Below are 144179 nucleotides of genomic sequence, written 5' to 3'. Positions count from 1 at the left end.
TTGCTATTGTAAACAGTGCTGCAGTGAACATTTGTGTGCATGTGTCCTTATAGTAGAACAATTTATAGACCTTTGGATATATACCCAGTAATGGGATTGCTGGGTCAAATGGAATTTCTATTTCTAAGGCCTTGAGGAATCGCCACACTGTCTTCCACAATGGTTGAACTAATTTACACAGGGAGTGCAGGTATCTTTTAAAAACAGCAATACAGCAACAACAAACCCAGAAATCCTGTTTTCAACTATTTTAGATATATACCCAAAAGTGGAAGTGCTGAATCACAAAGCAGTTCTATTTTAAATTTTTTGAGGAACTTTCATACTGTTTTCCAGAATGGCTGTACCATTTTACATTCCCACCTACAGTGTACATGGTTTCCAATTTCTCCACTTCCTGCAGTATTTGTTATCTTTTGTGTGTATGTGTGTGTATTTTTAAAATAATAGTCATTCTAAGAGGTGTGAGGTTTTGATTTGCATTTCCTTGATAATTAATGATGTTGAACATCCTTTCATATACCTGTTCACCATTTGTATGTCTTCTTTGCAGAAATGTCTGTTCAAGTCCTTTGCTCATTTTTAAATTGAGTTATTGGTATTTTTGTTACTGAGTTGTATGAGTTCCTTATACGTTTTGGATATTAACCTCTAATCAGATTTATGATTTTCAAATATTTTCTCTCATTTCATAGGTTTTCTTTTTACTCTGTTGGTTGTTTCTTGCACTGTGTAGAAGATTTTTAGTTTTATAAAATCCCACTTGTCTATTTTTAATTTTGTTGTCTGTGCTTTTGGGGTCAGATCTAAGAAATCACTACCAAGACTAATGTACAGAAAGCTTTTTCTTACTTTTTTTTTTTGTTTGCTTTGTATTAGAGGGAATTTTACTGTCACCCAGGCTAGAGTACAATGGTGTGATCTCAGCTCACTGCAACCTCCACCTCCTGGGTTCAAATTATTCTCCTGCTGTAGCCTCCTGAGTAGCTGAGATTACAGGTGCATGCCACCAGGCCTGGGTAATTTTTGTGTTTTTAGTAGAGACAGGGTTTCACCATGTTGGTCAGGCTGGTCTTAAACTCCTAACCTCATGATCCACCCTCCATGACCTCCTAAAGTGCTGGGATTACAGGAGGAAGCCACTGCGCTTGGTCTTTTTCTTATGCTTTCTTCTAGGAGTTTTACAGTTTCTTGTCTTATGTTTAAGTCTATTTTTTATGTTTTACAGTTTTAGGTTTCATATTTAAGTTTTGCATTTAATCCATTTTGAGTTGATGTTTGTGTCTAACATAAAGTAAGAGTCCAATTTCATTTTTTTGCATGTGGATATACAGTTTTGCCAACATCATTTGTTAAGGAAATTATCCTTTCTCCTTAGTGTATATTCTTGACATTTTGTTGAAGATCATTGGCAGTATAGGCATGGGTTTATTTCTGGGCTCTGTATTAAGTTCCATTGGTCAATATGTCTGTCTTTATACCAGTACCATACTATTTTAATTACTGTAGCTTTATCATAAACTTTGAAATAAGAAAGTGTGATACCTCCAGCTTTGTTCTTCTCTCTCAAGATTTCTTTAACTATTCTGGGTTCCTTGTGGTTGCATATGAATTTTAGAATTTTAAAAAATTTTTGTAAAAAATGCCAGCAAGATTTGGATAGAAATAGCATTGCATCTATAGATCACTTGGGGTAGTATGTACATTTTTAACAAGATTATGTCTTTTAATCCATGAACATGGGATGTCTTTTCAATTATTTGTGTCTGCTTTAATTTCTTTCATCAATGTTTTATAGTTTTCAGTGCACAAGTCTTTCGTCTCCTTTTTAAAGTTTATTCCTAAGTATTTTATTCCTTTTGACACTATTGTAAATGGGATTGTCTTCTTGATTTCCTTTTTGGGTGGTTTGTTATTAATGTATAGAAATGGACCTGACTTTTGTTTGCGGAATTTGGACCCTGCAACTTTACTGCATTCATTTATTAGTTTCAAGGGATTTTTTTTTCATGTGTGGTATCTTTAGGATTTTTATGTATAGGATTATGTCATCTGTAAACAGGGATAATTTTACTCCTTTTTTCCCCCAATTTGGATTCCTTGTATTTATTTATTTTTGCCTAATTACTCTGGCCGGACTTCTATGTTAAATAAAAGCGGCAAAAGTGAGCATCCTTGCCATGTTCCTGATCGTAGAGGAAAAGGTTTCAATTTCTCATCCCTGTGTATGATGTTAGCTGTGGGCTTGTCATATCTGGCCTTTACTATGTTGAAGTATATGCCTTCTATTTGTAGTTTGTCATACATCTTTACAAAAGCATGTTGATTTTTATCAAATGCTTTCTCTACATCAACTGAGTTAATCATGCAATTGTTATTCATTCTGTGTATGTGGTGTGTTACATGTATTGATTTAAATATGTTAAACCATCCTTGCATCCAGAGAAACAACTCATTTGATTATGGTATGTGCTCCTTTCAGTGTGCTATTAAATTTTGTTGAGGAGTTTTGCATCTATATTCTTCAGAAACATGTTTTTTGGTATGTTTTATGGCATGTAATTTTTTTCTTGTTATGTCTTTGACTTTGGAATCAAGAGAACACTGACTCCATAAAATAATTTTGGAAGTGTTCTCTTCAATTGTTTGGAGGGGTTTGAGAAGGATTGGCATAACTTTTTCTTTAAATGTTTGGGTGAATTCACTAGTGATGCCATCTGGTCCCGGGGTTTCTTCACTGGAAGGTTTTTAATTATCTATTTAATCCTCTTACTCATTATTGGTCTCTTTAGATTTTCCAATCTTCATGATTCAATTTTGGTAGGTTGTACATATCTAGGAATTTATTTGTTTCTTCTAGGTTATCTAATTTGTTGACACAGTGATTAACTTTGAATAGTTAACTTACTTGAGATTTTCACTTGCTTCTTTATGTCGTTTAATTGTATTATCTAAATCTTTTACATTCAACATGTAAAAAGAAAAAGTAGTAAAACTATTTCACTTTTTTTGAAAATATTTAATTTTTTTCAGAGAGATGGAATAAAAATTTATTGTCTTCCCACAAATGATGATTGTTTTGAAGTCTGCTGTAGCATTGTTAAAGGTCAGCTAACAATATATTTGATAAAGGCAAGTCTTACAAAGACCTCTCTCATTTTTCCAAGAATACCAAGGAACTGAATCCTCTCCCGAGCCTTGTTTACAACTTACAGTCTACAGAATTTCACCTTCTCTTTAGGCTCCTAGCACCATTTGGGAGCCAATGTAGAGTCATGGAAAGAATACAAACTGTGGAATCAAGACTTCTTCAACTTCCCCTCTCACCTCCTAACCTCCAATTGATTATGTATTTGAGGACTCCTTATTTGATTAGCTACTTCAGCTCAGATTCAGTTTAAGGAATACTTCTGGCTTCAAAATATCCTGAAATATAATATACGCTTCCTGAGTGTCTGTTAAATATGTATTGAGAGAGTTAACACAGTGTTCGGCTGGTTCCCTGTTGAAAGTTACTAGTTTCTTTCAAATTACTATAGGCAGTCTATGAAAACTTACACTTAACTCAGGCCTTTCTAATAATATAAACACCTGCAATATTTGTCACTTATATGTATGGACCCATATAACTTATTCCCAAGAGGCATTTGTTCTGCCTTTTGGAGACTGCAGTAGAAAGTTTTGTATATTGCAAACAGAAAGGCATTTGCTCTGCCTTTAGGATAGATAATGGGGCACAGGTCTAGGTTCATCAACCTTAGCAGCACCAGCTAGAATCTCAAAGGAAGGGATGTAACTCTAAAAACCCTTTCCATATGCTAAAAGAAAAATATTCATAATTAAAAGCTTATACCAAAGACCTTATATATTGTGGAAGTTGTCTTATTGATTACTGACAATCCCACTTGATCATGTTGTATGCATCTTTCAATGTGCTATCAAAATCAGTTTGCTAGTATTTTGTTTAGGATTTTTGCATTTATATTCTTCAGGGATATTGGCCTGTAATTTTTTAAAAAATAAGAGTTGAGTTCTGCCGGATGGGGTGGCTCATGCCTGTAATCCCAGCACTTTGGAAGGCTGAGGCAGGTGTATCACCTGAGGTTGGGAGTTCAAGACCAGCCTGACCAACATGGAAAAACCCCATCTCTACTAAAAATACAAAATTATCTGGGCATGGTGGCACATGCCTGTAATCGAAGCTACTTGGGAACCTGAGAATTGCTTAATCCCAGGTTCTTGGGAGGCTGAGGCAGCAGAATTGCTTGAACCCAGAAGACGGAGGTTGTGGTGAGCTGAGATCATGCCATTGCACTCCAGCCTGGGCAACAAGAGCAAAACTCCATCTCAAAAAAAAAAAGTTGAATTCTTGGGTCTTGCACTCATTCTTGAGAATACTTAAGACCTGAACATGTTACATTTCCTTTCCATGTATGGGAAATCAAACAATACCAGATTGTGTGACTGGCTTTATTCCGATGAATGCTGAAGAGCATTTGTGCCAGTAGTAACCTTCTTCTTAGAAAATATGTAATTATAAAATTTTAAAAGGAGACCTTCAACATTTCAAGGGAGATCAGCTAATTATAAAAGGAAGACCTAATGAAGGGATAATACCTTGGCAGAGTTAACACTAAAAAGTTAGTTTTGTGTAGACCAATCTAGTCTTATCAACTTCCAAGTTGATCAGGACCTCAGATTGTTTCAGGCTAAAAAATACTCAGAACTGGCATAAACAAAAATGATTATTCATTAATCTCTATTTTGTGTCTTTATGTGTGGTCAGTCAGGCGCAGTCACAAGATGAGATACAAGAGAAGCTCAGGAAGACAAAATTTATTGTACTCACCAGTCCCAGAAACAGGAGGAGGCTCAGCAAACCACACAAGGCCACATGTGAGGCAGAGCCTTGGCTATGGCCTTTATTGGAGTTTCCATGGAAGAGGCAGGGGAGTGCAAACAGCCTAGGATTGGTTGTTTGAACCAATCAGGAGGCTCCAAACTTTAAGGATAGTCCCTAGCTGCGTGGTACCTGGCCCTGGAATGATTAAAGCAAAAGTATATTGCTTCCTAGGACGTAAGGGTAATAAACAGGAGGTATGGCTCTGCACTGGTTAGTTTGCATATCAGGGGTATGTTCTTTTTGCTATTTCTAAGAATTGGTTTGGCCCCAGGAGGAGCAGTCTCTCTCCAGAAAGAATTTTTTTTTTTTTTTTTTTTTTTTTTTTTTTTTTTGAGATGGAGTTTTGCCCTTGTTACCCAGGCTGGAGTGCAATCGTGTGATTTCAGCTCACTGCAACCTCCGGCTCCTGGGTTCAGGCAATTCTCCTGCCTCAGCCTCCTGAGTAGCTGGGATTACAGGCACACGCCACCGTGCCCAGCTAATTTTTTGCATTTTTAGTAGAGACGGGGTTTCACCATATTGACCAGGATAGTCTTGACCTCTTGACCTCGTGATCCACCCGCCTCGGCCTCCCAAAGGGCTTGGATTACAGGCTTGAGCCACGGCGCCCGGCCCAGAAAGAAAGATTTTTAAGCTGTCAAAGCATTGCAATTTACAGAAAATAAACACATATAAGCAATGCAACATCCAATATGGAAGTCTGTCTCTAGAGACTAGACCACAAAAGTAGCACTTCAATATATTCCTTTCCTAGTGTGAACTTATCTGAGAAATTCAACTGATAATCAGAATATTGGTGAACATTGGTCCAGGATGATCATTCAGCATGAGTTTACTAGATGGCAAAAGAGATACTTCATCTTGGCCAGTGTGTCTCAACTGTAGCCCACCAGGCAGCATTTTAGAAATGTTTTGGTTGTTGAGCCTGGAGAGTACTTTGGGCTCTTACAGGTATAAGCCAGGGATGGTAGATATCCTGCTATGCTTGAGATAGGACCATACTGGAATTGTCCCAAGTCTACACATCTTCTCATTGCCCCAGAGGAGATTTACATAGATGAAAACACCTATTCATACTTATCCAAACCCTAGAAACCTAGCTGCATTTTATATTAAAAAACATACAATTTTTTTTTTTTGGACAGTCTTGCTGCAACGCCCAGGCTAGAGGGCAATGGTGTGATCTCACTGCAACTTTCACCTCCTGCGTTCAAGAAATTCTCTGCCTTAGCCTCCCGAGAAGCTGGGATTACAGGCATATACACTAAATTTTCCAGAACTACAACTCTTGTGATAAGATTCTCTGAAAAGCACACTGCCATGTGTATACCCATACAACAATCTTGCATGTTCTTCACATGTACCCCAAAACCTAAAATGCAATAAAATTAAATAAAATTAAAAAGAGGAGGAAGAAGAAGAAGAAGAAGAGGAGGAGGAGGAGGAAAAGATACATTGCCAGTTAAAAAAAAAAAGATTCTCTGAAAAGTAAGAAAGTAAAATTCTACTTGGTTTTGTTCTGATCCTTACCAAGAATTGTTCATATTTTAGAAAAATCACATCATCATACCTCTGGCTTTTTTCTTTTTCTTTTCCTGTATTTTTTAATGCAGAACAGCTTTTGATCTTGTTACTTCCCTTAAATCGAAAACTTTTAAAAATCAAAGTAGATGTAAGCATCTAATTACTTTCACTTGTGGTCAACACTTGTCATTGGGAATACATGATTTTATTAATTACTTTTTGCTTCTTTTATTTCCGTTAGAGTAGTGTATTGATTTTTTTGAAATTATATTTGTCAAAGTAGGTAGTATTATTTATGGATTCTACTTGAAGATTATAAAGAAATAATAGCAGAATATCTGTTATAAAAAGGCAGCTTTGGCTCATCCTGTAAAGGCTATACGCTCTATGATTCCATTTATGTGACAGTCTAGAAAATCAACAGAATGGAGAACACATTAGTTGTTATCAGGGTCTAAGGGTTTGAGGGAGGATTTGATTACTTAGGAGGAGAATGAAGGAATTTTTTTGGGGGGGGATTCAATGATAACTTCTGTAAATACTGACTATTGAGGTAATTTCATGGCTACTTGCAGTTGTCAAACATTATAGACATAAACACCAAAAAAGGGAGTTTTACTGTATATAAATTTTTAAATAAATTTAAATAATTTTTTTTAATGGAGTTTCGCTGTTGTTACCCAGACTGGAGTGCAATGGCGCGATCTCAGCTCACCACAACCTCCGCCTCCTGGGTTCAAGCAATTCTCCTGCCTCAGCCTCCCGAGTAGCTGGGACTACAGGCGTGTGCCACCATGCCCAGCTAATTTTTGTATTTTTAGTAGAGACGGGGTTTCACCTTGTTGACCAGGATGGTCTTGATCTCTTGACCTCGTGATCCACCCGCCTCGGCTTCCCAAAGTGCTGGGATTATAGGCGTGAGCCACCGCGTCTGGCCGAAATTTAAATAATTTTAAAGCTGGAGGACAAACACAAATAAAATCTGGAAAATGAAACAACCAAAATGGCGGCATTCAGTCTCATGTTAAGAACCACTGAACTCGGCTTTTGAAACCCACGATGACATTCCTGCCTCCAGAAACAGTTCGCATCTCTAGTGAATGAACTATTTATTCCCGTCAGGGGCAATTTCATTCTCCTGTGACTAGTGTTGGCTATGTGGAGAAAAAAAATTCTTTTTATTCAATTCATAGTAATGAATGAACTGTATTTCAACCAAAGCCAGCAACATATTGGCAGTTAGAATGAAAACTTAGTTTACTTAATAATTCTAATGATCTTTTTACTATGCTATACTGCCTCACTAGTTTTGTGCTAACGTGAAAGAATACTGTGAATTTTTACGTTTTTCCATTCATTGCTGGCATTACACCTATAAAGTAAAATAAAATAAAATAAAATAAAATACCACTACTCACATTATAGTGCCACCTGAGTTTACTAAGAAAGCAGGAACAAAAGTGATTTTCTTAATAACATTAGCATTCACATTCCTAGAGAAAAGTGTACTGTAATGTCACTTCTCTTGCCACAAAATACAAGTCTCTTGTGTTTTTATAAGGTGTTTACAATAGGCCAGTGTTTTGGCTAGGGTGTTAAATGCTTTTTGCCATTTATGGTATATTCTGTAGCATTCTAAAACTGTTTTGGGAAATTTTAACATGTAGAAATATTTAGTTCACTTATTGCAGGCAATTAAAATAGTTAAGGGAGGAACATTAGCTAATAAAATGTCTTAATTTGGATAATATCCAAATAATAGGTGTCAAAATGATGAATTAATAGCTCTTTAAATTGACTTGCCAAACAACTATTTAACCAATTAAGCCTTATGAGTAAGAAGGAAGAATATAACATTTAGATGACTATTAGTTGGCACCTATGCTAAAAACCTGTAATTCAAATTCAGTATGTTTGGCTTTCTAAAAGAAGAACCAAATAAATGTTGGCTTAATAAATTTGCTTCATGGCAATTGACATTGGAATTGAGTGTGAATTAAAATAATTTAGAAATAATAAACAAAATGTACTTTTATGTATTGTAAACTGAATCTTGGATTTGAAGGCAGGATGAGAGTTCTTCGTGCCCACATTGCACATTGCACTATCTGTGGCACGTAGTCAGCCTTCAAGAGGTATTCCTACTTCAGCTACTCATGACTGAGTTTGCAATTATCCTGTCCACCATCAATTTAAAATTGGTAGTTTCCATGTTTTATCTAACAGGGGAGTGAATGGGGTAGAAGTATAGATGAAATAAGACTGTCCATGAATATTCAATTAAGATAAATGTAAGCTGAAATTTCTCCTGCTAGCTATGATGGAGTAACTGGAACTGGACTTGTCCTCCTATTGCAAACAACTAGAAAGTTGGAGTCTCTGAGGGGACCAAAAGTGGGGAGGCTGAGGTAACTGGAATTTGTAGAGCAAAGAACTTAGAGAATAGAGCTATGGAAGGAAGGAAGGAAGGAAGGAAGGGAGGGAGGGAGGGAGGGAGGGAGGGAGGAAGGAGAGACCAGCAGAAAAGGAAAAGAGAAAGAAAGAGAGAAGAATGAAAGAAAGAAAAAGAAAGGAAGTAAGGGAAAGCAAGGGAAGGAGGAAGGAAGGAAGGGAGGAAGGAAAGAAGAAAGAGAAAGAAAAAGAAAAGGAATGGAGAAGAAAGGAAGGGAAGAAAAGAAAGAAAAGAAAAAGGAAGGAAGAAAGAAAGACAGGAAAGAAGGAAGAAAGGAAGGGAGGAAGGAAGAGAGGAGGGGAGAAAGAAAGGAAGACAGGAAAGAAGGAGGTAGGAAGGGAGAAGGAAGGAAGGAAGGAATTCTGCATTCAGTGATAATATTCTTCAATAAATTAATACGAAATTTAAAAATTTCAAACAGACATTGAAAAAATTTGTCACCAAAAGACCTGCATTTCAAGAAATACAAAAGGAAGTCTCAGGCTGAAGGAAAACCAGAAAGAAATCAGAAATGCTAAATATGTAGATTAAATATAAAATAATATTTTCTCTTTTAAACATTTCCTTGAAAAAGAATTGACTCTTTAAAGCAAAGGTATTAACAATGTGAAGTTTATAATACATAAAAGTAAAGGTGGGCCGGGCACGGTGGCTCACACCTGTAATCCCAGCAGTTTGGGAGGCCGAGGCAGGTAGATCACGAGGTCAAGAGATCGAGACCATCCTGGTCAACATGGTGAAACCCCGTCTCTACTAAAAATACAAAAAATTAGCTGGGCATGATGGTGCGTGCCTGTAATCCCAGCTACTCAGGAGGCTGAGGCAGGAGAATTGCCTGAACCCAGGAGGCAGAGGTTGCGGTGAGCCGAGATCGTGCCATTGCACTCCAGCCTGGGTAACAAGAGTGAAACTCCGTCTCAAAAAAAGTAAAGCACAAAGAATGAGAGGGTGGAAATAGAAATATCCATTGTAAGCTTATTATATGTGAAGTGGTACAATATTATTTTAAGGTGAATGTGTTAAGTTAAAGATGAATATTATAAATCCTAGAAAAAGCTAGGTGTGGTGGCCCACACCTGTAATCCCAGGATTTTGAGAGGGCAAGGCAGGTGGATCACTTCAGGTCAGGAGTTCGAGACCAGCCTCGCCAACATGGTAAACCCCATCTCTGCTAAAAATACAAAAATTAGCTGGGTGTGGTGGCACACACCTGTAATCCCAGCTACTTGGGAGGCTGAGGCAGGAAAATTGCTTGAACCTGGGAGGCGGAGGTTGCTGTGAGCCGAGATTGTGCCATTATACTCCAGCCTGGGCAACAAAGTGAAACTCCGTAAAAAAAAAATCCTAGAAAAAGCACCAAATAAATAAATAAATAAAACAAAGAGGTGTAGCCAATAAGCTACTCTTAGAGATTAAACGGAATACTAAAACATAGTCAATTAGTCTAAAACAGGGAAAAAGGAACATAGAACAGATGTGGCAAACAGAAAAAAAATAGCCAAATGATAGATTTAAAGGTAACCATGTTATTAATTATAAAACTATAAATGTTCAAACACCCCCATTTAAAAAGCAGAGATTGTCAGGATTGTTAAAAGGAAGACTCAATGATGCTGTCTACAAAAAAAAATGTATTTTAAATATGAAGACTCACATAGGTTAAAAGTAAAAGAATAGAAAAAATACACAGGAAGAAAACACTGTAAGAAAACTGGAGTGGATTTCTTAATGTCAGACAAAATCAGCTTCGGGAGTATGAATACTGGCGGATAAATTGTTGAAGCTGGGTGACTGATAAAAAACAGTTCAGGACACTATTCTATCTACTTTTGTTTATTGTTGAGATTTTTCATAATAAAACAATAAAATTGAGAAGTGAAAAATGTGCTGACAATCAAAAAACGTGCGCATGCGTGTGTGTGTGTGTGTGTGTGTGTGTGTGTTTACACTGAATATACGCATCACTTATTTTGGTTACCTATTTTGAAACAAAAATAGCTTTACTGTTTTTCCATTAGCAGCCTTATATTACAGAGGCCGACTCCTTTCTTCTTTTATTACTCTAATTTCTCTTATAATGATTATAATACACACATTTTTAAAATAATGATACCTATGGATATTAAGAAAGGTTAATAATTCTTCTGGTGAATATGAGTATTAAGTTCTGGAAAATGGTGGTAGATTTCAGTTTTAAAGAGTTCCCAGAATTACTGTATATTAAAACACTGTTTGAAACTCTTATGTTATAGCTATTTTTTTCAAATACTCCAGAACAGAAAATAATGCTTTTTGTTATTAACAGAATGTTTTTCTTTTTTTGCAAAAAAAGAGAAGCAATGTGATAAAAAGGCATTTAATTTACATGACAAAAATCACTTCACAAGAGATGTACTATAAATAACATTTAGCCCAGTATTGAATAGATTTTATCATTTAATTTCCTTTCTCCCTATTATTTATTATTCTTACAAGACTGTCATGCAGTTTATCACAGATAGGTATTATTTCATTTTCAATCTCAGCAAGGTTTTGTAGATAAGCACCTAAGCTATTCTCATCTTCAGAAGTCAGAAACAAAATATGTTTATGCATTTTCTTTTCTAATTTACCAGGTATCACTCAAATTTCCATCAGAAACTGAAAGATAATACAATTTTACCAAATATACTGCCTTAAACACACAGCATTTTTTGTTACTCAGTAATTTTAACATTGTAAATTTTTATGAAACCATACAAAGTCCTTTTTCATATGGCAATTCATTAACATTTATTTAGCAAATATCATGTGCCAAGCACTTTTCGTGAGCAGAAACACAGCCTTATTCATTTTAGTTTATTCCCTAATTTGTTTTGACAAGGATTTTAAAAGTGTTTTAAAAGATACATTGGATATAACTAGATTGCATACATTTTCCAGCCAAGGATCATCTTACTGTCTAAGTCAGAACACAACCATTGCATGCCTCTGCTCCAACTTTTCCAAGAGCTTCCTTTCCCTCTCAGGAAAGAGCCTGTCAGTTTGCTTATATTGCTCACATTCGCGATTCTCAATCCTGGCTGCATGTTAGAATTACCTAGGGTCCTTTTAAAACCTACCCAAGATTACGTTCTATTTCAACCCAGTGAAGTCAGGATTGGTTGCATCAAGTTGGGGCTCTCCAGGAAATTCCAATGTGCACTGAGGATTCAGAACATCTCCTCTGTACCCATCAAGCTTTACCCAACGCATACAATCTTCCCCCATCCCTCCATCCCCCAAAACCTCTCCTCCTACAACTTTCCCCACAAGCCATTTATCTCAAGCCATACTAGCTCCTCAAGGATATTCCAACACACTGGGCATACTCCCAGATCATGGCCTTGGCCTCGACTAATCCCTCTACCTGCAATTCTTGCAATCACAAGTCTTGCTCCTTCACTTCTTTCAGGTCTTTGCTCAAATTCATCTTTGCATTGAGGGTTCCCTGTGTCTGCTTTTTAAACCATACCCTCCTTCCACCATGCTCTGATACTCCCTAATCTCCCTTTTCTGCTTTATTTTGATTGGCAGCACTTTTCACCCTCTAATTTATTATACCTTTTATTTATGCATGCGTTTATTATTTCTCTCTATGTATCTGTAATCGCCACATCTTTCCACTCCCCAAAACTAAGTGCTCTAAGCATGGCTTTGTCCGTTCCATTCATGACTATATTCTCAGAACCTAGGACAATACCTGACACTTATTTGGGACAAAATGTCTATTTGTCGAATTAATTAAGAGCAAACAAAACAACACCTTATATAGGAAAATGGCATGAACCATTTCACAGTAATCCTTACCACAACACTAGGAAGTAGATACTTACACTTTTTTTCTCAGTCTCTGTCCTTCTCAGGCCACCTCCCTTTAATATAGAAGAGATACTTTTCTGGACCACCACGCATTTTGGGCTCACTCCCATTGGCAATTCTAAATCTATCATTCTCATATGATGCTCTTGGCTTCACACAAGCATCAGGAGGAAGTGAATGTGGGGTAGACCACACATTCAAGCTTGCATTCCCTACTCACCCCTTACATATTAGTACAGATATATCACATGTCAGTGAAGTCTTGGGGAAGAAGACAAAGATGTTTATGTTAAGGAGATGCAAAAGTAGACTTGAATATTAGCCTTCCTTTTCCTAAAAGTTCTATATTGGTTCACCTTGATTCAAACTGGCTTTCTTTCCACACAGACTCCAGGCTTCAGCCACGGTCATTTACCTCTTGTTCCTTCTCTCTCTCTCGTGTTCTCCCTCATCCCTAATTTCTATTTATTTCCTCATTAAGTACAGTTTAGCCATCTCTTTAGTTAACATTTCTCTTTCCAATACATACCCTTAGGCCCTACTTGCACTTACAACTCTTTGTTAAGCTCATTTCCTAAATAAAAATAGCTCTCTTCTACCTTAAGAAGAACTATATTGCCAATCATAGAAATAATTTTTCTCTGTTAAGAAATAGTTACATAGGATCAGTGTGGTGACTCATGCCTGTAATCCCAGCTCTTTGGGAGGCAGAGGTGGGCAGATCACTAGGTTAGGAGTTTGAGACCAGCTTGACCAACATGGTGAAACCTGTCTCTACTAAAAATACAATAATTAGCCGGGCATGGTGGCATGTGCATGTAATCCCAGCTACTCAGGAGGCTGAGGCAGGAGAATCGCTTGAACCTGGGAGGAAGAGGTTGCAGTGAGCTGAGATCGTGCCACTGCACTCCAGCCTGGGTGACACAGTGAGACTCCATCTCAAAAAAAAAAAAAAACGTTACATAAAGGTTGGGTGCAGTGGCTCATGCCTGCAATCTTCACACTTTGGGAGGCCTAGGTAGGAGGATCACTTGAGCCTAGGAGTTCAAAACCTGCCCAAACAATATAGCAAGACCCCATTGCTAAAAACACCACCTCTTAAAAAAGTTAGCCAGGCATAGTGGTGTGTGCCTGTAGTCCTAGCTACTGAGGAGGCTGAGGCAGGAGGATCGCTTGGGCTCAAGAGTTCAAAGCTACAGTGCATGATTTTGGTCCTGCACTCCAGCCTGGGTAACAAAGCAAGAAGACCCTGTCTTTATTTTTTTAATTATATACAAAGAAGGGAAAGAAAGAGGTTAAGTAACTTCCCTAAGTTAAAATATCTAGTAATTAGAATTCAAATCTAGATGATCTGTGATACCTATATTTCTTAATTTGTTGATTATTTTTTAAAAAGTTCTGGGTTAGGTAGACATTAGCATTGCCATTTCACAGAAAAGATACCACCAGCTCATCTTGTTCAGCTTTGTTTATAAATAAAAAGACACTGGTCTTTTCATTATCACACTGTAACAGAAGCTGAAATGCCTTATGTTGAAAAATTGTAGGTTTGGATTATATAACAAATATAACTGTAATGTTCTATTTTGAGAAAATATAAATTTAGGGAGATATATAATTATAGCCAAAAATTTATAGTGTTTTCCAGGTCACAGGCACTCTTCTAAGTATTCTACATGTGTTAGAGTATACAACTGATATAACTTATATGACAACCCCATGAGGTGGGAATTATTATTATTATTATTATTATTATTATTATCCTCACTTTATAGTCACACAGCTAGTAAATGTTAGAGCTAGGATTTTAAACCAGGTAGTTTGACTCCAGAGTATGTGCTCTTAATCACTCTGTAATAGGAAGAAACCACTCCTACTTTAAATTCTGCCCTGCCAACACATTTGAGGATTTACTATATGCCAGACTATTCTAAGTGCTTTACATATTGTATTAATATATTTAGTCTGCTATTACAAAATACCTGAGACTGGGTAATTTATGTTCTGGAGGCTGGGAACCTCTTAAGGTCAAGATGCAAGAAGATTTAGTGTCTGGCAAGGGCTGCTCTCTGTTTCCAAGATGGTACCTTGAACACTATGTCTTATGGTAGAGAACAGAAAGGGTGAAAGGGAGCTAGCTAGTTCTTTTGGGCCCTTTCGTAAAGGCACTTATTCATTCATGAAGGCAGAGCAATCAGGACCTAATCACCTCCTAAAAATCCCACCACTTAATACTATCTGTGGCAATTCAGTTTCAACACATGAATTTTAAGGGGCATTAAGACATATGTCATGTGTCATTTAATTCTTACAAACACCTGATGAGGTAGGCATTATCACCCACATTTTATAAACATGAAAAGTAAAGCTCACACCGCTAAATTACTCATGCACACTAATGGAGCAAATAGATGGTAGAGCCAACACTTGAATCCAAGTCTTACTATGTTATAATATATTCTCTTTTCAGAATATATAGTGCATATAGAAACATACACATACAAATACATACAAAATACATGGAATCCAAGTTATCAGTGAACTTACATGTTAAAAAAGAAAGTGAACTTTTGATTTTATTTTCAGTTTTTAGAAATACAATAAAAATGATTAGAACCATGTTTTTCTCTCAACTTAAGGGAAAAGATTGTGTCCTATTTTTTGTATCGCAACACTTAGCACAGTGCTGGTGAATGAAAGAGCAAATATTCATTCCCATGAATAGGGATTTACTTCTTAAATCCTTAATTCTGGATATGATGGACTCCTAAAAGTGGGGCTTGTGCTTTAAGGGTGATAGATAGTGGAAGTTATTATATAAACAGGAGAGATAGTGGGTTATTTGGAAGGCATTTATCCTCACAAATAAATTAGCTGTAGACATTTGGCTAAATAAGAGCTAGTCGAATAATATGTCTGAAATAAAATAGCTATTAATATGGGGAATTTGGTTAAATAAACTGCTTTTTGGGCTGTGGAGAAAATAATTATAGTCAACATGAGAGTTTAAGATTGTGTGCGTTTTTAAAAAGAAAACGGTTAATAAAAGTGTCCGGAACACAGGGTAATGTCAACCTGGAAAGAGTGCTTGGAAAAAATCACCTGATGGAGAGTAAGAGCAGTGCTTCTACAGAGGTTTCCGCAGTGAACTATCCTGGGCAGAAGACTAGGATGGGGTGGTAGGAGCCGTGGTCCCCAAATATGTCCTAATCTGAAACCTGTGGATATGTTACTTTATATGGCAAAACAGTCTTTGCAGATGTGATTAAGTTAAGGATATTGATGATGAGATTATCCTTGTGCATCCAACATCATATCAAGGGTATCTGTAACTGGAAAATGGCAGCAGGAGAGTCAGAGTTAGAGAAGGAGATGTGACATCAGAAGCAGAGATTGAGATGATGAGCTTTAAAGATAATGGAAAAGATCACAAGCCAGGGTATGCAGAGAGCCGTTAGAAGCTGGAAAAGGCAAGGAAACAGTTTCTCTTCTAGAGCCTTCACGTGAAATGCAGTCCTGCCTATGCTTTAATTGTGAGACCTGTTCAATTGTGAGACCTGTTTTGGACTTCTGAGTTCCAGAACCATAAAACAACATATGTATTATTTTAACACCAATTGTGTGGCAGTTTGTTACAAGAACAATAGGAAACTAATATAGAAGCCAAGTTATCAATCATCATTACCGTCCAAAGAAGCAGTTTTTAAAGAGGACAAGGTTGAGCAAGCGAAATAATATATCACAAAGAATAAGATTAATAAATGTGACTAGGTAAAATTTCCATATACACAAAATAAAAGACAAATGGCATACTGAGAAAAATGCCTGCAATAAATATGGCAGAAAAGAAATACCATTATTATTGATAAAGACCTTTTCCAAATTAAAAAAATAATAGCATCCCTATGGCAAAGTAAGCAAAGGACATCAACACATAATACCCAGGAAGAGTGCAAATGGCAATAAGTATATGCTTAAAAAATAATCTCATTTAAGATGAAGAAATGCAAATTGAAACAAGACTGAGATACCATTTTTAATTTACAAAACTGGAGCAGGCTTTTAAAAAAATCATATTCAAAGTTAGCAAGAATTCCAATAGTAGTCTTAGCCACTGCTGATAAAAGTGTTTAGTCATGGGCTCTTTTTGAAAAACTATTTACTAATATGTATTCAAAGGTTTTAAAATGTTTACATTGTTTGATCCAGTAATTCCACATTTAGGGACTGGGCTGGTAATTCTTTTGCCCCATACACATCTCTATTCCACCTCCTCTTTGTCCTACTCTAGGTGTTGTATGGATTAGATTCACAGACTTCCTTGCTCTATAACTTCTAGTAGGGTTTAGCCAATAAAGGCATTAAAGGAGCTCAGAGGGAAGAAAGCAGATTTGGGGGTATTTATTCCCCCTAACTGCTCCCTCCTTGTAGCCATAGTTTTGTGAGTGGCATCATTCCTCTAAGTCAGTCTTTCTCAAACTTGGGTGCATCAGAATCATCTTGGGGCTTTTTTTTCTGACTCAGTAGGATGGAGACAGGGTTCAGGAATTTGCATTTTCAACAGGTTCCAGATGTTTCTGATGCTGCTGATCACAGCACTACATTTGGAGAAGCACAGCATTAAAGTGACAGTTCCCCTGGGGCAGTCTCTATTCAGCTGAGACTTTCTGTGTGTTCCAGTGACCCTATACCCTCCCCTTTCTCCTTCAGATCTAGGTGCAGGTAAGGGTTCTTTGACAATCCCTAAGTGTTTCATCACTCCTTCTTGATTCCCTTATAATCCTGTCCACACCTCTTATGATCAGTCTCTTCATTAAATTCTCTTGAATTGAACACTTTGAATGTGTGCCATCAGTTTCCTGCTAAAATCTTGGTTGATATAGAAATTTGTCCTGGGGAAATAATCAAAGATGAAGACACAGACCTATGGTAAGAATATCTTTTTGCAGCATAATTTGCAATAGCAAAAACATTAGAAACATGGTATACATTCAACAACAGGGGAAACTTAGAATATTATGCACCTATGAATGATAAACTACATAACTATACTGACTAGCCTGGGGAATACCCATGATAAAATGTTTAAATAAGAATAAGATATAAAACTATACTTAGAGAACATTTGCAATTTTGTAATTATGTGTGGATATGCTTGTATAAAGTTCAAACTGAGGTGAAATTGAAAAGAGTGTAGTTTATGTGACAATAACTACATGCACAGTTTATTAGAGGAGGATTTTCTTTGCTGGTATATTTGTTTCTTTCTGATTGTTTTGAACCAAAAGTGTAATTCCAACTTAGTTTTTTTTTCTCCTTTATTTCCAGTTGGTCTCAGCATGAATACCACCTTCTATATAAAAAATAAATATACTTGAATAGAAAAGAGTCAGAATTCTATTCTAGCAATGGAGTTAATTCCTTATGTTACAACCATTTTCTATACCACTCCTTTTTAATACATGGATTCAGACAAATGTAATCCACAAATATTTACTGAGAGCCTGCGTTCAAAAAATTGACACTCTAGGAGGAAACGTAAAACACAAGGATGCAATCTGGGACAGTAGAAAAAACACAACTTGGAATGAAAACTGAGTTGGAATTGGAGTCTGGGCTATGTCATAATCACAATTAAGCAGTTCATAAAATCTTTTGTAGAGGATATAGTGGAATGTAAATTATAAAGCTCAATTATGTAATCAAGGAATCATGAAAAGCTTTTTCACTAGAGTCTAAATGCTCTGTGGCATGGATAATAGCAGGTATATGTTTACTAAGTCAGAGTTAACATTAGTCCGTCCTTTTAATTCCTCTCCAGTTCAGAACAGACATACACATTGTTCTCACTGCATAGGCATATTTACAAAAGTTTTGGCATATTGATTACATTAAGAATGAATATTCAAAAACCAGAGCTGATGGTTAAAACAGAGGTGGCATTATTCTTAGAGGGGAAAATCAGGATACCCTGATTCTTAATTATGGTGGGTTTTTATGAAGAAGACTGGAAAGGCTGCTTAGGAATCTAACTTATGGAAAGAAAATGTGCAGTACAACATTGGTGTGAGCCAGAGATAAAATGATAAAGAAAAATTATATGGCAGAAAGATGACACAATAGTGGACTAATGGCATCAAGCTGATATTGACTGAAGGATTCAAATAAAATTTGAATGTATGAGAAAATGGAACACCAAATTGAGGGACATGAGCAACCAAAATGCCACGATAGTTCAAATTCTGACATTTTCTGTCTTAATCGCAGCATTCTGATATTCTAATTATCCCATTCTTTCATGCCTACGGAATCTATTTGTACAAATAATAAACCCCAAATCTTTAGTTTTCTCTGTTCTTTCAGAATATCTACATACCTACTGCAACACATTTGCCTTCCTACCCTGTATGACTCTATGGCCAGCCTTGCCAGTAGTACGCTTGTTTGAACATTAGCCTGCACTCTGTGGTATTTGCCAGTCTTCTAGCACAGGAAATCTCTACTGTCTGAATTCTTTGCTCATACTCAAAAACTGCCACACCTGGCTATAGAATCACAGAACTTTTGCCTAAAATGGTGATAAAGAACACAATAAAAATTCTCTTCCAAATTCCCACCAAATTAACCAGGAAAATACATGAAATGAGGGAAATCATCTATGAACATAAGATAAAATAAAAGATAGAGTCAGATTCTATTAAGAAACAAAATTATCCTTCTTACTTACCTGTGAAGTAGGATTGAAATATGACAAACTTTCTTCTTGAAAATTACTCATTGCCACAGTGACCATGACTCAGTAACTAAAGCCAACAACATTCTACTAATTCTTAGTTACCTAGGTCATTTACTATCACACAGGAAAGTCATAGGGTGGCATTTTCAGGTATCCAAGGACTCAGAAACCAGATTGTCTTCCCAAATAAATATCTTGATGGCCTACTTTAGGACCTCAAGATATTAATCAAAAATTAGATTCAAGAAAAAAAAGTGGTGGCTTAAATGACTTGGATTGATCAATAAGATGAATTAAATATATAGAGATAAATTGAATTTATACAAATGGTGTATAAATTTGAAATAAAGTTTATTGGAACAGATTATTTATAGTATTTAGTACAAAGACAATTATGTAGTTTATGGCTACATTTTAAATGCAAGAGAAAAACAAAAACAAAAACAGGAGAGAAAGGAGGAATATCACCAAAGGGAGACAAAGCCCTGGGTGAAATGTTCTTCAAAAAAGGAAACCAAGTTCTTACATTGTCCTTGATTTTAATAATTATATGGTAATGGCCTAAAAATAGCTTAAACAGGATGCTTTGTTTATCAATTATTACAGAGAAAAAGACCAAATTAATAGTCCATATCTTAGAAGAGGAAAGAGATTACAACTCAAAAAATGTAAAATAAGACATTTTATTTCTGTAACAATTAAAATGGTCATTTGCTAATTTTTCTGCCCCTTCACCTCTGTATTTTTCTGGGAAAAGAACTCTATTCCCCTATCCCCACTGTAATCATAGACTCCAAATGGAGATAATGTGGTTTTTAGATGATCTTATTTCCCCAGTCTAGATAATCTAGAAGTGACTCTTTAATTTAAGCTGAGTCAATCATAGAACCTTATCTTTCTTATCCACTCGCCCTCCGGCCCTGTGCAGAGACACATAGACACCTGGCATAAACTGTGACCATCATACTCCTTCTCCAACGTTTGTTCAACTGTATCTGCTGGGAGACATTTTTTTCTCTAAGGACATAGAGCTGAGAGAGGTGTGGTGTGTTGTAGGTGGAGAAAACTAATCAGAGAGAAGCAAAGAGGGGAGGCAGAGTGAGAAAATACTGGTGGTATTAAGTGTCTGGTTCAATGGGTTTCTATCTGCACTCATGTAGGAACCAATGAATTTCCATTTGCCTAAGCTAATTTGAGAACAATGTTTACATCTTGTAACTGTATACTAAGTGGAAGAATTATGATAATAAATGTAAATGAGCTTAAATCTCTTAAAAAAAGTCAAAGACTCAGATTGGAATGGAAAAGGAAATCTAGTTATTTAAAGAAAGATATCTAAAAAAATTACAAAAAGATTAAAATAAAATAATTTGCAAATACAAACCAGACAGATATAGAAGGCAAATATAATTCAAAGCTGAAAGCATTCAATAGCAAAAATATCGTCCCTTTGTATGAATTAATAGCACATTCCATAGAAAAGACATAGTAAGGCTGATGTAGCTGCTTAAGAATGTCTTCAGGGAACTTTTCTATTTCTGTTTCACCATCCTTGGAATGTGGCTCTCATTCTGGTTACAAGATGGATGCTTTAGCTTCAGACATCACTTCTGTGTTCCAGGCAGAAAAAAGAAGGGAGAAACAAAGCAGAAGGGATGGCATCTAAATTAAGAGAGTAAAACTTTCTAGGAATCACTGGCAGGCTTCTGTTTTACATCTCATTGTTAAGAAGTACATCATACAGCCATCCATAGTCGCAAGGGAGGCCAAGAATTTATAAGCAGGGCACACTGACACCCCAAATCATAATTTTGTTACCAAAAAAAGGAGAGAATGGAAATTGCATAGGCAACTTGTAGTGGCTGGCACATATGTCAAAAGCAACATAAATTAGCCACTCTCACATCTTTTATAGTCCTCTGGTTTTTTATGAGAAAGATTTTTCCTGAACATTGCTTAGCCTGTTTGCACAGCTCCTGGCCTCAAACTTCCCCAGGGAAGGTGGAGTGACTTCTCTGCTTAGTGAGTTTAGGGTGAGAAACAGGCATACATCGTTCAGTTGCCTCTTTTTTTCTCTTTACAGGAAACACATTTTGGTCCAATGCACTATGACATCGGCATTTTATAGCACTGGGGTCATTGTGAGGAGGTCTTGGTTTTCCAGATGTGCCTGGAATGCTGGGATGGGTGGGTAAGCACGCCTCGTTCTGAGTGTCAGGTGCCATACATATAAGCCACTTCCTTCCACCTGGCCTTTATCAATACTTAGAAGGATATTTAGAATTAGCTTGTCAAGTTCTTTTCTTTTTTTTTTTTTTTTCCTTTTTTTGATACAGAGTCTTGCTTAGTCACCCAGGCTGGAATACAGTTATGTGATCTCAGCTCACTGCAACCTCTACCTCCTGGGTTCAAGCAATTCTCCTGCCTCAGCCTCCCCAGTAGCTGGTATTACAGGTGCCTGCCACCACACCCAGCTAGTTTTTGTATTTTAGTAGAGATGAGATTTCACCATGTTGGCCAGCCTGGTCTGGAACTCCTGACCTCAAGTGATCCACCTGCCTCAGCCTCACAAAGTGCTGGGATTACAGGCATGAGCAACATTGCCTGGCCAGCTTGTCAAGTTCTGTAAAGAAATGTTGGGATTTTGAGTAGTTGCAGTGGTATCCTATGTTTAATTTTCTGAAGAATTGCCAAACTGTTTTCTAAAACAACTCTACCATTTTCTATTTCCACAAGCAATACGTGTATGTGTACATATATGCAATGTGTGCATATGTATGTGTATATGTATATATATAACACACACACACATATATATATATTGTCATCAGACATATAATTTGCAGATATTTTCTCCCATTCTGTTTTTTCACTTTCTTGATAGTATCCTTCAAAACACAAAGGCTTTAATTTTTATTAAGTCCAGTTTATTTTTTTATCTTGTTTGTGTTTTTGATGTAATGTATCAGGACATATTATCTAAAATCATGAATATTTATACTTTTGGTTTTGTACAGGAGTTTTATGGTTTTAGATCTTACATTTAGGTCTTTGATCCATTTGAAGTTAACTTCTTTAGTATGTATTATGAGATAGGAATTCAATTTCATTCTCTTGCATGTGGATATCCAGTCATCCAAGCTGCATTCATTGAAGAGATTATTTTTTCCTCATTGAATGATTTTGACACCCTGTTGAAAATTAACTGGCCACACGTGTTTAGGTTTATTTCTGGGCTCACAATTCCACTGCATTGGCCTGTGTCTCTCCTTATGCCAGTACCACGCAGTCTTGATTACTGTAGCATTGTAGTGAGCTTTGATATTGGGAAGTGTGAGTCCTCCACTTTTGGCTTTTTCAATATTGTTCTAGCTATTCTGGGTCCCTTGCATTTCTATAGGGTTAGCCTGACAATTTTTGCACAAAAGCCACTGGGATTTTCACAAAGATTGCAATGAATCTGTAGAGTAATTTTGGCAGTGTTGCCTGTAATTTCAGTTTAAATTCCCTCTTTAATAGGACTTATTTAAAAATTTTGCCTATCCTTTTATTGCATTCTTTTTATTACATGATTAGAAACTCTGATATTGTGAGTTCTGTTGCTTAGATTTTGTTGAAATTATCTTTGTTCTTTAATCCAAAATCTATTTATTTGATAATATCCCATAGGCATTTGTATAATCATCTATGTGTTTGTGTCTATATAAGTTCACACTTTTAAATCATGTTATCAAATCCTTATTTATTTTTATTTACTTGATATATAAGTTTATAAGAGGGTTTATTGATAGTTTCCACCATGATTGTGGATTTGTGATTATTTCCGTATTTCTAACAGTTAAAAAATATGTAATTTGAAACTCTTGTTAGACCATTAGGAATGTTAAATATCACATCTTCATGGTCATTTATTTCTTTTATTCCATTTTTTTCCTTGCAGTGATTAGAGGACAAACTATATTCCCTTCAATTTTTTTATACATATTGAATTTATTTTTTAATAATCGATAGTTGAAGTGACTGAACATGCTCTGAAGAAGACATTACACTTAAGTGCTCTTTCCAAAGCCCTTCTACAGCCCCCTCCTCTGTACCTCCCATCTTGAAATCATTTAGGCTTTTTTCTCTGCAAAATTTATCTTTATATTATATATTAATCATGAATTAGTCATAATAATAACTTTCCAAGTTTTTATTGCAATAATTAATGCATTTAAAGTGCTTTGTATGACGCCTGGCACATACTAATCACTCAGTAATATTTGCAATGATGATGAAAATTATCAATATTACTGTCATTCTGCACAGAGCCATTCTTCTCTCTCTACAAGGTCTCTTACAGTGATCTTATCTTCAGCTTTTACTATCACTACTGCCTGGATGATAAATCTACCTTGACTCTGCTTGGGAGTTCCTTGTATTATTTTCCATTTCCACTATAGATTATCACTTAAATATTCCACCAGAACATCAAGCTCAGCACATCCAAACTAGACAATCTTCTAACTTCCCAATTTCCATTCACAAAACATTCTTTCCTTTTACTCATCTGAAATGTTGGGGACATCATTGCTGCCCCTTTCAACTTGCCCTCAGCATAACAGTCAAGCCCAGTGTCTATATCAAGCAGGTGCTCATTTAATGTTTGCCTTTTTTTCTCCTTTCACTTTAATATATTGCTAAGCCCTGCAAAAACATTTTTAAATGCTGGGTCTATTTATCTTTATCTTCCCCTTCATGGCTACTTCCTCTCAATGTATTTTTAAAAATCTAATATTGAGTAAGACTCCTAGGTTTCCTCCTTATATTTTGGTTTCTTCTCCCTTCTACTAGTTTTGTAGGTTAATCCTGTTTAAATATAGTGCTAATCATACATTGGTTATATACTACCAAACTGGCTCCTTGCTTTGAACATAAGTCCAAACCACTCAGCCCACAACGCCAGGCTTTTAACTGATATGGATCTAACCTATATCATCTACTTCCTGCTTTATGGACAGGCCTTCCTGAAAACACCAAACTCTCTCTTAATGGAGTGGTTTTATCCTTGATATTCCTTCTGCCCAGAAAGCTTTCTTGAAGCATCTCTGCCTATCAAAATCCTACCCATCCTTCCAGGGACTTCTTAATAAAAACCACTCTTATCAAAAAGCCTCGATTCACACACCACATATGATTTACCTCTTCTAGAAGTCACTATAGCATTTTGTATGTCTCTTGTAGTGCTGAAAATACTTTTGCTTTGAATTACAGATTTTTAGGAGTTTTTATCTTAGTCATTTACCCAATTATAAGATTTATATTTTTGCTTTTGCCCTACTTATATTTTAAATTTTTGTAGACCCTTCTTAGTGTAGCATATTTCACAAATTAGCACTCGATAAATATTTGTTGAGTTTAACAGAGACTGTATCATTTAAGGCAGAGCAAAAATAAATGATTATGTCTTCAACACATGGTGTGGGGAAAACTAGATATCCATATGCAGAAGAAAGAAATTGGACCCTTATCTCACACTATATACAAAAATCAACTCAAAATGAATTGAAGATTTAAGCATAAGACCTGAAACTGTACAACTACTACAGAAAACATAGGGGAAAGTCTTCTTGATAATGGCCTGGGCAATTCTTTTTTGGATAAGATGCCAAAAACACAGGCAGCAAAAGCAACAATAGCCAAAATTGCATCAAACAAAAAGCTTCTGCACTGCAAAAGAAACAATCAAAGAAGTGAAAAGACAATCTATGGAATGGGAAAAAATATTTGCAAACCATATATCTGATAAAAGGCTAATATCTAAAATATAGAGGAACTCAAACAACTTAATAGCAAAAGCAATAAATAACCTGATTTTAAAATGGGCAAAGGACTTGAATAGACATTCCTCAAAAGAAGACTTAAAAATGGCAAACATGTATATGAAAAAGTACTAAACATCATTAATCATAAAAGAAATGCAAATCAAAACCACAATGAGATATCACCTTACACTTGTTAGAATGACTATTACCAGAAAGACAAAAGATATGAAAATAGATATGTGTGGGCAAGAATATGGAGAAAAGAGAACCCTTGTATGCTGTTGGTGGAAATGTAAATTGGTACAACAGTTATTGAAAACAGTACGGTGACATTTTTGCACACACACACACACACACACATATATCTCACATACACACAAAATGGGGTATTACTTAGCCTTTTAAAAGAGAAATTTCTACTATTTTAGAAAATGTGAATAAACCTGGAGGAGATTATGCTAAGTGAAGTAAGCCAGGTACAGCAAGACTAATACTGCATGATCTCTCATGTGAAATCTAGAAAATCTGAACTCATAAGAGAGTAGAGTGGTGGTTACCATGGACTGGAAAATGAGAGAAATGGGAGATACCTGTCAAATGGTACAAAGGTTCAATTATGCAGGATGAATGAGTTCTGGAGACCTAATGTACGACAATGTGACTCCAGTTAACAATACCATATTGTATAACTGAATTTTCTGAGGGTAGAGCTTATGTACTCTCAACCTATAGAAAAAAAGCAAAGAAAATGGTAACTATGTGAAGTGATGCATATGTTAATTTGCTTGATTGTGGTAATCATTTCACTGCATGTATATAGTGAAATACCTCAAGTTGTATATCCTAAATATGTACAATTTTTACTTGTCAAAGATACCTCAATAAGTCTGAAAAAGAGATGATTCTGAAAGGATAACCAAGGCCTCTGAAACAAGGCTATATAAAATAAAGACATTTAAGTACAGAAAGGCTATTTCTATGAGGGAATCTTTGCTTGGAGAATGAACTAGCTAAATATGTCTCTGAATAACACAAGAGAAGCATACGCCATTTTTATGGTGGTAGACCTGAAGGAAACATGTACTTTGCAAGAAAACCAGACCACAGAAACAGCTGTGGCATATGAATAGAAGTCTTTCTGAATATTTGATGAAGTGCCAGAGGTTGCCTGTTGCATAGTTATTTAGAAATATGTGGCTGTTGCATACAGTTACTTAGAAATGTTGCCTCTGGAAAAAAAAAAGAAAGAAATGTTGTCTTTGTTAATACTGACATAATAATAACAACTTTCAACCACCACACTGTATGGTCTGAGCAGATATAAGAAAATAATGGAATATAAATCTAGAAATGCAAATTGCAACTTAATTTTAAAGTTCTTTGAATAGTGGTACACTTTCAGTCTCTTTCCTCTCTCTGCATCAAAACTTTAGGAGCTATTTTTGGTATCTTTTTTATTTTGACCATCATAATCATTTATAGGTCAATTGCTAAGCCCTTTTAACAGCTTTTGCATCAGCATCATTTCCCTCCTTTCTATTACTGCTGCCACATTCATTCATTTGACATCTTCTTATTTATTCTAAGTCGGCTAGCTAAGCCCTTACCGCCACGGTCTCTTTCCAATCTATCCTACTCCCTGCTGTGTGGTTAATTTTCTGGAAGCACATCTCTATGATGGTGTTCACAGGATCAAAACCAAACAAACAAGAAACAACAACAACAACAACAACAACAAATTACAATGGACTGCCTACTACATAAAATCCAAACTGCAAGATTAGGGAGAGAGAAACAAAGAGCAAAAGACCAAGAGGAGTGTGGGTACCTCTCTTACTGTTCCTTGTTAGTCTAATATATCAGTTTCTCTTCCTTTGTTTCCTCCTTTAAGAGTTAATACTTCATAGGCAGGTGTTGAACAATGAGAACATGAGGACACAGAGAGGGGAGCATCACACACTGGGGTCAGTTGTGGGGGCTAGGGGAGGGACAGCGGGGGGTGGGGAGGTTGGGGAGGGATAACATGGGAAGAAATGCCAGGTATAGATGATGGGGGACTGGAGGCAGCAAACCACCTTGCCATGTATGTACCTATGCAACAACTCTGCATGATCTTCACATGTACCCCAGCACCTAAAGTACAAAAAAAAAAAAAGTTAACACTTCAGCGAATTCACTAATATTTAGGTAATGTGTCCATTAGATGATTCTTTTTGCATAGCAAATGGAAAAAATACTTAAAGGATTTATAATTTCTAGGGTTGTTACCAGTGCAGAAAAAAAGATATGGATATATGCTCCTGGGGGGAAGTATAACATGGAATTGGTTTCATGATCAGAGGCACATATACTATGTAGTTTGGGTTTTTACAGTTTAAATAAAGTTTATTAGAATGTAATTTACATGTAATAAGATACATCCCCTGAAGTGTACTGTTAGGTGATTATTTTTCAAAAGTATATAAACACTAACCCAATTAAGATAAATTTTATCAACCCAAAGAGTTCACTCACATCCCTTTACTGTCACTTTTTCTCCGCCCCTCACTAAAGACAAACATTCTGCCTTCTTTTATTATGGATTAATTTTTTCTGTTCCAAAATTTTATGTAGAATCATATAGTGTATGTTCTTTTGTGTTGAGCTTCTTTAACTAAAACAATGGTTCTGAAATGTGTGCAGATTGGTATGTATCAGTACTTCATTCATTACCATTACTGAGTAGTTCAAATGTAGCTCCACTAAAATTTGTTTATATACTCACTTGTTGATAATTTAGAAAATTATTGCCTATTATGAAAAAGCTGTTATTAAAATTCATATGTAAGTCTTTGTGCAAACATGTGGTTTTATTTGTCTTGGGCAAACACCCAGGAGTGAAATTGCTAGCTTATAAAGTAAGTATATATTTAGCTTTATAAGAAGCTTCCAAAATGTTATCCAAAGTGGATGTACCGTTTTACATTTCCACCAGTGTTGGATGAAAGTACTGACTGCTCTACATCTTGGCCAACACTTGATATGATCAATTCTTAAAATTTTAGACATTTTTGTAGGTGTGTAGTTATATTTTATTGTGTTTGAATTTGCTTTATTCTAATAACTAGTGGTTGAACATACTATCATATTTTTATTGGCCATTTATATATCTTATTGTGAGAGACGTCTGTTCAAATACTGTAAATTAAAATGTTTAATTTTTTGCCTTCCTATTACTTAATTATGAGAATGTAATATATTAGTTGTTTACCAATTATGTTATGAATATTTTCTCCATCTGTGGTTTGCCTTCTCATTTTATTAAAAATGCTTTTCCATGTGGCACATATACACCATGGAATACTATGCAGCCATAAAAAAGATGAGTTCTGGGGTCCAAAGTGGCTCCCGCCGGAGGTCATGGCGCTCGCGAAGGCAAGGTCATCAGTTCAAGGCTAACCTGAGCAACCTCATAAGCTCAAACTGATTGGCAAAAAAAAAAATAAATAAAAAGATGAGTTCATGTCCTCTGCAGGGCCATGGATGAAGCTGGAAACCATCACTCTCAGCAAACTGACCCAAGAACAGAAAACGAAACACTGCATGTTCTCACTCGTGAGTATTGAACAATGAGAAAACATGGACACAGGGAGGGGAACATCACACACTGGGGTCTGTTGGAGGGTGGGGGCTAGGGATGGATAGCAGTGGGTGGGGAGATTGTGGAGGGATAACATTAGGAGAAATACCTAATGTAGGTGATGGGGGGATGGAGGCAGCAACCACCATGGTGTGTGTATATCTATGTAACAATGCTGCACAAGCTGCACTTGTACCCCAGAACTTAAAGTAAAATAAAATAAATAAAAAGATGCCTTTCTGAGAGCAGAAGTTTTTAAGTTTTTAGTTTTACATGCAATTTAAAGAGCAGGCATCACCTAAGCAAAAGAACAAAGGTGATGCCAATTTTGAAGAGCAGAAGTTTTTAGTTTTATAAGCAAATTGCCTGCAATTTCTCACTTCTTTAATGACCAAAGTTTTAGAAACTCTGGTTTAAGAAAATGCAAGCCTCAGCTTTAGTTTTCTACCTGTCTATTCACTTAGGATGCTAGGAAATTGTAGAATTGGGATAGAATCCAGAAAAATCTTACCAAAGTCCAAGAATGAGACAGCCATTTTTGTTTATATTAATTGCTATGTTTAGTGGGTATATAGTATGCAATGAACAGGGTGCTAAAAACTGTACATTTAATATGTAATATTTACAAAAAAGCCTTACTAAAGAAACTGGATATGTTAGTCCGTTCTAGCACTGCTATAAAGAAATACCTGGCTGGGTGTGGTGGCTCACAGCTCATGCCTATAACCCCAACATTTTGGGAAGCCAAGGCAGATGGATCACCTGAGGTCAGGAATTTGAGACCAGCCTGACCAATGTAGCGAAACCTTGTCTCTACCACAAATACCAAAAAAATTAGCTGGGTATGGTGTCATGCACCTGTAGTCCCAGCTTCTTGGGAGGCTGGTTCGGGAGACTTGCTTGTACCTGGGAAGCAGAGGTTGCAGTGAGCCAAGATCGTGTCACTGCACTTTAGCCTCAGCAACAGAGTGAGACTCCATCTCAAAAAAAAACAAAAACAAAAACACCCGAGACTGGGTAATTTATAAAGAGAAGTGGTTTAATTGGCTCATGGTTCTATAGTCTGTACAAGAAGCATAGTGGCTTCTGCTTTTGGGGAGGCCTTAGGAAACACAATCATGGTGGAAGATGAAGGCAAAGCAGGCACATTTTACATAGCTGGAGCAGGAGCAAGAGAGTGATGGGGGAGGTGCCACATACTTTAAAATGACCAGATCTCATGAGAACTCACTCACTAGAACAGTACCAAGGGGGATGGTGCTAAACCATTCATGAGAAATTCCCCTCATGATCCAGCCATTTTCCAACATGCCCTATCTCCAACAAGGGGGATTACATTTCCACATGAGATTTGGGCAGGGACACAGATCCAAACCATATCACTAGGATTTAGAGTCAAAAAGTTACATACTAAAAGCATACACATCATCAGTGGCAGAGGTAAAGTCTGCCTTACTCCAAAGCCCTTTGAATCTTTGAAAATATGCAGTATCTAAGAAATCTTTTGCTGGACACAGTGGTTCATGCCTGTAATCTTAGCACTTTGGGAGGCCAAGGCAGGAGGATCACTTGAGCTTAGACTAACCTGGGTAGCATAGTGAGACCTCATCCCTATAAGAGATTTTTAAAAAATAGCTATGTGTGGTGGTGAGCACCTCTGGTCCCAGTCACTTAAGAGGTTGAGATGGGAGGATTGCTTGAGCTCGGGATCTGCAGACTGCAGTGAACAGTCATCATACCACTGCACTCCAGCCTGGGTGGCAGAGTGAGACTCTGTCTCAAAATAATAATAACAATAATAAGAATAAGAATTTCCATTGTTTGTTGCTCATATGTAGAAAAATAGTTGAATTTTTGATGTGGAATTTATGTCCCAAACCTTGCTATATTTACTTAATACATAAGTAAAGAAGTAGTTTTACTTAAGGTTCTTGATGTTCCAAGTATAAAATCATGTTATTTCTTCCTTTATATGTGTATTCCTTTTATTTGTTTTTCTTGCTGTAATACACTGGTGAATTTATAGTACAATTGCAAGTATGATGTATTAGATATGACATGGCATTTCTTTTCCTTTTTATTCCTATTTTACAAATGACTTGGCATTTATTTTCACTTTCTTTGAGTATGACTTTCTGTACTGAAGTAGACGGAAAGCAAAATAGTAAATTTCCCTGACTTCCTTGCCACCAGGATTTCACATTTGATTAGATTCCACCAATTTGATGCGCCTACACACATTTGGAAAAGTGGTGCTAAAGAGGATGTCCCTTTATTTCTGCTTTTGACTATTTAATAATTGCAAACATGGTTACAGAAACGTGGGGGTTTTATGCAGTGTCTGGTCTCCAGTTTCATAGCTATCAAGAGGAAATTGCAGTGGCAGCAGCATCAGCTTCTTGACTTCTGAATTGCAGCTACAGTGTTTTGTTTTAACTTTAATAGCTCTAGTGTCAGATTCTTGATTACCAACCTTCCCAATTATGGCAGAGGAGGTAACTCCTCTGGGAGGTCAGTTTCATGGTGTTCGAGGAATCACTCCTGGAGCGCAGCTTATAATCCACTCTTTCAGCCCTTCCAGTGATTTTATAATGATCTTTGTATTAAATCTATTTTAAGTACTTCAGATGGTTTCTCTTTAGGACAGACATTCAACAATGGCCTCAGTAGCCAATAATCAGCAGAGGCAGACATAAACAGTTAGTTGAGGGATAAGAAATTAAGTCTTTGAAGAGACAGGTGTGCCAGAGTCGCCATCACAAGAAAAGAAAGCACTATCCTAGTTAGCAGGGAACCAGGACAATAGCTTCAGAACGGCTGTGCTGCAACACAACATGTGGGTTGAGTTGGTAAATCTTCTTCTTGGGAAATGGCTTCCAAACTTCCATTCTAGTCATCCTTCTCTATACAAATTTTAGTTTTTTAGTCTTTTTTTTTTTTTTTTTGGTGGGTGGACAGGGTTTTGCTCTATCGCCCAGGCTAGAGTGCAGTGGTGCAATCGTGGCTCACTGCAGCCTTGACCTCCTGGGCTCAATGTGATCCTCCCAAGTAGCTGGGCACAAGGTTTGTGTCACCACGCACAGCCAACTATTTTTAAAAATTTTATACATAGTAGAGAGAGGGTTTCACCATGTTGCCCAGGCTGGTGTTGAAATCCTGAGCTCAAGTGATCCTCCCACCTCAGCCTCCCATAATGCTGGGATTACTAGTGTGAACCACACTGCCTGGCCTTAACTTTTGTATATAACCAGCAAAGTTTACTCCAAACATCCCTCTATCACTGCAGTCTAGGATTGCATTAGCTTTTTGGAAGCTGTGTCATAACATTGGATTACATTCTGTTTCCAGTTAACGAAAATTCCCACATCTTCACCCAGGAACTTATGTTAATTCAAATCTACTTACCCTTGTATTTAGGCAGTTGGTGTTTTGAAACTATGGAAGGACTGACCAAAAAATTATCTTCTTTCACAGAATTCAATTATTTTTGTTCAAAGAAATTTGCATCAATGCCTTTAATTGCTCAGTTTTGCTACTATGGCAACACTGTTAGTTGTTACTATTTTTTCAGCCATTGCATTTCTCATCAACTTCTTCCTATTTTCCAACTGGCATGTAACATGAAAGTTTGTTGTTGTTCTCATTTTGTAGCTGAAGTTATTATTATTATTATTTTTTGAGGTGGAGTTTTGTTCTTATTGCCCAGGCTGGAGTGCAAAGGCGCAATCTCTGCTCACTGCAACCTCCACTTTCTGGGTTCAAGTGATTCTCCTGCCTCAGCCTCCAAGTAGCTGGGATTACAGGCATGCACCACCGTGCCTGGCTAATTTTGTATTTTTAGTAGAGATGGGGTTTCGCCATGTTGGTCAGGCTGGCCTCAAACTCCTGACCTCAGGTGATCCACCTGCCTCCATCTCCCAAAGTGCTAGGTTTACAGGCATGAGTCACCATGCCTGGCCAGGTTATTTTGATAGATCATTTAAATGTTTCTCCTAATAAAACTAATTGTAGAGTGAAAAGTTAAATAGGATTCAGAAGGCCTGAGTACTATCCCATCTACTAGCTTTGTGATATTGCAGAAGTAAATTAAACTCTTTCTCAATTTCATCAACTGTATAAAATAAGAATGTTGATAACTTGCATCTAGTATTGAATAGGATTATTTTAAAGGTCAGTGACATCATAGACGTGCCAAAGGAGTATTGATATAATACAAGAAAAATGGCCGGAGATCCTAAATTGAGTGATAATCAAACTAGCTTCTCTTATTCTGCTACTTTTTTCCATTAAAACATAGTTCCATAGGATAGATAATTGGTCTGGAATTTAGGATACCTGGGTTCCAACCCTAATTTTCTCACTAACTAGTGAATAATGTTGGACAAGTAATATAACCTAATAGACTTTATTTCCTTAAACAAAAAATATAATAGGATTTACCTACATACTTTTTAAGATGCCTCTCAGCTCTCTGAATTTTAAAAAATCTCATACTGGCCCACACTCAAGAATCACATAAATCTTATTTGCCCTTTTAACTTTATCAAGGTACATCTCTGGTGGCATTTATGATTATTTTATTTATGATATAATATTTAGGCTGCATTTCAAATAGAAGCAGTGGTGCAGTCCTTACAAGAGCAAAAGGCTTTTCAAGGAGTCCTAAAATACAAAAGTGAAACAAAAAGGTTGAGTTCAAGTAATTCAAACAACCATTTGTGCTAAACTGGAAAGAACTTTGTACTCACTGAATATAAGTTTTATAACTCAGGTTCCCAACTATGGTACTAAAGCCTTTAATAATAATGCATCCTGCTTAAATAAAAACAGTTAACTTTTAAATATGAAATTTAAAAGATGCAGATAGTATCAATCAATTTTTTCTTTTCTTTAGAAAAAAATATACCACTTGAACTTTTATGCCAAAAAATCCAAATGCTAAGAAGTGAACCTAAGTAAATATGGGCAATAGAAAAGAATGACAACTTGGGGCATTAATTCCTAAGTGAACCTAAGTAAATATGGGCAATAGAAAAGAATGACAACTTGGGGCATTAATTCCAGTTCTTTTTATGAAGCGTATTTTTATTGAAAACATGATTAAATATTTGACAATTAAAGTAAATATTTATAACCCTACTATGGTAAAGCAACTCTTTTTAAATTTTTGTTTATTACTTCTTATAGGCATATATTTGAGTTCCTTTTTGAGAATCATTACCCTTAGGTCTTTGTACAGAGTCCATTATCCATTGGGAGAGTATATGGTTGAGGAGAGTCTTCTGGAATGTAGCTTAAAAGCTAAGAGGTATCGCTTTCTTGCTTTTCCTCCATCTCACTGTCATCTTGTTCTCAGTTTCCTCTGCAGGCTCTTTCTCATCTCCTCCAACTCTAAATGTTGGGGTACTTCTGGAATCAGTTATCAGATCTTTTCTCTTTTCTATCCTGTTAATTTCCATGGTTTTAAACTTCATCTTTCTGCTGCTGACACACATTTATGACTTTAGCCCAGAGGTTGCCTCTTGAACTCCAAGCTCAGGTATACATTTCCCCAAACTCCTTTTCTCGGAAGCCCCAAACATCACATGTTCAAATGAATCCCCTGAGTTCTCTGAAGACTTACTGTACCCCAGGCAGCTACATCTCAGTAAATAGCAACTCCGTTCTTCTGGATGCTCAGCCCAAAAGCCTTGATGTCATTCTTGATTGCTTTATCTCACACCCACAATCTAATTTGTAAGGAAGTCCTTTAAAATACATTCAGAATCCCAGTACTTCTCACTTCTTCTCACTACCATCCTGCTCCAAATCATACTCTGTTCAACTCAGATTATTGCAATAGCTTTCTAACTTGTCTCTTTGTTTTTCTCTTTCCTCTTCTAATGTCTACATTGGACACAGGGGGTCTTAAGATGTATATTATATCACGTTGCTCCAGTCCTCAATGCCCCCTCCCCTTACAAAGGCTTGCCATTTTATTCAGAGGGAAAGCCAGTCTTTATCATGGCTTAAAAGGCCCTACAAGATCTGCACTTCTCTTTACCGCTGATCTGATCTTATTGCTCATGGCTAATGCCCCATTCCCCATCCTATATCAGTGATATTGGCCTCCTTTCTATTCTAAGAATAATCCCATCTTGCACATTCCCACTCTGGGGTTTTGCCCTTGCCAATCCCTTCTCCCATAGATGTCCACCTAGCTTACTCCCTCACTCTCTTTAGATACCTGCTCAAATATAACCTAATCAGAAGGGTCTTCCTAATCATCCAAATAAAATAGCATCATTTACCTGAAGGCTTCACTTTCTATCCCATTATACCTTCCTTTATTTTTCTTTTTATCACCTATCTCCGATATATTACATATGATTTACTTAATATCTATCTTCTTCAGCTAAAATGTAAGATCTAGGATGTCTATTTTATCCATTGTTATATTCCCATCACCTAGAGTGCCATGATATTTGTTGAACAAATGAATAAACAAACCAGATAGTCTTAACCAAATAGTTAGACAAAATGTACAGGGGCAGGTAAAAGTAAACATGCTATTTATTGATTTAATACAGTGAAAACAACTGAACTGGAGTTATATATGGCTGAATCTCAGAAAATATTGAGTGACAATGTAAGTTGCAGAAGACTACGTAAAATGTGATATCATTTATACAAAATATAAACAAAATATTTAATATACATGTTGTGTGTATGAGAGAGAGGAGGAAAGAGAGAGAGAGACAGAGAGGAAAGAAAGGATCCATAGGAATGACAAATACCAAAATTATACTACAAAATAACTGGTTGTTAACTGAGGGGGGTGGTAATGGGCATGGATAATGACATTACTTTTAATGTTTTGAATGTCAAAACCAAAAAAGTTAGTTATGTAGACCATACTGAAGATTTCTTAGGGGACCACAGGAGAAAATTTATATCTCAGACAATACAACCAAATAAAATTCCCATTACGCACCTTTGTTTCACTTCAAAAACCTTCTGCACTACCAGGCATCTGGTCTCTCTACCTTAAAAAAAAACAAACTTATTTTGGGAAATTTCAAACATGTAAAACAGTAGAGAGATTAATAGATTAAATCCCTATGTACTGGTATTTCTGCTTCCTGTCAAAATGGAATAAGAGAGACTGGATTTACTCTGTATCCTGAAACAAGTTTCAAGACAATGGGCAAAAAAGGACAGTGACCCCCGAGAGAGGGGAAACAAATAAGGTGAGGCTAAGATTGTCCCAGCTTATTGTCAGGAGAGATGTTTTCAGGCTGTGTAGCAGGAAGGAGGAGCCCAATGACCATTGCCATTTATTGTAAGCCTGTTCTTTAGGGCCAAATGAACAATGAAAGGATACACAACACTCAGAAACGGTCCTCTTGTGTGAATGGGCAGAAAATGCTCTCATTTAGAGGCAAGCAGCAGAGGTCAGGAGCAGGTCTTAGCCATGGGCAATGGAAGAGGAAGGTTTTTAGCCCAACAACAAAAACTAATATTGGCCCTCTCCCCTTCTATCCCCTTTGTCCTTTAAGAAGGCTTAAGCTTCTGAGAAGAACAGACAAGAAACATCAAGGGATAAATAAACCAAAGTTTAAAAGTCTTATTAAACCAAACCCTGGTGATTCTTGATGCCTGTTTCATATGAAGTTCTCTTACAACAAATAAAATAACATTTAAAGAGAAAGGTTTCTGTTAGTAAGAATGCATAATCATAAACGGAGGTGCTCAGACCTCTTTGTTTATACCACTGTTCATATCATGTGGGACAGGAAAACATTGATATTAAAATGCTTTCTGCTGCTTAATGAAACCAAACCTCTAGAGCACCCTGAACTGATCCTCTTTGCAGATGTATTCCTTAAAATTCATGCTCAATTTGTAGACTCATATTTTTCACTTATTTTAATAAAATCCAACAGGAGGCCTACTCCTAATGTATTTCTTTGTATATGCCTCAAAGTCTTCCTAATGCCATTTTGTGACATGTGGTGTCTCTTTACTATTTATGCAACAATTTGTATTGAGTACTGTGCATACGACAGTAAGCTAGGAGATGGGAGGGATGCAAATTTCAAAAAGGCAGACCCTTATCTTAAGGAATGCAGAGTCTAAGGGGCAAAATAAATCATGTGTATAACTATAATAAAAAGTAAAATAACAAATACTATAAGAAAGTGCTCTCAGAAAGTTTTGGATTTGGAAGAGATCTAAATGGTAAAGTAGCTTTACTCATTTTAGAGATGAAGAAACTGAAAGCCAAAAGATTAAATGACTCATTCCATGCAGTACATGGGACAGCACAGTGGGTTAGAAAAAACAGTGGACTTAAGGGTTAGACAACCTAGAGTGATTGTGAATTTCAGTCCTTGCTAGCTTGCACAAAGGACAAATGATAGAGCATTCTATCCTGGTTGAAGATCAAATGAGACAATAAACGAGTTTTATAGGCTATGAGGCAAAATAAAAATGTAAAATATTACTACAATTAATTGTAGAACTGGTTCTAAAATTAGAACCTCCTAATTTTCAGCTCCTTGTCCATCTTATATTAAAGTGAAATGTTTTCTCATGACTTTTAGTTAACAATTTAGGCAATTCACTCACTTGCATAAAGTAGAATATAATTATCAATCATAGCATACATATGTTGTTTACTTGAATCCTATGACAATTCCCCACCTGTTTGAGTTATATATAGAAAAATAAAACAGATGCTCTCACTACAAAACTTTCTTGGCTAATTCTTACAGTAACATAGGATAAAATTTTATCCAACATTTCTCAGTACCATGCTGTATTTCAGTCTGTTTATTCTGGTTTCCTCCTTATAAGCAGTGTTAGTGTTGAGGAATAAACATCAGGAACTTTGTACATCAAAACTAGTGAATACATCCTAAAGGCATTTTAAGAGAAGTGATAACATCAATATAATATTGCGTTACTTCTTTGATCTGCTAAAGAGGTAAGTGACATAATCAGTTTTACATTTTTGAGTTTTCTTTCCAGTTGTTGCATGTAGCAATAAAGCCAAGAAACAGGTTAACCGTAAAAGCCTTTGTCCTCTTCTTCACCCCATTACAGATGCCTTCCTCTTCAGGGTGGGTGAGAAAAGAGGGAACTAAGTTATTTTTACCACCAATTACTGTATGATTTAACTAAAGTATTCAAGATTGGTATGGTATAGCAGAAAGAACAAGGAATTTGGACTCAGAGGTCTTGGGTTTCAGTTTCTCATCTGTCTATTGAGACTTGAGTGAAGTAACTTTTCTAGCTTTCAGTTTTTTCATCTGTAAAAGATGACGACTAATACAACCTACCCAATGGGTTGTCAGATGAATTATATAAAATTATATAAATTAAATGATTTAAGGCAGCTAAAAAGATGCATATCATATTAGGAAGATAAAGGAAACATTAAAAACATCTCAAATATTTTTTTTTCTTTTTTTAGAGACAGTCTCTGCTCTGTCGCCCAGAATGGAGTGCAATGGTGAAATCACAACTCCCTGCTGCCTTGAACTCCTGGACTCAAGTGATCCTACTGCTTCAGCCTCCCAAGTAGCTGGGATTCTGGTGTACAACACCATGCCTAGCTAATTTTTATTTTATTTAACTTTTTGTAGAGATGGGGTCTCGCTATGTTGCCCAGGCTGGTCTTGAACTCCTGAGCTCAAGTGATCGACCTCCCGAAGCACTGGGATTACAGGCATCAGCCACCATGCCTGGCCAAAACAAAAATTAAAAAACAAAAAGATTTTAAAATGAGGCACACAAAAATAAAGCTAGGAAATGTAGATGGACAGTGAGGTTAATTTATAAAATGTAGGCTATGTAGCCCTATATACTTGCTCTGACTGGACCACAAATTTGAGTAAAAACTTCTTAGCTGTTATCTCAAAGGGGGAAACATGGCAAGTCACCAAACAGTGTTTATCTGACAAAGGAAAACTTAAGACAAAATAAATTTGACAGAGTTTATTTAAGCAAAATAATAATTAATGAGTTGGGAAGCATCTAGCCAAAAAGAGTTTATGAACTCCACTCTAGCAGCCTAAGCAGGGATGTTTTTGTTTGTTTGTTTTTTGTGGGGTTTTTTTTTTTTTTTGGCTCAACATGGAAACAAAGTAAAGAAATTACCTGATTGGCTACAGCTAAGCATTGGCCTTATTTGGGTATGGTCTGATCGGAAGTCTTTAGTTATATGTCTAGTTATATATATATGCTGGTTGGATGTTTGTGATTGGCTGAAGCTGGTGGGTTTTTTTTTTTTTTTTTAAGTTAGTTACAAGATCTGCTTCCAGTTCAGTTTCAGTTTGCTTATATAAGAGCTCTAGGTACAGAGACAGCCTCAGGCAAATGGCCTCCTTCTTGCTGTTTTTTTTTTTTTCTTCTCTTTTTTATTGAGACTCTTTCTTGCTCTGTTGTCCAGGCTGGAGTACAGTGGCACCATCTCGGCTCATTGCAACCTCCGCCTCCTGGGTTCAAGCGATTCTCCTGCCTCAGCCTCCCAAGTAGCTGGGATTACAGGCACAAGCCACCATACTTGGCTAATTTTTGTATTTTTAGTAGAGATGGGGTTTCACCATGTTGGCCAGGCTGGTCTTGAACTCCTAACTTCTAGTAATCCACCCACCTCAGCCTCCCAAAGTGCTGAGATTATAGGCATGAGCCACTGCATGGGCTTAATGGCTTCCTTCTTATTTGCCTGAACACATCCATAAAGTTAAAAACAAATTAGCAGTTTTGTGATTCCTCAAAAAGTTCAACATAGTATTACCATATAATCTGCAATTCCACTTTGAAGTACATACCTAAAAAAAAGTGAAAACAGCTATTCATACGATACTTATATGCCAGTGTTCATAGTAACATTCATTATTCACAATAACCAAAGGTGGAAACAACCAAAGTCTTCATCAACAGATGGATAAATGTGTCATATTTATATAATGAAATATTATATTATTCAGCGATAAAAAGAAATGAAGTTCTGATACATGCTGCAACATGTATGAACCTTGTAAACATTATGTTAAGTGAAAGGAGCCAGATACAAGAGGTCATGTAATGTATGATCCCATTTACATAAAATATCCAGACGAGTTAAGTCCCTAAAGACAAGAAGTATATTAGTAGTTGCCAGGGGCTGGGGAGAGAGGAGAATAGCAAGTGGCTGCTTAATGGTTCTGGATCTACTTTTGGGGTGATGAAAATGTTTCAGGAGTTTGAGACCAGCCTGGGCAACATGGCAAAATCCTATCTCTACTAAAAATATAAGAATTAGCCAGGTATGGTGGCATGCACCTGTAGTCTCAGCTACTCGAGAGGCTGAGGCAGGAGAATCGCTTGAACCCAGGAGGCAGAGGTTGCAGTGAGCTGAGATGGCGCCACTGCACTCCAGCCTGGGTGACAGAGCCAGACTTTGTCTCAAAAACAAAATAAAATAAAACAATTAATGTTATGTGGATATCATTTCAGTAAATATTAAAACAAAAACAAATGAACTGCTCTGGAAAAATACAACTGTTTCTAATAACGAACCAGAAACGACATTCTTTAAGGAAATGAACTCTCAGCATCCAGCCATCCACGTTTTAAAAAATAATAAATTAAGGTTCTGAGAGCCTAGGATTTGCCCTAAATCACACAACTTGAAATTGTAAACCTTTGGTTCCTGGTCCAAACGTTGCTGACCCAAAGGGCTGAAATGACCAATGACTGTTTACCAAGCCCCTTGATCTTCATTAACTTTTAATTGGGATTACGTAATGCCTCATGCAAAGTTTGAACGTTTCCATTTTTTGTCTATGGAGTAGCATTTCCTTTAATTGCTATTACATAGAGTTCTCAGAAGCCATGCTACTGAAATGGCTGCACAAAATGCTTACCTTTATAATATTGACTAACATTTGTTGAGTGCACACTGTGTGTTAGGTATGGTGCTAGGCATTATGCAGATACAGTCTAATTTACTCCTTAAAACAGCCTTCTGAGGAAGTTTTATCACCCCTCTTCTGTTTGTACAGAAACTAAAGTTTGAAAGCATGAATTAACTTGCCCAAAGTCACAGGCAGAAGTATAAATGATTCAACAGTCTCTATAGGAGGTCATTTAAAGGTTCATAAACCTCTATGTTCATGACCTCTAGGTTCACTGACTGCTATGATTCCTATCAGAGAAGCCAGTATGGTATAAAGCAAATGTTGAACCAAGAATGAAAGTAAGAGACAGGGCTGGGTCCACATCTAGTTTCATTTAACTCCAAACCTCACAGCTTAACCACTCTGCTACATGGAGACACAAGTCCGCTAAGTTTATAATAATTTTAGTCCCCACCCAGATAATTACGGCAATAAAGTCTGGGTCATCATCATAGCCACTATAATTTACTTTGCAAAATTCTCTTATAAGTGCATAACAGTAATAGATTCAAGAACATTTGTAAATCTTAAAGGCTCAACGATTAAAGGACAAGTGACTGTCCTCCACATAAAAGCTTTTTTTCTTTTGAGAAGATGGCAAGCTTTTGCTAGGAAAAGTAAAAAATTAGGGTTAGTATTATTCTGCTGTTTGATTCTGGATATAGAAAAGCTAGTATCTGTGCTTTTTTTTTTTTTTTCGAGAAGGAATCTCACTCTTGTTGCCTAGGCTAGAGTGCAGTGGCGCAATCTCAGCTCAGCTCATAGCAACCTCCACTTTCCTGGGTTCAAGAGATTCTCCTGCCTCAGCCTCACGAGTAGTTGGGATTACAGGTGCCTGCCACCACACCTGGCTATCTTTTTTTTTTTTTTTTTTTTTTTTTTTGTATTTTTAGTAGAGACAGGGTTTCACCACGTTGGCCAGGCCGGTCTTAAACTCCTGACCTTGTGATCCACCTACCCCTGCCTCCCAAAGTGCTGCGATTACTGGCACGAGCCACCGCACCCAGCCTGATCTATGCTTTTGGCTAACATTTTTTCTGTACGGGGTGTAATGTAATAGGTAAAATAACTCATTCAACAGAAAAAACATTATTGTAGCATTTTGTAGCTAATAGGATTGAAGAACTAAAGAATTGTCTGTCTGCCAAGGTTTGGGGAAATGGGAAAATAGGAAGAGAGCTTTACCACACTGGGCACATTTCAACTCTCTGGGATTCGTTTCCTATTCCGTAAATGGAAGAGTTGGGTTTCCAGGTCTTTTTTTTTTTTTTTTTTTTGACTTTGTGTGAAGGTTTCTCCACCTCACTTGGCACTGGTCTCATTTCAAAATATTCATCTCATACTATCCTCTCTTTGCAATTCTTTAATTCATTCAACAAATATTTATTGAGCTTCTACAAGTATCATGAATAACAGAAGCAAGGTTCCTCCACACATGGAACTTATTATAGTCTAAAAGGATAGGAAAATAAATAATTTTGAAAATAAACAAATACAAATATTTATTAATAAATAATAACTATGGTTGGAAAGGTGCTAAGAAGTAAGTAAATAGGGTCATGTGTTATGTCTTCGAGTCTTAAAATGAAGCAGATAAGCTCTTTCACTTTCAAAAATGCTGACGTAGTAAAGTCATTAGGTTTCAAAAAAGGAAAAAGAAAGATAATGTCTTCCAATTAACTGATGAACGAACAGCCATTACTCTAGAATAAAATTGTATTGTGATTGATGTACTCTGTATTTTCTCGGAATAGGAGAGGAAACGCTTCTCAAAAAGAGCAGCGAGAGAAAGTCACTTAATTTTTGTTTTTTTATTTTTGTAAGTCAAGCGAAAGACGAACTGAAAATAGACAACCTGAAGTCAGACGGGAAAGCTGCCAATCTAGTCTGGCCAGCAGAATTTCGTTCAGTCGGTCTAGGCTCCCTCGGCAGTGGGAATCCAGATGTAAAGAAAACTTATGCCATGAACTTCAAGGTAGATTTCAATTATTACTGCCCAGTGGCAGGAACCTAGGATGGAGAGGTCAAGGTGTGGTTTAGTAAGAGACAGCTCCCGGGAATGGCACTTGGAAGGGCAGGGTGGAGAACAGCCGGAGACGGGACGGAGAGGAGGGGGAGAATGCGCCGACACCTCAAGGTGAGAGAGTAGACACAGTCTCTGCCGTGGGAGCCGCTCACTGCTCAGGTGGCTCTTTCCCGCTCAGGTGAGCTCCTCCCGCGTCTCCGATTGGCCGAGACACCCACGGCGCTGAGAGGGCGACGCAGCGCGGTCTAGTTCAGGGTCTAGGGCGGCGCGTCACTTCCGGTAGCGCGGAGCTTGTAAAACACCCTGGAGAGAAAATGGCGGCGGCAGCGGCTTCGGCGCCTCAGCAGCTCTCAGATGAGGAGCTTTTCTCTCAGCTCCGCCGTTACGGCCTGTCTCCTGGACCAGTGACGGAGAGCACCCGCCCAGTCTACCTCAAGAAGCTGAAGAAGCTTCGAGAGGAAGAGCAGCAGCAGCACCGGTCGGGGGGCCGCGGCAACAAGACGCGGAACAGTAATAACAATAACACGGCAGCCGCCACGGTCGCAGCCGCGGGATCAGCGGCGGCAGCGGCCGCGGGGATGGGGGTCCGGCCGGTCTCGGGCGACCTCTCCTACTTACGGACCCCTGGGGGCCTGTGCCGAATCTCGGCCTCTGGCCCGGAAAGCCTCCTGGGAGGGCCCGGGGGCTCCTCCGCCGCCCCCGCGGCTGGCAGCAAAGTGCTGCTGGGCTTCAGCTCGGACGAGTCGGACGTGGAGGCCAGTCCCCAAGACCAGGCCGGCGGCGGCGGGAGGAAAGACCGGGCTTCGCTCCAGTACCGCGGGCTCAAAGCGCCACCGGCGTCCCTGGCCGCCAGCGAGGTGACTAACAGCAACTCGGCCGAGCGAAGGAAGCCCCACTCGTGGTGGGGGGCCAGGAGGCCGGCGGGCCCCGAGCTGCAGACTGCGGCGGGGAAAGATGGAGCAGTGGAGGACGAGGAAGGGGAGGGAGAGGACGGTGAAGAGAGGGACCCGGAGGCCGAGGAGCCGCTCTGGGCCAGCCGGACAGTGAATGGCAGCCGGCTTGTCCCCTACAGCTGCCGGGAAAACTATTCGGACTCAGAGGAAGAGGACGACGACGACGTGGCCTCCACCAGACAGGTATTAAAGGACGACTCCCTTTCCCGGCATCGGCCCAGACGGACCCATAGTAAGCCTCTCTCCCCGCTGACTGTTAAATCGGCCGGCGGCAGGCTGGAGACTTCAGCTCAGGGAGGGGGAGGACTCGCGATGAATGACAGGGCGGCGGCTGCCGGGAGTCTAGACGGGAGCCGAAACCTCGAAGAGGCGGCGGCCGCGGAGCAGGGAGGAGGGTGTGATCAAGTGGACTCCAGCCCAGTTCCTAGATATCGTGTTAATGCTAAAAAACTGACCCCTCTCCTGCCCCCGCCACTTACTGACCTGGACTCAACCTTGGATTCGTCAACAGGCTCCCTTCTGAAAACCAATAATCATATTGGCGGTGGGGCCTTCAATGTGGACTCCCCCAGGATTTATTCTAACAGTCTCCCTCCCAGTGCGGCGGTGGCTGCCTCTGGTTCACTCAGGATCAATCACGCCAATCATACGGGCTCCAATCATACCTACCTGAAAAACACATACAACAAACCGAAGCTTTCTGAACCAGAAGAGGAACTTCTCCAGCAATTTAAACGGGAGGAGGTGTCCCCAACAGGGAGTTTCAGTGCCCACTACTTGTCGATGTTTCTCTTAACCGCTGCCTGCTTATTTTTCCTAATACTGGGACTGACTTACCTAGGAATGAGAGGAACAGGAGTGTCTGAGGATGGAGAACTCAGCAGTAAGTATTAAATCCTGTGGGTAAGGCAACAAAGGGAATGTTGTTAGTGGTCCGCTTTAGCCGCTCTTAGCATTTTACGTGAAGTGACTTACCTGCAAGAACGTGGTTTAACCCCAGCAGTGAGTGTGTGTGTCATCTTTCATTAAAAAAGAGCACCATTATCGAAATGATATCATATGGCTGGTTTTAAAAGTTTTCTGCATGATGTGTTGTGAAATTCAAAACAATTTATAAAAGAATATTATAAACTTGTTACTAAAACTTATTTGTATATGTGACTTAATTTTCTTTTATGCCTAAATAATTGCGCAGATGCCAATTACTCAACAGATTTGAAGTATTAGGATAAGACACACCATAAATGTAGTGTTTTTTCAAATTGAGTTGTGATTCTAATAGGCAGTGTACTGGCTCTTGACATTTGAATGAAATATTTTGTAGTATTAACTGTATGCATAAGTTCGGATTAAATATTTTGTAGTATTAACTGTATGTATAATTTCTTTATAATGAATGAATACAAAACAGCAGCAAGGCACACCTCTTAATTGATTTCCCAGCCCAAAGCAATTTTCCTATCATCTGTAAAAAAAAAATAGTGGTGGTAGGACAGTGCGCGAACTTGCAGTCAGATTTCCTTGGACTGGTTTCCAGGTCCTGCTGTTTACTTGCTAAAAATGACTGTAGGCAGCTGTGTTCACTGTAGAAATCAAAGTATCTCTGCTCTTAAACACAAAAAGAAGATGAATACAGACTGTTTTGTGTTCTGTGAAGTAAATAAGGATGAGTAATTGACGTACACAATTTTATTTTATTTTTTTCCTTTTTTAAAAAAAATTTACCACACTACACTGATGTAGGTGTACACTACTTTAGATTGAACGGAGGAGGTACTATATGAGGTGAGACCTGAAGCAGGAGGCAATCTTGTGGAGAGACAGGAGACCATTCTGGGCCGAGATTGTAAGAGGAAAGGCCTTGAGTTGAGCAAGAGCCTTCTTCTAAGTTATTGTGGTTAAGCATCTGGAGTGAAGGGGAGAGAGTAAGAGTTAAAGCTTCTGAATTTTTCTAATCTATAAAATGATGCCACTTTGACTAGAATGATGTTTGTGAAGACTAAAAGAGAAAGTAAATTAGTACAAAATGGACTTCTGAATACATAATTTCTCAATGTTAGGTCCCTCCCTGCATTTCCCTTGAAGGTTTCCTGCTCTTTTCACCCAAGTTGAATTCACTGTATTATGATTTGTATTTATAAAATTGGCTTATTAGTTTTATTTCAAAATAAAGTGAAAGATGCAGTTAGCCAACTCAGATAAAGAGTAGGAGTCAAATTAGTGTAAGGTTTGATTTAGATACAGCCAATTCCAAGACAGTCAAGTAGCTGATTATTACTCTATTGCTTAATTTAAGGGGTTACAAGAGGAATGAAATTCAGCTCTTAAATTTATTTCCCAGAAGCATGAGTGTATTGTGTCCTGCCCCAAGTATTTGGGAGGAAAAAATAAGGGCAGACTAGAAGTTAAACTAGTAAAAGTTCACATAAATTAAACTACATTACTTATCAGCAGTAGCTATCTGCATCTGCATCTGCATCTATGTCTGTAACAACTATATGATCTGGCTTCTTTTCTTTTTTTTTTTTAAATGGAGTCTCGCTCTGTTGCTAGGCTGGAGTGCAGTGGCAGGATCTGGGCTCACTGCAACCTCTGCCTTTCAGGTTCAAGTGATTCTCCTGACTTAGCCTTCTGAGTAGCTGGAACTACAGGCATGCGGCACTACGCCCAGCTAATTTTTGTATTTTTAGTAGGGAAGGGGTTTCACCATGTTGGGCGATCTGGCCATTTTTTAAGAGCTAATTGCTTTACACCTATTGTATCATTTAATCTTCCCAGCAATTCACAGAAGCAGGTGGAATTATCTTCATTTTATGGGTGAGGATGATACTAAGTTAAGAAATGCACTGAGTGTTGAACAGTTAGTGGTAGGGCTAAGATTTGGTTTCAGATTTTATTTCCACCTATAAAGACCATTTTAACACTATTTTGGGTATTGCTTATAGATAGATTTCTAAATAAGTGGATACCTTTATTATGATTAACAAGATAATTGGTAGGATTTCATACAGAATTATTGATAAGCACAATTCTCAGTGAAGGTGACTTTCACATTTTTCTCATCCGTGTTAAGATGAATAGCTAATGTGATGTACTAAAATTTCAGGTAGAATACGATAGGAATGCTAGGATTTTGGTACTCTCTTCACCTTCACTGATATGGAAGGAAGGAAATAAATTATATTTGCATTTTAGTAAATGGTAAATGTGAGGTAACCTGGTCATTGGAAAGAACAGTGGCTAAGAAGTAGAGGATCTAGGTTCTAGGACTTGTCTGAATGACTGTGGTCAACCTCCTTAATCTCTGAGCCTCATTTTAATATACTGCTCATTTTAATATATAATAATATAGCAGAGATATCTGCTATCTCTGGGGTTGTGAAGGTCAAGTGAGACACAGTATTAAACATAAGGTGGTATTATTCAGAAGTTTAGACAAAATTTGTTATATTCCTGGTAAACTACAGTGTGTCTAGAGAGAGAAATAGTTAAGACATTTCTATAAATGATATTTAGTAGTGCACTTCTTACCTGTTTAACATTTGGCTTTTATCCCATTAAATACACGTTATTGAAATTAGTACAGAAATTTGAATCAAAGTATAATGAATCCTTAAATGTGTGATACACTTGATATATTGTATGTATACCCTGGCAGAAAGAAGTGCCTGCTAACTTCAGTTAGTCTGCACACCTAACAGTGTTAGGGTATCAAAAATGAATAATATTTTCACTCCCATTCCATATCCTTTGGCATACTATGATACTTAACCATAGAGTTCATTGGTCAAATAGTATGCTTAGGGAAACACTTTTACTTGGAGTAGTAGTTGTCACCAAAAGATTGTAGGTTATATGTGGGCTTAAGTTTTAGAAAGCTTTTATTAGTTATTTAAATTACATATAACATATAATAGATCAGTCTTTTAAATTGTTCTTAATCATAAAGTCTTTGAAACTTTTTCATCAGCACCCTATTTTTTATTAATTAGATTAATATAAGTCTCTTATTCCTCATGTATAAAACTAGGGAGTTGGATTAGATGATCCCTAAGCTCTTTCCAGCTCCAAGGTTTAAGATTCTAACTTTGAACTGCCATACCAAAACAACTCAAGGATCAACCTGCAGAGTAGTCACTTGTTCCACAGGTGATTAGATCATTATAGTCCACCAAATGAAAATAGAGAAGCAGAATAGATTGACTATTCTAGGCTCATGTGATCATTATTAAAATTTTTTTTCATTTACAAAAGACATGACTTCTGCAGAAAGTTTGAATAGAGATGAAGGAAACAGTGAATGATTGTTGTACGCCTCTCTTCCTAGCCTCATGCAGCACCCATATAAATAAGTTCAGGTATTAGATCCTTTCTGACCTTTCTTAATATTTTTCATGTAAATACATCTGTGTGTGTGCAGATTTTCATTCAACAGTAAGAGAGTCTACTATGTGCCAGGCACTATTTTAAGCAGCAGGGATATGTGGTGAACAATATGTTGGTTATACAGAAGATGAAGTTTCTGTTATGGAGCTTATATTTCTAGGAGGGGAATGGACAAGTAAATAAGAATTTCACATAAGGTAGTTGCTAACACAGCTATTGCTGGCAACTTTTGGGGGCTGCGGTGAAAAGAATGCAATATTACATACAGGTAGGCAGGCCCCTCTAGGGAAGGATGTTTGAACTGAGATCTGAATGACTTGAAGGAACTAGCCATTGATAGTCAGGGAGAAGAGCATTCTGGCAGAAGTAACAGCAAGTGCAAAATTCCTGAGGCAAGAACAGGCTTGCATGTTGAAGGATCAAAAAGAATGGCCAGTGTTGTTGAGATATAATGAATGAAGGAGAAAATGGCATACCATGAAGTTACAGGTAGGTATGGTCCAGATCATAAGGGACCTAAAATGCCTTGAGGGTCATTGAAGGAAGTCAGAATTTTAAGTGACATTATAGCATACATATTCTGCAGTTTGTTTTTTCACTTAACATTGTATCATGGATAACTTTTCCATATACTAATTTTAAGTACAAAGGTATAATTTTAAAATCTGATTTCCACTAGTCCCTTTCTCCTATAGAAATGATAAAATCTCTACCATTCTAAAAATGTTGCTCTTCAACCCTCTTTTCTTCTCTATTTGTTACTCTATTCTCAACTAAGCTTTCTGCCTCTATTTTCTTCCCTGCCATTCACTCAATCCTGTCTAGTTTAGCTTTCTTTACCAGCCGTTCCTCTGCTATGTCTCTTCTTAAAGTTACCAGTTATTCAGTTTTCAAATCCTCACCTCTTTGATACATTCAGTGCATTGATAACTCCTTCATGAAACTCTCCTTTCTAAGCTTCGGTATCACCACTCTCTCCTTGTTTTCATACTCCTGTTTTAAATATTGGTGGTCTCTACAACTTTATCTTTGGCTGTCTCCTTTTGTACATATTTCTCTAGGCAGTTTCATTCACTGCCCTGGCCATTATCTTCCAGTTTTGTATTTGTACCTTGGATTTCTCTCCTAAGATCTAGGTATACCTATTTGTTTACTAGACATCTTTTGGGTACACTAGAAGTATGTACCAATGCCATCTGACTTTTTCCTTATCTTTACCTTGTTTTTGTCCCTCTTCCTTATTTTAGTTAATGGTGCTTCCATCCACCCAGAGCTCAAGAGAGAAACCTTGTATTTACCTAGATTCTTTCCTTTCCCTCACCTTCCTACAAACTCCCCAACTTAATTGGTAACTACAAGTCCTGTAGTTCTGTCTCCTATATATATTTTGAATTTTTTTCTGTCCCTTGCCACTGTTCTAGGTTAGTCTCTTGCCTGAACTCTTTGGCTAACCTAAAATGCTGTCCCTGCTTCTAAGAGTAGCTCTTCCAGTCCATTTTTCAGTACAGAGCAGTATTTCTAAAGCACATATGTGATCATCCCCTCTTGCTTAAAATTACACAATGGCTTTGTCTTAGTTATTAGCCAAAATCTAAACTCCTTAGCTAAAATAGTCACTATTTTAGCTAAGGAGTTTAGATAAAAGAAAATGCCTGCCTTTTCTACCAGTTCCCCTCATCACACTTACTTTCTAGAAAACTGAACTACTTGGTGTTCTCTGAGTAAGTAATGAAATTTGTGGTTTTCTACTTTTGCACAGGTTATCCCCATTTTGGGGAAGTTGTTTCTTTATTGTTTAACTGTGATTCATTCTTAAGTATGTCATCTCCAGACATCTCTGGCTCTCTGTCTCTTTGCCCCAGAGTTTGGCCCATCATTTTGTGCTCAAATAAGATCTTAATGCATTCTTCATGGCATTTAGGACAAAGTATTATAATTGTGTGTCCATCATGCCAAATAAATTACTTTCTTTAGAGTAATCTTTCTATGGGAGTAGAATACAGTGGTAAAGAGTACAGGCTTTTTACTCAGTTCTGATTTTGTCTCTACGTTTTGAAGTAGACTATACTAGAGATGTAATTGCCTCATACTAAAAATGCAGATGATTAATACAATCTGAAGATGACTTGTATTGAGATAATGCATCTAAGCTAGTGTTGTTGTCTGGCACATGGAAATCTCTTAGTAGATGGAAGTCACATTAGTATCTTCAGCACAGATTCATTATTCAGCAAATATTTGTTGAATAAATGATCACATATTAGATACCCAGTATATATGCACTGTTAACTCATATTATCTAACTCAGTAATTGGTTATCTACCTAGTATCTGGTAAGGATATATAAAAGAAATCTTATTTCTGTAAAAGCCTCCACACCACTAATAACAGTAATAGGAAATGGCTAAGAAATATACAGGATATTATGTGATGTCACACTTTTATAAAAGGGGAGAATTCACTGTAAATTCTCTAATGATCAATCTTAAATGATCAAAAGCTCTCAATTCCACATTTGGATTTTATTCTGTAGGTTGAGTAATGGGAATCCATAGAGGTTGTAAAGCAGAGGACAAGCATGATTGGATTGATATTTTAAGAAGGATAAACAGGTGATGGTGTAGATAGTGATAGGGTTGGAGGGAAGTAGAGTGGTAAAACCTGAAGGAGGTTGATAAGGGGGAATGGAGTTGGGTGGGCCTGTGAATGAAATAATTCATTTGGAGAAAGAATCTTTTTTTTTTTATTTTAAGATGGGGTTTCACCATGTTGGTCAGGCTGATCTTGAACTCCTGACCTCAGGTGATCCACCCACCTTGGCCTCCAAAGTGCTTGGATTATACACATGAGCCACCACACCTGGCCAGAATTTTTTTTTTTGAAACAGAGTTTCACTCTTGTTGCCCAGACTGGAGTGCAATGGCATGATCATGGCTCACCACAACTCCGTCTCCCGGGTTCAAGTGATTCTCCTGCCTCAGCCTCCTGAGTAGCTGGAGTTACAGGTGTGTGCCACCATGCTTGCCTAATTTTGTATTTTTAGTAGAGACAGGTTTCTCCATGTTGGTCAGGCTGGTCGCAAACTCCTGACCTCAGGTGATCCGCCTGCCTTGGCCTCCCAAAGTGCTGCAATTTCAGGCATGAGCCACCGCGCCCAGCCAAGACATATGTTTTTGAATATAGAGAATAAAGGAGAGATAGGAGTCAAAGATTATTCTGGTCATGAGCCTGGATGACTGAGAGAATGGTAATATCATTGGAGGAATTAGAGATGTTGAAGAGGGATCTTGTTTGGGGAAAAGTGGTTTAGGGAAAATGAGTTTACTTGGGGCTCATTCACTTGAGTTGTTCAAGTGAAAAATTCTTGTGGGCTCTTGTAGTTACAGAATTGGAGTAAAGATGAGAGACTGGTGCTAAATGTGAGTACTAGTAGTGTTTACTAAAGGAATAGATACTTTTAAATATTTGTTCTTTTAATATATATATATATATATATTTTATTTAAAACCTAGACCAGTTGTTACAAAGAGGTACCATGTTTTATGTCATTGTAGTTTAAAAAATATTTTTACTTACTAAAAGGTCCTGAACTTGGAATCTAAAATGAACATGGGGAATAAGGATTTTGAAAAATAGTTGTTCTCATTCTTTTTTTTTTTTTTTATATGAGACAAGGTCTTGCTCTCTCACCCAGGTTGGAGTGCAGTGGTGTGATTATGGCTCACTGCAGCCTCAACCTCCCCAGGACTCAAGCAATCCTCACAGCTCAGCCTCCCGAGTAGCTGGGACTACAGTTCTATGCCACCACACCTGGCTAATTTTTTGTATCTTTTGTTGAGATGGGGGTCTCACTTTGTTTTCCAGGCTGGTCTTGAACTCCTGGGCTCAAGCGATCCTCTTACCTCTGCCTCTCAAAGTGCTGGGATTACAGGTGTCAGCCATAGCACCTGGCCTGTGCTCTCATTTTTGAAGAATGAAAGCTCCGTGTTGAAGTTTTACAAGTTGACTACTTTGTAAGAAAATAAATCATAGATCTATGAGAATATTCTTGTGAATGCCAGGGATTTGCAACAGTTTGATGATTTAAGAAATTAAAGTCTACTCTATGAAAATGTTTTTCATTTGAAAATTATCCCTGGAATGATTTAAAATTAAAAATAACTTGTGAATCTCTACAAATATACCCACAGAGACTAGTTTGTGAATACACTGGCATAGGTATCAGAGAACCGGGGTTTCAATATTGGCCCTTCAACTTGCTAGCTTCTTTTTTTACTAAGGCAAGTTGCTTAGCCATTGTAAACCTCAATATCTTCATCTGTAAAATAGGTTAAATGAGAATTAAGTAATGTGTGTAAAGTAAAACTCATATATGGCACATAGTAATAATAACTAACCCTTATGTAGCATTAACTGTGTGTAAAGTAAAACTCATACATGGCACATAGTAATAATACCTAACCCTTATGTAGCATTAACTGTGTGCCAAGCACGGAGCTAAACAATTATTATTTAATCCTTACGAAGTAGGTACTTATCCCATTTTATAAGTAAATGGAAACACTGAGAAGTAACTTGCCCAGGGTCATGTAGCTAGTAAGTGAAGTGGCAGTATTTGAACTCAAATAGTGGCTCCTAACCATTCTTCTAGATTGCTTTTTAATATGTATAAATACATAAGGACTTGTTACATGTTCTCTACCATTACTGTTATCAGAAAATTGTGAAGAGTATAGATGCATAAAATCCTAGAGGCGGCAGGAATAATCTATGAAACCTAACAACTTTAGGAAAAGTTGTATTCATTCAACAATTATGAATCACATGGAACTGTTCATCCTTAAGGTTTTAGATTAATTCATCAATTTAAGGGGGAGGGGCATCTGCTATAATACAAACTATAATATATCATACATTGAACAATAATACCATATGATAACTTTCTAATTTTTAAAAGACTTGGACAGTCTCAAATCTGGTAGGGAAAGTGATCATTTGATTTTTATTATCACTTGTTCTTTCCATTGTTCATTTTTAGGATATAAAGACCTTTTATACCTTTGTTCTCCTTTTTTTGCTCTTTTTAGATAAACTTCATATTTTCCCTTTATACTCATATTCGTTTTAACAGAAATGATGCATTTGATAATTTCGGGGACACATCAAAAAATTATTTTCATGATACCTAAGAGTTGGGAAGTTTTTAAAGCTTGCTTCTCCTTGCTCATTGATTATTCAATGTTAACTCTGTCTTTCTGAAAAATATGTTATATAAATAAAAGGAAATTTATAGCCTCAGTGCAAAGATACTTATATAGTTTATAAGTTGTTTAAAAGAGAAGTACGGGGCCGGGCGCGGTGACTCAAGCCTGTAATCCCAGCACTTTGGGAGGCCGAGGCGGGTGGATCATGAGGTCAAGAGATCGAGACCATGCTGGTCAACGTGGTGACACCCCATCTCTACTAAAAATACAAAAAATTAGCTGGGCATGGTGGCACATGCCTGTAATCCCAGCTACTCAGGAGGCTGAGGCAGGAGAATTGCCTGAACCCAGGAGGCGGAGGTTGCGGTGAGCTGAGATCTGGCCATTGCACTCCAGCATGGGTAACAAGAGCGAAACTCCGTCTCAAAAAAAATAAAAATAAAAAATAGAAGTACGCCTTAAACTGTTGGAACTCTCCTCCAAAATATAGTTGTAAGTAAATAAGTACTACCAACGTCTTTGTGAAAATTTTGTTACTAGTGATATAATCTAAATTAGAATAAAGATATATTCTAGGGGTGGGGAGAGCATCAGGAAAAATAGCTAATGCATGCTGGTATTAATACCTAGGCGATGGGTTGATAGGTGCAGCAAACCAGCATGACACGTTTGTTTACCCATGTAACAAACCTGCACATCCTGCATATATATCCCAGAACTTAAAATTTTAAAAATGGTTTATTTTAATCTTTATTATACACTAAAAATTGTTGCCATTTAATTTGGGAATATAGCTTAATACTAATTGTGGAAGTTATTATAACAGTTATTTGCTTATAACTTTGGATTTTGATTTTCAACTTTAGAATTTATTTTTAACATAGATTTTATTTTTGGACAGAGAGTCTTGCTTTGTCACCCAACTTGGAATGCAGTGGCTTAATATCGACTCACTGCAGCCTCTGGCTCCCAGGTTCAAGCGATCTCCTCCTTCAGCCTCCCAAGTATCTGGGATTACAGGCACATGGGACCATGCCCAGCTACTTTTCGTATTTTTTAGTAGAGATGGGGTTTCACCATGTTGGCCAGGCTGGTCTTGTACTCCTGACCTCAGGTAATCCATCTGCCTTGGTCTCCCAAAGGGCTGGGATGACAGGAGTGAGCCACTGTGCCCAGCCTTAACATAGATTTTTTTTTTCAGCTCTCCTGAACTAATTGGGTAGTAAGTATGCACCAACAATTGCTGTCCTGTCCTGAATGTGACGTGAATAGAAAAAACCCTTTAGTAGCAAATGGGTATTTTAGCAAATAGCAGAAAATTAATTTTGTTTTTCAGTTAGCTCATATATATCTGAGTATGTATATACACATACATATACACACACATAATTTGCTGACTATGGCTAATTCCTGAAAGCATGCTATACTTACAAAGGAAGCCTTTGCTCTGTAGGTATTCACCAAGTTATAATTTTCAAAACATATATGAAGAAGATTGTTGAAATTAATTAGAAGGTGGGGGGAATCTTAGAATATCTATTTCTCTAGCCTTTGAACTATGGCTTGGAACCTTGGTCAGCTTTAGTAATGACTTCCGTGGTTTTTAAGTGTATCTCTCATGGGCTCACAAATGATTTTTTTGTTTGATTTAGTTCATTTGAAGAAACATTAAGTTTCCGCTACTCATTTTTTTATTTACTCACCCATTCACTCATATTATTTATTGAGCACCCATACTATGTACCAGGTAATACCAGAAGATCAGTATATATAATACTTTTTAGAACTATAGGAGTGGCAGTCTCCCCCTTATCCTAAGCTTTGGCTGACATTCTCTTCTTTTACTAAATATTTCTGCTCTAGCTAGTGTTCAGAATTGGGATTTTGTTACCATGCAACAATGTTTTCAGAATTATATATTGTGACTTGGGAAACATACTTTAAAAATTAGTCTCTGTAAATTTGACTATACCATCTGGTAAAGCTTACCACAGTGTATATATACACAAAAGAAATAGTTGGATTATTTAAGTAATACGTGTTGATCATTCCTTTCACCTTTTCTGTGTTACCATTTTCTCAATTGGGAATTCTACCTTTAAAAACCATACAATTTAATAAATGTAGGTTTTATTGCAGGTTTCTAGGAGTAATTTTTTAAAAAGGAGACATGAAGAATGAATTTGCCAAAAATGAAAATGTTTTAAAATCCGAACATTTATGATTATGGTTCAAGATGTTCTAGAAATACTCATGCGTTTGACAAAATCATTATTTTGTTTTTTTTTTTTAAATGTCATCTCTAAATGTTCCTTCTTTCAGATTCTAAAGCCTTAGGTGATAAGAGCAAACATTTATTGAGAATTTCCAATGTGTGTGAGCACTTTATTTTAATTTTCATGAGGGTAACTACTCATACTATGTCTGTGAATAAAACAGATAAAGGGAATAAGCTTATAAGTGATTTGTCAAAGGTCCCACAGCTAAGTGTTGGAGCCAGCATTTGAACCCAAAATCTAACTTTAGAGTTCACAGTGTTAACTACCAGACAGCAGTAGAAATTTTTATACTCTATCTTATTGTTAGCTACAAGCTTTTTTTGGGCAAGTAAGGTATACGTAACCTCTGGGCCTTGTTTTTTGCATCTGTTAAATGAAGGTATAGTAAAATCAGCTTTACTTCCAGTGATTTTTGGAGAGAACTCCTGTGATAATGTCTGTAGAAATGCTTTGGAGAAATTTGGAGTGATACATAACTGTAATTTTAATATTATAAGTTAGGGCTGAAGAGCTATAGTAGTTTAATTTAAGCAACACATGTTCAGCACTATGACATGTCCTGTCAGTAATGTTAGTAAGTAATAGAGTTGGCTAAACTTATAGTCCTTATCAGTATTTTTAAACCTTTCGCTCAAGCTGTCTGAGCAGATAAAAGGGAGTTATCTTTTCACATTACATAATTAGTGCCTTTCTTATCTCCAGGACTGAAAAATAATGTTTTTCTTTTTGCAGCTATATTAAACAGGTGATGACACACTTGAAATTGGATTGTAGCCTTGCTGATCACTGAAAGGTAGATTTGCTGGTAGGAAAGTCAGAGATGGGATAAATTGCTTTAATCCAAAATACAGTACTGAATTTGAGACAGAAAAACATTTTTTTAAGAATGAGGATGGGTCTTAGAGTAAGCTTCTGTTAATATGTGAAGAACAGCAATGCATACGGTTGGTAGAGAAGGGTGGCTTTTCACATGCTGTTTTATAGCTAGTTAGTAAGATACCATGAGTACTGTTATTATCAAAGTGGGAAGATGACGTGTGTCTCCATGCATATGCAATAGGTGAATATTAAAATAATGCTACTTAAATTAGAAGATATTTAAAGTGCATTAGGATCTTCAGTCTCTTACATAAGTCATATGAAGCACATAATGAAATTTCTATCGCATTTTGCATTTGAAACTTTTATCAGTGATGGCTTAGACCAGAACTGTCCAGTAGAAATATAAGTCATGCAGTAGCTACATTAAAACATTAAAAAGTTGAGATTAATTTTAATGATTAATTTTATTTAATCCAGTATACCTAGAATATTATTTTGACACATAATCAATATAAAAATTATTGAGGTATTTTTGAACTTTTTTGAATTCAGGCTTCAGAATCCTATATGTATTTTGCACTCATTGTGTGTCTCTATTCAGACTAGCCCTATTTCAAGTGCTCAGAGCCACATTTGACTAGTTAACTACCCTATTGGGTAGCACAAGTCTGGACCTTTCTGAGTTATGGAGTTACATTATTGGTTTAATGAGACCTAATGACTGTCAATTTTTGAATACTTACAATGTGCCATGTAGTAGATTTTTGTAGTAACTCTACGATGTTAGTTTTGTATCATTTTAGACATAGACAGCGAGGTTTGGAAATACTAATTTGTCTAAGACATTAAACAGGTATTATGTAGGGGAGCAGGATTTAAAGCTAAATCTGACCCTAAAACCCTTGTTCTGTTTTCTGTATTGCGCTGTTTTAAAGCATTGCCACTTAAGGGTTGGGCAGGTAAGTGAGTGATCTGTAGTTCTGCCATGGGTCAGCCAGTGACTTATGATATAATTTTTCCTTGTTTTTAGGCACAAAGGACTTCTTAGCTTAGAGTAGAAGTGCTATCTTCTAAGTCTTTACTCATATTCTTTATTGGGAATGTTCCTTTATACTCGTTCCCCATTTTCCATTCATTAAACTGCTTTCTACAACTCTTTAAACATGTAGAATGGAGAGATGGCTCTTACTTTAAACATGTAGAATGGAGAGATGAGGGAAAACTCAGCTCCTATTGGCAAAAGTGAAAACTGATGCCTAGTAAAACTTCTGTCTTGATGAAGAAGTTTCCCAAGGGTTTCAGTACTTCATTCTGAGAAAGATTTGGGAAGTTCTTATTTGTCATGCTCTTTAAATTGAAATATTTTCTCAATTATTTTACAGGATGTTATATAGTGGATTAATACTTAGCAGCATCTTCCAATTAATTTGAATAATTTCTTTGAATTACATTTGGATTTTCAAGAATATTTGCTCACAAAGACAAGCCTTTTCATTTCAAAAGGAAAAATAGGCAGTTCCTAATTTTTGAATACGTTGTCTTCCAGATCGGGTGTAAAACAGTTGTTTGAACTTGGAGCATGTTTTACTACACTGTTTTTTTAAGTTCCCAGGCTAGCCCACAGAATCCTATTTAAAACCACATCCTATTTTAGCCCTAATATACTATTAGTTTAAGTTTAGGGACTCAGAGCATTGAAGCGTGTTCTGCCGGAGTTGGAGGAGAAAGGAAGTTTACTTATGGTGTTGAATATTTCCTCTTCTTATACATTTTCATCTCTTAATTCCAGTTTTCCAAATCATACTGGCCTAAACTTTCTGTTGTTTTACTGTAATCTTGGCTCAATAACTTTAAAGGGTTTAATAACTTTAAGTGCTCAATAATGTCAAAATTTTCTGTACGAAATAGGTTTACTTGTTGAGTGCTTGGCAAGTAAACATTTTATCTCATTCATCTTATTTAGTCTTAAGAGTTTTATGAGGTAGGGGCTAGTTTTCCATCATTAATGAGGAATCTGAGGATTAGATTAATCACTTTGCTCAAGTTTATAGGGCAGGGAGAGGAGTTATGTTGTTGGGTAAAAACCTTAGCAACATGACTTGAAAGCTCATCCACTAATCATTGTACATACCATTTTCCTCTTTCACTTATCCTCTTCTCCTTTCTCTCTTTACTAAGTTCCAACTCCTCTTATTGCCTCAATTCAGATACTTTTTTTTTTTTTGAAAGAGACATCTTATGCTATGTTGCCCAGGCTGGCCTCAAGTAATAACTCGGGCCTTGGGCTCAAATAGTCCTCCTCCCTCAGCTTCCTGAGCAGCTGGGTCTACAGGGATGCACCACCAAGCCTGGCAGTCACCTACTTTAAACTAAATTTTAGGGTAAGCCATTTGATTGAATGAATTCATAATATAATATTGTAGAGCTCTGTTCATAAAGATTGTATGATTTTATGATAAAATTTGGTAATGTGATTATTTTTGGTGAGGATTGAGTGACTATGGAATCAGAGTTTAGCCCTGCCTCTCTAAATTATTCTTTATCCTTAAATGTGTAGTAGCTGGGTTGCCTACAATTCTACATTTTCTGTTAAAATTTATGGTAGTAGTTTCTAACCATAGACTGAGAACATTTTGGGAACTGTGTCCATTATAAAGTGTTGCCTAAAGACCTAATAAATAATTTGCCTTTCATACTGTGCTATTATTTTTCAATGGTTTCATTACTGCAGTGATTAAAATATAGCATATTCTATGCATAGTAGAATTTTGTCATATTTTCTTAATAAGTGGGTATCAAAAGTACTGTTATGGGGAATCTGATTATCTTGATATAAATGAAGAGGTCCTTTTGCTTTAAGAGTAGAGAATCATTACTTAAAGAATGTTACAAGGAAATGATATATAAATTTTATTTACTGGTAATATTTTAGCATTTATTTTTAAGACATTCATACTGAATGTCAGAAAATCAGTTGTAGTGTTGAAATGACTGACTGACTTACCAGCTGGTAACACCTTAATCTCAGAGGCAGTTGTACAAGATCTTGATTAACTCAGATTCTATTGGTATCTTTCATTGGTAAAACATTTTTATTTTTTAATTTTTTTCAGATAGAGTCTTGCTCTGTTGTCCAGGCTCACTGCATCCTCCACCTCTTGGGTTCAAGTGCTTCTCCTGCCTCAGTCTCCTGGGTAGGTGGGATTATAGACGCATGTCACGATGCCTGGCTAATTTTTGTATTTTTAGCGGAGATGGGGTTTCACCACATTGGTCAGGGTGGTCTCAAACTCCTGACCTCATTATCTGCTCACCTCAGCCTCCCAAAGTGCTGGAATTACAGGCATGAGCCACCACACCTCGCCTGGTAAAACATTTTTGGCTGTAAGTGAGAAATTTAGGCATTATAAAAGACCTGGGGAGCCTTGCCTTGGAGTTTTCTCTCTCTCTAAGAACTGTCATTTTATCCCAGTACCTCGATGGTAGAGACAGATCAAGGTTGGTGTAGCAGTATATTATTTTATAAACAGTGCTATTTTTTATTTGATGCTAGGATTGGGAAAATATGATTTATTAATCTATCTGAGCTATCTCCCTCCATGCTAGTGGGCATAGTTACAAAACATCCTGTTTTACATTGGGTTACTAGAGTCCCAGAGAGGGTAACTTGCCTAAGATTGTAAGTCATAAACTTTGGAGCTGGTATTCCTTGCCTCAGAGATTTTTTTTTTTTCATTTTACCCATTGCTTTTTATTATGAAGAGATACTTATTCATCTAAATGATATAACTTTTGGAGCAAGCATTACTTAAAAGAAAATTTGTATTTTACTTAAATTTTAAAAACTTAAATTGTTTAAATTTTTAAAACTGTACAAGGCTGAACTAATACAAAATAGCTATAAATTATATTAATGCCATCCTACCCAAGAAGGAAAAAGGATAAAAATATTCAGTACCTTTTAAAAAATTCTAATATTTGGGTTAGGAAATGAGAGAAACTAGGATGATTTAGGAGAGTCTTTTCCTGAATTTTGTTTGGGGCAGAATATCAATCCAAATGTATTTAAAAAAATAGGAGTATAATACTCTGCTAGGTTGGTTTAGATTGCTTTTTTTCTTAAGCCGACACCTGTTTTTATTTTTAAATTCCTTTTGGTTAATAAATTCTTCAAGGGTTAAAATAATAAAAGACCCTGATATTACATCAGTAAGTATGTAGTGATGAAGAACTATAGTACAAACATGGGAGTTAACTAAAAATATGTAACTATGGTGTATGGGTTTTGACATTTAAAAAGAAAGATTAAATAGGCTATAGTAGTATGTTCAGTTTGGAAAAAAATAACTTAAAATGGCAAGTCAAAATTCAGCTAAGACCATATGCTAGCTAGTACAGACATAATATGAATATAAATAAGTTACTTGTGCTTTAATTTGCAAGGCCTTTTACATATGTTCTTATACAATTAGCTTTACCAGTTTATCACAGGGTTGTTGCCATACTTTTCATTTATTTTTGCTAAGTCTTTTAATTAATTTTGCTAGTTCTGTGGGAAGGGAGGATACACTGAATGAATAAAAGCAGATAAATTTAAAATCGATGTTTTTGTTATATAAGATCATCCTAGGTCTTAAAAGAGTTTTAGAAGCCATTAGCTACTTTAGGCAATATTGGAGTTTGAGGGAGATAATGTTTTAGTTATCTCTTTTGGTTAAAAGGACAGTTTTAAGAAAGTGTTTACTATGAGGATGTGTGTAGACTTGAACTGTAGATACATTAATAATCAATTCAATTCAAGGGATTCCAGGCCTGTGCTTATGTGTGTGCCTCTGTCTCTCAGTACTGTGCTAAGTTTTTCTTGGATTATTTCACTTAATTCTTGAAATTGTGGCCTAGGGAAGTTAAGAAACTCATCCAAAGTCAGTAAGTGGCAGAACCAGATTTGAGTACAGATAATTTGATTCCCACCATCAGATCTTTGTTCCTATACTGTACTATCTGTACAATTTTGTATTATTTCATGTATTTGTAGTTTAGATTTCCTTTGGAATTATTCCCACTTCCCCCCTTAAAAAAAAAGTCTCAAATTCTACTAGACCAGGAGTTCTTGAACAGTGGTCCATCAATTTTAAGGAAGAGATAAATGGACTCCAGGTAAGAGTAACTCCTTAAAATTATATGTACAGTTTTGAATATGTATGCATTTTTAAAGGGTTTATAAATTTTATTAAATGCTCAAAAGGATCTCTGCCCTCCAAAGTAATAAGAGTCACTGTACTATCGGCGGCTCTAGGTAAGATTCTGAGTTCTCATCTTTGTATTCCCTCGCACCTGGTTTTTGGTTACTCAAATATTTGTTGAACAGACCTTAATAAATAGAGATGGTATGTAGGAAAATACATTTGAAATTAGTCCTAATCTTGGATTTGAAGATGCCATCAGTGTTTCTTTAAAATGGTATTAAGGATTAGTCTTACTCTCTTGGTCCAGAAAACTGCTTTCTGGCAGATGCAGATTTTATGAATCATGTTTTTTGAAGTGAGTTTTTTAAAATCAGAGAATAAAGCAAAATTCAGCATTTAGAGCCTACAATAAGTTCTCTAAAAAAGGCCAGGTTTTTTTTCCCCCCACCCCCTCCAGCGTAGTATTAAGACTCTTTTAATATTGGATAAAGCATTAGGTACCATTACACGTTTTAAACATGAAAATCGTACTCAGTTGAAGTATATTATAAAAGCTACATGAAAACAGAGCAACTGAAGGTGGGATAGATGAAGAAAAACTTCAGGCAAAATAAATCAAACAGTTTATTTGATCAATGGGTGATTTATGAATTGGGCAACACTCAGAACCAGCAGGTGTCCAGATAATTCCTCTCCAAAACAGTGATGGGCAGTGAGCTTTTATAGGCTGAATGTGGAAGTAAGAAAACACGTAAGTGGAAAGGCCCTAGTTAGAAGTTAGTTGGTGGTTTCTGATTGGGTATACTTAAGTTTTCTTTTAATATTTACACGGAATTGGGTTTTGGTTTGCTTGCAGAGGAGTTCTGTTCACAGAGAAATCATCAGGCTAATGGCTTCTGCCTTACTTGCTTTAACAATTCTCTCCTTTTGTCAGCCTTTCAATCTTGAGTGCTTGAACAAAATTTCAGCATTGATGCCACTTTCTGTCCCCATTATAGCAGACTTACTTTATCTCAGTATGGAATACATAAATACATAAGTCATGATGTCAGGCCCAGGGAAAAAATATTCCTTTTCTTTTTTTATCTTATTTTTGTTGCCCTAATCTCAGCGAGACTATTTGGCATATTGCTGGTGGCTGCAAACATTCATTTAAGACGCTAGAGAGAATACAGTGCACCAGAGATATGACAGTGGTCAAATCAGAAGGATAATAATTCTTTCTTACCCACAAGAAATATGTTTCAAGACCCCCCTTTTACTCCCGCAGTGGATGCCTGAAACTGTTTTACTACCAAACCCTATATAGTATGTTTTTCCTGTAATACATACCTATGATAAAGTTTAATTTATAAATTAGGCACAGTTAAGAGATTAAACATAATAACCAATGATAGAAGAATTGTAGCAGTGTATACTAATAAAAGTTATGTGAATGTGGTCTCTCTCAAAATACCATATTTTACTGTACTCATCAATTTTTGGTCCATGGTTGACAGTGGGTAACTAAAACTGCAGAAAGTGACACTGCTGTAATGAGGGAGGAGGGATTACTGTTACTGAAGGACTGGCATATGCTTTTTAGACAAGGCCTATGAACAGAACCAAGTAAAATAAAAGAAAAACAAAGGCCGGGCGCGGTGGCTCACTCCTGTAATCCCAGCATTTTGGGAGGCCGGGGCGGGCGGATCACGAGGTCAAGAGATCGAGCCCATCCTGGTCAACATGGTGAAACCCCGTCTCTACTAAAAATACAAAAAAATTAGCTGGGCACGGTGGCGCGTGCCTGTAATCCCAGCTACTCAGGAGGCTGAGGCAAGAGAATGGCCTGAACTCAGGAGGCGGAGGTTGCGGTGAGCTGAGTTAGCGCCATTGCACTCCAGCCTGAGTAACGAGCAAAACTCCGTCTCAATAAAAAGAAAAGAAAGAAAAACAAAGGTTGATGGCTAGAATAAACCATAAACTCTCTCTGTGTGTCCAGAGGGCAGTTGGTCAAGGTTTCTAGATTTGAGCTCAAAGCATATTTTCCAGGTTTGCAGTTTGAATCTTTCTGGTTATGGCATTGGGCATTTTGGTGAACTCCCTGAGTGGCCTATTCATCAGCAGGGATGAGTGTTGCCCAGTACCAGCCTGTAGGGCTGCAGGAACAGAGCAGTTTATAGATACGATATCAAGGTCAATGAACAGGACTATAATCTGATATGCACAAGGGTGCCCTATAGTTCTCTACTGAAATATAATTTTTCTCTCTGCAGCCACTCCTATTTCTATGAAAGATAATCACAATAAGACTAATTTGTTTGCAAAATAGGTCTAGTCTCATTAATCTTGGCTTGATTATTACATATGTGCAGCAAGAGTAGTGATGGATCATATAGGCTCTTTTAAAATTTGCTTTGCTGGAATTTTTAAAGGTGTCTCAGATTAGACTTTTAAAAGCCTCTCTAGGCTATGAAGCCATGCCAAAGACTGACAAGTAGATTTTGCCTGTAACACCTATAGATTTGGATGAATTCCTGTTCTCAAAGTCCTCAAAATATTTTTTAAAGTTACTGGGCCTGCCTTATTCAACCCTTAAGGCCAGGAAACCTGTAAAGCCTCAAATTTAACATACTAAATACCAGTTTTTTCCTAGGGGCTTTCATGACTTCATAAAGTAAACCTTAGTTCTTTAAAACTGGCCATATCCAGTTCTATGGACATTTTCAAATATGACTTTCCAGTCAAAATCCTTGAATTTATAACCAGTGTTTCCAATTATAATTTGTTACAAAGAGAACAGATTCTTATTGAACTTATGCGAATGACTTACTGTAAACCAAAAATAAAATTTGAAAGCCCCCTGCAACCATCTGAATGGACTTCTTCCTTGGCCAGGGCACCCTAACATTTAACCTGAATGACTGCTTCAGGCCATGATGGGAAGTGGGGGTTGGACATGCCTCAACCATGCCCATGATGGGCATGTCCTTGACGTTGGCAAAATAAACTTCAAAACTGATTGAGACTTGTCTCAGTTGCTTTTTGGTTTATACTATATTACCATAAAAATAGAAATACTTGCTGATCGTTTCTGAATTCTGGAGGTATCAGATAGTTGAGAAAAGGTGTTTCATCTTCATTCACAAAGGTGTACTTTAACAAATTGTTGAAAGTTGTTGAGATAGCTTAAGAGAAAAAAGTTTCCTTAAATCTGCAAAGCATAACATTGCAGAATCAGCAGTGTTTTAAAGAAAAAGCCCATTAAAAACCTATAATTTTTCTTCATCAGTCATTTAGTCTCATGTACTTCCTTTTTTGTTTAATGTTGGGTTAGCAATTTCATGAACCAGTTTCTTCATTAGTGTTGTAGAAACTCTTAGCCAGACCAATGGTATAATCTTAAAGTTATAAGAAACCTGTAGTTGTTCCGAGTCTTTTCCATGAATCTCCTTGAAGATGAAACACTGGGCTTAGAGTTGCTTGCAAAAGCTTTCAGGAAAGCAGCAGAGTAAACGGTTAACTCTGTGGATCACAGGACTTAAAATGGCTATGATAATTTATTATAATGCAATTGATAAGGAAATTTTATTTTTGTGACATCAGTATTTTAACATAAAAGTCAAAATTATGAAAAATCTGGAGATGGATGCTGAAGAGGATGTAGAGGAATAGGAACACTTTTACACTGTTGATGGGAGTGTATATTAGTTCAACCATTGTGGAAGACAGTGTGGCGATTCCTCAAGGACCTAGAAATAGAAATTCCATTTGACTCAGCAATACTTTTACCAGGTATATACCCAACGGATTATAAATTGTTCTTTTATAAAGACACATGCATGTATATGTTCATTGCAGCACTGTTTACAATAGCAAAGACCTGGAACCAACCCAAATGCCCATCGATGATAGACGGGACAGGGAAAATGTGGCACATATACACCATGGAATACCATGCAGCCATAAAAAAGGATGAGTTTGTGTCCTTTGTAGGGACATGGATGAATCTGGAAACCATCATTCTCAGCTAACTGACACAAGAACAGAGAATCAAACACCACATGTTTTCACTCATAGGCGGGTGTTGAACAATGAGAACACATGGACAGAGGGAGGGGAGCATCACATACTGGGATATGTTGGAGGGGGTTTGGGAAGGGACTGTGGGTGGGTGGGGAGGTTGGGGAGGGATAACATGGGGAGAAATGCCAGATAGAGGTGACAGGGGTTTGGAGGCAGCAAACTATCTTGCCGTGTATGTACTTATGCAACAGTCCTGCATGATCTGTACATGTACCCCAGAACCTAGAGAACAATTTTTAAAAAAATCAAAATTATGACTGATAACATCATACCAGGACATATTAGATTTGTAGGAGTTTTATACCATTTCTAGAACACTCAATAGCATACCCAGGCAGATATAACTCAAGGAAAGTTAAACATCATCACTTGTTTGACAGTGCTTACCATGCAAATTTAACTTACTAAATACAGCTAATTAGTTTAACATCTCTCTTTCTCAGGAGAGAGAACAAATTCTTTTGAGATATTTTAGGTGTCCCCTAGAAACTACCAAAGTTAGTTCAAGGTCAAAAAGACCTAACAAAGGCCAGGTGTGGTGGTTCTCACCTGTAATCCCAGCACTTTGGGAGGCCGAGGCAGGCAAATGTTTGCTGAGGGAGGCTGGTCAGAGACCAGCCTGGCCAACGTGGTGAAATCCTGTCTGTACTAAAAATATAAAATTTAGCTGGTCATGGTAGTGTATACCTGTGGTCCCAGCTACTCAGGAGGCTGAGGCAGGAGAATTGCTTGAACCTGGGAAATGGAGGTTATAGTGAACCGAAATTGCGCCACTGTACTCCAGCCTGGGTGACAGAGCCAGACTCTGTCTCAAAAAGAAAGACAGAATAATGGAATAGAATTTTGGGAAAGTTTGTCAAAAATATCAGAGGTTTAAAATACTTGATTAAACTAGATCACTGTTCACTTGAAATAATACCTACTGATTTAACCAAAGCGGTAATTAAGAGGCAAATACAGAAAGTTACAAAGTTGTTTAAAAAAAAAAAAAAGGACCTTAGCTCTTTTAGTATAGAGAATTCAATTTTCTTAAGCAAAGCCTTAATAAAGCAAGAACAGACCAATACTCCAAGAAAACTTTGTGTACCACTGTACTTTTGATATTAAGGTTCATCATTTTAAAAGTTACTTTTAAATATAAAATTCATTCACCTACTAGCCACCTTAACCACAAATAAAATTACCTTTTCATGATGCTTTTCTACATGTCTACAGTTTTCTTGTATGCATTCAGTTTTGCCCTATACCCTTCTTTCTTCCCATTGTGAACAACCAGTCACTCTACTTTAGGATAGAAATTACTTTTTCCCTTAACAAAAACATCTTTTTTTTTTTAAGCAAAAACATGTCTTACTTTTCTTCATATAGAGTTGTTTCCCTTATGATTTCTAGTTTTAATTACCGTATAGTAATTGGAACTTGTAAATTTTGGTAAATTTAATTTTTAGAAGCATGTGCTTCTTCATGGTAGTTTTTCATTGGGACACGGAACATGATTGCTCACAGACTCGAGTGTCTTTCGTTCTGAAATAAGCCAAAAGTGGATAACTTAAGTTCAGCAGTTAATGTTTCAGTATTTTATCTTATTTGGAAATGATCTAGATATTCAATGAATATCTGTCATTTAATTTAACTTAGCAAAACTCCAATGATGTAAGTTACCAGAGATTTTCGAAACTGGTTTTAAGTAGATGTATTATAAAATAAAGCTAGCCATTATCAAGTTATTTCCTTGTTCGCTATATTTACAGCATGTGCATGTTAGGCAGTCATCGTGAAAGCAAGAACCTTAAAAGAGTTAAATACGTGGGGTTTTTAATTGCTTTACTGCTGTGCTGGATAATACATGAAGCTGTTAGCAGAACATATTTGAGAGACATGGCGCCAAAGAATGTTACTAGCAGCGAATTCATATGGGTTTGCAGCAACCTCAGTTCTTGCCTCCTCAGAAGAAAGAATTTGACTGAGAGGCATAAGCAGGAGAGATCGAGGCAAGTTTTAGAGCAGGAAAGAAAGCTTTAGAGCAGGAATGAAAGGAAGTGAAGTATCCTTAGAAGAGGGCCAAATGGGTGACTTGAGAGATTAAGTGTGCAGTTTGACCTTTTGACTTGGGGTTTTATATAATGGCATGCTTCCAGGGTCTTGCATTCCTTCTCCCCTGATTCTTCTCTTGGGGTGGGCATGTGCAGTGGCCTGCTAATATTTGGAAGGGGCCCACATGCGCAGTGTGTTTACTGGAGCTGTATGCATGCTCATTTGAGGTGTTCTTCCCTTACCACTCAGATGTTCCTGGAAGGTCATATTTCAGTTAAACTCATCCATGTTGCCTCTTAATGCATATGCTGGAGCCCAAGCAACCTACGCCTTGAGATCTTATTAGAAAGCGGCTGATCACCAGTTTCAGGTGTTTCTATTTATTGGGAAACTGCCTCTTATCATTTTAGGGAGACAACTGCCTGGCCATCACCTGATGGTCACCTAACATAACTGGTATGTGTATCTTTTAGGGGAGGGGGCCTCTCCTGCCCTGCTCATACCTGACTGGCTGCCTGCTGTAACAAGGTGCTTGGAAACTGGACACTGCACTGTCACTTGCACATTTGTTCTTAGGTTGAACCCATGGTTCTAGAATCTTAAACATCTAGTAAAGGTAACAAACTTATTTGCAAAAGCAGGGAAAATAAAATGTTATGGTCATATTGCACTTAAAGCTGGTAACTCAGAAGACACAGCTGTTTTTATTAAACCAACAATATTGAGCTAGTCTTGTTTACCCGAGATTTACCCAAGTCATGTGAACTTTAAAAATATTTTGGGTTAGTTTCACTGTCTCTAGAGCAGTCCTCCTTCTGTCAAGGTTCCATGACCTCCTGTGGAAACCAAAATCTGAAGATGCTTAAGTTTCACAGTTGGTCTTGTACATACAAAAAGTCAGCCCACTATATTCTTGGAACCATCCAGTGGGTTCATTTTTGCCTGTTGCCCAGATAGAGCTGATTTATCAAGACAGGGGAATTGCAATAGAGAAAGAGTTTATTTCATGGAGAGCCAGCTGAATGGGAGACTGGCATTTTATTACTTCTCAAATCCACCTCCCTGAAAGTTTGAAGGCTAGGGGTTTTCAAGGATAGTTTGGTGGGCAAGGGAACGCATGCTGCTAATTGCTTGTGGATGCAATCATAGCAGTGTGGAAAATGATCCCTGTGCATTGAGTTCACTTCTAGGTGGGGGCTACAGGACCTGTTGAGTTAAGAGTCATGGGTCTGGATGGGGCTGTTGGTGGTCAGAAGCATAAAAGCTTGAAAAGACATCTCAAAAAAGGCCAATCTTAGGCTCTACAATACTGATGTAGGTAGGAGTAATTGAGGAAATTGTAAATCTTGTGATCTCCAGGTTAATGGCTGGCAATTGATGTCAATACCTTAGCAGAATTTGGGCTTGTCTCATCCTCCTAATTTGGTGGTCTTTAATTAGTTTTACATAGGCAGTTTAGTTTTGGGGAATGGTTATTATTATTTAAACTATAATCTAAATCGTAATTATAATTATCTAATTATAATTATTGAGGTATTGTAATTTATGAATTATAATTATTACATTATTATAATCTAAGTTATTAAAATGTAATCTAAATTTCTCACAAAGTTAGCTTGGCTCAAGCCTCAGGAATGACTAAGGACAGTGTGGAGGTTAAAGGCAAGATGGGAGTTGGTTAGATCAGATCCCTTTCACTGTCATAATTTTCTCAGTGTTAAAATTTTTGCAAAGGTGGTTCAATTCTTGGATTCTGCAACCTGCAGGTACTGTATTTTTGACCTGTGGTTGGTTGAATCTGCAGATTCAGAACCTGTGGATATGGTGGGCCAGCTATGCTTAATTTACATAAACACTTTATTTAAGCCAATTAAATGAAGCTCTTTTATAAATTATCTTTGGCAAAATGCCATCCTGAGGTAGAAAAATATCACACAAATATAACACATGTATGTAAATACATAGGCAGATGTAAACAGATCATATAGCTCTCATTTTAAAATTTTAGTTGTGTGCCAGGTCTAAATACGAAACTTAATTATTTTTGAAAAAAAAAATAGCTAGATTCAAATTGTGTATCTGGCGAGATGGCTACTCTTCTTGCTGATATTTATAAGACTTAAGATAATTATTTTTGAAAAAAAATAGCTAGATCCAAATTGTATATCTGGCGAGATGGCTACGCTTCTTACTGATATTTATAAGACTTAAGATTTTTTATTTGCCATTTTTGAAATAGTTGTCCCCCCTTTTTCTTCTTCTGATGAGTCATCTTCCCTAAATTTGCATTTCTAAAGGGGTGGCTCTTAGGTTAGACTAGGTAGAGCATTTATATCTCAAAGGCACAAGGCTAAGCCTTCAGGCTTCAGTACTATCATTTACTGAAACAAGGAAAGAACGGTGTAGGTAAAGGCCCAGTTAAAACAAGATGATCAGGAAAAGCTTCTGAAATGCTTGGGTAAAGCCAGTTATGTAGGTTTAAGTCATTGCCTTCTCCATTCTAAGGATTTCTAGTGATTCAGTTCTACTTCTCTTTCTGGTGCAGAGAGGGAGACAAATAGAGATTTCTTTTATAGATGTAAATTTCCCTTACAAAACAGTCTAAAAATAACTGGTTAAAAATAGTCCTTATGCCAGTAAGGCATATTTTGGAAACTGATTTGGCTAGAAGGATCAAGAAGTCCTGGATCTTGTGCTCCAATGAGAATTTGAATTCCTCAGCAAATTTCTGGGGGTTTTCCTTTGGTACAGAGAAACCTTTGCTTGATCTGAGCTCAAGATTTTGACCAAGGCATAAAGGTGGTTAAAGATATAGACCTGATTGATGTGTGGGCCTAACTTTATAAACCATTTGTCTAGCTTTAATCTTTGGGTTGGGAAGGTAACTTAGTAAAAAGCTTAGTAGATTCAGAGTAGGCAGAGGAGGATGGGGTGGGGAAGTGCAGTCAGTCAACATGTAATTTAAAAAAAATCAACTGCGTAAGCTTTTCATTTGTCTTTGGTAGGAAGTCTTTTGAGAGAGACAATTTTTGAGTCTTGTAGAAGCCTCTGCACACCAAAAAAAAAAAAAACCCAAACAGAACTCTATTGTTTCTGAGGTATTTTGGATTTTTTTCTTTCCTAATGTGCCTTGCAAATGAACAGTTTTATCACTGTGGCCACTGTAACTCTTGAGTTACCTTTGGTAAGTTTCACTCATTTCTCTAGAAAATCACAGATTCTGAGCATAGTTCTCATACATGAAAGTTTAGTTCTTATACATAAAATTGGCGGACATTCCAGATGGCAGAGTTCTAGATTCCTTGCCTGCAGATGAGCCCATGATTCACTGCCTTCTCAAACTTATCTAAGAGGCCTCTTACTAGCCCAGTCTAGTCTCTGTCATGACTTACAGGCCCAGTCTTGATCAGAAATGTTCATAGTCAAGAGAACTCAAAACAAGTAGTCAAGCTTGTATCTGAGAAGGACCTACCAATGGTGACCTCCAAATGCACAGCAAAGAGCCATGAGCTCAAAGGGCTCAGTGCGACACTTATGCCTGTTACTCACTGCTCCTGTGGGTTATCACTGGTGGGGTCTCCTTCAGATCCTCATTTCTAACACTAGAACTATTAAAAGAACTTTAAACAAATTAAATTTAACAGAGTTTATTTAAACAAAGAATGGTTTATGAATTGGGCAGCACTCAGAACCAGAAGAGGTTCAGAGAGTTCTGTGCTGAAGCATGTGGGCAGTGTACTTTACTTTTATAGCCTGAACACAGAAGTAAGATGAAGAAAATATATTTGGCAAGATCCTAGTTAGAGATTAGTTGATGGTTTCTGATTGGTTGAGGTTAAGTTTCATTATCCTGTTTACATTTAATTGGGTTTTGGTTTGCTTAATGTAGGAGCTCCATTCTACAGAGCTCAGGCTAATGGCTTCTTTCTGATTTGTTTTAATAGTAGTCATATTTCCCATCTCAAGGTATGGCTAAAGCACATGTTTGTTGCCTGTAATAGCCAAGTAGGATGGTTATGGGAAATTGTAGTATCATTTTTTTTAGCATTTACTCACACATATTTGTTTATGTTCTCTTCACTGCAAGTAGAAGTTGTAGAAGTTAGAGTAGACGTTAATTGAGAATCTGATATGACTGCAGTGTATGCTGAATATTCTTTCCATTGTATTCATGGGGAAGCATGGTTTTTACTCTCAAGGTTCCATATATTATAATAACAAAAAAGTCTTTAGCCTACTTTACCACATGTTGTAACTGCTTAAATTGTTATTTACCCAGTAATTTTTGACCTGATAACATATATAAGTTTCTCTGTTTCCTAGATGACTTTTCATCTGTCTGTTTTTTTCCGGAGGTAAAATCCAAAGATACATATTATTTTTAAGCACATTTCTCATAAAGTCAATGATGGGAACTTCTTCAAATTTAGTTTATATGTTTATTCTGGTTATACTTCCACCTTTATATGTTATCTGTATGTATAATACCCTTTTTTTTTTTATCAGACCTCTGCTCTTTATTCCCATTCAGTGAATGGAGGGGAAACTACTACTATTTAAGTCTTACTCTCTTCATTCCTCTGTATGTTTTCTCTCTACAGTTTTCTTATTTGCATATTGTTTTTGCGCCACCCAAAACTAAAACTGGAGATAATCATTGAAGATGTTAAATACATGCATTGTAATTTTGAATGTTATAAAGTAGAAGACCTATTGTATTTAATTGTATGCAAAACTCGTATTACTTTATTACATTGAACATCTTCAGTGCATCACAAATCCCTTTTGGATCTTCAAATTCTCATTTAGCAATATTCCTTCAGAATTGACTTTGTTAAAATAAAGTTTCACTTGTATTTTATAATATAAATTTAGAGGAACTGTTAGAGTTTCCAGTGTGTAGTAGTTAATGTTTAAAATTTCTTCCTACAGTGAGCTGTCACCATGTTTAATAAATTACAGTATTCATTAGCATAAATTACTTTGGGTGCCAAGTTAGCTATTGCACAGATGCTTGGTATTATTTATAGATTTGTATCTAACCTTTACAAGTTGACTTGCTTTTGTTTTTCTATTCACTTGTCACCATGCAGTAGGCAGTAGCATAATTATTCAAGTGTCATATATACATAAATAGTTTTCAGGAAGAGATCTGTTGAAACTCCTGAGAGGTAGGTCACTCAAACTTTTCTACCTTGAGCAATATAGTAAGATTAACCTCCTATAATTTAAGTAGACATATTGCTTTTTCTTTATTTGAAGCTGATCCTTATATATTAATACCTCAGTATCCAAGGGGGATTGATTCCAGAACCCCCACATAGACTAAAATCCACAGATGCTCAAGTCCCTCATATAAAATAGTGGAGACTTTGCAAATAACACAAGCATTCTTCCTGTATATGTTAAATCATCTTTAGATTATTTATAGTACCAAATATGATGTAAATGCTATATAAATGGTTGTTATGCTTTGTTGTTTTTAAAATTTGTATTATTTTGTGTTGTTAGCTTTTATTGTTTTGTTTTCTCCCCCACATCTTTGCTCTCACGTTGATTGAGTCCTTGAATACAGAACACATGGATACAGAGGGCTAACTGCATTACTTTTCTTCCCAATATTGTGGTCAATGTGGGGTTATCTCTAGCTGACAAAATTAAATGGAGCCAGCACCTTAATTGTTTCCCCCTGGAATTTAGAGCCATTGAGACTTACTTATATCTTTGTGGGAGAGGTGAAGCAGAGAATTGATTATTAACTTTATCTTAGAGTAAATTGTTGATATTTACTTAACATCTTAGAGTCTTCTTTTAGATTAAACTTTTGTTTTAATGAGAACTTCAATTTTAGTTACTAGTCAGATTCAGGAAAAATAATTCTATTTAATGTTCTTTGAATTGTGGATACTCTATAAAGATATTAGAATACATCTTTGGAAGGAACAGACTGTCATTAAAGTCTTAAATGTCTACTTTAATATTTTCTGGATTTGCTAATTATCTGACTTTCTAATTTAGTAATATTTAGATAAATGAAACCAGAGTTATGAAATCAATGATGGATGAATCACCTCCAACTCAACAGGTTAAACATTTTAGAAAATAATTTGTGAATATTTACATTTACAGTTTAAAAATTACTAGACACAAGATCTTACATTTTAGCCATTTTTCTTTTTTCCTGTGAGTACCCGTATCTCTAAGGACCATAGTCATTTTTCAATATTCTACGTTTCTAACATTGTTTTAGTAAAAAAGATAACATCTTATTTCTAATGTAAATTATATGAATTTCTGAAAATAAGGCTATATTAAATATATCTTTCTAAAACCAAAAAAACTGTTACATTACAATGACTCTTCTAGGTCTTTGCAAAAGAGAGGGAACTTTTCTTTTTCAGTTTCCAATTATTAAAGAATTTAGACTGAATTATGAATAATTCATGGATGCTGTTGTAAACATCCATGTGCGAGTTTTTTTTTTTTTCTTTTTTGTGAACATAAAGTTGTCACCTACTTTGGGTAAATACCAAAAAACATGATTAATGGATTATATGGGAAGATTATGTTTAGTTTTGTAAGAAACCACCAAACTGTCTTTCAAAGTGGCTATAGCATTTTGCATTCCTACCAGTAATGAACGAGAGTTCTGAGGCAGGAGAGTAGCGGCTGAAGGCAGGGAACCTAAGACTCGTTGACACTGACTTCCTAGAACTGAATCAAAAGGAAAACCCCAACTTTCCATGCCCAAGTAACAAAGGAACAGAGGTTACACCCTTTGTAACATCCCAACCCCTCTACCACCTTCTGCATTGCAGATGAGAAATGGAAAGTACCTTTAATTAGTCCCCCTCCTGCAACCATTCAGACTGGTCACTGGCCTAGTCTTCATTTGCATAAGGGTGTAACTTTGTGACTTCAGCCTCTGATTGGTCACCTTCCACCATAAATCAGACTGATCGTGGGCAACTACTTCATTTACATAGGGTGTAACCAAGTAACCAATGGGAAACCTAGTGGGTAACCTAGTGGGTATTTACACTCCAGAAAATTCTGTAACCAGTGCTCTTGAGCCACTTGCTTGAGCCTGCTCCCGTTTAGTGGAGTATACTTTTGTTTCAATAAATCTATGCTTTTGTTACTTAATTCTTTTGTTGCTTTGTATGTTTTGTCCAATTCTTTGTTCAAAACACCGAGAACCAAGATGACTCATAGTCAAGACCTTCCACCAGTAACAGTTCCACATCCTCACCAGCATTTGTGATGTCAGTGTTCTGGTTTTTGGCCATTCTGATAGGTATGTAATGGTATCTCATTATTTTAATTTGCATTTCCCTGATGACATATGATGTGGATCATCTTTTCTGTATACTTTTGGTGAGATGTCAGTTAAGTTCTTTGGCCTATTTTTTAATAGGGTTTGTTTTTTTTAAATTTTTTTAATATATTTTAGATAGCAGTACTTTATCAGATATGTCTTGCAAATATTTCCTGACAGTCTATGACTTCTCTTTTTATTCTCTTAACAGTGTCTTTTATAGAGCAGAAATTTTTTAATGTGAATGTCAGCCTGTCACTACTTTCATGGATTATGCCTTTGGTGTTATGTCTAAAAAGTTGTTGCCTAGATTCTCTCTTATCTTCTAGAGTTTTACAGTTTTGTGTTTGATATGTAGGTGTGTGATCTATTTTGACTTAATTTTTGGGAAGGATAAAATGTCTGTGTCTAGATTAATTTTTTTGCATGTGAGTATCCAGGTGTTCCAGAATTATTTGTTGAAAAAACTATCTTTATTCCATTGCATTGCCTTTGTTCCTTTATCAAAGATCGGTTGACTTTACATGGGTCTATTTCTGGCCTTTCTATTCTGTTCCACTGATCTTTTTCTCTGTTCTTTTACCAATACCACACTGTCTAGATTATTGTAGCTTTAGAGTAAGTCTTGAAGTCAGATACTGTCAGTCTTCCACCTTTGTTCTTCAATATTGTTTTGGTTATTCTGGGTCTATTGCTTTTCCATATAAACCTTAAAATTAGTTTAACAGTATCTCCAAAATAACCTGCTGGGATTTTGATTATTATTGAATCTAGATCAAGTTGAGAAGAACTGACATCTAGATAATATTGAGTCCTGTATTAATAGATATTCTTTATCAAGTTGAGGAAATTTCTTTGTATTCCTAGTTTACTGAGAATTTTCTTTTTTCTTTTTTTTTTTTGGTGATGGGTATTGAACTTTCTTTCTTTTTTTTTTTTTTTTGAGACAGAGTTTCCCTCTTGTCGCAGCAGCTGGAGTGCAGTGTCGCAATTTCGGCTCACTGCAACCTCCACCTCCCGGGTTCAAACGATTCTCCTGCCTTAGCCTCCCAAGTAGCTAGGATTACAAGCATGCACCACCACGCTTGGCTAATTTTATATTTTCAGTAGAAACAGGGTTTCACCACATTGGCCCAGCTGGTCTTCAACTCCTGACCTCAGGTGATGTGCCTGCCTTGGTCTCCCAAAGTGTTGAAATTACAGGCGGCTCCCAAAGTGTTGGAATTACAGGCATGAGCCACCGTGCCCAGCCTCGGTGTTGAACTTTTGCCAGATGCTTTTTCTGCATTTGCTGATAAGATCATGTAATTTTTTTTATATGGACTACATTATTTTCAGATTGTATACCTGCAATAAATCCCACTTAGTTGTAGTTTATTGTTCTTTTTATACTTTGTTGGATGGAATTTGCTATTTGTTGCAGACTTTTGCATCTGTGTTTGTGAGAGATATTGGTCTGTACTTTTCTTGTAATGTCATTGAGTAGTTTGGCTGTTAGGATAATGCTGACCTCATATCTGCTTCTATCTTCTGAAAGACATTATAGAGAATTGGTGTAAGTTTTTTCTTAAATCTTTGGTAGAATTCTCCATCTGGGCCTGGTGTATTATTTTGGAAGGTTGTTACTTATTGATTCAGTTTTTTTAATAGGTATAGTCCTATTCAGGCTGTGTCTTCTGTAAGTTTTGACAAGATTATGTCTTTTGAGGAATTGGTCTGCTTCATCAAGGTTGTCAAATTTGTGGGCATAGAGTTGTTCACAGTATTCTTTTGTTACCCTTTTAATGTCCACAGGAGCCATAGTGATATCTTCTTTTATTTCTGGTATTAGTAATTTGTTTCTACTCTCTTTTTCTTAGCCTGTATAAACGCTTGTTAATTTCATTAATATTTTCAAGGAACGAACTTTTGGTTTCTTTGATTTTTCTTTATAGATTTTCTGTTTTTATCTCATTGATTTCTGCTCTAATTCTTAATCTTTCTTATGCTTACTTTGGATTTAATTTGATCTCTTCCTAATTTACCAAGGTGGAAGCTTATGAATTATATTAGGTCTTTCTTTTCTAATTTATGAATTCATTAACTCATTTATGCCTGAGGTTGCAATTTAAAAATTTTTTTTCAATCAGGCTTTGGCAATGACCTTGTGCAGTAGCATATAAATAACTCCCACATGCTTGGCATTCCAATAATGAAACACTATACATAAATTTAATAAATTTCCCTCTAAGCATTACTTTTGCTGTGTCCCACAAATTTTGGTACATTTCTTTTTCATTTAGTTCAAAATATTTTAAAATGTCTCAAGATTTCTTTGTAAACCCATGTGTTATTTCAAAATGTGTTGTTTAATCTCCAAGTATTTTGGGACTTTTGCAGCTATCTTTCTGTTGGTTTCTTGTTGAATTCATTGCAATCTGAGAGCAGACATTGTGTGACTTCTATTTTAAATTTGTTATGGCATGTTTTATGGCCTAGTATGTAATCTGTCTTGGTGAACATTCCATGTAAGCTTGAGAATACTGTGTAATCTGTTGTTGTTTGATGAAGTAATCTTTTGTTCGTTATATCCAGTTGATTGATGATTTGAGTTCAGCTATGCTTACTGATCTTCTGCCTGGTAGATCTGACCATTTCTGGTATAGCAGTGTTGAAATTGCTAACTATATTAGTGGATTCTTCTTTTTCTTCTTTTCATTTCTATCAGTTTTTGCCTCATGTATTTTGATACTTTGTTGTTAGGTATATAAACATTGGGTAGTGTTATGTCTTCTTGGAGAATTGACCCCTTTGTCATTATGTAATGCTCCTCTTTATTACAGATAACTTTCCTTGCTCTGGAGTTTGCAATATCTGAAATTAATACAGCTATTTTCATTTTCTTTTATTGGTGTTAGCATGATGTAACTTTCTCCATATCTTTACTTTTAATCTATATGTGTCTTTACATTTGAGGTGGATTTTCTTATAGACAACTTATAACTGGTTCTTGTTTTGTTATCCACACTGATGTTTTAAGTAGTGCATTTAAATTATTGATGTTCAAAGTAACACTTTATATCATCAGTAGCTTCTTAGAAACTGCCACTTTTTTTCATTTTTACCTTTTTAAGTTCAGGGGTATGTGTGCAGGATACGCAAGTTTGTTACATAGATAAATGTGTGCCATGGTGATTTGCTGCACAGATACTTCTGTCATCCAGGTATTAAGCCATTAGCTGTCCATTAGCTGTTCTTCCTGATGCTCTCCCTCACTCAACCCTCTAATAGGCCCCATTGTGGGATTTTCCCCCTCCATGTGCCTGCGTGTTCTTATCCAGCTGTTCCCATGTTTAAGTGAGGACATGTACAGTGTTTGGTTTTCTGTTCTTGTGTTAGTTTGCTGAGGATAATGGCCTCGAGCACCATCTGTGTCCCTGCAAAGGACATGATCTTGTTCCTTTTTACGGCTGCATCGTATTGCATGGTGGTTATGTACCACATTTTCTTTATCCGGTCTATCACTGATGGGCATTTAGGTTGATTCAGTGTCTTTGGTATTGTGAATAGTGCTGCATTGAACATGTACGTGCATATATCTTTATAATAGAATTATTTATATTCCTTTGGGTATATATCCAGTAATTGATTGCTTGGGCAAATGATATTTTTGCCTCTAAATCTTTGAAGGCTCATCACACTGTCTTCTACAATGGTTGAACTAATTTACACTCCCACCAACAGTGTAAAAGCATTCCTTTTCTCCACACCTTGCCAGAATATACTTCATAAAGACTTGTTGAAAAGCCTGTGGTTAGAAGTCTTTCTTACAGCTTTTGTTACAGAGATCTCAAACTGACAGTACAATTATAATGTGGACTTGGTGCTTGAATAAATATAAATAATTTCAGTTATAGTCTTTGCATTAGTTCATTCTAACACTGCTATAAAGAAATACCCATGACTGGGTACTTTATAAAGGAAAGAGGCTTAATTGACTCAGTTCTGCAATTTGCCGTAATGGCAGAAGGACAGGCAGAAGCAAGTACCTTTTTCACAAGGTGGCGACAGAGCACAAATGGAGAAGAGCCCCTTATAAAACCATCAGATCTCATGAGAACTCACTATCATGAGAACAGCATGGGGGAAACTGCCTCCATGATCCAGTCACCACCCACCAGGTCCCTCTCAACACATGGGTCTTACAATTTGAGATTAGATTTGGGTGGGGACACAGAGCCAAACCATATCAGTATGATATCAGTTTTTCCCCCCTTGGGAAGCTTCATTTTTATGGTGAGCAAATGTAAGACTTTCAAATGATTGCAAGGTTGAAAGAGATCATAATTTCTTTTTATCACATATAAAGAATAAGAACCAGTTAAGTAACAAGGATAATGGAAAATTTGATTCTGAGTTTTGACCTTTTACTTCCTTAGACACATTGTTTTCAGTTTTCTTTATATTCTTAGTACTCTGATAGCCATGTTTAAAGTTCTTTTTTTAAAAAAAATTAGTGCGTACTTTCATTTTTAAAGAATAGCTTATTTGAAAACAGCATGGGATTGTAGCCTCTCAAACAGGGACAGGTGAAAATTGGGAGCTCTGTAGGAAAGCAGAAGTGGAGAAGCTGTTGTATTCTTGCCCTCTTTCCCTTTTCTTTCACTCATTATCCCCACCTAGGTTTGATCTCTGTAAATTCAGATCAGTAGATGGGATTAAAATTGAAAGATTATTATTATTTTTTCTTTCTGAAACATTAAAAAGTATGTGTTTAAACAAGTCTACATATTGTTTATGTGATTTAGAGAATGGGCTTAAATGCTCAAATGGACATGGATCCACATTATTAATTAGGTAATATAAGCCGTTGTTCGCAGATTTTATTATTATTTTTTTCTTTTTTTTTTTTGCAATTGACTTGTATGAGTTCCCAATGCATTTGTTGGAGGATTAGATGTGGGGCATGAGAGAATGTGCCTCTGTTTTCTTTTCTTTCTTTTTTTTTTAAGAAAGAGAGAAAGAAAGAAAAAGGAACGAAGGAGAGGAAGAAAGAGGGAGAGAGAACGGGAGTGTTGCTTTATTCTAAAAATGGGTATTGAAAACCTCTTTTATGCCAATAATTGTGCTTAATAATAGCCAACCAATATTTCATTTAAACCTGTGAGTAGGTGTGATGTGGTATTGATAATGTTTATTAAGTTTACTTGTTTCAGATCTGAGTTCAAGTCCTGGATATCTTTATTAATTTTCTGTCTTGTTGATCTATCTAATATTGATGTTGAAGTCTCCCACTATTATTCTCCCACTATTATTGTGTGGGAGTCTAAGTCTCTTTATAGGTCTTATGTATCTGGGTGTTCCTGTATTGGGTGCTTATATATTTAGGATTATTAGCTCTTTTTGTTGCATTGATCCTTTTACCATTATGTCTTCGTTGCTTTAAAATCTATTTTATCAGAGGTGAGAATTGCAACTCCTGCTTTTTATTTATTTATTTTTGCTCTCCATTTGGTTGGTAAATCTTTCTCCATCCCTCTGTTATAGATGGGTCTGGCATACCGATGAGTTTTGGCTGTATCTTTTGATTGGGGGATTTAGTCGATTTAAATTTAGGGTTACTGCCATTTGATATTAGCTGGCTGTTTTGCCCATTAGTTGATGTAAATTCTTCATTATGTTAATGCTCTTTACTTTTTGGTATATTTTTGGAAAGGCTAATACTGATTGTTCCTCTCTATGTGTAATGCCTCTTTCAGAAGCTCTTGTAAAGCAGGCCTGGTGGTAATGAAATCTCTGAGTACTTGCTTGTTCACAAAAGATTTTATTTTTCCTTCACTTATGAAGCTTAGTTTGGCTGGATATGAAATTGTGGGTTGAAAGTTCTTTTCTTTAAGGATGCGAATATTGGCCCCCACTCTCTTCTGGCTTGTAGGGTTTCTGCTGAGAGATCTGCTGTAAGTCTGATAGGCTTCCCTTTATGGGTAACCTGACCTTTCTCTCTGGCTGCCCTTAGTATTTTCTCCTTCATTTCAACCCTGGTGAATCTAATGATTATGTGCTTTGGGGTTGCTCTTCTTGAGGACTATCTTTGTGGTGTTCTCTGTATTACCTGGACTTGAATATTGTACTGCCTTGCCAGGTTGGGAAAGTTTTCCTGAATAATATCCTGAAGAACATTTTCCAGCTTGGATTCATTCTCTTCATGACATTCAGGTACACCTATCAAACGTAAATTAGGTCTTTTCACATAGTCCCATATTTCTTGGAGACTTTGTTCATTCCTTTTTATCCTTTTTTTTCTATTCTTGTCTCCTCGTTTTATTTCATTAAGTTCGTCATTGACCTCTGATATCCTTTCTTCTGCTTGATCAATTCAGCTATTAAAACTTGTGCATACTTCGCGAAGTTCTCGTGTTGTGTTTTTCAACTCTGTTAATTCACTTATATTCCTCTCTATATTGTTTATTTTTGTTAGCATTTCGTCAAACCTTTTTTCAAAGTTTTTAGTTTCTTTGCATTGGGTTAGAACAAGTTCTTTTAACTCCCAGAAGTTTCTTATCATCCACCTTCTGAAGCCTACTTCTGTTAATGGAACACAGTCTTTCTCCATCAGGCCTTGTTCCGCTGCTGATGAGGAACTGTAATGCCCTGTAGAGGGAGAGGCATTCTGATTTTGGGTATTCTCAGCCTTTTTAGGCTGGTGTCTTCCCTCCATTATAAATTTATCCATCTGCCGTCTTTGTAATTACCGCCTTTCTAATTAGGTTTCTGAGTGGACGTCCAATTTATTGATTCCCAGCGCTGGAATCTGAGCAACCCACTGCGCCGGCTAAAACAGCAGCGTTAAGATTGGTGGTGCTTTTCTGCCCGGGAATCTCCGGTCTGGTTTCCTTCTTGAGTCCGTCCTTCAATCAGCTGAATAGGTGACTCTGCCTTCCTGGAGCTCCAGACGTAAAGGGGAACCAGTCCCGTTTATTCTGCACCAGTAACCGCGTGCCGAGGCACCGGCAAAACCGCCATGCTGGCCGCAAGATTTGCGCTGGTGACCTGTGGGGCTCCTTCGCTGGGAATTTCCTGGTCTGTGAGCAACAAAAATTCGTCTGAAAGTGTGGCATCCTCTCGTTCTCTGTGCTTTCACTGGGAGCTACAAGCCAGAGCTGCTAGTGATTGGCCATCTTGGATCTCTCTCCAATTGAAAGATTATTGATGAATACAAGGGTGGTGGTACAAGAGTTTCCCTTAGGCAAGTTTTATGAAAGACAGTAATACGTACTTTTGTTGTTAAAACTTTTCCTATTTCGATTATGTAATCTCAATATTCATAATACTTTGTTAAGTATACATCAAGTGGACTGTTCCTGTCATCTAGAATGACCATCTATTTAATGAAGCCATGAAACAATTAGAGAACTTTCAGAAAACAAATGGGCAAAATGCTGTGTTGCTAAAGAATGTCCTGCCTTGTTAATCCTATCCATTTTTAGATTAATCTGGTTGCTAGTGAAATGCAGAAGTGTTTGCCACACAGGTGCAGTGTTTTGCAGCTGTTGGAAACATTTCCCCTCACCCACAACCCTCTTTTTCACATAAAATTATGCTGTGCTTAAACCATTAATGCTAGAAGATAGGATTTGAGAATTTGACTGTCTGTTTACAAAAAGATGTAATATATAGAGAGAACTGCTCATTCAGGCAGCTGAATGTAACTGTCTAGATGACTTAACTATCCTTAAGATTGCACTAGCCTTAAGGTCATGGAGTTTTAGATACAAGAGACTGCCTTTAAAACTGCTGTCTGTAGAATTGCTGCCCTCCAGACTGAACTTTCTGAGAACAGGGCTTATATATATTAATTTTTAAATCTCTTGTAACTAGCCTAATACCTGGACTGAGTAGGCACTTTATATATTTGCAAATATTTTATGTTGCAAGATGAAGCTAAATGAAAATATTGTTTAGATGTAGTATGGTACTAAATCAGAAATTATAATTTTTTAAAACTGATGCCATGTGGTACACTTTATGGTAGTCATATAAACAGAGTGCCATGGCCTCAGAGAGAAGGGGAGTGAATAATTCCATCCATGGAACTCACTGGATACTTTATATTTTGATATATCATGGAAAATACTTCCCTAGACTACAATTGGAGAATTTGTTTTGAGGAGAATTTTTTCCTCATTTAAGAGACAATAGTATGTTTTCCAACAGCCTGTTTTCCCCCATATCCCCGTTTTTGTCATTTTTGATACATTATATCAATATCATAAGCAGATTAATGATTCAAAATTGAAAAGTTTTAGCGCATGCTTTCTTTAAATAAAACCAATGTTTTATTTTCTATAGCTGTTACTTCTATGATGCGAGTTATGTAGGCTTTGGAGTCAGACATAAATAGGTTTGAATCTCATATTTGTGAATCCCGGCTTCTTAAACTATGTTTACCTCAAGGAAACAACTTAATCTCAACATGTCTCAATATTTCTGTCTGTAAAAATAGAACTAATATCTACTCTAAATGGTAGTGTTATGAGGATGAAATGAGTGTACTTCTTGAGTACATGGCAACAGCATTATTCCTGGCGCATATTAGGAACTCAGTAAACATAATTTCCTTTTTATTCAAAGGAGAGGGTTGTAGTGATCAAGACTATATAGTACTTTTCTGGCATTGAAGAAGCTGCTATTCTAGGAGACTGTAGTATGCCTTCAAGTTTCTATTTGTTCAGCATGTGCATAGCACCCAATATCTGCAAAGGCATTGAGATACATGGCGATATTGCAGTCTTGTTGGGGCTGGGGGTGAGGGGCTGAACCCAAATAGTGAAATCATAAAGGGGAGCAAATTACTGAGATTCTGAGAAGGGGGATTCTGAGAAGGAGGTCATGATAAACTGCAGTGATTAGGCATCCTTCATGGTTGTAGCATAGCTGTAAACTGAATCTTCAAGGCAGAATGGAGATGAAAAACATTCAGGCTTAAAGAAGACCAGAAAGATCAAATGCTCAGTCTTCTGAGAGAATATTTTTATGTGCTGTAATTGGCAGTGGTTCCAAGTATACAGAACAAAAAATTGTCATAGCAGACTGAAGCCGGATGTGTTGATCCAAAGAAAGCTGTAGGAAAGCATCCTGAATGTACTATTGCCTGTTTTCCTGAGTCATAAATAGCAGATATTTATTCTCCAAATGCTTAGGACTCTTAAGCTAGCAAAGCATATACTTTGAAGTTTATAAACGTATAGGTGTGTTTATAAGTTTCTCCTTTTAATCTGAGAATTCGTAACAGTTGATAAATTCTATTTCTATGTAAGAGAATGGAAAGCAGTTTACATTTGAGAAAAGATCAGTAAAACTAGTAACATTTTTGGAATTGGTAGGGGGTTAGGGGAAAGAAGGGATTTGGTGGAGAAGCATTTTGTGTTTATAAGCAATTATCATAAGATAAGCATTTGTTCCTTGCAACAAAGTGTGATTAGAAACCATTGGAAGATTTTGAGGGTTCTAATGAAACATTTTAGTGATTTCATTTTGCAGTTATTAGGATAGTTTAAAGGGATAAGAAGTCCAAATATTAAGGACATTTACAAAGACAAGTTTGGTGTATTTGAGGCTTCAGATAATCCAAACTAAAGTATTGAAGTAATGTCCAAAAAAGCAATAGTGAGAGGCTGTTGAGAATGTAGGGTTAAAGGAGGACAACAAATCAAAAATGGCTTCAAGGTTGTGCCTTTAGGGGATGGAAGAGTAAATTTTGAAGTACCATCTTGGCATTATCATTGCTCTAGGATATAGGATACAGCTGTAATTCATTCTCAGGTCCCTCCATAGAAAAGTGACTGAATAATGAATGAAGTGGCAAATTTTTGGTGTGGGATGCTTTTGAAACAAGGTTTCTTCTCTTCAGTTACCTAATTGGGAGAGGGTGTTGTATATTTTCACTAGGGGTATAACAGTATATATTGTTTCCATTAAAGACTAGGCAATTTGGATGAGCTGGAAGATATTGGTGTGTTTTTGGAAATACTGAAATGATTTGGGGAAAGAAAAAAATGTATAAAGATGCTTTGAAAACTTTGAGGGCTTTAATTTGTTGGTGTTGCTGTTTTTGGATGGTGTTTCCTTGTAAAAACAACCCCAAGGATATGTTTTACTTCTGCTGTTGTTAATAGGTCTCTGTTCATTTAATAGGTGGCAATTATGATAAGCATTTGGGGAAAAAAATTTTTAACAGAAGGTTTGTTGGGCGCAAAGTATCCTCTTGGCTGTTTTAGGTATGTTGTACTCTCAGGTATTTTAGACTACAAGGCAAGAGGCAGAAATCTAGAAGGATACTAGGGGCAGAGCGATATTTTCAGTAAAATTGTTTTTTCCCTCTTCAGCTTTCTCTGTGTTATCCTATCCTTCTCCCTCCCCAGTAGCTCGGAACATACCTTCCTCCAGCTTCCTGCAGAATTTAACACTTTTGCTTCAGTGTTAACACACAAAGTGAAATAAAGAGGAGTGCCTAGATAGCACAGCCAGCATTTTTCAAGCACTAACTGTATGTATAGAACTATGCTTGGTTCTGGGCATACGCATGCAAATAACACAGAGCCTCTGTCCTGAGAAACCCACAGTAGAGCAGTCTGTAAATTCATAATTTACGGTTATGCTTTTATGGAGCCACTCAAAGAACTGATTTTCCATTTGATAGTCTTGACAAAAAGTAATTTTGTGTATAATCAAAAAGCAACACTAGCATAGCTTTTTTCTTCATTGTTTTTGGAACCGCACACTACTTTTATATTTTTAAGAATTGTTTTTATAAAGAGCAAATAAAATACCTTTTATACTTAGTATTGTTTGGCTAATTTATTGTTATTTTCTTGACCAAATGACAAGGCATGTTTTGGTAGTATATTGAGCTAAGTATAGCTGTTCAATGTTTATATTGAAAAAATAATATTAAAAGGGTGTCTTTTTAGTACATGTGTTCTGATCCTTAACATTTTATTTACTCTTGAAGCTGTATTATTTATTCTCCTGATTACCCTTTTGAGTACTTTTGATTTTCTGTAGTATCTTTCAAAACTTTTTCTTTCCTGACTTTGAAACCCTTTTGATGTATAGAGAAATGTTGTTTAAAAATCCATTAGCAAAATCCCTTATGATGATAACAGGATACATTTTTTTTTCCCTTGCTTTTTTATTGTACCTTGTTAAGCTGGTCTCACTTGAACTTTCTTAGAATCAGACAGTTCCTGGTTCCTACGGGACTTCCTGTTTTCTCAACTAAAAATAGAAAAGCATCTCAGAAAGGAAACCTGGTCAATGTGAACTACTTTGTAAGATCAGTTAGTTTTAGTTAGTCTTAGTTGTGACCTGGAAACATTTTTGTATCTTAATTTAGAGGTAAAGGAGGGGGATAAGGATTGGATGGAAAGTGGTAAATCCTTTCCTTTTTATACAGTATTTTATTAGAAATTTGGAATTGTTTAATACTGAGACTTAGTTCTTAGTTACTTTGATCTGTATTTTTTTTTCTTGCCACTTTTCCAGATGTTAGCAAGGATTAGAAGGTGAATTAAAAAAAAAATCATTAGAAGTCAGAATTCTAAATGAATTACTCAGTTTTAAAGCATCTTGTAGATTTCTTTCAGTAGTTAACTGCTTGTTAGTCTATATTTTGAAGAGAAATCAAGTTAAGGTGGAAACAAATGATATAGTCATTAACAGTAATAATAATAGTGTATATTGAGTGCATATTAAGTGCTTGACATGGTGTCAAACATTTTATCTTGTGTATCTCATTTAATCCTGAAAACAACTGTTTAAGGTAGGTATCATTGTTATCCATACTCCTTTAAAGAAGAAACTGCAATTTAGGGTAGCTAATTAGATGTTAGTTCAAGGAGACATTGCTAATAAGTGGTAGAGGTGGAGCTGGTACTTGAACTCAGTTTCTCTGACACCAGAACACTTTATTTCAATGATTATGAGGAAAACCACGAATTCAACATGAGAATAAGTATAAGTCTGAAAAAGTACTTCCTCAACCTTTATTATCACTAGTTTGTTTACATTTGGTTTGCATATTTATATCCTATTTTAGCAAAGTACATGCTGGCAGTTCAGAGTTTGTTTGGGGGATTTTAATTCTTAAGTGATGCTAATACTTCCCTTTTTTTTCTTTTCTTGATAGTAGAAAACCCCTTTGATGAAACATTTGGAAAAATACAAGTAAGTAAAAGATCAGTACTGATAATTTTGTGTCATGTTTTATATGATGGAAGTATAGGATGACTATCAACTAAAAAAATATTAATTTTAAGGTTATTTTAGTATAAAACAACAGGTTTTCTTATTCTGAGTATTCCCTAACTGTAGTATAATTAAATCTGACACAGATTTTATCCTAAGAGCTGAAGTGTTCATCACTTTACTGTAAAAGACAGCTGCCAAGTAAAATGAGAGTGGCATATCATCAATGGATCTGATCTTACACATAAAAGTATGCCTGTTCCCTTTAGTTGTTGGATACCTTAGAGTTTTTGTCCGTTTTGCCCTCATTTTACCTCTTTGGATCTTCTCCATATTGGAATGCCTATTTGACCATTCAAAGGACTTAGAAAGGAAGCATATCCTTCAGACTATTTCTTTTGTTTTAAAGAGTGCTATAATACTAATTTTAACCTAAATTTTACTTATATAAAGATATTTTTCACTTACCCATCATTGCAGGGATGTCGGAGATGATGATGTTTAAGCTTGTAATTAGTTGTTTATTTATTATAGGAACTGTTATATAGACCTGTATAGAAAACATTATTTGTTGTACTGAAGGATGTGTAATAATGTGTAATCACATCCATAGAATATTACTTTCTATTGTTAAAGTGGAACTCTGAAATGATTAGTAATATTCTGTTGTGGTGATATTTGTTTAAAACAAAGTTGACTTATTCAGTTGCATTATTAAGTATAACACTGCTACAGTGTCATAATTTAAATTTGGTATATATGTATGTATATATATATCCTGAACATTGGAAATAGAAGACTGTTTTCTTCTGCTTAATTTTTCCCATGGAGGAAACTGAAGTTCTGAACTTCTGAATAATAGTAATAATTATAATTAAGATAATGGTTGTTTACTTATATTAAATGTTCATTCTGTACAAGGCCCCATGCCAAGTTGTATTAGTCTGTTCTTACGCTGCTAATAAAGACATACCAAGATTGGGTAAAGGAAAGAGGTTTAACTGACTCACAGTTCCACATGACTGGGGAGGCCTCACAATCATGGCAGAAGGTGAAAGTCATGTCTTACATGGTGGCAGACAAAAGAGCATATGCAGGGCAGCTCCCCTTTATAAAACCATCAGCTCTCATGAGACTTATTGACTATCCCTTCATGGGAGTAGCATGGAGGAAAAAAAACCCACCTCATGATTCAGTTACCTCCCATGACATGTGAGGTTTATTAAATTCAAGATTTGGGTGGGGACACAGAGCCAAACCGTACCACAAGTGTTAAAATTCATTATAATTTAATCAAAGGCATAATACAGACAGTTGAAAATATCCTTGAAGAGAAAATTGGCTGAGGATTGAAGAGGGAAATATTTAATGGTGACAATATATGAGAAAATTGGATAGAGTCACCTTATAGATTTTTTTCCCTCCAAAATGAAAAACAATAATCTGGGCCTTACTAAAACACAGAATTAGAAAGTTGCTAATTCAAATAATAAAATTGCCTTTATTTAATGAAAGATTATTTGAAAGCTTATTTTATGTATTTACTTGTGAAACTCTAACTAATTTGCAGAATGCTTAGGGAAGCCCATAGTTAGATATTAAGCTGCAATATTAGGAGACAATCTGAAAAGCAGTCAAAATGGAAGAAGGGTATAATCAAACTGTAAACCAGTAAGTAATCGTAAAAGTTGATTTACATACTTCTCAGATTTACTGCTAGTTTAGTGTACTGGTACTAAAGATAATTGAACCAAAACCTTTCTATTTCTTTCTCAAAGTGTATTCATTCACTTAACAACATATATCATCATGCCACTGCACCCTACTACAGCCTGGGTGACAGAGCAAGACTGTAAATATAGATAGATAGATAGATAGATAGATAGATAGATAAAGTAAATAGTATATATCATAAATACCTACTTAGATTATAATTTAGTCAGCCATTTAGGTAGCAGTTGAGGCCCTTCTGGTATATAGATGGTCATTTAAATTCTGTTTCTTCTTCTTTTTTTTTTTTGAGACAAGGTCTCATTTCATCACCCAGGCTGGAGTGCAGTGGCGTGATCACGAGTCACTGCGGCCTCAACCTCCTGGGCTCAAGTGATCCTCACCTCAGTCTCCCAAGGAACTGGGACTACAGGTGTGCACCACCACACTTGGCTGATTTTTGTATTTTTTGTGGAGACAAGGTTTTGCCACATTGCCCAGGCTGGTCTTAAATTCCTGAGCTCAAGCAGTCCTCCTGCCTCAGCTTCCCAAAGTGTTGGGATTACAGGTGTGGGCCCCCTTACCCGATCTTAAATAAATTTTCATTGGAAAGATAATTCTTGTAAAAATCTATAGTTGAGCTTTCTGAGTTCTTAAGTTATTTGTATGAGAATGTGACAATATGAACGTCATCCAGTATGAGATCAGTTCTATCTGGTTAAGTTTTGTTAATTCTACTTAACTAGTCCAGTGTTTAATATCTGTGAGTCAAAAACTGAAGTTTATTTCTAGGTCCCTCTTAAGTTTATTAAAGATGTAATCACAGAGGACAGATGCCAAATGTTTAAATTTTGAAAGGGAAGTGAGGAAGAGCATGATAGGACATATAAAACAAAAAGGAAATCAGTCTCTTATCCAGATTAGAGGAAAGAAACACAAAACTTTCAGTTGCTTTAATCCCAAAGCTTAACTAGATTCACCTTGGTTTTATGTGTCACATCCATAAACTACACTATTAATGGAACACCTACTCATCCTGTTATGTTGAAGATATTTATTACAAATGATTTCATGGTTTAATGTATCACAAATGCTTAGGCTTTAGAAACCTGAGTTTCAGACCCTGCTTTTACTTTTTGATGTCTGATTTTTGCAGTTTGAATTTTTGATTTTATGTGAAGATAAGGACTGGCTTGATTCAGAATCTGATTGAGATAAAGTTGAAGCAAAAATGTATATATAGGAAGGCAAGTAGTAAACTGAAGGAATAACTAACTTATCTCAGTCAACCATCTGACATAAAACTAGGGACTCTGGTGTTAGGATCTTGGCGCTTTTGCTGAGTTTTCTTCTTAGTGTCACTGGTTAAAGCTGCAGTGACCAAAGCATGCCACCCATAGTGTGCAAACTTGTTCTCTTCTGTCCCTGAACATACAGCACAAAATAAATGGATGAGGTTGCATGTTATTAGACGTATAAAGTGTTACTTTTCTAGCCTTTTATATCTTGCTTCAATTTGCTCCATGATCCTATTCATCCAGTAATTCTGTTTTGTTGGAAACTTGAGGAAGAAAAAAAATAATAAAGATGGAGCCCCCTGATGAATCATGAATTTATTTTAGATAGTATGATAAGTTATTACCCCCTCCGCAGCCTACCCTCCTCCATCATTTATATTGATCCTTCTTGATTGTAATTGCTCTTAAATTGGAGGTCTTGTTGCTTTAGACTATTTGGCAGGTGCTTAGGGTATACCATTTCAATACTTCTCTATGTTAACTCTTTTCATACAATTATTTCTGCTTCCAGGCCAGCCTCTACATTCTGGTTTGGGTAGTATTTCTGATGCACAAGTCTATTTAACTCTGCTGCTAAATTTTCAGAATGAAGTCAAACTCTCTGTTTTGCTATCCAGGGTTGTCTGGTAGTTAACTACTTTTCTAATAGTTTGCTGAATCAAACTAGGCTACTGGTTATGTAAGAAATATAACCAATGCTTTCATGCCTTCGTGCCCTTGCTCAGGGTCTTCCTTTTGCCTAGAATGCTGATCTGTTACTTTTTCCTTTGAAATTGGACTCAAATATTCTGTTCCATAAATTCTCTTCCCTCCTCCTTCTCCTTCTGTATTTACAGAAGGAGGAAGGAAGAGAATCTTCTATATTATTCTGCAGTTGTTATATAACATTTACTATGTTTTTTGCCCTTGAGAACAGGAACCATCTTGTTCACTGGGTCTGTCACTTGGATGAGAGAACAGTTCTTAACTCCTAGTAGATGTTTATTGAATGTTTGTTTCATTTAAATGGTTCATATGTTTATACAGGGGCACCTTGGGAACCCAGGAGAGAACTGAATATCAGTCAGCGTGCCAAAACTCATTCCCTTAGTTTTATGTGGTTGAGTCAGATTAAAACAAAACATGAAGGGCAGCCTTGATGAAGAAAACAGTCTCATATGAACAATTTACATAAGCATGCATTGTATAGAGGGGGATTGGGAACTTTTCTTTGGTGGTTGATGGAGTTTATTGTCTGTGAGACCTTTTTTTTACCACTAACCTTATGCCAATTTTTAAATCATTCTCCAGAAAGTGAAATATTTAGAGTGGTAATTTAGAGTCTTAGATTAAGGTTTCTTAAAAATATGGTACCCATTATTTAAATATGAATTTGTCTTTCAGATAATGTAGCTTCTGTGATTTTTAATTTACTGGTTTTTTGAATAAGAATTATTTGGTGTATTTTTTTTCTTGGAATTGGGTATTTCATAATCACTTCTTTTAATTTTAGGAAAGTGAAAAAAATCTTATGATGAACACATTATATAAGCTTCATGATCGATTGGCACAGCTTGCAGGTAATAGTTTTATAGTCACTAAAATGTTTTTAAAAAAATTATTTGTATATGTTGCATGTCATTAGCAGAAATATTTTTTCAAATCCAATGTTATATTTGTGGAATATTTTTCTTTAGAAGTTTTTCTTGCCTATACAGAGTGATTTTTTATTTTTATATATGTATTTATATATGTGTATTTAATCAAGGCTTTTTTTCTCTGTATTAGAGGTAATATATGTATATTATATGTTATATATTTAAAGTTGATCAAATTTCTTTATTGCATTAATAGTAACCAAAAATCCTGAGGTTTAGGGAATTAGGGAAGCAATGAATTAACTAAAATCTTGGATTAAATATACAAATATGGGTTTTCTTTTGTTGGTTATGTAGGTATCATTCCCTTGGATAAAGTAAATTTGTTCTTCTGCAATTTTCCTTCCTGATTCATTGCATTTTCCTCATATTCTGCTCTTAGTAATTCTTTGAGAGCTCTAAGGTAATCAACTTGTCTGAAATTGGAATAATTTATTATAGATGAATTGGTATCAAGTTTAGCACATATAAATTGCAGTAGCAGCTTATCTCTTACCTTTTAACTTTTTTTAATTCTTATTTTACATATAATCTAAAAGGAGAGACTTGAATTCTTATAAGCAGTTATAAGAAAAGAAAAATGTAGTTTTCAAACTTTTCTATTTAGCAAATCATTTGTGTAAAGATTATTGGTAGAAGCCTATAGGTAAATATGGAAATTCTCTGGTTGAATGGAGGTATTTAGGATCCTGAGAGCTTCCTATCCTCTCATCTCTCTTTGTTTTTTCCATTGGGTTCTTAATTCTGGTCAGTTTTTTAGGGTTATAATTCTGTATTATATCACTAAAAGTGTTCTTTGCTTTGATTGACTGTCATTCACACACTATAAGCTAATGACATTTATTTGATATGCTGTAGCACCCAGAGATAAGTATATGCTAGTTACGCTAGCCAGGGATGTTACTGTCACAAGCTTCTACAGCTATCTCTATAGCAATGTTTTATGAAGTATGGTTCATGGCCCACTAAATCGGCATAATCTGGTGTGCTTTTAAAGATATGGATTCCCTCTTGAGCAAGGGTCAGCAGGCTTTTTTTCTGTGATGGGTCAGATAGTGGATATTTTAGGCTTTGTAGGCTAGACTACCTCTGTCATAACTACTCAGTTCCATTATACCATGAAAACAGCCATAAATACTACATAAGTAAATGAGCTTGGCTGTATTCCAGTAAAACTTCACTTTTAAAAACCAGCAGTAGGCCACATTTGACCTGTGGACTATAATTTGCAGACCTCTGCTTTAACTCTATGGGATCTGAATCTCTGAGGATACACTAATAAACTTTCAAGACTTGTTCATCTAATAGGTACTTCTCCCCTTTTTATGGTTACTGACATTAAAATCATATTACTTGAACAAAACTGAAATAAGAACATGGCTACTTTTCTTTTAGAAACATTTGCCAAGGATTTTACTTCAATTATTCTACTTCCATGTTAACAAAAGTTTTCTAACTACTTGAAACACACAGGGAAAGGAAAACATGACAATTGGAGTTCAATATGAGGATAATTTCTTGCTGGTAGCCACTTATAGCCTAAAGAATAAGCTCTGAATTCTCTTATCAACAATTAAAAGAAAAATGTAGTTTTCCAAAGGTTTATATGTAGCACCTTCCTTTGTAGAAACCAGATCATAGGTAGTAACTTGTACCTGATTTCTGTGTTGATCTGTTATGACAATTTTTTTTAAAAGATTTTTTTTTGAGACACGATCTTATTCTGGTACTCAGGCTGGAGTGCAGTAGGGTGATCACAGCTCACTGCAGCTTCAAATTCCTGGAGTCAAGCTGTCCTCTTTTCTCTGCTTCCCGAGTAATTCGGACTATAGACACATACCACCACACCTGGCTATGTTACAACAGTTTTTAAGGCATGCACACCCTTTGCTAAAGATAGGATTAGTTAGACTTTGAAAATGGACAAGCTTTATAATACATTAATAAATTTGAACTTATTTGAACCCTTAAATAATTAGCTTTAATAATAGATGTATTAATTAAGCTAGCACAATGAATTTGCTGAATTTTTTCCCTTTTAGGAATAATACGTATTTCTGGAAGGCATCTTGTGTGCCAAGATCTGTGGATAGGTATCAGTGTGACATAGTTCCTATACCAGCTTATAATTTAGTTGGGAATAGAAGAGGAAGATATGTTTCTATTTGGACTGAAATACATTTAAAAGTTGTGGTTAATGTAAGTCGTGGTAACTAAAACATTCTGTAGTTGTTTGTTTATACACTGGAATTTCTTCTAGAAAGTATAAATAATATTGTTCATTTCCTTTACTGATTGTAATAATATAACCTTTAATTGTATAATATGTAAAATATTTGATTAATCATGTTTGTTTTTTTTCTGTTTAACAGAGTACTGATTCAAAATTAATAATATGCTAATCTTTCTAGGAGATCATGAATGTGGCAGTTCTAGTCAAAGAACGCTTTCTGTTCAAGAGGCAGCTGCATATTTAAAAGTAAGCAATGAAATTAGAATTTTAATAGCTATATTTTAAAAAATTATATAAATAATTGCTACTTATAAGAATCATATATTTGATTATTTTAATTGTATTGTTAAAAGCTTGGGCCTGCTGTTTGGTGTAATGTGAGCAGTTACAAGAAAGTGAAATTGCTTAGTATTTTTTTAGTTTGTTTTAGAACATTCTCTATGAGAGAATGCAAATTAATTTGGAAAGGGTACAAAAAAACATTGGTCAGAGGGAAATTGAGATAGGTGAGTGGTAGCATGTAAGAAAGCAGGTAAGCATCTAACCATTTATTTAAAATCTTCTGACCCAGGTCAGTTTTATCTCAGAATACTAGGGTAACTTGCTATTGAATTTTTCAAACTACGGTAAATAATTTCTGGAAAATCTTAATAAAAAGAAAGGTACTAGAACATTAAAGATGCATAAGTGTCATTCTCATTTCTCAGAAGTGGAAAGTGGAATTTGAAAACCGTACAGGAAAGCTTGCTGTCAGTCCAGTTTCATAAAGATATATATTTTTTAAATACATGATAATTTATTGATTCCCCCAACTGTTTTTTTTTTTTTTAGACGGAGTCTTGCTCTGTCACCAGGCTGGAGTGCAGTGGCGCAATCACAGCTCACTGCAACCTCCTCCTCCTGGGTTCAAGCGATTCTTCCGCCTCAGCCTCCCAAGTAGCTGGGACTACAGGTGCGTGCCACCACGCCTGGCTAATTTTTTTGTATTTTTAGTAGAGACGGGGTTTCACTGTGTTGGCCAGGATCGTCTCAATCTCTTGACCTCGTGATCCACCTGCCTCGGCCTCCCAAAGTGCTGATATTACAGGCATGAGCCACCATGCCCGGCCTCCATAAAGATATTTTCATAAAGATCTGCGTTACTACAAATGGAAATGTTGATCCCTGGAAGCTGGCTGCCATTCGAATGTGGACAAGTCATGCCATACAAATTTCATGCTTCCCCAACCCCTTGTTAAAATTGTGGTAAAAAATATATAACATGAAATCTATTAACACATTTTTAAGTACAGTATTATTAACCATATGTGCATTGTTATACAGCAGATCTCTAGAAATTTTCATCTTGTATGACTGAAACTCTGTACCCATTGCACAGTAGGTTCCCATTTTCCTCTGCCCCAAATCCCTGGCAATCACCATTTTACTTTCTCCCTCCATCAGTGTGATGAACAGGTAACTCTTATAAGTTGAATCTTGCAATTATTGTCCTGTGACTAGCTTATTTCCCCTGGCATAATGTCTTCAAGTTTCATCCATATTGTAACATGGCAGTATTTCCTTCATTTTTAAAGGCTGAGTAGCATTTCATTTATGTATACACCTATTTTCTTTATCCAGTAATGTTGATGGGCTTTTAGGTTGTTTCATCCTCTTGGCTATTGTGAATAATGCATCAATGAACATGGTAATGCAAATACTTCTTTAGATTTGACTTTCAGTTCTCCTAGACAAATACCTAGAAGTGGGATTGATAGATAATATGGTAGTTGAACTTTCTATTTTTTGAGGAAACTCCATACTGTTTTTTATACTGATGGCATCATTTTACATTCCATCCAATAGTATAGTAGGATTCCAGTTTTTCTACATCCTCACCGCTTACTTGCCTTATAGCTCACTGTGTTTTTGATTTGCATTTCCTTGATGATTACTGATGTTGAGCATCTTTTCATTTACCATTTATATACATATACATCTGTGTGTATATGTAGCATATATACAGCATATATATATATATATATATATTAAATATGATATCTGTTGGCTATTTGTATATCTTCTTTGGAGAAGTGCTATTCAAGTTCTTTGCTGATTTTCAAATTGGGTTATTAATTTTGTTATTGAATTGTGGGGTTTCTTATGTATTTTATGTACTAACCCCTTGTCAGATATATAGTTTGCAAATATTTTCTCCCGTCCTGTAGGTTCCTTTTTCATTCTGTACACTGTTTTCTTTACTGCACATATGCTTTTTAGTTTGTTGTAGTCCTACTTGTTGATTTTTGCTTTTGTTGTCTATATTTTTGGTGTTATGTCCAAGAAATTATTGCCTGTGTCAATGTCAAGAAGCTTTCTTCTAATGTTTTCTTCAAGAAGTTTTATAGTTTTAGGTCTTACATTTAAGTATTTAATCCATTTGGAGTTGATTTTTGTGTATGGTATAAGATAAAGCTTCAGTTTCATTCTTTGGCATGTGGAAATCCAGTTTTCCTAGCACCATTTATTGAAGAGATTGTTTTCTCCATCGTGTAGTCTGGCACCCTTGTAGAAGATTGTTTGGTCATACATCAGTGGCTTTATATCTGGTTCTCTATTTTATTCCACTGGTCCATTTATGTCTGTTTTTATGCCAGTACCATACTGTTTTGATTACTGTAGTTTTGTCATATGTTTTAATGACAGTGTGAGGCCTCTAACTTTTTTTTCCTCAAGATTGTTTTGGCTATTTGGGGTCCTTTGTGATTCCATATGGTTATTAGGATTATGTCTTCCATTTCTGCAAACAATGCTATTGGGGTTTTGATATGGATTGCATTTAATCTGTATTGCTTTGAGTAGTATAGTAATTTGAGTACTATTAAATCTTCTAATCATGAACGTGAGGTATCTATTTGTGTGTTTTATTTCATTCTTTTTTTTTTTGTAGTTTTCAGTGAATAAGTCTTTCATCTCTCTGGTTAAGTGTATTCCTAAGTATTTTAATCTTTTTGATGCTATTGTAAATGGGATTATTTTCTTGATTTTTTTTTTTAGATTTATTGTTGTTAGTGTATAGAAATGCAGTTGATTTTTTTATTGATTTTATATCTTCTAACTTAGCTGAATTTGTTTATTCTAATAAGTTTTTTTTTTTTTTTTTAAAGTAGAGATAGGGGTCTTGCTATGTTGCCCAGGCTGGTCTCAAACTCCTGGGCTCAAGTTATCCTCATGCTTTGGCCTCTGAAAGTGTTGGGATTACAGGCATGAGCCACCACACCCAGCAAACTAATATTTTTTTTGGAGGGGAATATTTGGGGCTTTCGTTTTTTTTATTTTTATTTATTTTTATTTTTTATTTTTTATTGCATTTTAGGTTTTGGGGTACATGTGCAGAACATGCAAGACAGTTGCATAGGTACACACATGGCAGTGTGTTTTGCTTCCTTTCTCCCCTTCACCCACATTTGGCATTTCTCCCCAGGCTATCCCCCCCCGATGGCCCTCCCCTTTTCCCCCCAATAGACCCCAGTGTTTAGTACTCCCCTCCCTGTGTCCATGTGTTCTCATTTTTCATCACCCGCTTATGAGTGAGAAGATGCATACGGTATTTCATTTTCTGTTCTTGTGTTAGTTTGCCGAGAATGATGTTCTCCAGATTCATCCATGTCCCTACAAACGACACGAACTCATCATTTCTGATTGCTGCATAATATTCCATGGTGTATATGTGCCACATTTTCCCAGTCCAGTCTATCATCGATGGGCATTTGGGTTGGTTACAGGTCTTTGCTATTGTAAACAGTGCTGCAATGAACATTCGTGTACATGTGTACTTATAGTAGAATGATTTATAGTCCTTTGGATATATACCCAGTAATGGGATTGCTGGGTCAAATAGAATTTCTATTTCTAAGGCCTTGAGGAATCGCCACATTGTCGTCCACAATGGTTGAACTAATTTACACTACACTCCCACCAACAGCGTAAAAGTGTTCCTTTTTCTCCACATCCTCTCCAGCATCTGTTTTCTCGAGATTTTTTAATGATTGCTGTTCTAACTGGCGTGAGATGGTATCTCAATGTGGTTTTGATTTGCATCTCTCTAATGACCAGTGATGATGAGCATTTTTTCATATGATTGTTGGCCTCATATATGTCTTCTTTTGTAAAGTGACTGTTCATATCCTTTGCCCATTTTTGAATGGGCTTGTTTGTTTTTTTCCTGTAAATCTGTTTGAGTTCTTTGTAAATTCTGGATATCAGCCCTTTGTCAGATGGGTAAACTGCAAAAATTTTTTCCCATTCTGTTGGTTGCCGACTCACTCTAGTGAGTGTTTCTTTTGCCGTGCAGAAGCTGTGGAGTTTGATTAGGTCCCATTTGTCTATTTTGGCTTTTGTTGCCAATGCTTTTGGTGTTTTGTTCATGAAGTCCTTGCCTACTCCTATGTCCTGGATGGTTTTGCCTAGATTTTCTTCTTTATGGTGCCAAGTCTTATGTTTAAGTCTTTAATCCATCTGGAGTTAATTTTCGTGTAAGGTGTCAGGAGGGATCTAGTTTCTGCTTTCTGCACATGGCTAGCCAGTTTTCCCAACACCATTTACTAAACAGGGAATCCTTTCCCCATTGCTTGTTTTTGTCAGGTTTATCAAAGATTGTATGGTTGTAGATATGTTGTGTTGTCTCCGATGCCTCTGTTCTGTTCCATTGGTCTATATCTCTGTTTTGGTACCAGTACCATGCTGTTTTGATTACTGTAGCCTTGTAGTATAGTTTGAAATCCGGTAGTGTGATGCCCCCCGCTGTGTTCTTTTTGCTTAGAATTGACTTGGCTATGCGGGCTCTCTTTTGGTTCCATATGAAGTTCATGGTGGATTTTTCCAGTTCTGTGAAGAAAGTCAATGGTAGCTTGATGGGGATAGCGTTGATTCTGTAAATTACTTTGGGCAGTATAGCCATTTTCATGATATTGATTCTTTTTAACCATGAACATGGAATGTTTCTCCATCTGTTTGTGTCCTCTCTTATTTTGTTGAGCAGTGGTTTGTAGTTTTCCTTGAAGAGGTCCCTTACGTTCCTTGTGAGTTGTATTCCTAGGTATTTTATTCTTTTTGTAGCAATTGTGAATGGCAGTTCATTCTTGATTTGGCTTTCTTTAAGTCTGTTATTGGTGTAGACCAATGCTTGTGATTTTTGCACATTGATTTTATATCCTGAGACTTTGCTGAAGTTGCTTATCAGTTTCAGGAGTTTTTGGGCTGAGGCGATGGGGTCTTCTAGGTATGCTATCATGTCGTCTGCAAATAGAGACAATTTGGCTTCCACCTTTCCTATTTGAATGCCGTTTATTTCTTTTTCTTGCCTGATTGCTCTGGCTAGAACTTCCAGAACTATATTGAATAGGAGTGGTGAAAGAGGGCATCTTGTCCAGTGCCAGATTTCAAAGGGAATGCTTCCAGTTTTTGCCCATTCAGTATGATATTGGCTGTTGGTTTGTCGTAAATAGCTTTTATTACTTTGGGATACGTTCCATCGATACCGAGTTTATTGAGGGTTTTTAGCATAAAGGGCAGTTGAATTTTGTCGAATGCCTTCTCTGCATCAATTGAGATAATTGTGTGGTTTTTGTTTTTGGTTCTGTTTATGTGGTGAATTATGTTTATAGACTTGCGTATGTTGAACCAGCCTTGCATCCCCGGGATGAATCCTACGTGATCATGATGGATAAGTTTTTTGATTTGCTGTTGCAATCAGCTTGCCAGTATTTTATTGAAGATTTTTGCATCTATGTTCATCATGGATATTGGCCTGAAGTTTTCTTTTCTTGTTAGATCTCTGCCGGGTTTTGGTGTCAGGATGATGTTGGTCTCATAAAATGATTTGGGAAGGATTCCCTCTTTTTGGATTATTTGGAATAGTTTCAGAAGGAATGGTATTAGCTCCTCTTTGTGTTCCTGGTAGAATTCGGCTGTGAAACCCATCTGGACCTGGGCTTTTTATGTGTGGGAGGCTCTTAATTGCTGCCTCGACTTCTGACCTTGTTATTGGTCTATTCATAGTTTCAGCTTCCCCCTGTTTTAGGCTTGGGAGGACACAGGAGTCCAGGAATTTATCCATTTCTTCCAGGTTTACTAGTTTATGTGCATAGAGTTGTTTGTAATATTCTCTGATGATGGTTTGAATTTCTGTGGAATCTGTGGTGATTTCCCCTTTGTCATTTTTTATTGCATCTATTTGGTTGTTCTGTCTTTTCTTTTTTATCAATCTGGCTAGTGGTTTATCTATTTTGTTGATCTTTTCAAAAAACCAGCTCTTGGATTTATTGAGTTTTTTAAGGGTTTTTGGTGTCTCTGTCTCCTTCAGTTCAGCTCTGATCTTAGTTATTTCTTTTCTTCTGCTAGGTTTTGAGTTTTTTTTATCTTGCTCCTCTAGCTCTTTCAATTTTGACGATAGGGTGTCAATTTTGGATCTCTCCATTCTCCTCATATGGGCACTTATTGCTATATATTTTCCTCTAGAGACTTCTTTAAATGTGTCCCAGAGATTCTGGCATGTTGTGTCTTCGTTCTCACTGGTTTCCAGGAACTTCTTTATTTCTGCCTTCATTTCATTGTTTATCCAGTCAACATTCAAGAGCCAGTTATATTTGGGGCTTTCTATGTATAAGATACGTTATCTGCTAAGAGAGAGAAATTTGCTTTCTGATTTAGATGTTTTTTATTTCTGTGTTTTGCCTAGTTGCTCTTGCTATGATATCTAGTGCTATGATAGATTGAAATGGGAAAAGTAGCCACCCTGGCCTTCTTGATCTTAGAGGAAAATCTCTCTTTTTTTTTTTTTTGAGATGGAGTCTCACTCTGTTGCCCTGGCTAGAGCTTTGTGGCTCGATCTCAGCTCACTGCAACCTCCACCTCCTAGGTTCAAGGGATTCTCATGTCTCAGCTTCCCAAGTAGCTGGGTTACAGGTGTGTGCCACCACACCTGGCTAATATTTTTGTATTTTTAGTAGAGATGGGGTTTCACCATGTTGGCTAGGCAGGTCTCGAACTCCTGACCTCAGGTGATCCACCTGGCTTGGCCTCCCAAAGTGCTGGGATTACAAGCGTGAGCCACTGTGCCTGGCCATGAAAATCAGGTTGTCACCATTGAGTATGTTAGCTACGGGTTTCCATGTATGGCCTTTAATATGTTGAGATAATTTCTTTCTCTTTCTCATTTGTTGAATGGCTCTATCATGAAAGGGTACTGAATTTTGTCAGATGTTTTTCTGCATATGTTGAGATGATTATGTGATATTAATCCTTTGTTCTATTAATGTGGCATAATCATTTTTGATTTTTATATGCTGAACCATGTTTGTGTCTAAGGTATATGAATCTGGTGGGTGATTCTTTTCATGTGCTTTTGGATTCAGTTTGCTAGTGTTTTGTTGAGGATTTTTGTATCCAGGGATTCTAGTCTGTAATTTTCTTATAGTATCATTGTCTGGCTTTGGTGTCAGGATAATGCTTGCCTCATAAAATGAGTTTCAAAGTATTTCATCTTTTTCAAGATGAAAAAGATTTCATTCTTCCAGTTTTTTGGAAGAATTTGAATAGGGTTGGCATTAATTTTTCTTTAATAAAATAGATAATAAACTCAGAAATGAATTCTGGTTTTTTTTTTTTTCGTCTATTTAAGGGTTTGTCAATTTTGATCTTTTTGGAAATCCAACTCTCAGTTTTGTTGATTCACTAAATTCTCTATTTTTGCTCTGATCTTTATTATTTCCTTCCTGCTGCTGACTTCAGGCTAAGTATGTTCTTTTTGTAGTTCTTTAAGATGTAAAGTTAGATTTTTCATTTGAAAAACTTTTTTAATGTAGGCTTACCACTGTAAACCTCTCTCTTGGTATTTATTGCTTTTACTGCGTTTCGTAAATTTTGTTAGGTTGTGTCTTTTTTTTTTTACTCTTAACACATTTATACTTTTTCTTTTGATTTCTATGTTGACACAGTGCTTTTTCTAGGAGGACGTTGTTTAATTTACACATATTTATTTTTCAGTTTTTCTCTGCTCTTCATGTTTAGTTACATTTTATTGTGGTGTGAAACAATACTTAGTATGATTTCAGTCATCTTTAATGTTTTAAGATTTTTGCGGCCTAACGTGATTTAATTTGGAGAAATGTTCCATGTGCGCTTGATAAAAATGTGTTTTCTACTCCTGTTGGATGTTGGATGGAACATTCTGTATATTTCTGTTAGATCCATTTGATCTGTAAGTGCTGTTTAGGTCCTCTGCTCCCTTATTGATCATTCATTATTGAAATATGGGTATTAAAATCTTCTATTGTGGTGTTGTAATTTCTCCCTTCAGTTTTGTCATTGTTTCCTTCATATAATTAGGTACTCTAATATGTAATATAAATATATTTATAATTTATAAATCTTCCAGGTGAATTGACCCCTTTATCATTTATATAATGAATGTCCTTCCTTGTCTTATGTGATTTTTTTTTTTTTTTTTTTGAGACAAGGTCTTGGTCTGTCACCCAGGCTTGAGTAGTGTTGAGATCATAGCTTACTGCAATCTCAAACTCCTGGGTTCAAGTGATCCTCCTGCTTCAGCCTCCAAGTAGCTGTGGCTATCTATAGGTACGTGCCACCACACCCAGCTAATTTTTAAACTTTTTGTAGAGACAGCATCTTACTATGTTGCCCAGGCTGACAATTTTTGACTTTAGGTCAAAAATTTGTCTAATATAAGTATGGCTACCCTTGCTATTTTTAGTTATTATTTGCATGGAATATCTTTTTCCATCTTTTGGCTGTCAGCCTGTGTGTGTCCTTAAATCTAAGGTGTACACATGATAAAATTGGAGCTTATTTTTTTATTCATTCAGCCAGTGAGTGTGTTTTGATTTGGGAGTTTAGTCCATTTACATTTAAAGTAGTTACTGATAGGGAAGGACTTACATTGCCTGTTTTGTTAAATATTTTCTCTCTGTTTTGTAGCTTTTTGGTCCACTTTTTTATATCTTACTCTTTTTTGTATCTTTTTTTGGAGTGACAAGGTATGATTTCTTTCTCATTTTCTTTTAAGTGTCTTTGTAGGTGGTTACTGTGGGGGCTTATATAAATCATCTTATATTCACAGCAATATTTTAAGCTGATAACCTTAACTTTAGTCACATGGAAAGTCTCTACTTTTTTATATCTCTCTCCATCCTTTATGTTATTGATGTCACAGATTACATCTTTTCATATTGTGTATCATCATATTTTTATGAAGTTGTTTTGTATACTTTTGTCTTTTAAATTGTATATCACAATTAAGTGATTTATATACCACCATTATAGTGTACCAGTATTCTGATTTTGTCTATATATTTACCTTTATCAACAAGCTTTATATTTTCATATGCTTTTGCATTGCTAGGTAGCATCCTTTCATTTAACTTGGGACTCACTTTAGCATTTCTTGTGAAGCAGTTCCAGTGATGATTAACTCCCTTGGCTTTTATTCTGAAAAAGTCTATTTCTTCATTTCTGAAGGATGGTTTTTCTGGATATGTAGTAGTTCCCTTTATCCATGGTTTTGCTTTCCACAGTTTCAGTAACCCCCGGTCAATTATGGTCTGAAAATATTAAATGGAAAATTCTAGAAATAATTCATTAGTTTAAATTGTGTACCATTTTTAATAGCATGATGTACTGCTTCCCACCCCGCAAACAGTAAACAGTATTCTTGATTGGCAGTTGTTTTCTTTCAGTACTTTAAATATGTTATTTCACTTTTTTCTGCTTTGTAAGGTCTCTGCTGAGAAATCTAGTTATAGTCTTTGGGGGACTCCCTTGTATGTGATGAGTAGCCTGTGTCTTAGCTGGTTTCTTCTCTTTGGTTTTCAACAATTTGAACATAACATGTTTCAATATAGACTGATTTTGGTTTATCCTCATTAGGGTTTATTGGCTTTCTTAACTCTGAATGCCTATTTTCTTCCCCAGGTTTGGGGAGTTTTGGGCCCCAAACACATAGTTTTTTGGTTTCATTTGTTTGTTTGCCTGTTTCTTTCTTCTCTTTCTGAAACTTCCGTATGGCTTATATTACTTAACATTGGTTGGCTTGATGGTGTCCCATTAAGTTCCTTAGACTTTCTTTACTTGTCTTTATCCTTTCTTCATTTTGCTTGTCTGACAGAATAATTCCAAATGACCTGTTTTTGAGGTTGCTGATTCTTGCTTCCGTTTGGTCAAGCCTAGTCTTGAACCCCTCTACTGAATTCTTAAATTCAGTTATTCTTTAACTCCAAAATTTCTGGATTTTAAAAATATTTTCTGTCTCTTTATTGAATTCTTACTTGGTTCATGCATTGTTTTCCTGATCTTGATGGCTTTTTTTGAATTATTTGTCATGTAATTCTTAGACTTCTACTTCTTTAGGTCGTTTTGGAAGTGTATTTTGTTTCTTCATGTACCTTGTTAATTCATGTTGAGATTCATACATTTAATAACAACAAAAACAACAACAACAGAAAAAAGCAGCCACCTTTGTAGACTTTGTACAGGGAAAGTCTTTTACTAGTATGTCTGTGTAGAGATTCTGGGTTTCTTACATATGTTTTCTGTGGCTGTGGTTGAGTCCTCTCTGGATTTTTGCCTGTAAATTTGCAGTTAGAGACGTTTTGCTGGTTTATTTTCTCATAGTTTATGATCTTTTGATCCCTAGTATCTGTAGATTATTCCTGGTGTCTATAGATGATCTGGAGCTGCCATAAGCTCTCCAGCTCATTTTTCTTCTTAGTGGCCCCAGGCATCTAGAGTATGCTGAGTTTTATCAGCATTTTGAATCAGGTGAGGCAGAAACCAGCCAGGCAACACTCCCTGCCCCTGTGAAGTGAGAACTTTGGATGCATGTTCTAACTTTTTTCCTTTCCCAGGGAGAAGCCAAGAATTGGGATTTTTCTCAGTTTTCTTCATACCAAGCTGGGGTTAGGGACAATGGTGAGTGCTGTTGCCGTTGTTCTGGCTAGTCCTCAGTTTGGTGCCTTTCCTTTCAACTGCTAGATTCAGACACCACAGACACCAGTTGCCCCCAAAAGACCATTAGCTGTATGTTCTAGTCTTCTGTTGTCCCCTCAGGGAGAAGCCACGAGTTGGGAGTTTCCTCTCTGTTGCATTGCTCTGTGCAGTGCGGAGAGTGTCTGGGAAGTCAGTGACATTAATTTTCCTAACAGCTTTGATACAGGTGGTTTTGCGCTTGCCTAGGTGCAGGACCTTTTAACTAATTTCTGGATTTTTCACAAATGGAATTGGTCCATGTATTTTTGTTGAACAAGTGTCTCATTGAGGGGAGGAGGGTCTGGGGCTTCCTATTCTGCCATCTTGCTGATGTTACTCCTCCACTTTTTAAAATTTAGAATGTGGTATATGTTTTAAGGCTTTCAGCAATGTTTTAGTGATTATCTCCTATGATATGCTTGTCAATAAAGAGAAATATTGACTGAGTTTTTAACTTAATGTATGACTTATATGTAGGTCCCAAAAAGATGCTAAGACAGTATAATATGGAGATTATATCTGGAGTCAAATTCTAGCACTGCTAATAGAAGCTATTGCGTTTTGGTAAGGTCCCTTTACCTGTTTCTTTGTGAATGTGGGACTGCTGTTAATACCTGTCAAAGTCGTTGGGAGGCTTGAGTATGTAAAATGCCAGGTTCAGTGCCTCATGATTATGGCAGCTTCCCAACAAATTCGATTTTTGTGTTTTCTGATTTAAATTAGTGCCACTCTAGTGAGTAATCTCTAAAAACATGCCGCAGGAATTTTGTGTAAGGTTTTTTATTGTTTTCATTTTCAATTTTGACCTAGATGAGAACATTGATGACAGTAAAATTTATGGATAGTATAATAGCTAATAGACTGGACAGTTAAAGAATCAGAATTCAGAAAGATCTTGACTAAGGAAGAGTTATTATTATAGGGCTCAGTATTATGGGATGGATGAATGTCAGGGTACAGGCAAAAAAAGGGGATTGGATTGAGGAGGCTAAAGGAGACACTGAATAAAATATTCCATGAAGAAAGGCCTAGGGGGAATCCAAAGCAAGCAAACAATTCCTTATAAAATAATTGAATGGGTTTTTACTTCTAGTAGTAGGACTGTCTTATCCCCTTCAGTGTTTCCTTCCTGCTTTTTGTTATGTAGTTAAACCTCCCTCTGAGATTTGATCTCTGAGAGGTAATACCACAGATCTGTGTTATGATTGGTCATAAATTCCTTGAGCAAGTCTCATTTGCCTTTCAGAAGAATCCTGAGACTCTTAAACATAATTAATTCTTCCTTGGTTTCTGGGGAATTACTTCCAGGACCCCCATGGCCACAAAAATTTGTAGATGCTCAAGTCCTTTATATAAAATACTGTAGTATTTGTGTATAACCTGTGCATATCCTGCTATGTACCTTAAATCTTCTCTGATTACTGATAATACAAGGAAAATGGTATGTAAATAGTTATTATTATACTCTATCATTTAGGGCAAGCTTATCCAACTCACCGCCCAGGACGGCTTTGAATGTGGCCCAACCCAAATTTGTAAACTTACTTTAAACATGAAAATTTTTGTGATTTTTTTTTTTTTTTTTTTTTTTTTGCTCATCAGCAATGTATTTTATGTGTGGCCCAAGACAATTCTTCTGCTGTGGCCAAGGGAAGCCAAAAGATTGGACACCTCTGGTTTAGGGCATAATAAGGAAAAAAAAAGACTGTACAAGTTTAATGCAGACATAATTTCCAAATATTTTTGATTCATGATAGACTATATTGAGTCTATTCAGCATTTCAGTCTATGAATGGTGGAACCCATGTATAAAAGACTGTACTGTGTTTGAAGGACTGAAGAAATGGGATAGGAGTTGGGGACAAGATTGGACCTGACTAGTAGTTAAGATGGAGCTGAGGAAGAGGCAGGGGCTGGTGTAGAATTATTAATCTCTTTTTCACTTCTCCCAACCATTTTCTTGTAGCTATGGGTCAGCAATAGTACAAGTTAAAAAGAAGGGACACAGACGCAGGGTTGGGGTAAGTCAAAGCCAGGCAGCAGTAGAGTATAAGATTAGTTCTACTGAAGACTAGTAGCAAAGAAGTTACTGGAAGCACCCTAACATGAGTTGAGTTGGAAACTGCTTCTATCTACTTTAAAAAAAAATTTAATGAACTATAGCTTTTTTTTTTTGCTTGTATTGTTTTTAATTGACATGATAGTTGTACATATTTATGGGGTATATAGTGTGATATTTTAACACATGTATACAAGGTGTAATGATGAAATTGGGGTAATTAGCATAGCCATCACCTCAAACATTTATCATTTCTTTGTGTTGGGAACATTCAAAATTTGCTTTTTTAGCTGTTTGAAAATATGTAATAAATTGTTAATTATAGTTTCCTTGCAGTGTTATAGAATACTAGAATTTATTCCTCCAACCTGGTTATAATTTCGTTTAGCCAACCTCTGGCTACACTCCCTCCCTCTGCCACTTTGCCACTTTCTAGCCTCAAGTGACCATTACTCTCTCTACCTACATAGGATCAACTTTTTAGCTTCCACAAAGCTAAAATAAGACAGGTTCTTAGTAGTCCCTAACTTGGACTTCTAACTCACTTGTCTTCCACAAGTGAGATCATATATTTGTCTGTCTTTGGTTGCCTTATTTCGCTTAACATGGTGTTGCTATGAATCACATAATTTTGTTCTTTGTTATGGCTGAATAGTATTCTGTTGTGTATATATATCATATTTTCTTATTCATCTGTTAATAAACACTTAGATTGATTCTATATTATTGTGAATAATGTGGCACTAAATCAAAGTACAGATACTCCTTTCACTTACTGATGTCCTTTCCTTTGGATATATACGCAGTAGTGAGATTGCTAGATCATTTGGTGGTTCTATTTTTAATTTTTTGAGGCTCCACCATAATATTTTTGCAATGGCCATACTGATTTACATTTCCACCAACAGTGGATAAGAGTACCTCTTACTCTGCATCCTCACCAGCATTTGTTATTTTTTTTTGTCCTTTTGATACTAGCAATTCTAACTGGGGTGAGTGAATATCTCATTGTGATTTTGATTTGCATTTCCCTGATGATTAGTATGTTGGACATTTTTTCATATGCCTGTTGGTTGTTTGTATGTCTTCTTTTTAGAGATGTCTGTTCAGCTCATTTGCCCCATTTGCCCATTTTTTAGTTGGACTTTTTTTTTTTATCTTGAATTGAGTTTTTTGTGTGTTCTGGATATCAATCCCTTGTCAGATGAATAGTTTGCAAATGTTGTCTCCCATTCTACTAGTCATCTCTTGACTCTGTTTCTGCTTTTGCTGTGCAGAATCTTTTATTTTGCTATAACCCCATTTATTTTTGCTTTTGTGTCTTCTCCAAAAAAACCTTTGTCCAGACTAATGCCCTGAAGCATTACCCCTATATTATCTTTTAGTACTTTCAAAATTTTAGGTTTTACATTTAATTCTTGAATCTATTTTGAGTTGATTTTTGTGTATGGTGAGAAATAAGGGAGCTGGCTTCATTCTGCTTATGAATAGCTAGTTTTCATAGCACCGTTTAGTGAAGAGACTGTCCTCTCCCCAGTGAATGGTCTTGGCACCTGTGTGAAAAATCAATTGGCTGTAAATACGTGGATTTATTTTTGGGGTCTTAATTCTGTTCCAGTGGTCTGTGTGTCTGCTTTTATCCCAGTACTGTGCTGTTTTTGGTTACTATAGCTTTGTAGTGTATTTTGAAGTTTTATAGTGTAACGCATCCAGCTTTGTTCTTTTTGCTCAGGATTGCTTTGACTGTTCATAGTTCCATATGAGTTTTAGAATTTGTTTTCTTCCACTTATGTGAAGAATGTAAGTGGTATTTTGATAGGGATTGCATTGAATCTATAGATTATTTTTGGTAGTTTAGTTGTTTTCATAATCTTCTATTCGTGAACATGGGATGTCTTTACTTTTTGTGTGTGTCCTCTTATGGTTTTTCTTAGAGATCTTTTACCTTCTTGGTTTAATTTAATTATAGGTATTTTACTCATTTATTTTTATAGCTATTGTAAATGGAACTTTTTAAAAAATTTCTTTTTCTTTTGTTTTTGGTATATGTTACTGATTTCGAATATTGCTTTTCTGTCCTGCAAGTTTATTTAATTCAGTTATAAGTTCTAAGAGGTCTTTGGTGGAACTTTTAGGGTTTTCTACATTAACATCATATCATTTGCATGTAGGGACAATTTTTCTCCTTTCCAATTTGGATGCCCTTTATTTCTTTCTCTTGCCTAATTTCTCTGGATAGGACTTCTTTCAGCTTTTTCTCATTCAGTATGCTGTTGGCTATAGGTTTGCCATTTATGGCCTTTATTGTGTCTTTCAATACCTAGTTTGTTGAGAGTTTTTATCATGAAGAGATGTTAAATTATATTAAATGCTTTTTCTGCAGTGAACTCTTATAGCCTTTAGAAGATTTTTATATCTTGAGTTATTTTATATTTCATATTCAGTTGTTTATTTTAATTTAGTAGAATTTGTTGTATATTTTAATAAAATTATAGATTAATTTCATTCTTAATTAGTTAAGGAATTATTTTATATAAAATGTTAATACTCTAGTTAGGTTTATGTATGTGTGTTTTGTTACCTTTTCTTTTTGTAATCTCACTTTCATGTTTTTCAAATGCTGTACAACCTGCTGTGGTTTGTCACCACTATAGATGCAGTTTGTACTGCCAAAAAAAGCAAAACATAACAGAGCTTTTAACAGGATTTTCCCCCCAAAAAATACAGTTTTAAGGTCTATATAAAAGTCTTAAAGTGCTATTTTTAATAATGCTTTTTTTTTCAATGTAAAATTAAATAATACTGGCCTGGCACAGTGGCTCCCATCTATAATCTCAGCACTTTGGGAGGCTGAGGCAGGAGGATCATGTGAGCCCAAGAATTGGAGATCAGAATGGGAAACATAGTGAGATTTTGTCTCTACAAAAAAAAATTAAATAACATGTGGTGGCACATGGCTCTGTAGACCCTCCGTAGTCCCAGCTACTCAGGAGGCTGAGGTGGCAGGATTGCTGTGATTGTATCACTGCATTGCAGCCTGGATGACAGAATGAGATCGTCTCATAAATAAATAGCACTCATTATTTAGTTCATATGGAAAATGAAAGGAAAAAAAACCTTCAAATTCACTTTCTAAGGATAACAACTGGTAATGTTTTGGTCCATTTTTCTCTAATTATTATAAAAATTTTTTCTAAAGCTAATATTTAAATACCATAAATTATTTTATACTATAAATATTCATATCTTTCCCTTGAAATTAACCATTCAATGGTTTTTGAAAACTTTCTATTACTGAATAATATTTCATTATATGATTTTATTTTATTGGTTTGTGGTTTTTCAGTATCATGAAAGCACTCTAATCTTTGCATTTAGTATTTAATTTTCTAATATTTCCTTAGGAAATAATTCTATAAAGGAAATCACTTGTTCAAAGAACATGAAATCTTAAAAGTGCTTTTGATGTATGTTGCTATATTACTTTCCAATTTAGAATGACTGCTTTAGCACAATCTAGCCAAAATTCTCTATTTTATTTTATTTTATCTATATTCTGGCATAAATATGGAAGAATCTGACTACAAAGGTGCTATCAAACAAGGATTATAATATCTGCATGGTAGTCCTTCTGCTTATGGAGAAAAAGATCTATTATATTTTTTCATGTATTTGCACTATATGGTTCCACCAGTAATACATTTAAGTTTTTGGATTGAAGAATAAATAAACCAAAGAACGTGTAGAACTCCTATAGGTAGAAGCTAACTTTTTCACAACTTCTAGTACATTTTAAGCACAGTAAGTATAGTAAATGTTTGATGGAGTAAATGAGTGAATAAGCCTCAGTAACATTTTTTTGTCTTCTTGAATTTTATTATTTACATTTAATTCTTATTCAGTTTTCTCCTTCAAAGGAAGTTTAAATAAACTTAATAACTAATTTAGGTAATTTAAACATTATTTTTATAACTACTCCAGTGCTCTTCTTGAGCTTTTAAAAAAACTCGTTATTTTTGATATTGAAAGCTTATTTGAATTTGTGAAAAGTTAAGAGGTCCCTCTGGTGGAACATTTAATAAATGCATAGTTTATATTTCCATGAAAATACATGATTGGTTTTCAGTTAATTGGTAGTAACTTTGTATAACTTTTTATGGAATTATGTAATAAATGGGTTTTATAATAATAATTAAAGTTTATGAAGTACTATTTGGTACTTTCTGTATGTTCATTGTAATTTCAGAATGATCCAACAAGATAGGTGGTATTACACCCATTTCATAAAGAAACTAAACCATAGAGGGGCTAATAACTAGAGTATCCAGCTACTGTGTGATGCAACTGGGAAGAGAACCAAAGTACTTGGTCTTTTCTATATATTGTTCTGCCTCTTAGATGGATGGAGCGGATTCATAATCCTTAGCTTCAGCTATTGAGTGGGCAAGGGTTATATGCTATTAAGGATTAGGATCTGAAAAAGTGATCAAAGTAGATAGATCTGCATAGGTGACGTATTTTCACTTGTCCCATTTAAGGTTGTACATATAGCTAATCTATAATGGAGCCAGCATCAGATCCTGGGTCTGCTTGATTCTAAAGACTATGTTTTTGTTGTTGTTGTTGTTTTTATTCTAGTAGGTGAAAGATCATACAGTTCTGAAAAGGAGTTACATCCTATTCAGCATTGTTGATTTCTGTGTGTTATATTTTAATTAAATGTAAAAGGTGCCAGCTGATGTATAGTGTATATCTTCTCACAGTTCACTAGAAGATTCACCAGCTGGAAAGCTGAATAGCTATTAAAATGTAAATTATCAGTTTCATAAGCTATCCATATTAGGTTTTTAGTCCTTGCTTGGTTTCTCCCTATACCAGTGCCTTTTTCCTTCTTACTAATTAAAGTTTTGTTGCCTTATTTAATAAAACAGTATTGTTTCTCTACTTTGAAAAGTTAATCTAAATTCACAGCATCTGATGTGGGTTTTTAAATACACATTTTTGACCCATTATTTTGAAAATAGAACATTTGGGAGAAGTCATGGGGGTATGCATGTGTACACACATAAAGTGTTAGATTTAAGATTTGGAAAAATATGCTTTGAGTTTAGAAAGATTTATATGAAGCAGTCAGTGGTATACTGACTGAACTATTGACTATAAGTAAATAGTAATAAGCAATAGGAATAAAAGTCATGCCATAAAAATTAAAAATAGTTTGCTCCCGATTTTTGTCATCAGTTATTGGAAAATGTTTGTTTTATGATGCTGGAATGCCTTACCTCAGAGGTTAGCAAGCTGTGGCTTATGGGCCAAATCCAGCTTGCCTGTTTTTATATGGCTTGTGAGCTGTGGTTTTATAGTATTTTTAATGCTTGCTTTTTAGAAAGGAAAGGTATTTATATGGCTGCACGGCTTAAAGCGTTTACTCTTTGGCCCTTTTTGGAAAAAAAGAAGTTAACCAACCCCTGCCATACCCACAGCTTTCCAGGTGGCTACAAAAAGTGAATAATAAAACAGTTTAAACTCTTAAAATCAGGTATATGCTATGTGTGCTACAATATTAGCATGAACTATTTAGCACAAGCAAATAATTCAGTTTTTGCTTTTATAAAAATTCCGTTTTCTAATACTCTAGAATGCTATATAACTGTGTAGATATATATTTGTGGAAATAGTGGCATATTTTAGACCTCAACACTCTATTAAGTCCTTAATGAGGTTTTTAAATAATCAGTTTTTTATTAAAAATGTGTACCCATAAAACGAACATTCCATGGTTTTGTTGTATTCCAGATAGTGAGTGGATATCAACTGATATTAACAAGGGAAAGGAAAACAGGAAAAGGGAAAATAACAACAGATCCTCTTTTCTTACTGTCACTATTTTGTAACTATTTAAGCACTTTGTTCTTCCTCATACTTAGCTTTTTAGATCCTTAGGTGTCCTTGTTAATTTGAACCGTTATTTACATTTTAAAAGGATATTTGATGAGAAGAGTAATATTTATAATGCTGTCAGCCTCCTAAATTTTTTATATTTAAAATTTACTGCTAGTAACCTTGGGAGTTTGTTTTTATGTTATCTGAAATTTATGTTTATAGTCTAGTCTTCAAAGACTAGATTATACTTGTCCAATAGTATATGTAGTAATGCAAAGCATACCATGATACTAGGCAAATCATAGTAATACAAACTAAATAGCATGTATAAGTACAAGTAAATACAACATTTATTTCATTGATTTTTAATATATACATGTATATATGGCATCTGTGTCTTTGAAGAACTAAATGACTACAAAATCCTTTTTATAAGTATATAGTGACAACATTATAAAGAATAAATACAGTAATGTCTCCAGCTATACTGATAACCTATATTAATCTTGTTTTGTAGATTTTCATTTATACATGTTTCTAGTCGTATAAGTGATTTCTAGTAGTATATTTGTAACAATTGAAACTAATTGCCTGATAATTTTGTGTAACTTTATTGCATAACATTTGAAAACAGTATTAAAGCAAACAAAAATCACTTGTATCCTCATTCTTTTCTAGTGCTACTCATGAGTACATATATTTTATAATTATAAATACAATTGGCCCTTTGTATACATGGGTTTTTCATCCACAGATTTAACCAACCATAAATCAAAAATATTTGTGAGACTTAAAGGAAAGGAAATGAAAAACATACAGATTTTAAAAATATAACTGTATTCATTTACATTGTATTAGGTGTTATAAGTAATCTAGAAATGATTTAAAGTATAAAGGATGATGTACATAGGTTATATGCAAATACTATGCAATTTTATATCAGAGACTACAGCATCTGTGGATTTTGGTATCCACAGGGCATCCTGGAACCAATCCCCCATGAATACTGAGGTATGACTGTATATATAAATTGAATGTTGTAGTTTTATTTTTTTGAAGCAGATAGCTATTTAGTTCTCATCATGATTATTTTTAAGTTCATAATATCCATTAAAATTATCTTGTATATAAGCCTTTTTTAAATCATTAAATACATTGCCTGCAATTTTTTTTGATATTTGGAAATGCCATAATAAACACCCAAGCTTAAAAAAAAATGGCCTATAGTTACCTTCACCATCTTAAAAATCCTGATAGTAAAAAAAAAAAAAAAAAAAAAAAATCCTGATAGTAGTTTCCTGTAATGATGCCCGACAAGATTAGTTCTGCTTTATAAAACTTTTTATGATATTCGCAAATTTGATACATTAGAGTAACTTACCAGCTTTAAATTAGGAAGAAAACTGTACTGACCAAATGGAAACCTCATAATTTTCAATGCCTTTTAAGAATCTGTTGATAAAATACAATAGGGCACTCTTAGAAAAATCTTTTTTTTAGAGAGTTTTTTTAAAATGACTTATTTCTATTTTTAGAAATTCATGTTTTCCTTGATGAGCCAGGCATGGTAGCTCACACCTGTAATCCCAACACTTTGGGAGGCCACGGCAGGTGGATCAGTTGAGGCCAGGAATTTGAGACCAGCTTGGCCAACATGGAGAAACCCTGTCTCTACTACTACTAAAAATATAATAATTAGCTGGGTGTATAGTGGCACACACCTGTAATCTCAGCTACTTGGGAGGCTGAGACAAAACACTTCGCTTGAGTCCTGAAGAGAGAGGTTGCAGGGAGGCAAGATCATACCACTGCACTCCAGCCTGGGCAACTAAAAAAAAAAAATTTTTTTTTTTTTTTTGGCTCAAAAAGGACATAAAGATATACTAATACAAGTTCCAAGAACCCAGGGAATTTTGACTGCATCGTTTAGTGCTGCATTTCTAGTTTCTAAAATAGTACTTGGCAAATGGTAGGCCCTCAACAAATATTTGTTGCATGAATATTTATTTTTTATGTAAAGATGTTTATAACAGTACTATATTTGATTTTAAAAATTGGTTTTGCTCTAATTGTTCATTAACTAACAAGAAGTTGATTAAAAGTATAGAATAATTATACAATGGAATACGATTTTGTTGAAAAAATAGGGGTTTTCCCATGTATACTGACATTGATGCAATATTTTGTTCCATGAGAAAAGCAAATAGAACAATAGTATGTGTAATATGATGCCATATTTATTTTTACTATTTTAATTTAAAAATGCATACTCTACCCACACATAGCAGTTCTTAAACTTTTTGTTTCCCTATAATTACTCAGGACTCTGGTTTTTGTTTGTGGGATATATACATTTATATGTTTTTGTCTATATTAGATATATTTATTTTCTAATGGTAAATATGTATTACAAGTACACGTTTATATTAAAAATTAAAACAAAAAATTTATGTATTTAGAAGAAAAATGAATCTGTTTAATGTTAAATAATGTATTTTTATGAAAAATAACTTTTCCAAAATGAAAACATTTAATGAGAAGAGTGGCATTATATATTTTACAAATCTCTTAAATGTGTAGCTTAATAAAAGGTGACTGGATTCTTATCTGCCTCTGTATTCAATCTGTCATGATGGTTTGGTTGAACATCATGAAAAACCAGCCTCACATTGTTATGTAGTCAAAACATTGGAAAGTATTTTAGTTGCCTTTTCAGATAATTGTAGATAGATACTCTTCTTTGATACCATACCAAACCTCTATAAGTAGTAGTTTCTTCAATGTTATTTGCGATTGTGGAATGTCAAACTATATCTTTTTGTACTCTTGTCTCATAAAATCCTTTCATTTATTTTGCACTTTAAATGGATCTTTTGCCTATGCATGATGTTATATATGTGATTGGTTTTTATAAAAACCAGTATTTTTCAAATGCATTGGTCATTTTCAAATGCATTGGTATTATTTCATTATTCCGTATCAAAAAACTGCATTTGTTAATATCACACAAATCTCACTGGAAAGGTCTTCAAGTATTGTAAAATTGTCCAGGTCAGAAAGATGAATACTAGTTTTTCAAAATTCTACTTTTTACTTGAATGCTCAAATCTTATGATTGGTAACCCAGTCGGTTTTTCTTTAGTTGATAGGTTTACTGCATTTATGTGTTGATAATATGTCTGTGAAACATCCTAATCTGGAAGAGTTTGCCATTTATTTTTCATCTGTAAGTAGTATTGCATTTTAAAAAGTGGAAAATTCACTGTTATTGTTATGATGGCACTGATAAAATAATGATTAAAAAAAGAACTTACAAGCCAGGTGCAGTAGCCTGGCACTTTGGCAGATTGCTTGAGGTTAGGAGCTTCCTGAAACCTCATCTCTCTAAAAATACAAAAAAAACCAAAAAACAAAATTAGCCAGGCATGGTAATGATGCCTATAATCCCAGATACTCAGGAGGATGAGGCAGGAGAATGGCTTGAACCTAGGAGGCGGATGCTGCAGTGAGCCAAGATTGCACCACTGCACTCCAGCCTGAGTGTTAGAGAGGCTCAGCTCCCAAATATGTAAAATAAAAAAAAAAACAAAGAAAGCAAAATATTAACACTGATTATATTGTAGTGGGAAAATGGTGACTTTTTTTCTTTTTTCTCATTCTTTTAAAATTTTTCTGTAATGAATAATATTTTTATTATGTTATATAGTTAAAAGAAAAATTCCATATAGAGTATGTTATAAAGAATACCTTATAGAGAGTCAAATGAATGTGGATTATTAAGAATAGTTATTTTTTTCTCTGTTTTTCTTGTTAGGATTTAGGTCCTGAATATGAAGGCATATTTAACACTTCATTGCAGTGGATCTTAGAAAATGGAAAAGATGTTGGAATAAGGTAAAGGATCTGATTTCTATTTTGACCATTTTGTACTGTGAAAAGTGATTTTGACTTTAAATTCTACCTTAATTATTTTAAAATAGGTGTGTTGGTTTTGGGCCTGAGGAAGAATTGACAAATATAACTGATGTGCAGTTTTTACAGTCCACAAGACCACTGATGTCTTTTTGGTGTCGTTTTCGACGTGCTTTTGTTACTGTAACCCACAGATTGTTGTTATTATGCTTAGGTAAGTTGTAAAGAAAGGATATAAACTGCAGTCTGAATTTTTGTGTGTATTTCACTAAATGCCAGAGTTGAGAAATCATTTTTGTGGTGGTTGCTGCGTAAATCACAGCTGGATGTCTTCACTAAATATAATAAAGTTGGGTTTTTTTTAAAGTAATGTTAGTATCATTCTAAGGGCTTAGAAAACAGTAATATAAGGAGCGGTAGGAATAAAACTCTAAAACTTTGTTACAAGACTGTCAGAAAAAATAAGTATGGTCACTGTATACATAGAAATCTACCTTAGAAAGTAGAACTGAAAAATACAAAAATTTAGCTTATTTTTAAATAATAAAATGTTACAAATTAAGTTTATTAAAATTATGTTTAGTCTTTAAAATATCGTTTACCTAAATTAAAATTTTTATCATTTTTTAAATTGATAATAGGGATTTAGGTGATAGTTTTTCCTTTCTTCTTTAAAAATGATTCATTTTGGCCAGGCGCAGTGGTTCACACCTGTAATCCTAGCACTTTGGGAGGCCGAAGCAGGAGGATTGCTTGCGCTCAGAAGTTTAAGACCAGCCTGGGTAATATAGGGAGACTCCACCTCTACAAAATTTCTAAAAATTAGATGGGCATGGTGGCACGTGCCTATAGTCCCAGCTATTTGAGAGGCTGAGGTAGGAGGGTTTCTTGAGCTTAGGAGTTGGAGCCTGCAGTTAGTCATGATTACACCACTGTCCTCCAGTCTGGATGACAGAGCAAGACCCTGTCTCCAAAACAAAACAAACAAAAATTCATTTTACTTAAAGTAAGATGTAGTATGTTTAGCCTTATGAGATTCACTTTTCTAGTCGTTTTATGCTGCAAAGGAAAAAACTTGTGAAACATAGTTTTTATTTTTTAAAAATAGTATTGAGAATATAAATGTTCACTTGTCAATGTAATGGAAGAAATGCTTTTTTCTAGAAAGAAGTGAAACTTTGGAAAATGTTCAGTATTAAATTTTTTAATGTAGTTTTAATTATATGGCTAATTCAGCCATCTGTCTTGAAGGTTAATTCCATTGTGGCAGTTAAAATACTCACTGCAATATTATTGAATGATTGACCACAGTTTTTAAAACACAAAATATATGCCCATTGCAGGTGTAGTGATGGTTTGTGTCGTTCTGCGTTACATGAAATATCGTTGGACAAAAGAGGAGGAGGAAACGAGGCAGATGTATGATATGGTGGTAAAGATTATAGGTATGGTATTTGTAAGAATCTCAACTATTTTTAGAAGAGTCATTATGTGATTAAACTACAACATTATGTCAAGTGATTGATTCATTTGTAAATTTTATTTATTTTTAGATGTTTTACGAAGTCATAATGAAGCATGCCAGGAAAACAAAGATTTACAACCTTACATGCCTATTCCACATGTACGCGATTCTTTAATACAGCCTCATGACAGGTGTGTTCAAAGTATTGTGAGTTCAAGTAAATCAGAATATAGGTGTTTTCTGCAATATTGAAAATTATATTGAGAGTTGTGGCTCTTCTCATCTAGACTTGCTTAGTGCACAGTTTTTTTTTTTTGGTGTGTGTGTACTTCATACTCTTTCTAAATTCTCTTCTATTATTTTCCTGATTTTGAATGACAACTGGATTTTTAAGTCCTTCTCATTCCTATGCATTCTTGATTCTTTGTTATTCGTCTCCATCTTATTTCCTTTAATCTCATCTTGATAAAGAAATAGATAGATGATAGCCAGTGGCTTGTGTTTTACTAATGTTTTGAAGTACTAATTTTATTATTAATGAAGCTTTTAAAAAACTAAAATATAGCTTTTGAAAATAAAAGCTAATTCCATATTCTAAAGCAGCATCTTGACTCTAGCAACACATAATCACCAGTGGAGCTTTTGGTGAAAAAATACAGATGTTTGTGTTCTAGCTCTGGAAATTGAAATTCAGTAAATCTGAGATGAGGTATAGGCATCTAAATCTTCTTTGAACCAACTCCATGAGTAGTGGTAATAACAGCTAGAGTTAATCATTACTTCAAATACTAATATTCCCGAAAGATGACAAGCCAAGATGACAGCAAATTTGCCGTTTTGTTCACATGATAGGAAAAAAATGAAGAAAGTCTGGAATAGAGCTGTTGATTTCCTTGCCGCTAATGAGTCTAGAGTTCGCACGGAAACACGAAGAATAGGTGGTGCAGATTTTCTGGTTTGGCGATGGATCCAGCCTTCTGCATCCTGTGACAAAATATTAGTTATACCTTCTAAAGTATGGCAGGGTCAAGGTACGTATTTTTAAACAACAAAAAAGTAATTTTCTTCTAATTTTTCAAAATGACAAAAATGTGTTAAGTGAAACAGTACAATTCAAAGATGTACAAAGGCAAAAGCTCTCTTTCTGGTTCCAATTCACAGAAGGAATCAGTGTTAGCTTCTTATGTATCCTTCCATACTTTTTTCTTTGCTAATGCAAACATAATTGGCTTATCTTTAATAAAGCTGAATATTCTTTGAATCTTGCTTTTTCACTTAAAGCAACTTAGTATTATATATATTAACTGCATTCTTTTCATCTAATTTCTTTATGTAAATAAGACACATAATTTATATTAATATACAACATAATATATATAACATATATGTATATAAGTGAAATCATAACTTTTTAACTGCTCTTTTTTCCAATTTTTGCTTGCCTCCTCTTTCTTACCTTTAATTAATAAATAGACCTATTTATATATCCCTCCTGCCAAGTAACTTTTGTGGATATCTTTCCGTATTTTTCTTAATGCCTACATAGTTTCAAAAACATGTATACATAAGTAAGGAGTAAGTATGTAGGGGGTTTTGAAGATTGGCTACCGTATGTTCCCAAACCTTTACTGCACGGAAAAGCAGAAAGCAATGCATCAGAAAATTATGACTTTTTCCTATAAAAGTATGTTTATCAATATTTGCTAAACATAGTATTTGTGGAAAAGGTAAGTAAGTTGTTTTGGACTTGCAATAGAAAAATCCAGTCACTCGCTTTTTATTCATCAATTAATATTTACTTTGAAAAAGAGGCTTCTTTAAACATGGCATATAAGTGATGCTTTGTCAGGGTAAATAACTGATGCATGCGGGGTTTAATACCTAGATGATGGGTTTGGGTTGTTAGGTGCAACAAACCACCATGGCACTTGTTTACCTTATGTAACAAATTATCTACTCCATAATATACCCTGATTCTATCTGCTTTTCACCTGCACTGTTGGCCTGTCTTACCCCCTTCATTTATCCTCTCCTTCTTAGACAACTATAATATAATAACCTAACTGGTTGCCTTCCACTCACTTTTGCTTTTACCTAATTGAGTCTCCACATAACAATGTATTTTTTTAAATTGTAGTTTTAAAAGACAGATTTCGTACTACTCTACTCCTTAAAACACTTGAGTGGCTTTCTGTTACTCTTATGATAATGCCCAAATACTTTAATGTGACCTACATCATCCTAAATAATCTAACATCTTCTGTAGGTTTATCTTTCTATTCTATTGACTCCAGCCACATTTGCTATTACTAGAATACACCAAGTTCCTTCTTGCCCCAGGAGCTGTGTACAATCAATCACCTCTGCTTGAAATTTTCTTTACACATCTCTCTTTACCCTGCTAATTTTTATTCAATTCCCACATAAATTTCACTTTCTCAGAGAAGTTTTATCTAATACTCTCATTTGAGGTTAACTTTTACAGCTTTCTGTACTTATCTTTCTTAGGACTTAATCACAGTTGTACTTTCTTGCATGATACTCTACCATCTGTCTCTCCCATTAAACTATAAACTCTTTGGTAGCAATGACTGTCTATCTCATTCACCTTAACATCTGACCAGGGGTCTGGCTCATAGTAAAAGCATGCAGTCAATATTTTTCAAATGAACTGAATGATTGAATGCCATTCAACAAAATGGAACAATGACAAATAGTAAAACTAGTTTGTTATTTTGTAGCATTTCATTTAGATAGAAGAAATTCACCACCAAATAGTTTGACACCGTGTCTAAAGATTCGGAATATGTTTGATCCTGTTATGTAAGTATTATGATCAGGGGTACTTGTAACTCTTATTCTGAAGATTTGGCTGGAAAATGCATGATATTTTTATAATGGTGTGTCTGTAATTGAAAATGTCTTTCTTCCGAATCTCTACTACAGAAACACTATGTTTTTCTCTTTTATTAAATTCTAAGTAAAGATTTGGCCAAAGGACACTAATGTATAAAGATTTTTAAGGCTTTTATAAATCTTTGTATTCATTATGAATCCTCATAGCAGGTAAATAGATAAATGTCTGAGGCAAATTAATGACTCACAGTGACAAAGAGTGCCCTTTATTAAATGTATAAGTAATATTATATACATTTTTGCCTTGATAGACAATATAGATTTTTTAAAAAATCACTGCTTCTTACTAATTTCAAATTTCAAATCTCAAATTGTAAAAAGTTTCCTACAAAGATGTGTACACCTTCTTCTCTATAAAGTCCTATCACTGCTTGTCAATGTAATATTTGAGGAACTTTTCAGACTTTATAATTCCAACAACTGGAACAATACGCTTCCAGAGAATACCACGGTCAAAAGTGACTGCCTTAGAATTCATAGTATTTCATGTGTAAGCTGCAATGATTCTTAGAATTAGCTTCCTGAGGTCACTACTTACCTATCCAGTGATATTACAAATCAAATTCTGTTGGTTTTAAAAATCCCAACAGTGGCAATTACAATATGTATAAAATACCCCCAAAGTCTCATCTAATAACTCATTGATGAAATTCTAAACAAGTGACAGCAAAGTTGGAAATATGAGGAAGTAGTATGCATGCACATGCACACATACATACACACACACAGAGAGAGAGAGAGACACACAAACACCTCTGTTTTGCAGAGATAGAAACAGCAGTGTGATGATACCTCTGTTGGGAATCTTACCTCATATCTCAGGACTTTGAAAATCCACTATTTTATTACCTAAGATGAAAATTTGTGATATAAGGTGAAGTCATGTTCCCCTCTGTCCTACCTTCTTTGTCTCACAAATAAGACAAGTATGTTCATTACTACAGCAGAAAAACCTTAAAACTGTCATTATAGTAAGGTGACTCTACAAAATGTTAGTTCTGTATCATTATTTTGGAAAAGACAAGCTCAAATATAGTATTTACTAAGAATTTTCTTTAGGAATTTTAAATTAAATGTTCAAATTAAAGAAAATAACATTCAGCTAGGAACAGTGGCTCACACCTATAATCCCAGCACTTTGGGAGGCTTTGAGAGGCCAAGGTGGATGGATCGCTTGAGCTCAGGAGTTTGAGAGCAGCCTGGGCAACGTGGCAAAACCCTGTCTCTACAAAAAATAGAAAAGAAATTAGCTGGGATTGATAGTGTGCGCCTGTAGTCCTAGCTACTCGGGAGGCTGAAGTGGGATGATGGCTTGAGGCTGGGAGGCAGACGTTGCAGTGAGCTGAGATCACACCACCTGAGTGACAAAGTGAGACCCTGTCTAAGAAAGAAAATAATAATGTTTCACTTTTACAACTTGAATAAGTTCACAATTCATTAAGTGCTTATTGACACTAGAAAGAAAACAGAAATAACTGTTAAGTACACAGTTATTTTGAACATAGGAATGACCCAATCCATTTGTTCTGTTGTGGTGGGCTAGTCTTTCATTCCTCAGCTCTCTGCACTTTCACTGGAAAGTGAGAGAAGGGCTGAGATTTCTGAATACTAGTAGTTTTTTAATCCATCTACTGTTAATCAACAAGCATTTACTTAATACCAATTAAAATTATATGTAGTTTTTAAACTACCCCAATTCTAGTAGTATATATATGTTGTAAGAGACAAATGAAGAATTTTTGCTGAGTAGGAATATGGTTGTTTATTTTGTTTTCCTTAACTTTTAGGGAAATAGGGGATCAGTGGCATTTGGCAATTCAAGAAGCAATTTTAGAAAAATGCAGTGATAATGATGGCATTGTTCACATTGCAGTAGACAAAAATTCACGTGAGGTAAAGTAACTTTTAGTATTGAATTTCCTGTTTTGGATTTGTTACTATTAAACTAAGACTATTTTCTTTCTTTTTTTTGATATCACAGGGTTGTGTATATGTTAAATGTCTGTCCCCAGAATATGCTGGAAAGGCTTTTAAAGCATTGCATGGCTCTTGGTTTGATGGTAAGAAATTTGAGTATTATGAACATTTTGAAAATATAATTATAGTTTAGACTATACCAGATTTTAAATAAAAGAATTTAGGTTAACATTTTTTTTAGTAACAATTTTAGATGACTTTGTTTTGTGCTCATGTGTCTTTTACCACAGTTAATTTTCTGCAAATATTAAACATGGTTTTATAGATCTAAAATACTATTTTTATCTTACAACAGGGAAGTTGGTTACAGTAAAATATTTACGACTAGATAGATACCACCATCGCTTTCCCCAGGCTCTTACTTCCAACACTCCATTGAAGCCATCAAATAAACATATGAACTCTATGTCTCATCTTCGTCTTCGGACTGGCCTAACCAATTCTCAAGGAAGTTCCTGAAAAGATTTTCTTCCATTTCTAAGACTGTTATTTACAATAGGAAAATTCCTGTTTGGCTTTTTGTCTTCCTTTTTAAATGCTTTTTGTATGTAATATTTTTACTGATGAATACATCTGTTTGAACGTTCCAGAAGTCTTAAGGTTCCAAAGGGATTTAGCAGTAAGGCATCAATGCTGAGTAGGTAGGATAATTGTCTCATTCAGTTTTTGGAGCTCAGTTAAACCAATACATTTAAAGTTTTGCATGAGGAGCTTTGACTTTATTAAGCATTTTCAGATGTGTTGGTTGTATTTTTGCACCAAGAAGTGTTTGGATAACCACACAAAAGCATGATGAAAAGGCTTCTTGTAGTCCCATAATTTCTTGTGAACTAATGTTGTGAATTTTTGTATACAGTCACCTGCATAGTTCCTACAGGCTAATGTGGTAAAACTGTTGATTTCCCAATTTAACCTTAAGTTTCTGTTGCTTATAAGCGATTCATTTGCTACAGCTGGAATATGGGAAAATTAATTTGGGCTTAGTGGTTACAAATATGTGTAAGTGGATGTATATGTACTTAAACTGGCTTTGTATATATGTATAAATGCTGGTGGTGGTGAAAGCAGTCTTGTTTTGTGAGGATGTCTGCATTAAAGCAGTAAAATAAGCTTTCTATTTTATTCATAATCTAATGTGTGTGTATATATATGTATGTGTATATGTGTGTATATAAATGTATGTGTGTATATATATATATACACACACACACACAGATATACACATATGGCTGTACTTTTGCATAAATCAAACAGCCAAACACCTGGAAGTATTAGATACAAGTTTAAAATATCTTTTATAGGTTTTATATAAAAATGTCTTGAGTATGATTTTGTGTGAAAGTTCTGATACCAGTTGTAATAGATTCAAATTTATGTGAGCAATAAAGAAGAAATTGGCAGATATTGGAAAAATATTTTGCGAAAAGCTGTATTTATTATAAATACTAGGGCTGTGACATAGTACCATTGGGATTAAATCATTTTCCCAATCTATTTATAATTTAATGATATGTTAGTGCCTCTGTTATATGGCAAGTTTAAAGCAGGGCACATTGTTGCAGCAAAATGTGTATTTGACAAATTATACTTGCAATGTTGGGTCATGAAGTTTGCAATATAGTAAATGCACGATTGACCGTTGCTTTGTGCCTCAGTATTTAATTTGTTTCAGTAAAGTTACTTTATTACTGTTTATAATTTCAGGTAAAAATAGTTGCTGAGCAAACTTTACTTGTAATCTACAATTGGCTACCTGTCGATATATCATTGTCAGTCCAAATGAATACGTGAAACAGCTGGAATTGTATCAATTTTGGTTTTGTTTAAAGCTCAGTTTCCTTTTTGTTTTATTGTATGCATTGGGTTTGCAGCATGAACTTGCACAGATAATGCACGTTTTCTGGTTAAGTAAACATGATGCACACTATTCTGTAACAGAAAGCCCTATTGTGCCTTACTTATGTGCTTTTGTGGGCACCTTGTTTATGAAGAATAAAAAATGATTTGTTATCTGAAGAGAATAAATTTTAAATTCTCAGTTTATGTCTCAGATGCTAACGTGTGAAAATATAAATATATATAATATATAAAGTAACCAATCTTCCTGTATTTTATGTGCATCATAGCGATTTATCTGAGCTTAGTGACCCCCATCTTGTAACCTGTTGCAAGAGTGAATGTAAAAAATAGTTGTGGCATTTTAAAAGGTCGCCTTTGATGCAGCAGCATCTTTTTTCTTCTAAAACATATTTCATGTAAACATTGTACATTTATTATTGTAATATATACTATTATGCAGCTTATTTTACCTGAAACTGTTAAGCCGACCAAGATCCCTCCCTGCAAGACAGATGGGAATGTGTATAATAACTAGGTATTTGAGAAGTTCTGAAGTTTGATGTAATCTGTTACTTGTCCTGTTATAAAAAAAAGGAAAAAATTCTAATTAAAAATTTATTAGGTTTTTTTTTTAATGTGTCTTGGCTTTTTAAAAACTTTTTAAGTGTACTGTATCTGTATTTTTTTACCAGTGAAAATAGGTGTCTTTATTTAAATCTGTTTGACAGTCTGAATATTTGTGCTTATAAAACTGAATGAAGACCCTGAAGTTAATTTTAACCATCCATCTCCTCATCATTTTGTTTTTCCTTATGAAAATGTCTTCATCCAACTTTCAAGTACTTGAATCAAAATGGGGCAAGAATGTCAATCAGCTGCATCACAAAGCATTAGTTCTGCTAGATACTTTTTCACAGCAAGACTTTCTCAGAAAAAAAAAGGAAGCATTCCTTTTAACATTCTGGCTTGAGTTCTACTGCATTATAACAACGAACAGTTCATAGGTAGTTACTTTAAATAGCATTGGTTTAGACCTTTTGATTTGTTAATCAAGTAAAAAGACTAGTCAGTCATGTGGTACACTTATTGATTACTAACAAATGCCAAGTATGTTAGGGATACAAAGATGAAAAACATATGACCCAATCCTCAGGATTGTCACAGTCTAGAGGAAGAATACCGAGCAGATAAATTAAAAGATAAAGTGGAAAATACAGTGAGAGTGAAACAGGCAAAGGAATTCTGGGAGTAAAGAAAGGCACCTTATGCATCTTAATATAGAGAGAAGACCTCAGGGCAGGTGAGGCAACAGCTAAGTCCTATTTTAATTCAGTTCACTGCTTATTGAATACCTCTTAATTAGTATAGATAGAATGATAAAAGTCCTCTTTCCCTTGAGCCCTCAGGAGAGCTCTGTTACTGTGATGAGCTCATGAACATGAATGTGTGTGATCTTTGTCATTACAAAATCTATACTCATTGGTATGTAAGTTCATGAATATCTTATGAATATTGAAGGCTGATGCTGGATTTTGTTATATTTTCCTTGTAGTCACAGTTTGAATGACAAGTTATGATTTCCAAGTGAACAGTGGTTTGATGTGTCACGTGCCCAGAACATTTCCTTAAATAAGGTTTACCTGCTTCTGTTGACATCACATTATTGTAAGTCCCCTACATGGCTTTTTTGCCTTTTTTTTCCTAGACTTGCCTCGGCAAGTCACTTTTTCCAGATGACTCAGCGTGCTAAGTCAAGCAGAATTTTGGCAATCACTCTTGGGAAGGATGCTGAAGAACAGATACTTAAGAATTGAGATGATTAGGAACCAGAAGTTGTGCTTTAAATAAACTGAATGTCCAGAATGCTCTTGACCTATAAGCCCCATTGGTTAAGCTTTGTGGCTAGAAATGCATTCTTGTGGTGGTTTTCTATGCCTGAGAACCTCTACTAGGGGCAACAGGATAGAAACATTTTATTGATTCTTAAATTTTAAAACCATTAGAGCCGGTGTAACTCAGATTTACTTTTTTTTTTAAGACATTGGAGAATTGAACATGCTCCTGAAACTGGAAAGAAGAAAATACAGGTGTAGAGAGCACATGAATGAAGATTGATGAGAAACAACCCAGTTTATGCATAAACTAAAAGTAGAACTGGGTGTGGTAGCTCACACATGTAATCCCAACTAGTTGAGAGGCTGAGATGGGAAGATTGCTTGAGGCAAGTTTAAGACCAGCCTTGGCCAACATTTAGACTCATTGCTAAATGAGAAAACAAAGTTAGCTGGGTGTGGTGGCACACACCTCTAATCCCCATCTACTGGTGAGGTGGGAGGATTGCTTGAGCCCACAAGTTCAAGGCTTCAGTAAGCTATGATTATGCCACTGCACTCCAGCTTGAGTGACGAGACCCCCATATCTAAATAAAATAAAAAATCGACTGGGCACGGTGGCTCATGCCTGTAATCTTAGCACTTTGGGAGGCTGAGGTGGGTGGATCACTTAAGGCTAGGAGTTCAAGACCATCCTGGCCAACATGACAAAATCCCGTCTCTACTAAAAATACAAAAAATTAGCTGGGCATGGTGGCACGCACCTGTAGTCCCAGCTACTCAGGAAGCTGAGGCATGAGAATCGCTTGAATACAGGAGACGGAGGTTGCAGTCAGCCAAGATCGCACTGCTGTACTCCTTGGTGAGCAAGACTATCTCGAAACAAAAAATAAACCATAAGCAGTTTCATATGGCTGAATTACTAAATTTAAGGACATAGTAGATAAGAAAGATAGATAATGGTCACATCATGGAAGTCTTTGTAGGTCACATGAAGATTGGATGTCTGCTATTAAAGGGAGTTTAGGTGAGAAATGAATTATGAGGATTGTTGGCATGAAAAAAGATTTGAAGAAGAAGATAAAATGGAAAAGACTTGATTCATTATTGAGAGAGAAACTGATACTTAATTCTTTAGCATGGGAAATCTAAAATTCCAACATTTGGGGAATACATGGTAAGGAACAGATGGGATAGGAAAAATTGATAAATTGGGGTTTTGGCTATGTTGAGTTTGACATGCCTATAAAACATTTAGGTGGATGTTTCTAGCAAGTGAGGAAGGATCTACATTTTTGAGATATTTTGAGAACTGTCTGAGGGAGGTACGATTTGGAATTCAGAACCCTGACCATGGGTTAGATGACCTAGAGTCCAAATGGTTAGTCCCATTTCTGCCATACTTAACCTGTGTGGCCCTTAGATGCAGATTGCAGATGGGGTGAAGTAGAAGGTGTAAGGCCAGTTGCCTTGCCGGGAGGCCAAACACACCCACCTCTGCACGCAGCACCTGACTCTGCACCTGGCACCAGACTCTGCACTTGGCACCTAGCTCTGCCACATGACTTCCCTGGAAGGCTCCGGCTAATGCAACCCTGGCTGGCTCTCACACCGGAAAACCTGCCCAACAACCCGCCAACCAATGGTGGCCTGCCCCATCTCAATCCCACTCTTCTGGAGCCAATCAGAGCACCCAGCTGTTGCTCATTCCTCATAGCCATAAAAATCCCCCACCCCAGGAAGTCAGCATGACTTCTCTGGCCCCCTTTCCCCAGACCATAGAACCTCGCCCAGGAGCTGAATAAATTTCTTTATGTCAATAACTGGCCTCAGTTTCCTCATTGGAACCTCGGTTGCCTATTCAAACCTTCCATTTGGTGCCAAAAACCCGGGAGGAGCCTAGCCCCTTTTCCTTTCCCTTTTTGGGAAGGGCTAGCTTCTCACCCAGAAGCTGAACCAACCAGGAGTCTGTCAAACTCTGCGGCATCATTGGTCGCCACATGGTAAGACACTGGGTAAAATATTTGGTGCTGCCTAAACATGCTGCTAGAACCTCACCCCTGCCTACTCCCAGGAGCACTCCTGTCCGTAGTCACCTCCGTGCCAGGAGGGTCCCTCCTCACTCCAGGTTAGAAGTTCCATGGAGACATCCAGGAGCTTCCCCTGTCCGTTCCGAAAGCCAAAGCGCCAAGAAGACATCCTTCCACTCTGGTCTTTCTCCATTACCCTCATACTCGGAATGAGAACCCAGACACCGGTTCCCGTTCCTGACTACTATGTAGCAGTGAGTGAATTCTGAGCAGCAAATCCAGATTTGGCTATATTCTCAGCTCCTGTTTCTGCTCCTATGTTTTCTCTCTCTTTTAAGATGGCGGCCCTTTCCTGTTTCTGCTCCTATCTTCTCACTCTCTCTCTCTCTCTCTTAAGATGGCAGTCATTTCCCATTGCCCTTCCCGTTTCTGTTTCTGTCTTCTCATTGTAAGGTTGGTTGCCTCGCTAGGAGCTTGGACACACCCACCCATCTCTGCACCCTAGACCTACATCACATCTCTGCACCCAGAACCTATCTCAGGAGCACATGCTCTCTTGGAAGGATCCAGTTAATGTAACCCTAGTTGAATCTTGCGTAGTGGGAATCCCGCCCAACAATCTACCTACCAATAGCAGCTTGCCCTATCTATGTCTCGCTCCCCCATAACCAATCAGAGCACCCTGCTCCTCCTTGCTCGCTATAAAAACCCTATGCCTCAGGAAGTCAGTGTGACTTCTCTGGCCCCCTTTCCCCGGACCATAGTACCTCACCCAGGAGCCAATTAAATTTCTTTATTTCAATAACTGGCCTCAGTTGCCTCATTCGAACCTTACACTCATATCCTTCTCCTAAAATGGTCATCCTCCATCTTCTCCTTCTATACTGCCCCTCAACCACATGCCAATTAAATCCTACCCACAAATCCTCTGCCATATGCGGAACCTCAGCCCTGCCTTCTTCAGCTCCTCCTCTTCCTGGTTCCAACCTAGCCTCACCTGTCAGAGCTCACACTCAGTCATGCTGTGCTCCTAATGATGAAATCTCCCTCCTTTGCCCCCTTGAGTGGAAGGCGTTGTCCGAGTACATGTTCGCTTCTCCCTCTCTGATCTATCAACCATTGAGGAATGCCTCGGGTCATTTTCCACCAATCCTACTGCTTACACCAAAAATTCCGCTACCTCACCCAGGCTTACGACCTCACCTGGCATGATACCTATGTAATTCTGTCCTCCATCCTCACTTCAGATGAGCATGATCGCATTCTTACGGCGGCCAGGGCGCACCCTGATCAGGTACATCTCACAGATAATCAGATGCCAGTAGGTGCAGCGGTGGTGCCTGAGGCTGACCCTAATTGAAACTATCAAACTGGTCAAGATGGCCACCACTGCAGAGACCAAATGCTACAGTGCCTCCTAGTGAGCATGCAAAGCGCAGCCCAAAAGGTAGTTAATTATAATAAATTAAGGGAAATAACTTAAGATCCTACTGAAAACCCCACCTCCCTCGACTGATTAACTAATGCTAGGATCCTTCATATCTGGCTGCACCTGGCCTCTTTCCCGGGGGCTACAGTTCTAGCCATCCATTTCATCTCCCAGTCAGTGGCTGACATTAGAAAAAAACTTAAAAAGCCTGAGGAAGGCCCCCAAACTCCATACGAGACCTGGTAAACATGGCATTTAAAGTTTATATTGGCCAAGAGGAAAAGGCTGAGGCCACCCGCCAGGCCCGTCTACAGCAAAAGGTAAGCCTCCAAACCCAAGCTCTTGTGGCAGCCCTGAGGCCAGCAGACCACCAGGTGCCTGGTGGAGGGGGTCCATCAAAACCCACCAAGAACTCCAGAGGCATTCTGCCTGGGCCCTGTTTCTTGTGTGGTCAGGAGGGACACTGGGCACGTCAGTGTCCATGTTCCCAACCACCTACCAAGCCCTGCTGGACTGCAAGCAGCTTGGATATTGGCACAGTGATTGCCCATCCCAGACTACAGGCCCACCCCCCACATCTCTATGTGGAGGGCAGGCTGGTCCGCAGGAAACAATCCCATCACTTGAACTCTTTGGCCTTCTGGACAACATATGCAGCCTGGACTCGAAGACCCCCATCACCCTTGCCAAGCCCAGGGTAATGCTGCAGGTAGTGGGTAAGTCCATTTCTTTCTTAGTGGACATGGGGCTACCTATTCTGTATTGCCTTCCTACTCAGGACCTAGCCTACCTTCCCAGGTTTCAGTCATGGGAATTGATGGAAAGCTTTCCTGTCCTAATCAAATCCATCCTTTAGCCTGTGTCCTCAAGGGACACCCATTTTCCCACTCTTTTTTAAATTATACCCTCATGCCCAGTTCCCCTTTTAGGATGAGATATTCTCCAGGCTGTGGGGGCCACATTCCAACTCACTGGCCAGACACCCTCGAGGCATGTTGCCTCCCTGATGGAACCACATCACAAAAGGCAGAGCTCATTGCCCTAACCCAAGCTCTCACACTAGCACAGGAAAAGTGAGCAAATATCTATACTAACTCAAAATATGCTTTTCTTATTGCCCATTGCCCCTCTGTACTCTGGAGAGAGTGGGGATTCCTTACCACAAAAGGGTCCCCCATAATCAATGCTATACAGATCTCCAACCTTTTACAGACCTCATCATTGCCCAGGGAAGTTGTAGTCATACACTTCTGAGGACACTGAGCCCAGCATGATGCTGTCTCCCAGGGCAATGCATGGGCAGACACAGCAGCAAGATCTAATGCCAAGTTGACCCCTACCCCTGTTCTCTTCCTTACCACGGCCACACAGCCTGTATACTCACCATCAGAAAAACAGGCCCTTATACTAAAGCAGGGAACAGAATTTAATCAGGGCTGGATCTTCCTAAATAACAGAATTGCCCTTCCCCAGGAACAGGCCCCTATAATTATTGCTGAAATTCGCCAATCTTTACATACAGGGCCTAAGGTGTTACATCGCTTTTTACAGCCCCTCTGTTTCTCCCAGGTCTGCAACAAACAATTGAGCAGGTACACGAGGCATGAGTTACCTGCTCTAAGGTCTCATCTCAGGGAGGCTTAAAGCCACAGTTTTCTACTCACCAAATGTGGGGCAACCTACCAGTCCAAGACTGGCAAATTGACTTCACTCATATGCCCACTCAAAAAGCTCCGCTACCTCCTAACTTTTGTAGATACCTTTTCAGGTTGGATTGAAGCCTTCCCCACCTCCTGGGAGACAGCAGACATGGTGGCCTCCCTCCTTACTCAAGAAATCATCCCTCACTTTGGCCTACCTGCCACCATCCAGTTGGACCACCGTCCAGCATTTACGGCCCAAGTAGTCCAGCTGGTCGCCAAGAACCTCAACATCTTCTGGAAACTGCATATCCCTTACTATCCTCAGTCATTGGGTAAAGTTGAATGGGCCACGGCATCCTCAAAGACCATTTGGCCAAACTTGCTATTGAGGTAAAACTCTCTTGGCCCACACTCCTACCTCTTGCCCTGACCTGGGTCTGGGCCACCCCACAGGGGCCAATGGGCTTTAGCCCCTTTGAATTGTTGTATGGCCAGCCTTTCCTGGTTTCTCACAACCTCCCTGTAAACCCCCCTCTCCATTGGCTTCCTACCTTCCCTTCCTCTCCCTCCTCTGCCACCAGACCACTCCCTCCTTGTTGTTCCAGGACCAGAGGACTCCCACCCAGTGGTGCCTCTCCAACCAGGCAGAAACACCTCTCAACCTTTCTCTTGGTTGACTCTAGTACAGCAGGGAGCCAGCATGTTAAATTTAACTAAAGCCATGAATATCACCAACTGCTTTTTGTGTGCCTCTCTCAGCAACCACCCCTTATCTGCAGTTCCCCTCAGGTCTTGGTTCAATCTGTCACAATCACCTATGGGACCTGGCACCATCTTAATGAATATCCCCTTGTTCCAAGTACACCCTCAAAATTTCTCTCGCTGCTATGAGACAGTCAGCAGCTCCAGTCCCAGCTGTAACACCACAGTAAAGGTAAAATCCTCCCTCTTTTTGCCACCAGGAGGATATTTCTGGTGTAATAGAACCTTAACTAAAGTTATTAATGCCTCCTTCCCTTTCCCTTGTGTGCCTGTCACCTTCGTCCTGCAGTTAGAGGTATATGGACAGGCCAAACTTTTATCCCTCCTTTCACTCTCCCCAATCGCCAAGACAGACAAGCAGTCTTCCTCCCAGTGGTCATTGGTCTCTCTCTAGCATCCTCTCTGGTGGCGGTTGGGCTGGGTAGTGGCGCCCTAGGCTACAGTGTCACCTCAGCCACTCAACTAAAGGACAAGCTTCGCATGGCTATTGAAGCATCGACCACCTCCCTGGCCTCCCTCCAGCGACAAATCACATCACTGGCCCAGGTAACTTTCCAGAACCAACGGGCCCTTGACCTGACAGCAGAAAAGGGAGGTACCTGACTGTTTCTTCAGGAGCAGTGCTGCTATTACATTAATGAAACAGGCCTTGTAGAAGAAAATGTCAACACTCTCTATTGCTTCTGAGAGGACCTCCACAAGAAGCAGAGTGCATCAAACTAGTGGCAATACCCCATGCTAACCTGGCTAACCCCTATTATCACTCCCATCGTCGTAGTTTATCTTCTGTTAATACTAGCCCCTTTTTTCCTCAGGTTTTTACAGGCCCGCATGAGAGAAATTTCCAGGGTAACTGTAGACCAGATGCTACTTCACCCCTATGTCCGACTCCCAACCCAGGCACCAGCCAACTGACCCTTCTTCCTCACTCTGCCCCTATTCAGCAGGAAGCAGCCAGAAAGAAGTGGTGTCCTATATCATCAAAAGGGTCAGAATGTAAGGCCAGTTGCCTCACTGGGAGGCTGGACACACCCACCTCTGCACTCAGCACCTGACTCTGCACCTGGCACCAGGCTCTGCACTCGGCACCTAGCTCTGCCGCATGGCTCCCCTGGAAGGCTCTGGCTAATGCAACCCTGGCCGGCTCTTGCACAGGAAAACCCGCCCAACAACCCGCCAACCAATGGTGGCCCGCCCCATCTCAATCCTGCTTCCCTGGAAGAGCACCCAGCTGTTGCTCGTTCCTCATAGCCATAAAAACACCCCACTCCAGGAAGTCAGCATGACTTCTCTGGCCCCCTTTCTCTGGACCATAGAACCTCGCTCAGGAGCTGATTAAATTTCTTTACGTCAATAACTGGCCTCAGTTGCCTCATTCAAACCTTACAGAAGGAAAATTGAAACCAAATTTAGAAGGTAGAATTTGAGAAGGTCTTTGAATGATGTGAAGTTTAAGTGTAATCTAATATGACCATCACATTTCTGGCTTGGGTAGCTGGTTGGCTGGTGATGAAATTCCCCAAATTGTAGATTACAATTGTTCCATGGTATATGCAGGGATTGGTTCCAGGACCCCTGTTGATTCTAAAGTCCACAGATGCTCAAATCCCATACATATAAAATGGCATAGTATTTGCATACAGTCTACTCATATCCTCCCATGTACTTTAAATCATCTCTAAATTTCGAATACCTAATACCACATTATTGCTATCTACATAGTTGTTATACTGTATTTTTATTATTTTAATTTTTTTTGGAATATTTTCTATCCACTGTTTAAGCCATAGATTTAAAGCTTGTGGAAACAGAAGGCTGACTGTACTAAAGGAGGGGAGCAGGAAGGCAGTTATGGTGCTAGAAAAGATTTCCTAGAATTGGTGAAATAAAGCAAAATAATCCTTCTGACTTCTCTTTGTCTATTGAAGAATATTGTTGGAGAAAGAGCAAGAGAGGACTGTCTTTAAGAATCTCTCCTCTCTACATAACAGAATTAACTTAAAAAATGTTCTGGCATTGTCTGTGACTCTTCAATATTTATTAAAAATTTTCCTGGTTTGTAGAAACATGAGATTGTATAGGTCTGGAAACCTGCGCCGTCAAAAGAAGGAATACATGCTAAAGTTTACTTTTGTCAACTTTTGGACTGTTCTTAAATGATTTGTCTTAAACTCAAAATGAGAAACTTGTTTGAGGCTTCATGTCAGCCTGCATAACTGTAGTTAAGTCATTTGGCCTGAAAGGCTTTTTCCTTTTCTTTTTTCTTTTTTTTGGTGACTTCATTTTGTTGAAGTGATTTTAAAATACAACTTTTAAAGGGCAGTCTTATTTTTATAGTTCCAAATGTGCAGTACTTCTCTTTACATATATTTTAAAAAGCTACTAATATGGAATTTTGAAATTTCAGTGACTATTTCCTACTAAATAGTAGCCAAATTCAAGTTGGATTTCAAGGCCAGACTTTATCTGGACAGGTGCTGTTTCAGAGAAATAGGTTAGTTGTGTAATTAATGGTTTTCTAATGGCCACATTAAAAATATGAGTAAAAAATTAATTTTAGTATGTTTAACCTTATATATTCAGATTATCTGAACTTGTCGTAAAAAATGCTATTTTACATACTTCACAATCTTAAAAAACTTTATAGCTAAGGTGACCCTGGGATATGTGACTTAAGTGCTAAAACCTATACAGTGGACACCTTATTTACAGCCCATCTTAATCTAGATTTGACATTTTAATTGGAAATACTTAATCTATATTGAGATTTCATAGAATCTACAGTTGAAACAATAGATTCACATACCCAAGTTCTTCCCAAATACTTAAAAGTTTTAAAATTTAAATTCAAATTTAATTAAGTTGAATCAATCAAATTAAAACTTTAGTCCTTCATTTGCACTACCCACATGTAGCCAATAGCCACATGTAGATGGTAGCTACCATGAGTACAGGTCTGAGAACAGGTCTAAACCAACCTGTACCTTTCCAGCCAAATCCCAGTCCTCATCCATCTACCTGTGCTCCAGCTGAACTGAACTGCTTGCCTATCTTCTACATACCTAATTTTACTTGATTCTGTCTTTTCTGATGTTGCTTTCTGCCTTTACTGATATTCTCCTATTATGCCTCCTTCACTTAACTTTCTCCAGCCACACTGGTCTGCTATATCTCCTGTGTACTTCCTACCTATAGACCCTTCACACTTGCTGATGTCTGCCTATAACATTATTTCCCTGGGCCCAGATCTTTAATATTATTGTGTCTCAGGAATAGGGAGACCCAAGGAGAGGGAGAAAGATGGAAAAACAGCCGGTCAGTGGAGCATCCAAATAAATGTAGTGTATCACATTTATAGATTTTTATGTGTTGAATTATCCTTGCATCCCTGAGATAATTCCCTCTTGGTCATGGTGAATGATCCTTTTAATGTGCTGTTGAATTCAATTTGCTAGTGTTTTGTTGAGGATTTCTTCATCTGTGTTCATCAGGGATACTGGCTTGTAGTTTTATTTTCTAGTAGTGTCCTTGTCTGGCTTTGGTATCTGGGTAATGCTGGCCTCGTAAAATGAGTTCAGAGGTTTTGTTTCTCTTAAGTTTTTTGGAAGAGTGTGAGAAGGATTAGTATTACTTCTTCAAATATTTGGTAGAATTCAGCAATAAAGCTATCAGGGTCCTGAACTTTGCTGTTTGTTTTGAGACAGAGTCTTGCTCTGTCACCCAGGCTGAAGTGCAATGGTATGATCTTGGCTCACTGCAGCATTTGCCTCCCAGGTTCAAGGGATTCTCCTGCATCAGCCTCCAGAGTAGCTAGGATTACAGGCTCCTGCCACCATGCCCAATTAATTATTTTTGTATTTTTAGTAAAGACAGGGTTTTGCCACGTTGGCCAGGCTGGTATCAAACTCCTGCCTTCAGGTGATCTGCCCAACTCAGCCTCCCAAAGTGCTGGGATTACAGGTGTGAGCCACTGTGACAAGCCTGAACTTTGTTTTTTCTTGGACTTGCTGTGAATTACGCTTTGGTTTAAGGAAATGTTGTGACAGGTTTGAACCTCTATCCATATTACTCAAATTGTCTTCATATTGGCAACAAGGCCATACCAACTTTCTTATCATTCATGTATTTCTTGGAGAAGAATTTTTAATTTCCTTCAAGACCTTTTCCTGTTCATTCACAGTTTGGCTATCTGTTTGGTGCAAGAGGCCTAGCTTTTGGCCTGTCTTGGCTTTTTAAGTGCCTTCCTCACTAAGTTTAATCCTTTCTAGCTTTTGATTTAAAGTGAGAGATGTGCGACTCTTCCTTTCACTTGAACATTTAGAGGCTTATCAACTGGCTTTTTTTTTTGAGATGGTGTCTCACTCTTTTGCCCAGGCTGGAGTGCAGTGGTGTGATCTTGGCTCACTACTGCAACCTCCACTTCCCAGGTTTAAGCAGTTCCCCTGCCTCAGCCTCCTGAGTAGCTGGGATTACAGGCATGTGCCACCACACCCAGCTAATTTTTGTATTTTTATTTCACCATGTTGGCTAGGCTGGTTTTGAACTCCTGACCTCAAGTGATCCACCTGCCTCAGTCCCCTAAGGTGCTGCGATTACAGGCATGAGCCACTGTGCCCAGCCTAACTGGCCTAATTTTAATATTATTGTGTCTTGGGAATAGGGAGACCCACGGATAGGGAGAAAGATGGGAAAACAGCTGGTCAGTGGAGCAGCCAAAACACACACAACATTAATCAATTAAGTTTGCCATTTATTTGGGTGCAGTTTGTGGCATCCCAAAACAATTACAATAGTAACAGCAGATCACTGTTCACACATTACCATAACAGATATAATAATAATGAAAAAGTTTGAAATACTGTAAGAATTACCAAAATGTGACACAGAGACCTGAAGTGAACACATGCTGTTAGAAAAATGGCACCAATAGACTTGCTTGACTCAGGATTGCCACAACCTTCTATCTGAAAAAAAAAAAAAAAAAAAAAAAAGAAAATGCATCATCTGTGAACAAAGTATGCCTCTATTGTATCCTCAAAAATCACTGCGGGGAGAAACATTTACCAGCATACCTCTTAAACAAACTAGAAAAACTAGATAACTATCCTGATGGCAATTTGGAAATTACTTTTAAGATGGTTTCCTCAAGTCTCTCTCATTGCCATTTCTTCTCATTCTAATTACCTTGAAAGATTACAATTCTCAGGCCACCAGCAAGTAATAAGCAAGATGAATATTGAGACATACTTGGAGAAGAGTAATTCCAGAATTAATCAAATTATAGAGGGAGAGTACAAGTGGTGAAATATGTTGGGAATGATTGTTTTCCCTTCCTTACGAGGAAGACTAATTTCTGTATGTAAAATTAGTCTTTTTCTGAATGTGAAATCAGTCTTCCTCCTAAAGTTGTGAACTGGCTGGGCACAGTGACTCATGCCTGTAATCCGAGACAGGAGGATTCACTTGATTGAGCTCAGGAGTTCAAGACCAGCTTGGGAAACATAGTGAGACCTTGTCTCTACTTAAAAAAATAAAAATAAAAAATTAGCTGGGCATGGTGATGTGTGCCTAGTCTCAGCTACTCAGGAGGCTGAGGCAGGAGGATCACTTGAGCCCAGAAGATAGAGGTTGCAGTAAGCTATGATTGTGCAACTGCACTACAACCTGGGTGACAGAGTAAGACTATCTTAAAAAAAAAAAAAAAAAAAAAAGAGTTATGGACATTAGCTTGAAATTTTGATATAGATTTATGGAAAAGATTCTTGTAGCATTTGGTTTTTGATCACAAGACTGGATGATAGTTAAAAAAAAACACCTCAGTATGCATATGGGCACAAAGGTTGATTACAGGGTGATAGTAAAATACAGAGAGATGGTTTTGGGGATGCACTGCTTCTATGAGCTGCTCTAGAGTTAATAAGGGGAGTTATTAGACCTCCTTACTCCTTTGTCACTCCATTTTTTTAGTCCCCTTTTATATTTTCCATCTGTCTTTCTGTAGTACCTACTGATAAACTTTTTCACATCTATTTTTGAGCACTAATTTTATGTTCAGCTGGGTTAATATTTTTATTTTTTTGAATATTTTTAAATTAAAAATTTTTTTTTTTATTTTTAAAATGGGGTATCACCATGTTGGTCAGGCTGGTCTTGAACTCCCAACCTCAGGTGATCTGCCCACCTTGGCCTCCAAAGTGCTTGGATTACAGGTGTGAGCCACCATGCCCGGCCTCTGCTAGGTTTAATCAACTCATAAATATAATTTTAAAAATTTGTCTTTATGAGATATATTAGGTGTATTTATCTCAACTTTATTGCCATGTCATAGACCATATAATTAATCTATTTAAAGTATCTAACGTATTAGTTTTTACTGTATTCACAGAGTTGTGTAACTATCACCACAATTCATTTAGAATATTTTCATCAACCCAAGAAGAAACTTACACCTCTTAACCATCACTCTCAATCCTCTTAACCACATTACTAGGCAACAACTAATCTTTCTGTCTTCATATTTTCCTATTCTGAACATTTTATATAAATGGGATCATGAAATGTGTGGTCCCTTATGGCCAACTTCTTTCATTTATGTAATGTTGTGAGGATTCATCCATTTGTAGCATGTATCAGTACTTTATTTCTTGTTATAGCTAAATAATGTGTATGTACCATATTTTACTCATGTGTTTATCAGTTGAACACTTGGGTTATTGCCTCTTTTTGATTATTATGAAGAATGGTGGTATGACCATTCATATATTAGTTCTTAAATAGACATAGGTTTTCATTTATCTTGGGTATAAGTAGGAGTGGAATTGAAGGTTGTGGCAATCCACAAGTCATATGGTGACTCTATGATTAACCTTTAAGGAATTGTCAGGCTGTTTTCCAAAGCAGCTGTACCATTTTACATTCTCACCAGTAGAGTATGAAAGTTCCAGTTTCTTCTCATCCTCTTCAATACTGTTATTATCTTTTTAAAGCCATCCTAGCGGGTATAAAATGATATCTTAGTGTTGCTTTGATTTGATTTTTCCCTGCTGGCTAGTGATGTTGAGCATCTTTTATGTGCATATTTTCATTTATATATCTTCTTGGAGAAATGCCTATTCATATCATTTGCCAATTTTTAATTGGGATACAGTCTTCATTACTGAGTTGAAAGAGTTCTTTAAAATTACAAGTCCCTTATCAGATTTTGATGTGCAAATATTTTCTCCTATTTGTGGCTCTACTCTCTTGATGGTGTCTTTTACAGCAAAAATGTTTCAAATTTTGATGAAGTCCAATTTATTTTTTGTTGTTGCTTGTGGTTTGAGTGTTTAAGAAACCATTGCTTAATCCAAGGTTATAATGATCTACGCCTGTTTTCTTCTAAGAGTCTTACTGCTTTTCCTTTTACATTTAGGACTTTGATCCATTTTGAGTTAATTTTCTAATATTGTGTGAGGTAGTAGTCCACCTTCATTTTTCTATATGTGGATATCCATTTGGGACATCCCATGAGATATCCCAGCATTGAAATATCTGTTGAAATGGCTTTTCCTTACCCAACTGAATTGTCTTGTCTCTGTTGTCAAAAATCTACTGAGTGTAAGCTGGGCATGGTGTCTCATGCCTATAATCCCAGCACTTTGGGAGTCTGAGGCGGGTAGATCACCTGAGGTCAGGAGTTTGAGACCAGCCTGGCCAACGTGATGAAACCTCTTCTTCACTAAAAATACAAAAATAGACGCTCCTGGTGGCAGGTGCTTGTAATCTCAGCTACTTGGGAGGCTGAGGCAGGAGAATCACTCAAACCTGGGAAGCAAATCTTGCAGTGAGCCGAGATTGTGCCACTGCACTCCAGCCTGGGCAACAAAAAGCAAACTCCATCTCAAAAAAAAAAAAAAAAAAAAAAAAAGAAAAATCTATTGACTATAAATGTGAAGGTTTATTTCTGGAATCTCAATTATATTTTATTGATTTATATGTCTATCCTTATGCTAATAACACTGTCTTGATTACTGTAGCTTTCTAGCAAGTGAAATCAAGAAGTGTGAGTCCTTTAACTTCCTTTCTCTTTGTCAAAGCTGTGTTGACTATTCTAGATCCTTCAATTTCCTAATAATTTTGGTGGAATATGCTTCAGTTATTGCAAGAACAACAACAACAACAACAACAAAAAGCCAGTTGGCATTTTGACAAATTATTTGAAAGCATGAAGTGATAATTTTCACTTATGTTTGATTTCGAAGAATCATTTAGCAAAATATCCTAGGCTTCATTTTAGAAAGGGTCTCTTGCTTATCATATAATTCCTTTCTGCTTTTTGTTGTCATTTTTGTTGTTGTTTGTTTTTGAGACAGGGTCTTACTGTGTCAACCAGGCTGGAATGCAGTGGCACGATCCTCACTCACTGCAACCTCTGTCTCCTGGGCTCAAGCAATTCTCTCACCTCAGCCTCCCAAGAAGCTGGAACCACAAATGTGCACTATCATGCATGGCTAATTTTTTGTATTTTTTTTAGAGATAAGGTCTCTCCATTTTTCCCAGGCTTGTCTCAGACTCCTAGGCTCAAATTATCCACCCAATTATCCACTTGAGAGTCTGTAGACTCTCAAAGTGCTGGGATTACAGGCCTTAGCTATTATGCCTGGTTTCCTTGTTATTGTTTGCTAACTGGACAGACCCTGACACATTTCTGTTAATGCTTGTGATTTGAGCAGTTTTCTGTCATTTTTATTGACTTTGTGAAATCCTCCATATTTTGAGAAGTTGCTAGTTCTCTTTGTAGTGGAGTTTCATGGAACTTATATTGTGTTTTTAATGACAATCTGCAAGACACTGATACAGACATTAACATAATGGGCTGAAATAGATGGTACTATGAAGCAGAGAAGAATATTCAAGGAGGCACTGACTTTTTAAAGAGCACTTTTGTAAGAGAATATTTTATGTAATAATTATACAAATAATTAACCATATAACCTCCACATGAAGTTATATACATAAATACTTGAATTATGAAGATACTCTATAAGAACTTAGTATATGATAAAGGTGGCTTTTAAAATTAGTGAGAAAAGTGAATCATTCAATAAAAGTGAACAAAAAAGTAAGAGGAAAGTTAGAGCCCTAATGTTACTAGTGCCAGGGCCTATGACTCTAGCAACTGTCTCTTTAGAAGAGGCACTGGCTCTTTGGCTTGTAGTAACTTAGAAGATCTTAATAACCTGATACTTTCATCTGAAATTGAGAGTCACTCAATTTCCTCATTGACTGACAGAAGATATCTTTCACAAAGATTTTCCTATGCCCCAATAATATATCAAACATTAGTAGTATTCTTGAAATTCAGGCTCTTCTCCTTACCAGGCCTCTCTCCTTACAGGACAAAAAAGGACAATGGTTTCTTGATGCTTGTTTTATTTAGGATTCTCATTTTGTTTGACAATCACCATTGGGCTCTTCTGTATCACTACCAGTATCTGATTAACAGAACCCTAGTAACATGTCAGTGAAGTAGGAATTTTATCAGAGGAAGAGATAAGTAGCAGCACTATTCTGGAACACAGCTTCCTAACTGGCGTGCAATAAATACGTTGCAGATTTTCCCAAATATTAGCTTTTAGAGTGGCGTCAGGACTTGGGATAGTGGAGCTCAAGGCCTAGTTCCTCTAGCAGGTTGTAAGCAGACTCCTTTATTGAACCAATGCATGATATAATTATTATCCTTTTCTTTGAGTGCTGTTAAAGTTTAAAACAAGGTAGGGTTTTAAAACTGTTCTAAGGAAATAGCTGGGAACAATGAGAACATGAATAATATCATGCAAACACAGTAACTTGGTTTATGGAGGAGCATTACAGATTTTAGCAGAGAATGGATGAGGAAAATTAGATTTTTTTCTGACTCTCTGAGTCATTTCAATTCTATTTTCATATATACTTTATATCATTAATAAGATATGTATATTAGTGTCAGCCTTCTGCACCTTTGACCTGTTAATACTCCTCTACATATACCCAATGTAAGGCCAGTTGTCTTGCCGGGAGCTAAGACATGCCCATCCCTCTCTCCACCTGAAAATTACTTCACCAGAATATGCCCATTATCTAGCTCCGCCTTGGAAATCCCCTCTGCACTTAGCACTAAGCTCTGCACTCGGCACCTAGCCCACCTTGGAAAACCCCTCTCTGCACTCAACCCTAAGCTCTGCACTTGGCACCTAGCCTGCTCACTGGAAATCCCGCCTACCTACCAATAGCAGCTTGCCCCGTCCATGTCCTGTTTCTCCACAGCCAATCAAATGCCTTCACTCCGTATAAAACCCCATGCCTGAGAGAAGTCAGGCGTGACTTCTCTGGTCTCTTTCCCTGACCACAGAACCTCGCCTGGGAGCTGAATAAATTGGTGTCTAATTGTTCTCCTGCAGGCCTCAGTTTTAAACTCGGCAATAAACCTCACAAGACAATAACCCTTACAAGTGGTGTCGAAACCCATGAGGAGTAAGACCCCTCCTGGGGGAAACTGACTCCATCATCTGAAGCCAGACCAGGGAACTGCCATCACAAGGTAAGACTTCTGTTATCCACAGCCTCTCCTGCTGCCTGCCTCATGGACTCCCTGCTCGTAACTGCAGCCATGTCAGGGACTCCTTCTCGTTTCTCACTGTGGGCCTGGGGCCCTGGCCTCATCTCAAGGACCTGAGCATAGAGGAGATGTCTCTACACTCTTGTCTTCTCCCTGTGAGGGGTTTCTCAGGGTCAGGATTCTGAGGGAGATGTCCCCACCTTCTTGAACCCTCTCATTCTCGTCTCGTGGACTCCCTGTACATAATCGTGGCTGCATCAGGAACTTCTTCTCATTTCTCGCCACAGGCCCAGGGCCCCGGCCTCATCTCGAGGACCTGAGCATAGAGGAGATGTCCCTACACTCTTGTCTTCTCCCTGTGAGGGGTTTCTGGGGGTCAGGAATTTGAGCGAGTCATCCTCTCCAGTGTCCAGGACACCTTCTGAACATGTCCACAGCAGCGGCCAAGGTTTAGATATTCAGAAGCCCCATTTGCAGACCTGGGCCTTGCCTAATAGCAGGACCAAATCCCCTGGCTTACAGTACTAAAATGTCTATTTCAAATCAGCCTTTTGGCATATAAAATCCCTTTAATTAAGTAACTGTACTTTCAGTTTCTCTTCCTAATCCTGAGCAAGTGAGTGAGTGAGTGAGTTTACGTGTAGTCCCATGGC

The 144179-nt window shown here is 36.6% G+C and overlaps 1 protein-coding gene and 1 long non-coding RNA gene across 4 annotated transcripts; one reads left to right on the top strand and one right to left on the bottom strand.

Annotated features, from left to right (window-relative positions):
- Window positions 1–42605: 42605 nt before the first annotated feature.
- LOC144577592 (uncharacterized) lies at window positions 42606–43100 on the bottom strand. The gene is made up of 2 exons (XR_013521774.1): window positions 42937–43100; window positions 42606–42815 (listed from the first exon to the last, which is right to left on the bottom strand). It is a non-coding gene; the product is annotated as an uncharacterized LOC144577592 (long non-coding RNA).
- Window positions 43101–43131: 31 nt separating this feature from the next.
- On the top strand, window positions 43132–125889 carry LEMD3 (LEM domain containing 3). Of its 3 annotated transcripts, XM_054238317.2 has the most exons (14): window positions 43132–44667; window positions 59589–59669; window positions 87245–87282; window positions 91804–91870; window positions 94360–94427; window positions 116960–117039; window positions 117126–117271; window positions 118401–118502; window positions 118611–118713; window positions 119375–119553; window positions 121264–121345; window positions 123226–123331; window positions 123420–123498; window positions 123711–125889. In XM_054238317.2, the coding sequence occupies exons 1-14, from the start codon at window positions 43146–43148 to the stop codon at window positions 123872–123874; spliced, it is 2817 nt and encodes a 938-aa protein (XP_054094292.1). In that variant the 5' UTR covers window positions 43132–43145; the 3' UTR covers window positions 123875–125889. The 3 variants fall into 3 exon arrangements, with proteins under 3 accessions (XP_054094292.1, XP_035112083.1, XP_002752754.1); XM_035256192.3 differs by lacking the exon at window positions 59589–59669 and having other exon boundaries at window positions 87248–87282; XM_002752708.6 differs by lacking the exon at window positions 59589–59669.
- Window positions 125890–144179: the final 18290 nt, after the last annotated feature.

The sequence above is a fragment of the Callithrix jacchus genome, chromosome 9 (assembly GCF_049354715.1).
Source record: "Callithrix jacchus isolate 240 chromosome 9, calJac240_pri, whole genome shotgun sequence".
NCBI classification, from domain to species: Eukaryota; Metazoa; Chordata; class Mammalia; order Primates; family Cebidae; genus Callithrix; species Callithrix jacchus.
This window is presented reverse-complemented; position numbering and strand designations above follow the sequence as displayed.

Excerpts from the sequence above, each read along its gene's own strand:
- LEMD3 (XM_054238317.2), top strand. The coding sequence starts at position 43,146 with ATGGCGGCGGCAGCGGCTTCGGCGCCTCAGCAGCTCTCAGATGAGGAG. Across the intron at positions 91,871-94,359 it reads TCGATTGGCACAGCTTGCAG|GAGATCATGAATGTGGCAGT; the intron begins GTAATAGTTTTA and ends TAATCTTTCTAG. Across the intron at positions 123,499-123,710 it reads GCATGGCTCTTGGTTTGATG|GGAAGTTGGTTACAGTAAAA; the intron begins GTAAGAAATTTG and ends ATCTTACAACAG.